Source organism: Saimiri boliviensis, chromosome 2 (assembly GCF_048565385.1).
Source record: "Saimiri boliviensis isolate mSaiBol1 chromosome 2, mSaiBol1.pri, whole genome shotgun sequence".
Taxonomy (NCBI): domain Eukaryota; kingdom Metazoa; phylum Chordata; class Mammalia; order Primates; family Cebidae; genus Saimiri; species Saimiri boliviensis.
In genome coordinates, this window is record NC_133450.1 from 220,925,580 (window position 1) to 221,043,937 (window position 118,358).

Below are 118,358 nucleotides of genomic sequence, written 5' to 3' on the forward strand. Positions count from 1 at the left end.
GGAGGCCGAGACTGGAGGATCGATTGAGCCCAGGAGTATGAGATCAGCCTGGGCAACGTGGAGAAATCTGTCTCTACAAAAAATACAAAAATTAGCTGGGCGTCGTGGCGGGTCCTTGTAGTCCCAGCTACTTGGGAGGCTGAGGCAGGAGGATCACTGGAGCCCGGCAGGCACAGACTGCAGTGAGCTGAGATCGGGCCCCCACACTACAGCCTGGGTAACAGAGCAAAGCCTGCCTCAAAAAATAAAAATAAAAACAAAAATAAATAACAACAAAAAACCTTGACCGGGTGGCTCAACCCTGTAATCCCAGCACTTTGGGATGCCAAGGGGGACAGATCACGAGGTCAGGAGTTCGAGACCACCCTGGCCAATATGGTGAAACCCAGTCTCCACCAAAAATACAAAAATTAACGAGGCCTGGTGGTGCGCACCTGTAATCCCAGCTACTTGGGAGGCTAAGGCAGGAGAATCACTTGAACCTGGGAGGCGGAGGTTGCAGTGAGCCAATATTGCGCCACTGCACTCCAGCCTGGGCAATCGAGCGAGACTCCCGAAAGAGAGAGAGACAGAGAGAAAGAGAGAGAGAGAAAGAGAGAGAGACAGAGACAGCGAGCCCTGCTCCCTCATCCTGCACCTAAAATGGTCCTGTCCTCAAAGACCCCTTTAACAACAACTCTATTCCCCGTACCCTCGCCGTAACAATCCTTGGCTACTAAGTAGTAATTCTGTGGTTGTCGTTGAGATGGATTCACACCCTGTCGCCCAGGCTAGAGTGCAGTGGCCTGATCTGGGATCACCGCAACCTCCGCCTCCCTGTGGTTCAAGCGGTCCTCCCGCCTCAGCTTCCCGCGTAGCTGGGACTGCAGCTCGTGCCACCACGCCCGGCTAATTTTTGCATTTTTAATAGAGACGGGCTTTCACCATGTTGATCAGGCTGGTCTCGAACTCCTGACCTCAAGTGATCCGCCTGCCTCGGCCTCCCAAAGTGCTGAGATTACAAGTTTAAACCCCTACGCCCGAACTAAGTAGCAATTCAGTTTCCTTTTTCTGTAGCTCGCAGCCTTGCACAAGTGTCACAGCCCGCGCGGCTCCTCGCCCTGCCTTCCGTGCTGACGTTGGGCGGGCAAGACGCGCGGAGGCGCTGACTGCGCGCAGACCCGGGCGGGCGGAGCGCCTTGACTGAGTGCGCTCGGGCAGCGGAACTCGCGTGTCCATAAGTCATCGCAGTCATGTGACGAGCGCCGCTCGAAAGCTTCGGACTGGCTCTGCGGCAGCCGGGCTGCGGCTGAGTAGCCTAACTCGGCCTGGAAGAGCTGCGGAGGAGCTAGGACTTCGAGGCGCGAAAGTGGCTCCGCGAGGCCGGAGCGCGGGGTGGCGTCCGGGGCCCGGGGGACGTAAGCGCCTATGGGCGCACAGGCAGCCTGGAAGGTGGGATTTCGAACGATGGGCTGAGGAGAGGGCTTTATCCCCTAAGGGTAGGGAGCACTAGAAAAGGGTTTGAACCTCATGAGTGACAGCATCAGATCTACCAATTGTAAAACCCGCTCCTGTGAAAACAAACACAGAAGCAGAGAGAAGGTAAGAGAAGCGAGTCGAGACAGCCCAGGCTCTACAGGGCACAGTGGCTCACCCCTAGAATCCCAGCACTTTGGGAGGCCCAGGCGGCTGGATTACTAAAGTCAGGAGTTCGAGACCAGCCTGGACAACATGGTAAAACCCCGTCTCTACTAAAAATACCAAAACAAATTAGCCGAGTGTGGTGGCCAGCGCCTATAATCTCAGCTATTGAGGAGGTTGAGGCAGGAGAATCTCTTGAACCCAGAAGGCAGAGGTTGCAGCTGAGATCACAACACTGCATTGCAACCTGGGTGACAGAGCGAAAGTCCATCTCAAAAACAAAACAAAACAAAACAAAGGCCAGGCGCGGTGACTCACGCCTGTAATCCCAGCACTTTGGGACGCCAAGGAGGGTGGATCACGAGGTCAAGAGATTGAAACCATCCTGGCCAACATAGTGAAATCCTGCCTGCACTAAAAAAATACAAAAATTAGCTGGGCGTGATATAGTCCCAGCTACTCGGTAGGCTGAGACAGGGGAATCACTTGAACCCAGGAGGCAGAGATTGCAGTGAGCCAAGATCACACCACTGCACTCCAGCCAGGCGACAGAGGGGGACTCCATCCCCCCAAAAAAAACAAACAAAAAACAAAATAAAACGCCTAGGCTGTCAAGCAAGCATGTTGACACCTTGAGCTGGGTGCTAGCGTTGGAGAAGTCCAGGGTTGAATCATGACTCTCCTGCCTTGTGGCCAGGTGACACAGACCGGGGGAGAGGCCTCTTAGCTGGTTTCTTCCTTGGTGAAACGTGTGCCCCCTCCCGAGGTGGTAAGGATGACATTACATAATGCTTAGCACTGGCACCTGGCACAGAAGGAGCTTAGCAAATTGCCAAAGTAAAAAAACTAAAAATAATGCTTGTGCTGGTAAAGGTGGAAAGCCAGCACTAGCTTCCTGTGTTAGTTCATCTTTCTGGAAAGCAATCTGCAAAAAAATTTTTTTTTTTTTTTGAGATGGAATCTCGCTCTGTCGCCAGCTGGAGTGCAGTGGCGCTATCTTGGCTCACTGCAACCTCCGCCTTGAGGGTGCAAGTAATTCTCTGCCTCAGCCTCCTGAGTAGCTAGAATTACAGGCACCCGCCACCACACTCGGTTAATTTTTGTATTTTCTTATTTTTATTTTTATTTTTTTATTTTATAGAGATGGGGTGTCGCCATGTTGGCCAGGCTGGTCTTGAACTCCTGACCTCAGGTGATCCACCCATCTTGGCCTCCCAAAGTGCTGGGATTACAGGCGTGAGCCACCTCGCCTGGCCTAATTTTTGTATTTTCAGTAGAGACGGGTTTTCACCATGTTGGCCAAGCTGGTCTTGAACGCCTGACCTTGTGATCCATCCGCCTTGGCCTCCCAAAGTGCTGGGATTACTGATGTGAGCCACCGGTGCCCAGCCCCAATTTGCAAATTTTATATCAAGAATCTTGGGCTGGGCGCCATGGCTCATGCCTGAAATCTCAGCACTTTGGGAGACCGAGGTGGGCGGATCACCTGAGGTTAGGAGTTTAAGACCAGCCTGGCCAACACGGTGAAACCCTGTCTCTACTAAAAATACAAAAATTAGCTGGGCGTGGTGGCAGGCACCTGTAATCCCAGCTACTTGGGAGGCTGAGGCAGTAGAATGGCTTGAACCCAGGAAGCGGAGATTGCAGTGAGCTAAGATCGCACTATTGAACTCCAGCCTGGACAAGAAGAGAGAAACTCCATCACAAAAAATAATAATAATAATAATAAAAGAATTGTGCATATGTTCTGCCCTTTGACCCAGTAACACCACTTGTAGGAGTCTAGTGTAAGAAAATAATCAGAAATGAAACTTACAAAATAGCAGGTTGTTCATGGAAATATTTAATATACTTTCTTTCTTTCTTTCTTTTTTTTTTTTTTTTTTTTGAGACAAGGTCTGGCTCTGTCACCCAGGCTGGAGCACAGTGGCACCATCACAGCTCACTGCAGCCTTGTCCTCCCCAGCTCAATGGATCTGCCTATCTCACCCTCCTAAACAGCTGTGACTACAGGCCCATACCGCCATGGCCAGTTTTTGTTGCTGTTGTTGTTGTTGTTGTTTTTAAAGACAAGGGACTCACTATGTTGCCCAGCTGGTCTTGAACTGATAGACTCCAGTGATTCTATTTTTTTTTTTTTTGAGACGGAGTTTGGCTCTTGTTACCCAGGCTGGAGTGCAATGGCGCGATCTTGGCTCACCGCAACCTCCGCCTCCTGGGTTCAAGCGATTCTCCTGCCTCAGCCTCCCGAGTATCTGGGACTACAGGCGTGCACCACCATGCCCAGGTAATTTTTGTATTTTTAGTAGAGACGGGGTTTCACCATGTTGACCAGGATGGTCTCGATCTCTTGACCTTGTGATCCACCCGCCTTGGCCTTCCAAAGTGCTGGGATTACAGGCGTGAGCCACCGCGCCCAGCCAAAACTTTATTTATAATGGCTGTCTGGAAAGTAATCAACTTTAGGGAACTAGCTAAATAAGTCATGGTGTCATCTCTTAAGGAACAGTGCACAGCCATCAGCAATTATGTTTTCAAAGAATAAACACCCACAATATGATGTGGAGTGAGCTCGCCAGTGTATAAGATGCATGCACATTACGATCCCAGGTATGTAATGGGCTGGTGTTTTTGTTCTGTTTTGTTTTGTTTTTGTGACAGAGTTTTGCTCTGTCACCCAGGCTGGAGTGCAGTGGTGTGATCTCAGCTCACTGCAGCCTCTGCCTCCTGGGTTTAAGTGAATTTTCTGCCTCAGCCTCCTGAGTAGCTGGGACTACAGGCGTGCACCACTACACCCGGCTAATTTTTGTATTTTTAGTAGAGATGGGGTTTCACCATATTGACCAGGCTGGTCTTGAACTCCTGACCTCAAGTGATCTACCCACCTCAGCCTCCCAAAGTGCTGGGATTACATGTGTGAGCCACCACACCGGGCTTTTCAGACCTATTCTCCTCCAGGACTCTATCCCTTCTCGTGATGATGCCACATACTGTGATTATTATAGCTTTAGAATACGTTTTGCTGCACACAGGCACAATGGCTCATGCCTGTAATCCCAGCACTTTGGAAGACAAAGGCAGGTGGATCATGAGGAGTTCAAGACCAGTCTGGCCAGCAAGGTGAAACCCCATCTCTACTAAAAATACAAAAGATTAGCCAGGCGTGGTGGCTCACACCTGTAATCCCAGCTACTCGGGGGGCTGAGGCAAAAGAAGCCCTTGAACCGAGGAGGCGGAGGTTGTGGTGAGTGGAGATTGCACCATTGCACTCCAGCCTGGGTGACAAAGCAAGATTCCGTCTCAAAAAAAAAAAAAAAAAGGAATATGTTTTACTGCCAGTGCAAGCCCCTGACATTGTTATCTTTAAAGAAATTTTGGGGCCGGGCGCAGTGGCTCAAGCCTGTAATCCCAGCACTTTGGGAGGCCAAGGCAGTGGATCACAAGGTCAAGAGATCGAGACCATCCTCGTCAACATCGTGAAACCCCGTCTCTACTAAAAATACAAAAATTAGCTGGGCATGGTGGTGCACGCCTGTAATCCCAGCTACTCAGGAGGCTGAGGCAGGAGAATTGCCTGAACCCAGGAGGCGGAGGTTGCGGTGAGCCAAGATCGCGCCATTGCACTCCAGCCTGGGTAACCAGAGCGAAACTCCGTCTCAAAAAAAAAAAAAAACAACAAATTTTGCCAATTCCCAATTATATGTATTTTTCAGATATTTTGTAGAATTTTGACAAACCTTCCCCAGTCTCTGAAATCCCATCAGAATTTTGTGGGTTTTTTGGCTTTTGAGGCAGAGTCTTGCTCTGTCGCCAAGGCTGGAGTGCAGTTGTGTGATCTCGGCTCACTGCAACCTCTGCCTCTCAGGTTTGAATGATTCTTGTGTCTCAGCCTCCCAAGTAGCTGGGATTACATGTGTGTGCCACCATCCAGCTAATTTTTTGTATTTTTATTAGAGATGGGGTTTCACCATGTTGGCCAGGCTGGTGTCAAACTCCTGACCTCAGGTGAGCCACCCACCTCGGCCTCCCAAAGTGCTGGGATTACAGGTGTGAGCCGCTGCACCTGGACATCAGAATTTTGATTGGTGTTGCACTAAATGTGTTTAAGTTGGAGAAGAACTAACATCTTTACCCCAAGTTTTTCAGTTTAAGAAGGAAGTAAATGGGCCAGGTGTAGTGACTCACACCTATAATCCCAGTAGTTTGAGAGGCCAAGGTGGGAGGATTTCTTGAGCCCAGAAATTTCAGACCAGGCTGGGCAATATAGGGAGATTCCCCATCTCTACAAATAACTAAAAAATGAGCTGGGCATGGTGGTGCATGCCAGTAGTCTCAGCTACCTGGGAGGTTGAGGTGGGAGGATCACTTGAGCCAAACAGATCTAGGCTACAGTGAGCCATGATCATGCCACTGCACTCCAGCCTTGGCAACAGTGTGAGAACCTGCCTCAAAAAGAAAAGAAAAAGAATGAGGTGAGCGTTGCTATTTATTCAAGCTTTGCATGAAGTTACAGTTTCGCAGGCCTCTTCACTAGTACTTGCACTGTTTCTATTGCAGCTATTATTGCTGTTTTCCCGGTACTCTTTCTAACCGGCTGTTGACTATAAATTCCTTATCTTGTAACCTGCCCCTCCCCACCTTGCACTCCTCCTGTCCACAGCAATGTCATGTGCCCTTGATGGCAGAAAGCATCTGCCAAGATGTCCTCATGTCTTTGGGACCCAGCTCAGAACCCTGCACATCACAGGTTTGTGCGGTAGAGACTGACTGACTGACTGACTGACTGACTGACTGAATGAATGAATGAATGAATTGCTTCAGGATGCAGTTTCCTCCCTCTGTCCTCGGCTTAGTGTTCATCATGTAAGCCCTTCCTGCCTTTGACAGCTGTGTCCATCACAAGTTCCAGTGAGGCGCCCGGCATAGGCCATAAAGTGGGCCCCACCACCAGACGCCCAGCTCAGAATCCCTGGGAACAGGCTGCATTCCGCAACAGCTCCAAGTCAGACAAGAGGCAGAGAAATATTTAAGACCATATGCTTATCACATGGCCTCCCCCGTGGCTGTCGCCCACCTGTGCCTTTCCCTAAAAATAAATGGAGTGTGGCCGGGCGCGGTGGCTCAAGCCTGTAATCCCAGCACTTTGGGAGGCCGAGGCGGGTGGATCACGAGGTCGAGAGATCGAGACCATCCTGGTCAACATGGTGAAACCCTGTCTCTACTAAAGATACAAAAAATTAGCTGGGCGTGGTGGCACGTGCCTGTAATCCCAGCTACTCAGGAGGCTGAGGCAGGAGAATTGCCTGAACCCAGGAGGCGGAGATTGCGGTGAGCCGAGATCGCGCCATTGCACTCCAGCCTGGGTAACAAGAGCGAAACTCCATCTCAATAAATAAATAAATAAATAAATAAATAAATGGAGTGTGAAAGGCAAAGGACAGAGGCGAGCAATAGCCAACAGGCACACTTTGTTACTGCCCCTACCTTCCGGGGAACCCAGGACAGGCCCTGACTTAGGGCTCCAGTTTGACCATCTCTGCCAGACAGGACTGACTTGTGAGTAACAGACTGTCCCTGCTTCCCGCATCCAGCCACACCCTCTGCTACTTTCACAACACCGAAGCTTCTTTGGACAGTGCAATGGTGATGATGATTGTAATGACACCATTTGTAGCTCTCATTATTCATAGTTCCAGGCACCACTGGATGCTTTACCTAAATTATTATTACATCACTGAAACGTCACACAATCCTATGAGTTAGGGGTTATTACAATCCCCCTTTCACAAATGAAGAAACTGAGGCTTTGGGAGGTGAAATGACTTGCCCAAGGTCATTAGGTTAGAAAGTGGGAGAGGTGGGATTTGAACACCAGACAGTCTGGCTTCAGACCTAACCGTGGCGTGATCAGCACACATGGGCACCTGACCTGTTCCAGGCTTAAGGGGGGCTCTTCAGCAGGAGATGAGGTGGTGCAGGCACAGACACCTGGACTGCCAGAGCCTCAAAGGCCATAGGAAATATTGGTGCCCAGCCCACAAACATGTAGAGAAGGCCCAGGCTGACCCAGCTGCTTCCTTAGCAGCAACCCTGCCTCAGGCTGGGCCAGGTGCCCTTGTTCCATGCACCTGGTCCGCTTCCCTCATCTGTCACTCCCCTGTAACTCCCATTCCAGCAGGATGATCCCTGCATCTTGTTAACCTCTCCATCCCCCTGTGTCTTGCTGAGGTCTGGCACAAAGTAGCCACTGATCCATACCTGTGGAAAAATGAATGAATGAATGAATGACTCCAAAGAGCCAGAACCTCAGCACCTTAGGGACTAAATATAATGACTTGATCCCGGAGCTGTGCAGTAAGGCCACTGCTCAATTCAACTGGCATTTATTGAGCACCTACTATGTATGTATATAACACAAGCACTCTCAGAAAGGGCTCATGTTTTATTTTATGTGCACTAAAAATATGTATTCTCAATGCAGCATCCCTGGGAGAAAACCATCACTTTACAGAGCTGGCATAGTATAGGATATAAATATGGAAGCTCTGAGTCACACTGACGTCTGTCCACACCTTGACTCCATCACTTCTTAGCTATGTGAACTTAGACATATTCTTCACCAACCTCTCTGTGCCTCAGTTTCCTCATCTGTCAAAGGAGACTAATAAAACTTCTTTCTCAAGGTTGGTAGACAGTACAGATGAATCCCTCAGCACAGTAAACGGGCTGGGAGGAAATGCCCAGTGAACACTCCTGTTGTTAATAATCCAACCAGGACCCGTCGCAGTGACTCACATCTGTAATCCCAGCACGTTGGGAGGCTGAAGTGGGTGGATCATTTGAGGCCAGGAGTTCGAAACCAGCCTGGCTAACATGGTGAAACCTGTCTCTACCAAAAATACAAAAATTAGCCAGGCGTGGTGGTGGGCGCCTATAATCCCAGCTGTTTAGGAGGCTGAGGCTGGAGAATTGCTTGAGCCGGGGAGGCAGAGGTTGCAGTGAGCAAAGATCACACCACTGCACTCCAGCCTGGAGCTGAAGCAAGGTTCTGTCTCCAAATATATATGCCTAGAACAGCTGGTTGTCAAAACTTTGGAAGCCCAGCCAGGTCTGGTGGCTCATACCTACAGTGCCAGCATTTTGGGAGGCCGAAACAATAGGATTACTTGAAGCCAGGAGTTCAAGACTAACGTGGGTAACAAAGCAAGATCCTGTCTCTACAAAAAAGACAACTTTTTTTTTGTTTTTTGTTTTTTGTTTTTTGTTTTTTGTTTTTTGAGACGGAGTTTCGCTCTTGTTACCCAGGCTGGAGTGCAATGGCGCGATCTCGGCTCACCGCAACCTCTGCCTCCTGGGTTCAGGCAATTCTCCTGCCTCAGCCTCCTCAGTAGCTGGGATTATAAGCACGCGCCACCATGCCCAGCTAATTTTTTTTATTTTTAGTAGAGACGGGGTTTCACCATGTTGACCAGGATGGTCTTGATCTCTCGACCTTGTGATCCACCCACCTCGGCCTCCCAAAGTGCTGGGATTACAGGCTTGAGCCACCGCGCCCGGCCAAAAGACAACTTTTTTAAATTCACTGGTCATAGTGGTGTGCACTTGCAGGTTCAGCTACGTGGGTGGCTGAGGCAGGAGGCTCACTTGGGCCCAGGAGTTTGAGACTACATGGAGCTGTGACTGTTACTGCACTCCAGCCTGGGCAGCTGAGTGAGATTTATATTATCTCTGAAAACCAACAAGAAAACAAAAACAAAAAAAAAGCTTTGGGAGTTCAAGAGAGAGTGAAGAGTCAAAGCCAAATCTGTTTTTGTTTTGTTGTTTCGTTTTGTTTTGTTTGAGATGAAGTCTCGCTCTGTTGCCCAGGCTGGAGTGCAATGGTGTGACCTCAGCTGAATGCAACCGCCACCTTCACCTCCCGGGTTCAAGCAATTCTCCCACCCCAGCCTACCGAGTATCTGGGATTACAGGAGGGTGCCACCATGTCCAGATAGTATCTGTATTTTTAGTAGAGACGGGTTTTTACCATGTTGGCCAGGCTGGTCTCAAACTCCTGGCCTCAAGTGATCCACCCGCCTCGGCCTCCCAAAGTTCTGGGATTACAGGTGTGAGCCAAAGCCTGGCCAAAGCCATTTCTAAGAGTCTCATTTAATTCAGTGGCCCTCAAGTTTCCAGCTTCTTCAAGCCCAGGGAGAACCATCTGCAGCAGTTCTACCAAGCCCTGTGGGGAAACTGAGGCCAGGATAGATTTCAAGTTCCTTTCTTTCCTGATTCCATAGCTTTGCTTAGGCTGGTTCCTCTGCCCACAGTATCGTACCTTCTCCACATCCACCACCAGTGGCATTCTGTTCATCCATACTTCAAGTCCAACACCGCTATTTTTAGCAGACCTGGGAACAAAACCAGGCCACTACCCAGTAGTGGAAAACTAGGCAGCCATGAAATAGAAAGGTGACTGATTTGTCTGTTCTTACTTACACTGAAGGAAATTTAAGGCTGGGCACCGTGGCTTATGCCTGTAATCTCAGCACTTTGGGAGGCTGAGTCAGACGGATCACAAGGTCAAAAGATCGAGACCATCCTGGCCAACATGGTGAAACCCCACTAAAAATACAAAAAATTAGCTGGGCTTGGTGGCATGTGCCTGTAGTCCCAGCTACTCAGGAGGCTGCGGTAGGAGAATCACTTGAATCTGGGGGGCAAAGGTCGCAGACACTGCACTCCAGCCTGGCAACAGAGTGAGACTCCACCTCAAAAAAAAAAAAAAAAGATTTAAGACGTACTAAAAAAGCAGTTTGCAGGTATTATATATCAGAGCTTTTGCAACTTTGATGTACACAGAAATCTCCTATAGTTCTTGGTTCTTGTTAAATGCAGGTTGTGATCTAGCAGGTCTTGGTGTGGGGCCTGAGATTCTTCATTTATTTTTATTTGTTTGTTTTGTTTTGAAAGAGTCTCTATTGCCCAGGCTGGAGTGCAGGGGTGCCATCTCAGCTCACTGCAGCCTCTGCCCCCTGGGTTCAAGGGATTCTCCTGCCGCAGCTACCCAAATAGCTGGGATTACAGGCATGTGCCACCATGCCTGGCTAATTTGTCTGTCTGTCTGTCTGTGTGTGTGTATTTTTTGAGACAGAGTCTTGCTCTGTCACCCAGGCTGGAGTATAGTGGCACAATCTCAACTCACTGCAAACTTTGCCTCCCAGGTTCAAGCAATTCTTGTGCCTCAGCATCCTAAGTAGCTGGGAATACAGATATGCACCACCACACCTGGCTAATTTTTGTATTTTTAGTAGAGATGGAATTTCACCATGTTGGCCAGGCTGGTCTCGAACTCCCGACCTCAGGTGATCCGCCCACCTTAACCTCCCAAAGTGCTGGGATTATAGGTGTGAGCCACCATGCCCAGCCTAATGTTGGTATTTTTAGTATAGATGGGGTTTCACCATGTTGACCAGGCTGGTCTTGAAGTGTTGACCTTAAGTAATCTACCCGAATCAGCCTCCCAAAGTGCTGGGATTACAGGCATGGGCCACCTCACCCGGCCCTGAGATTCTTCTTTTCTTTTTTTCTTGTTTACTCGAAGTGGCCTTCAGAAGAGATGATTCTTTTCTGACCAACTTCATGTGATGCCCAGGCTGTTGGCCTGGCATTAGTGATACTTAGTATGATCCCAGTTCTATAAAAACAAAATGAATATGTATATACATGAAAAACAAAGCCAGAGAATAAACCCTAATCTATAGTGGTTATCTCTAGGTGGGAGGATGACCAGAGGTTTTCAAATACTTGTGTAAAGCCTGGTTTTATAATAAGTTTCAATATTGTAGTTGGGGGGGAAAGCTTAAAAATAACAAAAGCTGAGGCCGGGCGCGGTGGCTCAAGCCTGTAATCCCAGCACTTTGGGAGGCCGAGGTGGGTGGATCACGAGGTCAAGAGATCGAGACCATCCTGGTCAACATGGTGAAACCTCGTCTCTACTAAAAATACAAAAAATTAGCTGGGCATGGTGGTGCATGCCTGTAATCCCAGCTGCTCAGGAGGCTGAGGCAGGAGAATTGCCTGAACCCAGGAGGCGGAGGCTGCGGTGAGCCGAGATCGTGCCATTGCACTCCAGCCTGGGTAACAAGAGCGAAACTCCGTCTCAAAAAAAAAAATAAATAAATAATAAAAGCTGGCCAGGTATAATGGCTCATGCCTGTAATCCCAATACTTTGGGAGGCCGAGGCGGGTAGATCACCTGAAGTCAGGCCTGCCCAACATGGTGAAACCTCTTGTCTACTAAAACTACAAAAAATTAGCCAGATGTGGTTGCATATGCCTGTAGTTCCAGCTATTTGGGAGGCTGAGGCAGGAAAATCACTTGAACCTGGGAGGCAGAGGTTACAGTGAGCCGAAACTGTGCCACTGCACTCCAGCCTGGGAGACAGAGGGTGACTATGTCTGAAATAAATAAAAAAATAAATCGGCCAGGCATGGTGGCTCATGCCTGTAATCCCAGCACTCTGGGAAGCCGAGTGGGGAGCAGATCACCTGAGGTCAGGAGATTGAGACTATCCTTGCTAACATGGTGAAGCTCCGTCTTTACTAAAAACACAAAAATTAGCTGGGCATGATGGCATGCGTCTGTAGTCTCAGCTCCTCGGGAGGCTGAGGCAGGAGAATAGCTTGAACCCGGGAGGTGAAGTTTGCAGTAAGCTGAGATTGTACCACTGCACTCCAGCCTGGCGACAGAGTGAGACTCCGTCTCAAATAAATAATTAATTAGTAAATAAAATAAAAGCCCAGCCATGATGTCCTCTAGGCAGACATCTATTAACTGCACCCCCTCCTCTTGCCACTCATCCAGGCTCCCATCTCAGCCTTCTCTTGTCCTCAGAGCATAATAACAGGTTGGCGTGGAGTAGCTGCCAGGATGCAAGTTGTGTAGCACTGATGTTCCAGCTGTCAGGTGAGCTGTCATCATTGGCATCCTCATAGCTGCAGCTTAACAAGGGCCTCCTGAGCACCAGGCCTGGGCTGTCCCCTACCCGGGCATTTGATCTATCATTATCCCCATTATCCAGATTAGTTAACTGAGGTTCAGAGACATGGAAGGACCTGGGTCACGAAGCTTGTTTAAGGCCCTGATTAGGCTCCTAATCCACTCCCTGGTGCTACCAGGGAGAGAGCCTGCTTGTTCCCCATGCCTGCCTCGAAGGTTCCTCCCCGAAGCATCCACATGGCTCACTGTCTGATCACCATCTTCACAACAGCAACACCACCGTACACCACCCCTTCTTCCTTGCTCTGCAAGGGTATGGTGTCAGGCTGTAATCCCAGTTACTTGGGAGGCTGAGGCAGGAGAATTGCTTGATCCTTGGAGGCAGAGGTTTCAGTGAGCAGATCACGCCATTGCACTCCAGCCTGGGTAACAGAATGAGACTCCAACTCAAAATAAAAATAAAAATAAAAATAAATGGATGAGTAAATGAACAGTCTCCAGTTGACAGGCCACTTTGTCAGCAGTGCCCCCACGCCGTTCACAGCACAGGGAAATGACTTGCTGACTCCCCATGAGCACAGAGTAGGCTGGCCTCCCCTTCCTAGCCTCCGCCATGAATACTAATTAGGTTTCTTAAATGCAGAGGTGGACGGCTGGGCTCAGGGCCCCATGGTCTCTCTGTGTGCAGGGGTAAGCAGGGTAGGCTTGTAGGTGCCCTGGATTCAAATCCCACTGTTTTGTGCTGTTTTACCACCATCCTGATGGGTTGGAGCAAAAACTTCCACTCTCTAGGATAAGAGCTTCCAATTCTCCCAAGAAGGGCCTCCCAGTGTCAGGGCCTCTGCACTTGCTGGTCACTCTGCCTGGGATGCTCTTCCCCCGATCTGTTTGCTGCTGGCTCCTTCTCATTGTTTCGGTCTCTTCTCAAATGTCACTTCTGCAGAGAACCCCCAGACTCCTCCCAAACCAATGTGAACTTTCCACACCCACACAGATACCTTTTTTCACACTGTTTATTTCCTCCATCCCTCTTACTATGAATTATTTTCATTTTTACTATTTCATGTATTTGTTTATTCATTTACTGTCTGTCTCACCAGCTTGATGCAAGATCTATGAGGGCAGAGGCCTTGGCTGTCTTATTCGTTGCTGTATCTTCAGTGCCTAGGACAGGGCCTGGCTTCTAGCAGGTACCTAGTAAATATTTGTTGAATTCATGTTCCATCTTTCCCCTTCTACAAACAAGGAAACTGAGGACCAAAGGAAGAAAGGGACATGCTGGAGATTAGAGTCAGGACCTAGAGGTAGAAGGCAGCGAGGTGAAGGGGAACTCTGGGTCAGGAGGCTGTGATCTCAGAGGTAGCACGTCTGCTCTCCAGGCCTCAGTTTCCCCATCGGTAAGATGAAGTGAAACAGCCATGACCACTAACTATCCAAGGGGTCTGGTACTAGGAGTGAGACCCCACCCGTAACAAATATATTCTGCGCAGCATCCGCGCACCCCACATACTGCTAAGGCACCTCGAAAGCCGCAGAAGGTGAAAACTACAACACCCATGGTGCCGCGGGCGGCGCCTGCGCACGGCGTCCGGCCAGCGGCGCCGCGGACTCCCCCTAGCGGCGTCCGGGAGCGGCGCTCGCTCTGATCCCCGAGGGGCGGGGGCCCAGCGGCGCAGGCAGTAGCGGCGCGCGGCTGCAGCGGCGGAGCCCGAGCCGGGAGCGGGAGCAGCAGTCGGATCGCAGCCTGCGGGGCCCGCCGCAGCCATGGGCAACCGCGGCATGGAAGATCTCATCCCTCTGGTCAACCGGCTGCAGGACGCCTTCTCTGCCATCGGCCAGAACGCGGACCTCGACCTGCCGCAGATCGCCGTGGTGGGCGGCCAGAGCGCCGGCAAGAGCTCGGTGCTCGAGAATTTCGTAGGCAGGTAGGCGCGGCGCGCCCCAGGGCGCTGACCCCCGGGATCCCTGGAATCCCCGCCCGGGGCACTGACGGTGCGGCGACCTCGCAGCCCCCGACGCTGCACTCGCGGCCGGCGCGCCCCCCACCCCCAGCCGGAGCGAGGCGGCCCTCCCCCCCCCCCGCGAGAGCCCCTGGGGCAGCAGCGCCCCCCGGCTAGTCTGCAAATGTCTCCGGCTGCGGAATCACGCCCCCTCCTCCGCCCCATCCTTTAGGACAGACAGCGCTCTGCCAGAAGCCCCGGGCAGAGGGTTGACCCCCACCCCCAACATGGGCACGGAGAGAGCCCTCATTACTCAGCGCCTCCGTTGGGCTTGGGGAGTCCCTTGGAGCGGGCAGCACCCGGGGGCAGTGTCCCCCACACCGGGCTCTATGGGGGGACAGTCCTCTACCCCCATGGGAATTATTGGTCTGTGGTGTGGGGAGTGGGGACAGCTCCCACACCCCAGCCCCTAGAAGAGGACGTAGTCCTGTGGGCATCGAGGACCCGGCAGAGCCTCCCCCGGCACACACACACCTCTGCGGCTCCCGCCGCCATCCGTGCGCAGCACGGTGGAGGGGGGAGGCGCGGGCTGCAGGATGAGGAAGGGAAGAGGGGAGGAGAAACCACTTCTGATCCTTTTCTGAGCAGACGGCCCCTTGCTTCTCCGTGGCCCCTGGGTGGGGGGCGCCTGTCAGTGTCGCCCTCCCCTTGGCCTGGCCAGAGGGATTGTGATGAAGGGAGAGGCGGCAGATGACTAAGACAGGGATGGCAGGAGGGGGGGCCATTTGCAGAACCTAATCCCCCTCCCGCCTCTGATCCCACAAGGCTCTGGGAGGCCTAGGTGGCGGAGAGGGGAGCAACCGCAAAGACAAAGGGTCCTGGGTTTAGGGGGGCAGTCAGGGTCATGACCCCCAGGCTCCCAGGCACCCCCAAAGGGAGGCAGAAATAGTTTTTCTGGTACTGATGAGAGGAAGGATAGGGGCTCTCCAGGTACTGGAGGTGGGATGGCAAGGCTGGGCAGATTGGGGGAGGAGGTGAGAGGGTTCACGCTGACCTCTCCCCCTTTCCTCTCCCCACATCTTCTTCAGAAACCCTTGCTTTCTTCCAATGACCTTCAGGGCCAAAAACATGACTGGCACATGGGAGAGGGAGGCAGGGGCCCCTCTCCGCAGAGGGACAGCAGTTCTGTCCAAGCCAGGTTCTGCTGCAAAGTCTCAGGCAGGTCACTTGCCCTCTCTGAGCCTCAGTGTCTCTGTCTCTAACGTGGGCAGTGGGACTGGGTGGTTGTTCCTGCCCCTCAAATGTCCTGGGAAACCCATGCTAGCCCTAGAGTTGACAGGGAGGAGAGGGCCTGACTGGAGCCATGTATGTGTGGGACGTTGGAAGGCCACCGTGGGGGCGGCCATGCCCATCTGGTCAGCAGAGGGGGAGGCATCTGTCTCTCCGATAGCTCCTGCAGTACCCCCCTTCTGATCACATGACCCCCCCCAACCTGCAGAGACACAGGCAAGAGACACAATGGGCCCCTTCCCCAAGGCCCAGCAGTCAGGGATACCCAGCACTTTACAGTGGACAAGCCATATTCCTCCCTCTCATCCTTTGAATGTTGGCTGAACTCCTGCTCCATGCCAGGCTGCGTGCTCTGGGCCTGGGGTAAGAAGGGGACCAACTGGTGACTTCAGCCCCCATCTATCGAGCCCATCGCATGCAGGCCCTATGCTGAGTCCTTCATAGGCTCACAGGAGCTCCTTAGAAGCAGGTACCATGATGCCCATCCTACAGATGAGGAAACTGAGACCCTGGAGGTTAGGTGCCTTGCCCAAGGTCACACATTCAGGAAGGGCAGCAGCTGTTAGACTCCAAAGCCCAGTTCCTGATCTCGAGGTTGCACATCCTCTGAAGGTCACTTCAGAGAGCAGGGCCCTGCACCAGCCACAGGGACATGCAGGTGGGTGGGCCTCCACTTCCCCATCTGTGGGACGGGGACACTGACAGCCGCCGCCCTGCCTTCCTGAGAGGGTGGCTGTGGGCTCCACCAAGTTCATGGGTGGAAAGGAGCTTTTGTAAACATGCGGGAGGGAGTGTTGATAGCCAATTAGGCTTGGGGACTTCTGTGCCCATCCTCTGCCCTCCTGGAGCCCATGGAGCAGGGGCCAGCCCCGGCCACCGCAGACTTCAGCAAGTATTTGCTTGTTGAGTGGCAGAGCAAGGTAGGGACTGTGCCCCAGGAGGCCTGGGCCCTCTGGCTGCCCTCTGTGCCCCAATGCCCTTGGCCGTGATCCCCGCAGGAGGATGTGCAGGGTGTCCAGATGCAGGGGAGGAGGGCTTAGCTTGATGTGAAGGAGTAGGCGGGAAAGCATTCGAGATCCCCTGAAAGCTAGTGAGAAGGCAGGGGAAACTGAGGCTCAGTGGGCTCCCCTGCCTCAGCCTGCCTGCTCCCTCAAGGGCTCCTGACCTCTCCAACAGGGCTCAGTCCCCAGACTGGTGAGCATGGTCACAGCCACTCTGTCTCCTGGGGCTTCCCAGGAGCCAATGCCCCATGGAAAATGCATCAGAGGAAAATGCATCAGGGCTGCTCTAGGCCCCCCAGGGCTTCCGGGCACTCAGGAGGCTTCTGCTGTCAGCTCTGCAATGGAGGTGGCCTCACAGCTGCCCGGGACGCTGCTGGAACTTGTCTGGATCTATGCTATTTCTTCACCCGCTTCCCTCTTACAGAAGGGAAAACTGACGCCAATTCATTCAGTCATTCAGCAGACGTTTGTGGAGGGTGCGTGATGTCTTAGCACTGGGGATTCTATGGTGGAAAAGACAAGTCTCTGTATCCCAGAGGGAGAAACTCAGAAGACAGCTGGAAGATGTGGTCAAGGTCAGGGAGGGGAGCAGGGCTGCTCTCCCCAGGGAGGTCAGAGGTCTCCGGGAGGAGGCGGCATCTGAGATGAGAACCGAGGGATGAGAACCTGTGTAACTCGCCAGGGGTGGGAGAGTTCCGGGCCAAGGGAACGTGCAAAGGCCCTGGGGTAGGAAAGAATTTAGTGCCTTTGAAGAACAGAAAGAAGCCCAGTGGCTGGTGTTTGACTAGCTAGAAGGAGACAGGATCTGAGAGATAGAGGGGCTCGATCTACAAGCCCCTCAGGCCATGAGGAGCCAGGAGTTCGGGTTTCTTTTCACTCTTGCGGGAAGCTTTTCAGTAGTGGAGTGACTTGAGCGGATTCTAGCAAGGGTGTAACTTGGGGAGGGGCCGAGGGAGAAGGCGAGAGCCTGGCGAGGAGGCTGCTGCAATGGGCAGGGGCTAGTCAGGGGCCTGGACCAGGGTTTTAGCTGCAACGGGAAGGAGAATGGTGGGTGGGTTTCAGGATATATCTTGGAGGAAGTCCTGCTGGTGGATGGATGTGGAGGGTGAGGAAGGAGGAATCAATGATGACTTCTGGGACTTTGGCCTGAGCTCCTGGGTGGGTGTTGGTGCCATTAACAGAGTCGTGAAGAGTAAGGAGGAGCAGATTGGGGGGACGGGGGAAGACCAGGATTGGGTTCTGAACATATTGAGCCTGAGATGCCTGTTAGACTTCTAAGTGGAAGATGTCAGCTGGCAGTTTGGTGATGCAAGTCAGGAGCTCAGGGGGAAGGCGGGCTGGAAAGAAAAATTTGGAAATCGTTGGTGTGGAGATGGGATTTAAACCTGAGAGCAGATGAGCTCATCCCGGGGGTAAGTGTAGACGGGGGAGTGTTTGTGGACGCGGCACAGCCAGCCTTTCATGAACAGATGCCTGGTGCCCTAGGCCAGAGGGGCCTCCTCGCTGTCTCCCCAGCTCTTGTTTATCACCCCCGCCCGCTACATGCCCCCCTCCGCCAGCAACACTCCTCCAGGGCCAAGAGTGGGTTGTCCTGGGGCGGGCCATGGCCGGCGGGAACGTGGCAGAGGGGCTGAGAGCGTGCTCTGAAGTCAGACCTGCTGGGTTCGAAGCTCAGCTCTGCCACTTACAAGCAGAGAAACCCTGGGCATGTTCTCTAAACCCCACCCAGCTGCTATTTCCTCATCTGTAAAATGGGGATAATAATAGCACATCCCTTGTGAGATGATGGTGAGTCCATGAAGCATTCAAGGCAGGGCCTGGCATGGAAGACGTGCTGGTTCTCTTCCTGCCTGGGCATAGACAGGCAAGCCCTCTGGGATGGTGTGGGCTGGGAGGTGCATCAGGATGGCGCGGCGGGGCACCTTCTCCATCTCGGGTACGGTCGGGGTCCTGGTGAGGGATCCTCTGCCCAGAGCCCAAGGAGCAGCCTGCGGGAAGGGTTTTAGGTTTCCCCGTGACTCTGCCTACCCCACCCCCAGGCTTCCCACCTCCTGCAATGTGCCCTTGTCCCTTCCTCTGCATTCTTTTTTTTTTTTTTTTTTTTTTTTTTGAGACAGTCTCTCTCTGTTGCCCAGACTGGAGTGCAGTGGTGAAATCTCAGCTCACTGCAACCTCCACCTCTTGAGTTCAGGTGATTCTCCTGCCCCAGCCTCCCGAATAGCTGGGATTACAGGTGCACACCACCACGCCCAGCTAATTTTTGTGTTTTTAGTAGAGATGGAGTTTCATCATGTTGTCCAGGCTGGTCTCAACTCCTGACCTCCGGTGATCCACCCACCTCAACCTCCCAAAGTGCCGGGATTACAGGTGTGAGCCATGGCGCCTGGCCCATTCCTCCACATTCTATCCCAGCATGGACGCGGTGCTGGTCTCTGGCCTCTGAGAGCCCCTCACTTTGTTAAACCAAGCCTTTCCCAGGGGAGACAGCCCACTCCCCACTATTAAGTTCTGTCTCTTCCTCTGAACATGTTGGGATGCATCATAGTGGTCCCATTTCTCAGATTTGGAGATGGAGGCCAAAGAATATTAGCGGATAAATGAGACATCCTAGGCAGAGTGCTGATGACCTGGAGGGGCAGAGGGAATGACGTTTCCTTGGCACCTGCCGTGTGCCAGGCCCTGAGGATACAGCTGTGAACCAGCCGTACCCATCCTGCTTGGGGAGGTTTGCAGCTGATCGGGGCAGACAGATGTGAAATCCACAAAGAGCTGGTTTGTTGTGCGTTTTGAAGGAGTCTGCTACTGTGTTGCAAGGAGCCTGACACTGAGGGGAAGGGAGCGTTCTGGGCCATCAGAAGGCCCCCTAAGGAGGTAGCATTTAAGACTGGACCTGAACAAGACTAGGACATGGTCAAGCTAAGGCGCGGACTGCTGCAGGTGCAGGGACCGGCCTGAGCAAAGGGCTAAGGTGAAGAGAGCCCGGGGGTCTGAGAACCTGGATGAAGGGTGAAGGGCAGTGTGGCTGAGTGAGGAGCAGAGGCCAGAGGTGAGACCAGGAGGGTTGGGGAACCAGGGTTTGAGGGACCTGTTAGGGGTCCTTTGAGAGCCACCCACCCACCTGGAGAGCTGCCACATTCTGCTCCGGCCTCTGCATGCTCCTATCGTGCACAGAATGCGCTAGGACGCATGGAAATGCAGCTTCTGCAGCCAGGACATCCTCTCCAAACCCACGCCCCACTGAGGCCCAGAAGAGCTGGGAGACAGTATCTGATCCCGGCGCCAGGAGAATTGAGTTTCCCAGGCCCTGGCTGGGTCAGAGGGTCGGATGCAGGGAAGGGGGCATGAGTGGGCGAGTGGAGAGGGTGGGCAGGGCAGGAGTGGAGGAAGCAGGTCATGGGCACAGTGCTGTCAGGCGTGGAGAAGCAGACGCCCACGTGCCATATGCCTGTGTATTCCAGTTATAAATCAAGCTGAGGAATTGCTAAATGCAATGCATTCTGCCCTCCCACCATAGCAAGCGCACCTTCATCACAACCTGGCCAGCTGGGTTAGAATTCAGAATTTCAGACTCCTTGGAGTTCCGTGATGTATGTGGAGGCCTGGGGACAGGTGGCCCCTCTCCCCGGGCTGCCCAGTCACTTTCCTCTTTATCCCTCCAGGATTGACTTGTGAACACCCCAGCCCACGTATCCCAGCTCCAGAAAGGACCCACCTTGGGCCTGGGCTGGACCCCCTCTTCATTGTGGGCAGTGGGCTTGGAACTGCTTGAGAGAGGATTCTGGGGCACCTGAGTGTAGCCTCTGAGGGGAGCACAGGCTCCAGCTGGGCACCTTTCCTGGCCCCTGGGATCTCTTTGCCCCCTGGGGAAGATAAGGCCAGAGGTGGTCCAGAGAGGGACCCCTCAAGTGTAAGTCTGGGGCTAAGGGCTCCAATTTCCAGGTCTAAGAGCAGTACTGGTGTCTACTATCATTCCGTGTTTTTGTTTTGTTTTGTTTGAGACAGGATCTCACTCTGTCACCCAGGCTGGAGTGCAGTGGGGCCATCTTGGCTCACTGCAGCCTTGACCTCTCCCCGGCTCAAGCCATCCTCCCACCTGGGGACGACAGGCATGTGCTACCAAGTCCGGCTAACTTTTTCATTTTATTTTTTGTATAGATGGAGGTTCACCATGTTGCCCAGGGTGGTCTCAAACTACTGGGCTCAAGTGACCATCCCACTTCAGCCTTCCAACTAGGTTTTTATTTCTATTTATTTAGCGTTAGTGTTATTATTATTTGAAACAGGGTCTTGCTCGGTCACCCAGGCTGGAGTTCAGGGGCACAATCTCAGCTCACTGCAACCTCCACCTCCCAGGTTCAAGTGATTCTCCTGCCTCAGCCTCCCAAGTAACTGAGACTACAGGTGCCTGCCACCATGCCCGGCTAATTTTTGTGTTTTTAGTAGAGATGGGGTTTCACCATATTGGCCAGGCTGGTCTCAAACTCCTGACCTCAGGTGATCGGCCCACCTTGGCCTCAAAAACTGCTGGGATTACAGGCATGAGCCACCAGGTTTTTAGGTGGCAAAAATGACACAGAGAGGGGAGGGAAGCTGCCTAAAGTCACACAGCAATTGAATCAGAGGCAGGCCAGGAACAAGCATGTGTCTCCTGCCTCCAATCCATACCTCTCCATGTTTCTTTTTTTTTTTTTTTTTTTTTTTTTGAGACGGAGTTTCGCTCTTGTTACCCAGGCTGGAGTGCAATGGCGCGATCTCGGCTCACCGCAACCTCCGCCTCCTGGGTTCAGGCAATTCTCCTGCCTCAGCCTCCTGAGTAGCTGGGATTATAGGCACGCACCACCATGCCCAGCTAATTTTTTGTATTTTTAGTAGAGACGGGGTTTCACCATGTTGACCAGGTTGGTCTCGATCACTCGACCTCGTGATCCACCCGCCTCGGCCTCCTAAAGTGCTGGGATTACAGGCTTGAGCCAACGCGCCCGGCCACCTCTCCATGTTTCTGTCTACCCGATTCCCCACCCCAGCCCCACCCGTGTGCGCACACACCTACACACCTCAGTGTCTCCTCCTCTCCTCCTCTTCCTGGGTGACTCTCTGGCACTCTTACCCATTCCCTGGAATGAAATCTGGCTAGGAAACAGGAATCGCTTGGAGACGCCAGGCCTAGCAACTTAGAATTACTATACACGACAGAAAAAAAAAAAAAAAAAAAAAAAAAAAAGTAATATTGAGCTTGGAAGGTGTTCAAAATATTCTCCTAAGTGGCATCTTCCCAGTCCCCTGGCCAGAGGCCCCAAGATCAGCTACCTGCTCGCTGGCCCGCCCTCCCCATCCGACTCCGTCTCCGTGCCCCGTGGAGTCTGCCCAGTTCACTCCTGTCCACCTCAAACTCCAGCCCCTGTCTTAGCCACAGAGGAGCTTCGTCCCTTCCCCCCAACCCATCCCCCACCCAACAGCATGGGACTCTATCCAGCCTCCCAATCTGCCTTCCTCTGCCTGAAGCCCTTTTTGGACTCCCTGCCCTCAAAACCAAACCCCAACACCTGAGTTGGGCCTCTGAGGACGGATGACCCAGTCCTGCTTCCTTTCAGCTGCTGCCTCCTGGTCTACCTGAATATCTTACAGTTCACGGAGAAGCTAGGGCTGTGCCCTCTCACTCTCCTGGGGTGCTGTTGCATATGCTGTTCTCTTGCCTGGAAGCCTCTTTTTTTTTTTTTTTTTTCCTTTTTTTTTCTGTAGAGACAGGGTCTTGCTATGTTACCCAGGCTGGTCTCAAACTCCTGGCCTCAAGTGATCCTCCCACCTCAGCCTCCCAAAGTATTGGGGATTACAGGTTTCAGCCACCATGCCTGGCCCCTGGCCTTGTCTTCCTCTTCACTGGGTCTCCCCTCCAAGTCTCTTCACCCTGCCCTTGTCTTCCTCTTTCCCTGGGTCTTTCCTCCAAGTTTCACATCAGCCAACACCTCCTCTGAGATGCCTTCCCTGATCACTCTCTCCGGTCATAACCTGGCCCTCCCTGTGCGGGGTAGGGCTTTGTTTTCTCCCAGATGGGAAGCTGTAGAGGAAGAAAGAAGCCCGTTACTTGGGCTCAGAGCTCCGAGGGCAGCTTCAACCATGGTTAATATTAACATCGTATCTCATTATGACTGTGTTACTCTTTAATCACTCTGTCTCACGTGCCTCTCTTCTTAGCTCAGGGAAAGGAGGCCACTAGCCAGGGTACGGAGAAAAATCTCAGCAGGTGAATGCACCCTCACACCCAACCTGAGTCCCCAGTTCGAAGGAATGCAGTTCAGCAGCACATAAAGCACACAGCACGTGGCATGTGCCAGGAACTAGGACCCACCAATGGGCACCTCCTGTTAGGCCGTTCCACAGCCAGGACCTCAGGGCATTCCCTCAACAGCTCTAGGAGGGAGCTGCTGGCCCATGTCCTATTTCACTGATGGGAAAACTGAGGTTCAGAACAGGGAGGTAACTTAGTGGCTGAGCTGGGGTTCCTTCTCATTAAGATGCTGGTGATCAGAAATAAGGATCCATAGCTGGGCACGGTGGCGCACACATGTAGTCCCAGTTATTGGGAGGCTGAGGTGGGAGGATCGCTTGAGCTCAGGAATTTGAGGCTGTAGTGAGCTATGACGCACCACTGTACTCCAGCCTGGGTGACAGAGCAAGACCCTGTCTCTAAGAAAGAAAGAAAGACAGAGGATCCAGATGTAGCTGTATGTTTAATAACTTTGGAAATGTCTATGATATGTTAGGTGAATAGAGAAGTTATCAAAGGGTTGATAACCCAGTGTGCCTGTGGGCGTCCGAGAGGCATGTGATTTCACCTTTTGAGCCTCAGTTTCTTCCCCTGTAACATGGGGAAACTGATCACTCTGACCTCACACAGCCATGCAAGGATCAAGTCTCTTTTCTTTCTTCTTTCTTTCCTTCCTTCTTTCTTTTTTCTCTCCTTCTCTCTCTCTTTCTCTCTCTCTCTCTCTTTTCCTTTTTGATGAAGTCTCACTCTGTTGCCCAGGCTGGAGTGCCGTGGCATGATCTCAACTCACTGCAACCTCCACCTCCCAGGTTCAAGCAATTCTCCTATCTCAGCCCCCCAGGTAGCTGGGATTACAGGCACCTGCCACCGCGCCCAGCTAGTTTTTGTATTTTTAGTAGAGACAGGGTTTCACCATGTTGGCCAGAATGGTCTCGATCTCTTGACTTCATGATCTACCTGCCTTGGCCTCCCAAAGTACTGGGATTACAGGCATGCGCCACCGAACCCAGCTAATTTTTGCATTTTAGTAGAGATGCGGTTTCACCATGTTGATCAGGCTGGTTTCAAACTCTTGACCTCATGATCTGCCCACCTCGGCCTCCCAGAGTGCTTGGATTATAGGCGCGAGCCACCGTGCCCAGCCAGATGTCGATTTTCTTAAATAGCTTTATTGAAGTATAATTTATATGACATAAAATTCTCCCATTTTAAAGGCACAATTCAATGATTTTTAGTATATTTACAGAGTTGTGCAATGATCATCACAATCTAATTTTAGCATATTTCCATCACCCTAAAAAGAAATCTTGTGCTGATGTAGATTTTCAAGTCTCTGGCAGAGTCCCTGGCTGGCAGTCAGCAATTCATCGGTGTTTAACCATGATGATGATTATTAATGATAAAATGTTTACAGTGGCTCTTACCAGGTGTTGGGATGACACTTTTTTTTTTTTTTTTAATATTTCACTTATTTTCTGAATCGTTTTTTGGAGGGGGACAGAGTCTCTCTCTGTCACCCAGACTGGAGTACAGTGCCTGGATCTCAGCTCACTGCAACCTCCACTTCCCAGGTTTGAGCAATTCTCCTGCCTCGGCCTCCTGAGTAGCTGTGACTACAGGTGTGTGCCACCACACCTGGCTAATTTTTGTATTTTTAGTTGAGGCAGGGTTTCACCATGTTGGCCAAGCTGGTCTCAAACTCCTGACCTCAGGCAATCCACCCTCCTCGGCCTCCCAAAGTGTTGGGATTACAGGCATGAGCCATCCCACCCGGCCATTTTCTGAATCTTTTTAACTGGAGAACCTATGTTGTTTTGTTTTGTTTTAAGACAGAATCTTGCTCTGTCGCCCAGTGCAATGGCATGGTCTTGTCTCACTGCAACCTCTGCCTTCCAGGTTCAAGTGATTCTCCTGACTCTGATTCCCGAGTAGCTGGGATTACAGGCGCCTGCCACCACACTGGGCTAATTTTTGTATATTTAGTAGAGACAGGGTTTCACCATGTTGGCCAGGCTGGTCTCGAACTCTGACCTTGTTATCCACCCACCTTAGCCTCCCAAAATGTTGGGATTACAGGCATGAGTCACTGTACCCGACCATTTTCTGAATCTTTTTAACTGAATAACATATTATTTTAAAAATTAGAGGCAAAAGAGATCTATTTCCATTTTGAAAATATAAAGTCATCAACACTTGAATGGATGGGAGGAAGGAAGAAAAGAAAGAAGGGAGGGAGGGAGAGAGGGAGGGAGGGAGGGAGAAAGGGAGGGAGAGAGAGGGAGGGAGGGAGAGAGGGAGGGAGGGAAAGAAAGCAGGAAAGATGGGAGGATAAGGAATAAGGGAAGGTAACAGGCTCTGCTTAATAGGGAGAAAGATTGCTGTGGAGAGCGCGCCTACCCCGAGTCAGGAGACCTGGGTACCGGTCCTACCTTGTCACCAACTTGCGCCATGATCTTGGGCAAGACTCTTCCTCTTTTGTGCCTCAGTTTCTACCCCTGCACAATGAAGCTGATGGTAGAGCTCATCTTCCATCTTTTGGTCAATGCAGGTGTCCTGAGAGTCTATCACATGCCAGACCCATGCTGGCTGCTGGGATATTGTGACAAACAGGTCTAGCCCAGTCCCTGCTCCTGGGGCCGTCAGAACATCAAGGAAAGCCAAGGCCAGAACTGCCCTGCAGTGTTCAAACCTCAGCTTGAAATTCATGAGCTGTGACATGGGCCTCACCCAGAGCCTCCTGGGGCAGCGAGAACAGAAAGGGTCTTGTTGCCCGGGGGCAGCCTCACCTCCTCCCACCAGTATTTCCTGGCCCAGCCACTCCCTTTCTGACACCCCAGCTCCCTGCTTCAGAGGGCGCTCCTGCCCACCCCCCTTGCCTTCTACCTCCAGGGTCAAGATCTGGCTGGAAATATCCTGCCTTTACCCCTACTCTGGCTGCCAGGCTTCAGGAAACCCACCTTCCAACTCTCTCCCTGCTGCCCCTTCTGGTGACAAGCTGTGGGAGTCCAGCCCGTGCTCTCAGCATGCCCAGCAAGCTATCATTATTTATCATCATAGCAGCCACAATTGGTTCAGTCATCAGCTCATATAAGCCTCACAGCAACCCATTTTACTGATGTAGAAACTGAGGCTCAGAGAGGTACGGTCATTTGTCCACTGCCACACAGCTCCTACATGACAGCTCGGACTTTCAATGTTGGGTCCATCTGACATCAGAGCTCAAGAAGGAGGAGGCACAGAAGAATGACCAGCACTAGGCACACGCCCAGTGATGCACATTACTTCCTGGCATCCTTTGCATTCGGCAGGGCCTGGGAACCAGGATCCCAAGCTCTGGCCCCAAGTCTCAGGTCCTAGAGTAGGGGTAGGGGTCATGTCAGCCCTCGGGTTCAGTTTGTCCAGACCCCTCTTAGGGTGACAGCGCCAGTTCAGACAGGGAATGTGGCATTTGAGGGTCCTGAGAGGTGTTTATTTTGTCTCCCCACGCTTCAGGTTTTAAGGTGCCTCTGCAGATGGCCAGGCACGGCCCCCCTGGGAACCCGCCATCTGCTCCAAATGAGTGGGGAGAGCTGGCATGCCAGCAGCCGCCCCCCCCCGACACCGGGCATAGCACGCGGCCTCTGAGGCCGGTGGGCCTGACACTTTCCTCTGGGCACCTGTTCTGTCCTCCCTCAGCCTAATCAGGAGCTGGAGGCTGGATCTGGTCCAGATCCCCACTGCGGGGAAGGAGAGGCACCCAGGGGACCCTTAAACAGAGCGCTAAAGTGAGATGATGTGTCCAGGTGTAAGGGAAGAGCTAGGGAGCTGCTGAGTCATGCACATTCCTTCCAGTATTGCCTGGGCACCTACTACGTGCGGGGCCTGTGCCAGGCAGGCACCTGGAAGTGAGCAAAGAGCTCACCGTGGAGACCTGGTGACCTGCTGGTCTTCCCCACTGTCTGTCCAGGCGTGAGGCTGGAAAGTAGACCTCCTGGGTCCTAACACCAGTCACCAGGCCAGGGAAAGGTCAATATAGGATTCGAGGTAGGAGCCAGCCTGGCCCTGGCTCCTCAGCACGGGGCAGGTGGTCCTTAAACTTGACAGGGAGTGTGGAAACAACCTGAGGATCTGTTTAAAATCCGGATTCAGCCTCCCTGCGAAGCCCCCTTGAGATTCTAGCCCAGGCTGCCTGGGCAGCATGTGTCTGGACAGGTTACCCAGGGCATTCTGATGCAGGCCTCGTGAGGGCCTCACTTCGCCATGGGCCATGGCAGAGATGGGCTACCTCCCCATCTGGGCACCAGGAGATCTTGGCCCTGGGAGGGGCTTGACCCCCAGCCATGGCCCTGCCTCTAGTCTCTACTTCCCAGAAGCTACTTGTCCTTTAAGCAGCCCTCGGGAGACAGTGGGCAGCTGGCCCAGACCCTGACCACCTAGCATTCTCGCCAGCTGGGCCCTGGGCTCCCGCACCCCCCATGTGGCACCTTGGAGACCTCCACCCTCAGGCCCACCAGGGCTGGGTGGGCCCATCTGCTCAAGGAGAGGCCTCTCGGGAAGGAACTCCGGGAAAGTCCATGTCTCTGTGGGGGGGGGCTCTCTGTGGGGAGTCCCATCCTTTCCAGCCCCTCCTGCAGTTTCCATGGCAATTACTGTTACCATGGTATTGCTGGGTGAGGAGCTGGTGGAGAAGAGGGTGGACCCCCGGCCCCACACCCATCCCAGCTTCTATGAGAACAGCTGCTCTATCTCCACAGTCCTGGGGGACTCCCAAAACTGGAAGTCACGCCCCCAAAGAAGTCTTTGAGTAAAAAGGATGGGAGAGATTGAGACCGGAAGTCCTCCCACCCACCCCCAGCCAGCCCCCTCCCTCTGTGCCGCCTGGCACACCTCTGTTCTAGCGCACACCACACTGCATTGCATTATCTGTTTACTTGTCTGTCTCTCCCACCACACTGTGAGTTCCTCAGGGTGGGAACCGTCTGACTCATCATCTCCCATCCCCAGAGCCTGGCACAGGGCCGGGCACAGACTGAATTTAATTGAATTACATAAAAAGCCAAGTCTGGCTTCTTGGGTTTGAGGCAGCACCTTTGAGGCTGCACGTCCCAGGCCGAGGGCCCAACAGACACTCAGCCTTGAATCCCCGCTGGGCTGTGTGACCTTGGGTGAGCCACTTCACCTCTCTGAGCCTCAGCTGCTTCTTCCATAAAATGATCATCTCTATATTGGAGCACAGATTCGAGGTCTTGGGGATTCAGTCAGAATTTATTGAGTGCCCCTTGTGTGCACAGGGCAGGGGGATACAGTGGCAGACAGAAAGAGGCTGCCCTGTCCTCCTAAAGCTCACTGTCTGGCAAGAATGATGAATATACATGGGGCTTACCATCCTTCTCTTTCCCCAGCATAGTTCCTGACTCCTCCCCAGCAGCCTGTGCTTCCCCTGAGGTGGGGCAGTGGAGAGGCTTCAAGAGGGGACTTTGAACCTAGGAGCTCTGGGTCTACTCTGTTGTATCAAAGACCCTTTGCTACTGACCCTGGGGTGAAAGAAGACTTAAGAGTCTGGGTCAGGCTCTGGGCTGGGGGCAAGAGACCTGGGTTCCGCCTCTGGCTCTGTAGAGACTGTGTGTGTCTTTTTCCCTCCCTGGGCATCTCCATGAATAAGGCGCTGTCTGTGTCTCAATGGTCCCTCGGGCTTCAGCCTGCTCCCACCCCTTTCCGGGGCCCTGGGGATCCCATGACTGGCAATTCTGACAGCCTTATTCCTGGAGAGGCTTTCACCCTCGTGCTTGCCCCGGCCTGGATGGTAGATGAAAAGAGCTGACTGGACAGAGAACTGGCACCCACAAGAGTCAGCCAAAAGGACAGCTGAGCTTGTCATCAGCACGAACAAATGTCTGAGCTATAGATTGTCAGGTCTGGGGACAGGGGATGACTTTGAGACTCCTCAGTTCAGTCCTTCAAAGGGGGTTGAAGGGCATGGGAGTCTCACTGCAAAGTCAAATAGATCTGAGACTAGGGTCTGCTCTGCCAGGTACTGGCTGTGCAACCTGAATGTCTCTAAGCTGCAGTTCCCCCATCTGCAAAATGGGGGTAATAACAGCACCTGCCTCATGGGGCTATGGTATGGAGTCCTACTAAGAGCCTGGCATGCAGTAGGCACTAAAAAGCATGAGTCCTTTTTTTTTTTTTTTTTTTCTTTTTTTTTTTTTCTTTTAAGACAGTTTCTCTCTTGTTGCCCAGGCTGGAGTGCAGTGGCACAACCCTGGCTCACTGCAACCTCCACCTCCTGGGTTCAAGTAATTCTCCTGCCTCAGCCTCCAGAGTAGTTGGGATTACAGGCGTCCACCACCACGTTCAGCTAATTTTTTTTGTATTTTTAGTTTCATCATGTTGGCCAGGCTGGTCTCGAACTCCTGACCTCAGGTGATCCATCCGCCTCGCCCTTCCAAAGTGCTGGGATTACAGGTGTGAGCCACCGTGCCAGCTTTTTTTTTTTTTTTTTTTTTAGATGAATTTTTGCTCTTGTGGCCCAGGCTGGAGTGCAATGGTGCAATCTTGGCTCACTGCAACCTCCACCTCCTGGGATTACAGGCATGAGCCACTGCACCCGACCCATGAGTCCTTTTCCTTACCGCTTCCTTCCCCCGCTTCTTCAATCCTAGCCATATGGGGTCTGGGGAAGGGGAAGTGAGATGCTGTCCTGCCCCACAGCGGAAGGGAGTGGAGAAGTTACAGCTCTGTTTCCTGGGATCCTCTCTGTGGGCACTGGACACATAGGCATGTAGGACACCCCACGCCTCAGTTTCTCCGGGACTGAATGGCAGTGGCTGGGTTGGGGCAGGGACTTCCTGTTGGCTCAAAACCAACACAGGACATATCTAGGAGTTGATCCAGTCTCTTGGCAGCTCACATGCATAAATTCTGTGACCCAGGGGACTTGAGGAAGAGTCTTCTCCACCTTTCTGGGCTGCCATTTCCCCTTAGGGACCTGAAGCCCTTGGGCTAAGGAGCGGTGGTACCAGCACTTTGGAGGGAGCTTTGGCTCTCCCAGGGCAGGAGGGACAGAGGGAGTCCTCTCATATCGTGACCCTCCTTTAACCTCCAACTCATTGCAGGGACTTCCTACCTCGAGGATCTGGCATTGTCACTCGACGTCCCCTGGTCTTGCAGCTGGTCAATGCAACCACAGGTACGTGCCCTCCTTCATCAGCAGCCAGGCTTGCCCACTTCAGCCTCTCCGCTGTCCCCAAGCTGAGGGTCAGCCTGGCCACAGAACTTGCTTGCTGTGGGACTGTGGGCCTCGTTCCCCTTAGGGACAGTAGGGATCAAAATACACAATGGGGACGTGGGTGGTTCCGCTTGGGTGTGTTTAGGGGGCTCTATTACCGGCGGGAGATGAAAACCCCCAGGTGAGGTTCCGGACCTTGATGCCTACTGCCCTTCCCCTGCCCGCTTCTGGGGCAGAATATGCCGAGTTTCTGCACTGCAAGGGAAAGAAATTCACCGACTTCGAGGAGGTGCGCCTGGAGATCGAGGCCGAGACCGACCGGGTCACTGGCACCAACAAGGGCATCTCGCCGGTGCCTATCAACCTCCGCGTCTACTCGCCGCACGGTGAGGACCCTGGCCCCGCCCCAATCTCTAAGAATCCTTTTCTTGGCCACGCCCCTTCGCGTGCCTTGCATCTCCTGCAGACTCCGCTCCTAGAGCGACCCTGCCTCTGCCTCATCCTATTCCAAGCTCCACCCTGCCGTTATCCCGCCCACTTCCGGCCACGCCTCCAACAGCAGCTGCTTTCGCCCAGAGATTTCCTAGTCCCGCCCACCTGCCGCCCTGCTCCCAGGAGGATCCTGCAAGCCTCCTCCCTATTCCTTAACCACCCCCACGGCCACGCCCCCCGCCTTGAGCCCGCCCTCTCACCACCCTGTCCAGTGCTGAACCTGACCCTGGTGGACCTGCCCGGAATGACCAAAGTCCCAGTGGGGGACCAACCTCCCGACATCGAGTTCCAGATCCGGGACATGCTTATGCAGTTTGTCACCAAAGAGAACTGCCTCATCCTGGCCGTATCCCCCGCCAACTCTGACCTGGCCAACTCTGACGCCCTCAAGGTCGCCAAGGAGGTGGACCCCCAGGGTAGGTCCCAGCCGGTGGCCAATGCACAAAGCCCCAGGCTTGGGGGCTGTCTATTCTTAGTGTAAGGGGGAGCCTCTGAAGGGTCTAAGAATGGTGGTGGAATCAGATTCGTACCTTTAAAAATCATTTTGGGGGTCAGGCATGGTGGATCATGCCTGTAATCCCAGCACTTTGGGAGGCCAATGTGGGAGGATCGCTTGAGCCCAGGAGTTCGAGACAAGCCTGGGCAACATGGTGAGTCCCCCATTTCTACAAAAAAAAGAAATTAAAAATTAGCCGGGCGTCATGGTGCATGCTTGTGGTCCCAGCTACTCGGAAGGCTGAGGTGGGAGAATCACTTGAGCCCAGGAGGTCAAGGCTGCAGTGAGTGTTAATTGCACCACTCCAGTCCAGCATGGGCAAGAGTGAGACTCTGTCTCAAAAATAGAAAAAAAAAGGCCAGATGCAGTGGCTCACGCCTGTAATCCCAGCACTTTGGGAGGCCAACATGGGAGGACTACTTGAAGCCAGGAGTTGGAAACCAGACTGGCAACAAAGTGAGACCCCATCTCTAACAAATAAAAAAAGAAGAATGAGGGCCAGGTGAGGTGGCTCATGCCTGTAATCCCAGCACTTTGGGAGACTGAGAGGCAGGCAGATCACAAGGTCAGGAGATCGAGACCATCCTGGCTAACACGGTGAAACCCTGTCTCTACTAAAAAAAAAAAAAAAAAAATAGCCAGGCGTGGTCGAGGGTGCCTGTAATCCCAGCTACTCAGGAAGCTGAGGCAGGAGAATCACTTGAACCCAGGAGGGGAGGCAGAGGTTGCAGGGAGCCAAGATCGTGCCACTGCACTCCAGCCGGGGTGACAGAGCAAGATTCTGTCTTTAAAAAATAAATAAATAAATAAATAAAAATCTTTTTGGCTACCCTGTGGAAAATGAATAAGGAGGGAAGAGAGGAGGCAGTGAGTGGGCAGGGGGCCGAGGAGGGCAGGGAGTCGGGAGTGGGAGTGCCTGGAATCCTGTGTGAGAGCCAGTGCAGCTATAGACGGCCCTCCCGCTGGTACCCCCAGGCCAGCGCACCATCGGGGTCATCACCAAGCTGGACCTGATGGACGAGGGCACAGATGCCCGTGATGTGCTGGAGAACAAGCTGCTCCCCCTGCGCAGAGGTAAACAGGCCGCACCCCTGACCCACTCCCCAGCCCTTCTCCGTCCCTCTCCTCCCCTTGAGACTGGTTGCCCTGACCTTGATGCTGTTCACAGGCTACATTGGGGTGGTGAACCGGAGCCAGAAGGACATTGATGGCAAGAAGGACATCACGGCTGCCTTAGCTGCTGAACGAAAGTTCTTCCTCTCTCATCCATCTTACCGCCACTTGGCTGACCGTATGGGCACACCCTACCTGCAGAAGGTCCTCAATCAGGTAGGTGACCAAACCAGGATGGGGTCTGGGGAAATGAGCATGAGAACAGAATAACTGAAGTGTGTCCTGACAGTGACTAGCAGAGGTTAGCCTCCCCAGGGTGCAGATAAACAAACTGAGACTCAGATAAGAGAAGCAACTTGCCCACAGCCCCACAGCCAGGTAGCAGCAAAGCTTTGCTGACCTTTCCCTGTCTGGGACATGCCTGAGAAGCCCTGCAAGTCCCCAACACAGAGAAGACGAAGATCAATGTGGAGGTGTCATAGGGAAGTGCTTGGGTTTGGGGACCAGGATTCAATTATACCTGGCTGAAGACCTTGACAGGGAATCCCAGGGGCTTCCCCAAGATATTTCTCCATTTGGAATGGAGAATGGGGCTTCCACAACTGAAGCATGTGTGCGTGTGTGTGCATGTGTGTGCCTGTACACATGTGTGTGTCTGTCTGTGTAGGCAAGACCTGTGTTCCAATCCCAGCTTTGTCACTCCACCTCTGAGACACTCTCTGGTTCCCTGAGCCTCTCTTCCTTTCCTTCCTTCCTTCCCTCCTTCTCTTCTTTCTTTCTTTGTTTTTCTTTTCTTTCCTTTCTTCCTTCCTCCCTCCCTCCCTCCCTTCCTTCTTCCTTCCTTCTTTCTCTTTTCTTCTTTCTTTCTTTCTTTTTTAGATGAAGTCTCCCTCTGTTGCCCAGGATGTAGTACAATGGCCCCATCTTGACTCACTGCAACCTCCACCTCCTGGGTTCAAGTGAATCTTCTGCCTCAGCCTCCCAAGTAGCTGGGATTACAGGCACACACCACCACGCCCAACTAATTTTTATATTCTTAGTAGAGACGGGGTGTCACCATGTTGGCCAGACTGATCTCGAACTCCTGACCTCAAGTGATCCACCCACCTTGGCCTCCCAAAGTGCTGGGATTACAGGTGTGAGCCACCATGCCCAACCTCTGAGCCTCTATTTCTGCGTGTGTAAAATGGAAACAATGGGTGATCAGACTTGTTTCACAGAGTCATGATGGCTCAGGGAGATACGGTGCGGGGGCACCTAGTGAGAATGAGTGCTAGAGCTTGAGAGTGACCTTAAAGGAGGCTTTAAACAGAGGGTGCAGGGGGCAGTCCTCTGGCTACCCCTGCCCTAGATGCGCGTCTAAAAATATTAAATTGGGCTGGGTCCGGTGGCTCATGCCTGTAATCCCACCACTTTGGGAGGCCAAGGCGGATGGGTCACTTGAGGCCAAAAATTCAAGAGCAGCCTGGCCAACATGGCAAAACCTTGTCTCTACCAAAAATGCAAATAATTAGCTGGGTATGGTGGTGCATGCCTGAACCACCCTGAACCCAGGAGGCCGAGGTTGCAGGTTGCAATAAGCCAAGATTGCACCATTGCATTGCCGCCTGGGTGACAAGAGTGAAACTCCGTCTCAAAAAAAAAAAAAAGAAAAAATAAACAAGAATAAAAATATTAAATTGGTTGAAAATCAGGAAATTTCAAATACATATCCAGATTTCTGATTTTATTGAAAATTATGCACTCATTAATTCAGCTAACACACCCCTGCAAGCTCCTTCTATAAACCGACTTTCCTGCCAGTGGCCCGGGTCACAGTGGCAGTGCTGCCCTCCACAGCTCTCCACTTCACCATATTCACACAGTTCGCCGGCATCCAAGTTCCTGCCTGGCCCTGTGACCATCTGTCCTTAACCCTTTCCTCACCCCCACCCCCAGCAACTGACGAACCACATCCGGGACACACTGCCTGGGCTGCGGAACAAGCTGCAGAGCCAGCTGCTGTCCATTGAGAAGGAGGTGGAGGAGTACAAGAACTTCCGCCCTGATGACCCGGCACGCAAGACCAAGGCCCTACTGCAGTGAGGCTCCCCCTGCTCCTGCTCCCATCACTGAATCCCTGCTCCCAGCCTCTCAGCACGGGGCTCTCCCGGGGTTCCCTTCGCTGGGCTGCTCCCACCCCCTGAGGCCACACCACTTTCCCCCCAGGATGGTCCAGCAGTTCGCCGTCGACTTTGAGAAGCGCATTGAGGGCTCAGGAGATCAGATCGACACCTATGAACTGTCAGGGGGAGCCCGCATTAACCGAATCTTCCACGAGCGCTTCCCCTTTGAGCTGGTCAAGGTAGGTCAGGCAGCCCTGAGGACATGGCTCAGGACTCCCCCAACCCTCACTCAGGACTCTCTTCGTGTGCTTTTGCTGACCCGTACTCCAGAGGCCTTGATACCCAGCCCTGGGTGTGGGGTGGACCCTGGCTTGACCTCTCAGGTAGCAGGACAGGCCCCGACCAGCCTTTTCTCTGCTTTTCTACACAGATGGAGTTCGATGAGAAGGAACTCCGAAAGGAGATCAGCTACGCCATCAAGAATATCCATGGCATTAGGCATGTATTGGGCCCTGGGAGCGGGGGGGGCTGAACCCCAGAAGCAGGGGGGCTGAGACAGAGGCGGAGGGAGTGACGAAGTGGGCCTCCCTCAGGAAGGACTGAGAGCTCCGGTCCCTAGTCCTCTTGACCACCACTTTCTGGCTCCCTGCGTGACAGGCTGCAGCTTGGGGAGGTGGACTGGGGTGATCCCGCCTACTGTCACTTGCTGGGCCAATCGGGCACAGCCCAGGGTGCAGGTGGCTAGAGAAATACCCTCTGCGGCTGGGCCCATCCCCAGAGTGAGATAGCTCCCTCAGTGCTACCCGGGTGACCAGGCAAAGATGCCCAAACCACGAGGTAGGCCCTACGGTGGAGCATCAAGGTATGAGGCTCTGTCATTTTATGATGACCTGGGACTTTGAAACCCTCCAGACCCTCCTGTATTCACATTAGCCCAGAGTCAGCCCCATTCCACCCAACCGCCCTCCTTTTGGGCAACCCGTGGAGCAGGAAACAGGATTGCGAGGTGGACTCCGTTCCTTAAAAGCTTAGATCCCCTTCAGGGACCCAGCCCTACACGGTGTTCATCCAGCAAATCCACTGGGCAGGAAAATTTAAAGCACCTACCACATGCCAGGCAATGAACAAGACCCAGTGCCCCCTGCTCTCATGCAGCCTCATTTCCAAGGTTTGGCTTGGAATTTACTTCCTGATAACTGCACTGGCCAATTCACAGAAAAGAGATCGCGCCCCTAGTCTTAAAACAAAACACGTGGCCGGGCGTGTTGGCTCACACCTGTAATCCCAGCACCTTGGGAGGCCGAGGCAGGCAGATCACCTGAGGTCCGGAGTTGGAGACTAGCCTGACCAACGTGGATAAATCCCGTCTCTACTAAAAACACAAAATTAGCCGGGTGTGGTGGTGCATGCCTGACCAGCTACTTGGGAGGCTGAGGTAGGAGAATCACTTGAACCCAGGCGGCAGAGGTTGCAGCCAGCTGAGATTGCACCATTGCACTCCAGCCTGGGCGACAAGAGCAAACTTGGTCTCAAAAACAAAACAAAACACTTTATTCCTGGAAAGGCTCTTACGGAGACCCCAGTTTGGCAATTTTCAAGCCATTTCTCGCCATAGAACCTTCCGTGTGCACAAACCCTTACGAGGAAGCAGGACTTCTATATCAGATACGCAGTCCTCTCCACCACCTCGTCTTGCCCCAGAGAGCCTCAATTAAAAGCCCTTCATTAGAACCCCTATCTCCCGTTTTACAGCTGGGGACACTGAGGCCCAGAGAGGAGTAGTCAAGGGCCCCTCGGGCAGAGTTCATGGGTTTGGGGAGGGGCCTTGGCCTGGCCTTCCTGGCTGGCACTGGCCTGTGACACTGTGCCCTTCTCCCGCTCCGGGCGTTCAGAACGGGGCTGTTTACCCCAGACATGGCCTTTGAGACCATTGTGAAAAAGCAGGTGAAGAAGATCCGAGAACCGTGTCTCAAGTGTGTGGACATGGTTATCTCGGAGCTAATCAGCACCGTTAGACAGTGCACCAAGAAGGTAACCCGGCGGCCGGGCCAGCCCCCACCGCCTCTGCCCTGCCCTGCACCGCTGCCAGGCGCTCCTTCCGCACATCCCCACCTGCCTCCTCGGTAGCATGTACAGACCTCAGCGGGGTGGGGAGGCAGGCCGCCAATGACCAGGAGAGAATGTGCCTCTGAGAGGGCCTCACCCATCCCTGGCTCCCAGGCCTGGGGACCCAGGGATTGGACATAGGTGAGATGGGGATGATGGCTGGCTGTTTACCCCAAGAGCCCACCAGGAGCTCCCCCAGCTCAGAGAATAGGGCTTGAGGGGACCCTGAGCCCCCTCCCTGCCCTCAGAGGTGTCATCTTTGGGAGCTCCAGGTAGGGGTCTGGAGAAACCATGGCCATGGAGACAGGTGAAGTGCAGGGCCTTCTTGGGCACTGCTTGGTGGGTCTGGGTGGCCAGACGGGTGCTGAGGCCCCGGGACTAGCAGGAACCCTGGCTCCCCACTGTCCTTCATGCTCCCCATCCTCACCTAACCCTCACTCAGGACCCTCAAGCAGGGCCTCTCCCTCCCTTCCATCCACATCTGGCTGTCCAGGGACAGAGCCCTTCTCCCATCTGCCCCACCATCTGGGCCTCACAAAACCACGCAGGGAGGCAGGGCAGGGAGGACAGTGCCCATTTCACAGCAGAACACTGAAGCTCTGGGAGATCCAGTTTGCCCGCGGTCACGGTCACCAGGAGGTGGCAAAGCTAGTACTCGAAGCCACGGCTCTGGACTCCAAGTCCAGTGCTCCTTGATTCCACCTTCCAGCCTCCCTTCCTTTCCTCTCCCCACTGCTGCCCCAGCCCCTCTCTATCTCCACCTCCGCTCTTTCTGTCTTTCCTCCTCTCTTTCTGTCTTTTGGTTCCACCAAACCCCTGTGGAGGAGAGGCAAGGAATGCCCCTTGAAGAGAAAGGGAGGGGCAGGACTAGAGCAGGGAGCTGGAGAATGGAGGTCAGGGTGCTGTGCTGCAACCCCAGGAGGCAGCCTCTGCACTGTGGTTTATGGGAGTGGAGCCCCCTGGCGTTGTGCAGTACCTGGCCTGGGCAGCTGGATGTAGCAACCCTAGAGCTAGGGAATGGTGCTGAGCTTTGGAGTCAGGGTGAAGCAAATTCCAGGGCACTGGGAAGCCTAGAATTGAACAGGATGGGTGGGTGAGGCCCTGGTCTTGTCCTGGCCTGGGTCAGCTCCTTAGGAGAACCCAAGGCTGTGGACAAACATGGCACTGGGAGAAAGCAGGCAGCCTCAGTGAGGCTGAGGAGCAGGGGAGCATCCCCGGGGCGAGCATCTGAACTCGGTAGGGGTCTTGTATGGAGCAGGGGCTTGGTCCCTCTTACCCCTGGCCATACCCACGGAGCCTAGGGGATGCTTGGCAGCACCTGGGAGGTGCCGACCCGGGTGGTGAGGGAGGGCTGGTCCCACGCTCACATTGTCTTCTGTTCTCTCTCTCTCTTTATCTGTGTCGGTGTCTCTCTCTCTTCCCCATGCCCGTGCCATCCTCTCCACCCCCGGATTCCTGTCCCTGCTTGGCTTTCACCCACTTCTCCTCCCGACCCGCGGTTGCTCCTCCTCCTGTCCCCACCTCCTCCCCGGGTGCAGGACGGGCCTCTTCACACCTGACCTCGCTTTTGAAGCCACAGTGAAAAAGCAGGTGCAGAAGCTCAAAGAGCCCAGTATCAAGTGTGTGGATATGGTAGTCAGTGAGCTCACAGCCACCATCAGAAAGTGTAGCGAAAAGGTATGACGGCCGCCTGGGCGGGGCTGGACCTGGCCGTCCATTCCTTGTGGTCATGGCCTCCTGTGGGCAGAAAGATCTGCTGAGCAGGCCTCCCGGCTACCCATAGGGACCCAGCCCTAGTGTTTCCTGCCAGTTTCTAACCCCGAGTACTTGCCCCCATCCCTGCCAGAAGACTATTCCAACCCAAGCATCCTTGGTGGCACCTTTGCATCAATGAGAATGCCAGTGATGAAGATGATGTTAAGGAGATGGCAGCTGTTTACTGAGCACCTACTATGTGTCAAGCACGGGCTAAGTGCTTGCCCTTACTATATGACTAAGTCCTCTCAACCACCCTAAGAAGTGGGTAGTGTTGTTATTCCCATTTTGCAGATGGCAGAACAGAGTCTCAGAAAGGAGAAGCAGATTGCGGTGCAGATTTAGGAAGGTCAGAGGAAGGGGTCTGAGACCAGGGCCTCCTGGGCAGGGGGAGCTGTCCTAGTTCCTCAAAACTAATTTGCCTGAAAGCGTATTGGATTACTCACTTTACAATAATCCATGCGTGGTAGACAGGGGCGGCCTCTTTTGAGTTGTCTGCAACTTTTTAGACGCCTTTTTCCTATTTGTCTGCTTTTGGGCATTTTGAGGATTTTTAGCCAGGTTGTCTAAAACAGTTCCTTCCAGAGGAGTGCAAGAGAATTGCCTGCAGGAGCTTCTGCCTCAGGCTGAATCAGAGGTGCTGGGGGTAGCCCAGCCTCACCTGTGTCTACAGGACTTCCCTATGCGGGTGGGTGGAGGCACATCCGCCTTAGTATTGAGTTTCAAGGAAGCATCAGTCATCTCCAGTCCTTTTTTTTTTTTTGTCTGATGGAATCTTGCTTTCTAGCCCACACTGGGGTGCAGTGGCACCATCTTGACTCACTGCAACCTCCACCTCTTGGGTTCAAGCGATTCTCCTGCCTCAGCCTCCCACATGGCTGGGATTACAGGCACGCACCACCACGCCCGGCTAATTTTTGTATTTTTAATAGAGATGGGGTTTTGCCATGTTGGCCAGACTGCTCTTGAACTCTGGACCTCGTGATCCGCCTGCCTCGGCCTCCCAAAGAGCTGGGATTACAGGCGTGAGCTACCCCGCCTGGCCGGTCTTATGCCCTTTAACTGCTGAGTTGTAGTCCACTGCAGAAATGTGGCATGATTTATATGTTCAATGTCTTCTTGATGGACATTTAAGTTTCAACATTTTGCTTTTTTTTTCTTTTGCCTTCACAAGCGGTGCTACAATGAACATCTTTATAGATGTATTTGTAGAACTTATCCCATCGTTTCTTTCTTTTTTAGAGACAGAGTTTTGCTCTGTTACCCAGTGTGGAGTGCAGTGACACCATTATAGCTCACTGCAAACTGGGCTCAAGCCAAATCAAGCGATCCTCCCCACTCAGCCTCCCAAGTAGCTGGGACTACAAGCACGCACCACCACACCCAGCTAATTTTTTTGGTTTTTTGGGTATTTTTGAGACAGAGTTTCACTCTTGTTGCCCAGGCTAGAGTGCAGTCATCTCAGCTCACTGTGTCCTCCGCCTCCTGGGTTCAAGCAGTTCTTCTGCCTCAGCCTCCCAAATAGCTAGGATTACAGGCGCATGCCACCATGCTCAGCTAATTTTTTTTTTTTTTTTTTTTTTTTTTGTTTTGTTATGAAGTCTCATTCTGTCGCCCAGACTGGAGTGCAGTGGCGCAATATTAGCTCACCGCAACCTCCACCTCCCAGGTTCAAGCAATTCTCCTGCCTCAGCCTCCTGAGTAGCTGGGATTACAGGCATGCACCATCACACCCAGCTAATTGTTGTATTTTTAGTAGAGGCAGGGTTTCATCATGTTGGCCATGCTGGTCTTGAACTCCTGACCTCAAGTGATCTACCCCCGCTTGGCCTCCCAAAGCGCTAGGATTATAGGCAAGAGCCACCCCTCCCAGCCTTATAATTTTTTTGTTAAGACAGAATCTAACTATGTTTCCTGGGCTGCTATTGAACTCCAGGCCTCAAGCTGTCCTTCTGCTTCAGCCTCCCAAAGTGCTGGGGTTATAGGCATGAGCCACCGCCTGGCATCAGTCCCTTCTTGATGGACTTTTGGGTTGTTTCCAAATTTTACCATAATTATTGCTTCCCTTTTGGAATGACAGTCAAAATGTTTCATGGTTTTTAAATGTTTATGTCTAGTAATCAACCTTCTAGGAATCTATCCTAAGGAAACAACACAAGAGAAAGAAAAGCGAAACTCTATCCACAGAGATACTCATTGTCAGGTTATTTAGAATATTGAAAAACTAGAGACTATCTAAATGCTCATCAATAGGAAGATGGTTAAGTAAACTGTGATAAATCTATTCAATAGAATATTATGCACCCATTAAGAATGTTTATATAGGCCAGGCGAGGTGGCTCAAGCCTGTAATCCCAGCACTTTGGGAGGCTGAGGCGGGTGGATCACAAGGTCAAGAGATCGAGACCATCCTGGTCAACATGGTGAAACCCCGTCTCTACTAAAAATACAAAACATTAGCTGGGCATGGTGGCGCGTGCCTGTAATGCCAGTTACTCGGGAGGTTGAGGCAGGAGAATTGCCTGAACCCAGGAGACGGAGGTTGCGGTGAGCCAAGATTGTGCCATTGCATTCCAGCCTGGGTAACAGGAGCGAAACTCCGTCTCAAAAAAAAATTTTAAAAAAAGAATGCTTATATAGGCTGGGTGCCACAGTTCACACCTATAATCCCAGCACTTTGGGAAGCTGAAGTAGGAGGATTACTTGAGGCCAGAAGGTTGAGACGAGCCTGGGCAACACAGCAAAACCCCATCTCTACAATTTTTTTTTTTTTTTTTTTCAAATTAGCCAAGCGTGGCAGTGTGCACCTGCAGTCCTTGCTACTTGGGAGACTGAGGCAGGAGGATGGCATGAACCCAGGAGTTCAGTTGCACCACTATACTCCTGGGTTATTTTATTCTTGTCTCTAAAATAAAAAAGAAGTTAGAGACCAGCCTGGGCAACATTGTAAGACCCTGTCGCTACAAAAACTTAGCTGGTCATGGTGGCACATGCCTGAAGTCCCAGCTACTCAGGTGGCTGAGGTGGGAGGATTGCTTGAGCCTGGGAGGTCGAGGCTGCAGTGAGCTGTGACTGTGATCACACCACTGCACTCCAGCTCGGAAGACAGAACAAAAGCCTGTCTTAAAACAAAAAAACAAGGTTGGCCAGGTGTGGTGGCTCATGCCTGTAATCCCAGCACCTTGGGAGGCTGAGGTGGGTGGATCACCTGAGGTCAGGAGTTTGAGACCAGCCTGGCTAACATGGTGAAACCCCATCTCTACTAAAAGTACAAAAATTAGCCAGGCGTGGTGGTGCGTGCCTGTAATCCCAGCTACTTAGGAGGCTGAGGCAGGAGAATCACTTGAACCCGGAAGGCAGAGGTTGTAGTGAGCTGAGCTCGCGCCAGCCTGGGTGACAGAGCGAGACTCCATCTCCAAAAAAGATGGGATTTACTTGTCCCTCCACGGTGTACTCCAGGGGAAGAAAAACAAAGTGGGTTTCAGAAAAGAATGTATGGTATTTTGGAGAAAAAATCCTGTATGTGAAGGATAAAATCCCAAAGGCATATTCAGCATAGGAATCTCTCACTTCATACATTTTATTTATTTGTTCGTTTATTTTATTTCATTTTTGAGATGGAATCTCGCTCTGTTGCGTAGGCTGGAGTGCAGTGGTGTGATCTCGGCTCACTGCAGCCTCCGCCTCCTGGGTTCAAGCGATTCTCCTGCCTCAGCCTCCCCAGTATCTGGGACTACAAGTGGAGGCCACTATGCCCAACTAATTTTTTTGTATTTTTAGTACTGATGGGGTTTTACCATGTTGGCCAGGATGGTCTCGATCTCTTGACCATGATCCGCCCACCTCAGCCTCCCAAAGTACTGGGATTACAGGCGTAATCCACCATGCCTGGCCCTATTTATTATTACTATTATTATTATTACTACTTTGAGACAGAATTTTGCTCTTGTTGCCTAGGCTGGAGTGCAATGGCATGATCTCGGCTCACTGCAACCTCTGCCACCCGGGTTCAAGCAATTCTCCTGCTTCAGCCTCCCAAGTAGCTGGGATTACAGGTGCCCGCCACCACACCCAGCTAATTTTTTGTATTATTAGTAGAGACGGAGTCTCACCATGTTGGCCAGGCTGGTCTCAAACTCCTGACCTCAGGTCAACCACCCACCTTGGCCTCCCAAAGTCCTGGGATTACCCATGTGAACCGCTGTGCCCGGCCCACTTCACAAATTGTAGTCACGCTCTAATATTTTACAGTGAGTCTGTGTAATTTTTTTTTCTTTTTGAAACAGTGTCTTGCTCTGCCACCTAGGCTGGAGTGCAGTGGCACAATCTCAGCTCACTGAAACCTCTGCCTCCTGGGTTCAAGCAATTCTCGTGCCTCAGCCTCCTGAGTAGCAGGGATTAAAGGCATGTGCCATTATGCCTGGCTAATTTTTGTATTTTTAGTAGAGATGGGATTTCACCATGTTAGCCAGGCTGGTCTAGATCTCCTGACCTCAAGTGATCCACCCTCCTTGGCCTCCCAAAGGGCTGTAATTACAGGCGTGAGCCACTGCGCCCTACCGTCTGTGATTTTTGGGAGCAGAAAAAAATAACAAATATTTGAAACAAATGATAACAAATATTTGAAAAGGAAAGCTTTGGCCTAAAAGGAGGAAAATGATACTTTTGCCTTTTGATTTGTTTAGTGGATCATAATTATTTTCTTTATAGGCAAAAGTCACTCATCTTTGTATATATATTTTTACTCCCCTCAAGTTTTCTAAGTTTGGCAAGCCACTTCTGCCAGAGGTTTAATAAGTGTTAATAAGTGAACTCTCGTTACTCCTAGCACTGCTGGGATTAGAGTTGCCATCTCTGAGTGAAATCTAGAGTTTAATGTCGGGCACGGGGTGTGTTGCTCGGTCCTCTCAACAATCCTAGGAGGGAAGGGGCCATTACTACCCCATTTTCCACATGGAGAAACTGAGGCTCAAAGCAGTCTGGTCACTTTTCTAAGGAGAGTCAGCAGACAGTGGCTAGCTTTGAACTCAGGGCCAAATGGCTCCAGGGGCTGCGTCCCTGACCACTAACCCATTGGGCTCCAGGCTGACTGCCCCTTCAGCCAAGGACTGAGAGGGGAACGTTCCTTTTGAAAAGCTGGCAAAATGTCCTGGAAATGCTCAGAGGCAGCCAGAATGGAAAAAGATGCTCAAAGGGAACAGAACTTCTCAAAGGGGCGGAGGCTGCTCTGCCATGGGTGACACGTGGAAAACTTGAGAAATGTGACATCCAGGCGGTTAGTGGGAGAATTGGTCATGCTCTTTGGCAAACTGCTCCTTCCTCCTCCCTCCTTCTCCCCGATCCTCCAAACTCTGCCCTGAGAGGGAGCACTTGGGACCACCTCAGAAGAGGCCTGGTAGCAGTGACCCAGTCCCAAATCTCTGCCCAGACTTGGAGACTGCAAAGAGTGGGAACGCTTCCTTGAGCCTCAGGAGCAGTGGGGTCCACAGGGCCCCTCTGGCCACCGTTTTTAAGCCCCTGGTCTCAGGCTGTTTCTCTCCCAAGTCTCCTGAGCTTGGCCACATTAGCCACACCCTTGGCACAGCCATGGGATGATGGGTAGGATGTGGGCATCCCTCGTGTCGGCATCCTGGGTCGACATCTAGGGCACCGCTTTCTCCCCATCCTCCTGCCTCTCCCGACGCCCCCTCCTCAAACCTCCTTGGCCTCCATCCTGCCCTCAGGATCACCACCTGTGACTCAGGCACACCAGTCCCTAGGCCTCTTCCTCCACTGGGGGACCCACCTGAAGGGCCTGACACAGCCACAGGAAGGGGGATGAGGAGCACTCCCAGCTTTGTCCCCTCACGCTGCCTGGGCCCCAGGTGGCCACCGAGTGGGGAGGGTGAGCCCGCAGGACTGGAGCCCCTGGGGGTAGGCTCCCACAATCAGAGGCACATTGAGTCTCCTCCCCTGGAAGAGCTGATCATGGTTCAGAGGGCAGAGGACCCTGTGCCACTCACCCTGGCATCCATCCTTCATTCATTCCCTCATTCTCCAACATGCCCTCTTCCAGCACTGTCCATGGGCCTGGCCCTGCCCCAGTCCGGCCTTGGGGGCAGTTGCAATCCAGTTGATTGGAGGAGGTGGAGTGGGACTAGAGAGGCCCCTAATTCAGCTCTCGGGCAGTTGGGGCAGGTTCTCTGGAGGAGCGCAAGTGCAACAGAACCTCGTAGTCCAGTGAATCACCTGGGCTGTGTCCAGAGCCCAAATGAGCTGAGGGCACGATTCATAGGCAGAGGGGGACGGGCTTGGAGCAACTTCCCCTCTAGCCTCCCTTAATAAGAACCAGGGGGAAAGGGGTGCTGCTGGGCTCCTACCCCTAGGGAGTGGGGTCGAGAGAGTGTGGCTGGCCAGAGCCGCACAGATGTGGCTGGGGATGGTGGTGCCAGGCAGGGGCATGCAAGGGAGACAGAGCTGGGTGGATTCCACCAAGAGGGCCAGGGCCCAGCCAGGCCCCGCGGGGTACTGCTCATGCTGCTAGCCCCCGCCTCGCATGTCCCCCAGGCCTCGCATGCTTTTGCCTGTGGTTCCCGCATGTCCTCTGGTGTGACTGCTGGTTTTCCCCTGAACCCCCTCCCTGGCTCTGACAAGGAGCATTGCCTGTCCCCAGCCTGACTCAGGAGGCCAGCTGGCACCTTAGGCCCTGTCCTCCCCCGATTCCTCCTGGATAGGAATCAGAGGCCGCGACCTAACCAGTCTGTGGGGCAGGCTGGTTCCCACAGCCTTTCTCCCATGGGAACTGCCCCTGTCCCCTGAAGTAGCCCAGGGAGGCCAGTGAAGAGGGCCTGGAACCAGGAAGACCCTTGAATCACCAATTGGAACCCACACTTGGGGGAAAGAGGTGGTCGTGACTTGGTGCCATCAGCGTCCTGGGATCCCCGGTCTCTCTTCCCCACGTCGTGGGCATTCTGTGTGTGCCTCCCACCCTGCGCCGCGGATCCCTGGACTCATGGGGTGTGGGTGCTCCCTGCCCATGCCCTCTGTGTACGTGGCTTTCTGCCCTCCCACCCTTCCCCAGCTCCAGCAGTACCCACGGCTGCGGGAGGAGATGGAGCGCATCGTGACCACCCACATCCGGGAGCGTGAGGGCCGCACCAAGGAGCAGGTGAGCCCCGCAGTACCCAGCCTGCCCTCACCTTCCACTCCTGGCCCTGGAGTCGCTTCCTTCCTTCTGCCTCTTCTGTCTCAGTCTTCCTCTCTCTCATACTGACTCTCTGCTTCTCTCTCTTTTTGACTGTGGTGAAATACACATAAGATAAACTGTACCACTTTAGCCATGTTTAAGTGCACAGTTCAGCGACACTAAGTACGTTTGCATTGTCGCACAGCCCTTACCAACATCCAGCCACAGAATTCTTTTCTTTTTCTTTTTTTCTTTTTTTTTTTTTTTTTGAGACAGAGTCTCCCTCTATTGCCCAGGCTGGAGTGCAGTGGCGTGATCTCACCTTACTGCATCCTCTGCCTCCTGGGTTTAGGTGATTCTTTGTCTCAGCCTCTCGAGTAGCTGGGATACAGGCGTGCACCACCACGCCCGGGTAATTTTTGTATTTTCAGTAGAGACGAGGTTTCACCATGTTGGCCCGGTTGGTATCGAACTCCTGACCTCAAGTGATCCACCCGCCTCGGCCTCCAAAGTGCTGGGATTACAGGCGTGAGCTACTGCACCCGGCCTATCTCTATGAATTTGACTTTTCTAGGGACCTCATGTAAGTGGAGTCATACAGCATCTGTCACTTAGCATAATGTCTTCCAGGGTTATTCGTATTGTAACATGTGTCAAAAGCTCCTTTCTTTTAAGTGTTGAATACTATTCCATTGTATGGATGGACCACATTTTGTGTATTCATGTGGGTTGTTTCTACCTTTTGGCCATTGTGAATCATGCTGCTATGAAGATGAGTGTACAAATATCTGAGTCCCCACTTTCAACCCTTCGGGGTATATACCTAGAAGTGGAAGTGCTGGGGCATAGGGTAGTTCTATGCTTATTTTTTTTGGAGACAGAGTCGTGCTCTGTCGCCCCTGCTAGGCTGGAGTGCAGTGGCATGATCATGGTTCACTGTAGCCTCAACCTCCCAGGCTCAAGCGATCCTCTGACCTTAGCCTCCCAAGGAGCTGGCGCTACAGATGCATGCCCCTGTGCCTGGCTAATTTAAAAAATTTTTGGAGACATGGGGGTCTCACTAGGGTGCCCAAGATGGTCTCAAACTTCTGGACTTAAGTGATCTGCCTCGGCCTCCCAAAGTGCTGGGATTACAGGCGTGAGCCACCCAGCCTGGCCTAGTCTCACTTTCTTCACTTTCTGGCAGTCTACCTTCCGGTCCTCCCTTTGGGCCTCTCTTTGTCTGCTGTTTCTCTGGGTCACATTCTACCCCTCATAGCCACCCTGACCTATATGTCATTGTTCATCAACTATTCATTCATTCATTCATTCCTTCTATCATAAACATAGCCACTGAATGCTGCCTCTGAGCTGCACAGAGCAGAGGTGAGCAGAGCCCATCGCGGGCCTCACGGAGCTCAGAGGCTAGTCCTCCTTCCTGGTCCATGACTGTCACGCCCCTGCCTATCTGTTGTAGCCCCCTCTGGCTGCCATTTCCCATTTCCTGTTTTCAAACGTCTCTCCATGATGATGCCATCTGCATTCATTCATGTTTTTGTTGTTGATGTCGTATTTTTAAAGTCTTATTGATTGCTTTTTAATTACAAAAGAAATAGCCGGGCGCAGTGACTCACGCCTGTAATCCCAGCACTTTGGGAGGCCGAGGCGGGTGGATCACGAGGTCAAGAGATCGAGACCATCCTGGTCAACATGGTGAAACCCTGTCTCTACTAAAAATACAAAAAATTAGCTGGGCATGGTGGCACGTGCCTGTAATCCCAGCTACTCAGGAGGCCGAGGCAGGAGAATTGCCTGAACCCAGGAGGCGGAGGTTGCGGTGAGCCGAGATCGTGCCATTGTACTCCAGCCTGGGTAACCAGAGCAAAACTCCAACTCAAAAAAAAAAAAAAAGAAAGAAAACATTCAATCGGTATAGAAGTGGTTAAATTACAAGGAGATAGCCCTCCATGCCCTCTTCCCCACCCCCAGTTCCTCCCAAAAAATAACCATTAGTAACAGTTTGGGGCTCCACACAGTGGCTCATACCTGTAATCCCAGCACTTTGGGAGGCCTAAGTGGGAGGATTACATGAGCCCAGTAGCTTGAGACCAGACAGGGCAACATGGTAAGACCGACCCCGTCTCTATAAAAATTTTAAAAACTAGCTAGGTGAGGCGGCATGCACCCAAAGTCCTAGCTACACAGGAGGCTGAGGTGGGAGGATCACTTGAGCCCAGGAAGTGGAGGCTGCAGTGAGCTGTGATCATGCCACTGCTTTCCAGCATGGGTAACACAGTAAGACTGTGCGTCAGTAATACCCCAAAAAGCAAAACAGTTTAGTGTGTCACCTTACAGTCATATGCACACACACACACACACACACACACACACACACACACAATCCAAATACCATCTTTATCCTAAATCACAAGCCTGCTGTGTGCCTTGCCTTTTTCCCCAGAAGATAATCCTGATAGCTAACATCTGTTGAGTATCTCATCTCCTGGGTCTTCACCAGTTCTAAAAGGCAGAAAGGCTATGTTTGTGGAGGTTGAGGCTTAGTGAGGACAGGCCCCAAGCTCACAGGAAGCCGTGGGACTTGGGTCCGAGCCTGGCAGTCTTTATCCCATCTGGAAAGTCATTCTCATCGCTACTCAATTCCAAATCTGTTCACACTTAATCATTTGCAAGACTCTTCCCAGGCTGGAACCTACACATTGTCCTTGTCCTTGCTATTTTTTTTTTTTTTAGACGGAGTCTCGCTCAGTTGCCCAGGCTGGAGTGCGGTGGCTCGATCTTGACTCACCGCAACCTCCACCTCCCAGGTTCAAGCCATTCTCCTGCCTCAGCCTCCCAAGTAGCTGTGACCACAGATGCACACCACCCTGCCTGACTAATTTTTGTATTTTTATAGAGATAAAGTTTCACCATTTTGGCTAGGATGGTCTCGAACTCATGACCTCAAGCCATCTGCCTGCTTCAGCCTCCCTAATTGCTGGGATTATAGGCATTAGCCACCCCGCCCCACCAGACCTTGTTCTTTTGTCTTTTTGTTTTTTTCCTTTTTGTGGAGAACGGGGTCTCGCTATATTGCCCAGGCAGGTCTTGAACTCCTGGGCTCAAGCTATCCTCCCGCCTCTGCCTCCCTAAGAGCTGGGATTACAGGCGTGAGCCACAGCGCCCGGCCAGACCTTGTTCTTTTGAACAGCTGCAGGGTGCTTTTTTGTCTAGAGAGTATCACAATCTATTTCACCCTCTGATGGCCACTGGCTTGCTCCCAGTGTTTCTCTATTACAAACTGTACTACTTTGCGTACTCTGGCTCATGTATCTTTGCTCACTTGATGAATTTATCTGTAAGATATAATTCTGGAAGCGAATCTGTGCATTATTTGTTTGTTTGTTTGTTTGAGATAGGATGCTCTGACGTCCAGGCTGGAGTACAGCGGTGCCATTATGGCTCACTTGCAACCTCTGCCTTCCTGGGCACAAGCGACCCTCCCACCTCAGCTTCCTGAGTAGCTGGATCCACAGGCATACGCCACTACACCTGGATAATTTTTCTGTTTTTTGTGGACAGGGTTTCTCCATGTTGCCCAGGTTGGTCTTGAATTCCTAGGCTCAAGTGATCCTCCTGCCTCAGCCTCCCAAAGTGCTAGGATTACAGGTGTGCGCCACCACATCTGGCCCTGTGCATTTTCATGTGGTTAAATATTGCCAAACTGCCCTCTGAGAAGGTGATACTGATTTACACTTCCACCAACAATATAAAAGAGAGTTTACCTCCCAACACGTGGGCCACACTGATCATTTTCAAATCCACATTATTTTAACCTACATTTCTTTATTAATGAGGGTAAGCACTTTTTACATTTCCATATTGGTTGTATGCATTTCTTCTATGAATTGTTCATCATGTTCTTTGACAAAATAACATATATTTTGATTTGTGATTTTTTGTCTTCTTTCCTCTTCTCTTCTCTTCCCTTCTCTTTTCTTTTCCTTTTTTTTTCTTTCAGGGTTTTGCTCTGTCTTTGAGGCTGGAGTGCAGTGGTGCAATCTTAGCTCACTGAAGGCTCAACTTCCTGGGCTCAATCAGTCCTCCCACCTCAGTCTCCCAAGTAGCTGGGACTACAGGCGCAAGCCACCATACCTAGCTAACTTTCGTATTTTTTGGTAGAGACAGGTCCCCCTATGTTGCCCAGACTGGTCTTGAACTCTTAGGCTCAAGCAATCCTCCTGCTTCTGCCTCCCGAAGTGCTGGGATTTTAGGAGTGAGCTACCGCGCCCAGCTTTTGTCTTTCACTGGTGGTAGGAGGTGTATTTATTATGGATGCTAACCTTCTATGTGTGGTGCAAGTATTTCTCTCCCAGTTTGCCCTGCGTTTTAAAACTTTGTGGTATCTTTTCCGCTTGCCCACCAACCTGTGTATCCTCGAAGGTCATGCTTCTCATTGATATTGAGCTGGCTTACATGAACACCAACCATGAGGACTTCATAGGCTTTGCCAAGTGAGTGCTCCCCCTGGGCAAAAAGTGAGTATTCCCTGGGCAAAGAAGGTGACTCGTGTGTGTGTGTGTGTGTGTGTGTGTGTGTGTGTGGTGTGTGATATGTGTGTTGTATGTATGTATGTATATGTATATGTGTATGTGTATGTGTGTATCGAGCCGGGGTCTGCTAGGTTAACCCTCAGGGTCCTGTGCTCACTGAGCAGTGGGCAGTAGAGCTGGGCCTCTTGAGAGGAGAAGTTCTGAGACTCTTCCCCTCCCTCCCATTAGTGCTCAGCAGAGGAGCAGCCAGATGAACAAGAAGAAGACTTCAGGGAACCAGGTGAGTGGCCCCCAGCACCCCAGCCCAAGGGATGGAGGGTGCCGGACGGATGCCAGACTCTGAGAGCCCCCTCCTCTGAGGGGAAGGGTCCCACAGGGGCCAAGGAGCTGTCAGCTGCTATCCACAAGCCTCCCACTCTGCCTCAGTAACCCTCTCTTCTCTCTCCCCAATGCTTCTCGTGGTTGCTATGGTCACCTGTTTGCAGGATGAGATTCTGGTGAGTACCGGGACTGGGGCTCTTGGCTTGTGTAGGAAGGGGGAGGAGGGGCTGTCGGCCATGGGGATCTGCAGTGGGTAGGATGGTACTCTTTGGCTGAAGCTGGTTGTACACACCAGCCCCTGGCGTTTCATACCTGCCCTCAGGCCAGAAGCAGGCCCAGCGACACACACAGCCTCATCCACCCGTCCATCCTTGTGCACAAGCCAGGCACCTACTTCAGGCAGAGCTAGACCGTGTGGGGCTGGGGGGGTGAGAAGGCTGGGCCTGGCATGTTTAAGGTGCTCCTTAAACGTCTCTTGGATGGATAACTGCGCATGAGCGAGACACGTTTTTAAGAAGCTGACAGCCATTGCCTCCGGACTTGAATGAAGAGAGGAATGAGAAGTGAAGAGACGAGTCGCTGCTCACCTGGCTTCCTGCTGTCTGTGCTTAGATGTCTGCAGAACCCTCCCTCGGCAGCAGCGCTTGCTCAACCCCGGTGGTACACATGAGCCCGAGGGTCCTCAGCTTTTCTGTCCATAGGTTCCAGAGGCTGTAGTTTCTTTGTAAGACTCTAGGTGTTTATGTGATTATTGGCTTAATGTCTATTTCCTTCCCAGGCCCCATAAGGGGAGGGCTGAGTCTGTCCTGTTTATCATTAAATCCCCAGCTCAAGCCCAGAACCTGGCACGCAGTAGGTGTTCAACAGAATGAAGGGAGGAATGAATGTGGGATCAGGACAATTCAGTTCAGCCAACACTAGCTGGTACCTACACAGTGCTGGCCCCTGGACAGAACGTGGAGACCTGGGTCTGCTGGCAGGGTCCAGCCAAGGCCCCTGAGAGCTCCATGCAGGGTGGGAGTTGGGGGAGCAGGAGGTCCCTGGTTCGAGGCTCCGGAGGGGGCTTAGGATAAGCAGGGAGGAGTTCAGAGCTGGGTGTGGCCGAGGAGAGGACACAGGCTACAAGTCAGGGTGGGGAACAGGTGGCAAGACCTGCTGGTCACATCCCGGGACACAGAGTGGACTCCATTCCAAAGACGGTGACAAGACGCTGTGGGGATCCTCGCCCTATCAGGAAGGGGTGAGCGAGGCAGCAGTGATCTTCCCTCAGCTTAGCTGCTGCTGGGCTGTGCAGCTTGGGTTCCCAGCAAGGTTCTCAAGGAAGCCAGAGAGGCATAAGGAGGGTCCAGAGGCACACCTGGCTCCAGAGAGCTTTGCCGCAAGCCCCAGGCCTCCTTGGGTCTTCTCTGGATGCTCAGAGAAGAAGCTGGGGAGGTCAGGGTCCAGGAGGGAGCAGAAGCGGCTCCCTTATCCTCTCGGTCTGACCCGTGACCAGTGCCTGGCCAGTGACCCTGCCCTTGAAGTAGAACCACAGGCCCTGGACTATGGCCATGGCTCTGGACTTCCCAGGGAAAGCTGCTTCCTGCCATGAAAAGGGACCTTAGCTTGTTGCTCTGGGCACTTCATGGATCAGTTCCTGCCCCTGGGGGCCTGGAGCCAAAGACTCTTAGAATCCTACTAGCATGGCATTCATTTATTCATACTACAAATACGTATCGATCACTTACTGTCTGCCAAGCCCTCTGCAGGGTGCTGGGATGTACTAGTGACCAAGAGGGTTCACAATTTAGCAGGGGAGGCTGCATCAACAGATAATCACATACACCCATGCAGACAAGTTAGTTAAAAATCAAAGTCGTGGCCGGGCGCAGCGACTCACACCTATAATCCCAGCACTTTGGGAGGTCGAGGTGGGCGGATCACGAGGTCAGGAGATCAAGACCATCCTGGCCAACATAGTGAAACCCTGTCTCTACTAAAAATACAAATAGTAGCTGGACATTGTGGCACGTGCCTGTAATCCCAGCTACTCAGGAGGTTGAGGCAAGAGAATTGCTTGAACCAGGGAGTCAGAGGTTGCAATGAACCGAGATTGTGCCACTGTACTCCAGCCTGGTGACAGAACAAGACTCAAAAAAAAAAAAAATCGAAGTCATTGTTACAGAAGTCGACTTCAGGGAGTGATCAAAGATTATTATGGAAATCCTGATCTATACTGGGGACTAGGAAGGTCTTGCCTGAGAATGTAAATTCTGAGCTGATACCCAAAGGCTGAGTAAGAAAGGAGAAGTGCTTTCTAGGCAGAGGCAGCAGCAGTATGTGTAAAGTCAGAAACACATCTCAGAACAGATGCTTGCCCAGTTGGCCACATAAACTCTGCTTGCATACTTTTAGTGACAGGGAGCTCATCCCCTACCCAGGCCTCCAGTCCCTTACTTGGCCAGGTCTGCCTGTCAGAGGCTCTTTACCTTGAGCTGATCTCTGCCTTCCTCTGTCTTCCACTCTCTTCACTAGTGATTCAAACCAAGGCGTGTCTGGCCTCCAGCCTCCCTGACTGGCCAGGCTTCCGAGAGCTGGGGGATGGGCGGGCTTTCAAATGCCTCCCTTTGCCTACCACATCCCCCACAGGGAGGCTCAGGCCCTGCCACTTACCTCCTGCCCCATCACCCTCCAGGTCATCCGCAAGGGCTGGCTGACTATCAACAATATTGGCATCATGAAAGGGGGCTCCAAGGAGTACTGGTTTGTGCTGACCGCTGAGAATCTGTCCTGGTACAAGGATGATGAGGTAAGTCAAGGGCCAGTGGTCATCATGAGCCTGGGCTGGTAGCCAGGGTCAGGCTCAGACCCTCCCGCAGGCTTGGAGTGGGCTGGACCATGGAACAGGGTTTTTAAATGTCTCATCAAAGATCCTGGGGCAGGCCAGGCGCAGTGGCTCATGCCTGTAATCCCAGCACTTTGGAAGGCCGAGGCGGGTGGGTTACCTGAGGTCAGGAGTTCAAGATCAGCCTGGCCAACATGGTGAAACCCTGTCTCTAAAATACAAAAATTAGCCTGATGTGTTGGCGGTCGCCTGTAATCCCAGCTACCAGGGAGGCTGAGACAGGAGAATGGCTTGAACCTGGGAGGCGGAGGTTGCAGTGAGCCAAGATCGAGCCATTGCACTCTGGCCTGGACAACAGAAGGAGACTCCGCCTCAAAAAAAGATCCATGGGTGGAGTTGGGATGCAAGGGTGACCCTGGGGGTTCCCTGGGGATGCGCCCTCTCACCCAGGTTGAAAGGAGAAGGTAGTTGGCAGGACCGAGGAGTCTGGGCCAAGCGCCCTGGGGAGGGTGGGCAGGGGCCCTGGGTGCCCCTTCCTGACCCTGCGGCCCAGCGGCCTTCCTGTTTTCCCGCTGCAGGGCGTGCCGCCTCCTCTGTGGCCCCCACAGGCCCATGACACATACGAGTCCAGCTGCCAGACACCGCGTTAACCCCTGCACCCCAGGCCCCTAGACCCCTGCAGCCCAAGGCAAATGCCCAGGTGCCTCCAGGCTGAGAGGCAAGGAGTGCGGGGGCCCTGCCGAGCCGCCACACAGAACCCCTCCCGGCCCACGAGGGCACACAGAAGCCCCTGCCACTTCCTTTCCCTGCTGCTGGTCTCCTTTAAGAATGAGTCTATTTGGCTTTCACATCTGGATTCCAGAGGTGACCAGAGGGAATGGGGAGGGCTGGGGGTGGGCTTGTGCTAATGAGCTCCAGCTGGCCAAGGAGTGGGGGAAGGGACCCTCTTCTTCCTGAGGGGGCTGTTGGAGGCTATGGTGTCCCCACTGGGGGAGCGGGGCTCTGGGTAGGGCCTGTGATTTTGGCCTCCGAGCCCCTCCCGGGTCCCTGTCTCCTCCAAGTTTGTCCCGGGCAGGGGCCCCAACTCTCCACCTTGGGAGGGGCCCTCTGTCGTCACTGTTGGGGGCGCCAAGCCATCTGGACCTCATTACCCCAACCCCAGCCTCCCCCAGCATGGGGGCCCCTGGAAGGGAGGGAGTGTGTGGTGGGGGGGGTGCGGGTGGGGGTGGCTTCCTGCCGGTCACTCTGCAGGGTCCCTAGATGCCCCCATGGGTTTGGTCTCCCATGTTGAGGTTTCTTACACAGGGCCAGGGAGACTGTGTGACTGGGGGCTGAGGGCCTGAGACCAGCGACACTGCGGGGGAGGGGCGAGTGCAGCTGAGGGGGTCCCCTGTCCTCGTGCCTCAGCCTGTAGTTCTTTCTTGAGCTTTTGTGTATATCTGAGTTTAGTGGTGTGTGAAAACGGCTCTGAAAATCGTATGTAGGGAGGTGGGAGCAGGCCGTGGGCAGTGGGTGCTGGGAGGTGGTGCGTGTGTGCGTGCATGTGTGTGTGTGTCTGGCTTGTGGGTCTGGTGTGTGGGTGTTTTTTTAGACGTGTGATTGGGGTATAGCATCTAGGTGTGTTTGGAATATGCGGTCTGCATTTGTGTCGGGGGGCAATCTGTGTGCCTGTGGAGTGACTCTGGGCACATGTCGCTGTGCTCGGGGTGGAAATGCAGGTGTGTGGGGGGAGGGGGCTCCAGGAGGGAGGGTGTGCGTGTGGGGTGTTTGAGAATCTGTGTATGTCTTTGGGATGTGAGGATGGGGGAGCGTTCCAGTTGTGAGGGTGTGTGTGGACGTATGTGCATGAACTTGTGTGTGTGTTTGGGACATGGATGTGAGATTGAAAGTGTAGGTGCACCCATGTGTGTCTGGGGCTGTGAGTGTCAAGGTGCGTGTGTGTTGAATCTGAGTGGGTCTTTGCACTAGGACCACTGGGGATACGGAGGTGGTCCAGGCTGGTGGGAGAGTGGTCTGTTCTCCTCCACCCAGCCGCCAGCCCTCGGGTTTTGGGGTGAGGGAGGCTCTTCAGGCAGACCAGCAGCTGCCCACATCCCCAGTCCCCATCGACCCCCAATCCTTTCAGTCTTCCTTGGCCACCCTTCCCCCATCACCGCCACCCCACACCAGTCCCACAACAGGGTGGCTCCCCCATCCCTCTGTGCCTCCTCCCAGCCCGCCCTGTGCCCCCAATCCCCTGGCTCCAGGCTCCGGTTCTGGGATGGCGGGCAGGAGTCGGTCCAGCTCTCCAGTGGCGGCGGCGCCGAGGGTCTAACCCAGCCCAGCCTAACCAATGTGCAGACTACTGTACAATTCGGGAGTCCTGAACAGATAGTCTAAACACTGGGTAGACGGAGTGGAGGTGTCCTCTGGTCCATCCAGGCAGCAGTGTCTGTCCGTCCGGTGGGCGCTTCAGCCCCATCCCCTGGAGATCCGAGAACCCCACAACCCCAGCCCGTGTCCCCCCAGCCCCAGACCAGCCAGCCCGTGGTCCCCGCTCTGCTCCCAACTCCCCTTCTGCCTCCTTTGACGTGGCAGGGGTGAGCGGGAGCTGGGGCTGGGAAGGAGGGGCCTGAGGAGGGGGCAGGCCGGCAGGAAGGGAGGGGTGGGGGGAGGAGGCCGCTCCTACCTAGTGTCCAACCCCGAAGCGCAGGGCGCGGGTGGCGGTGGGGCCTCCCTCGAACGGTTCCAGATGTTCCCTGGCCCTGTGTGCAACTTCCTCCTCTCCTCCCCCAGCCGCCCTCTGGGGCTCCCGGCCACCCGCCTGGCATAAAGAGGGCTTTATGTGGCTGCATGGGCCGGGGGGGGGTATGGGGGGGCAGAGAGGGGTGGGCAGGATGACGCCAGGATGAGGGAGCAAGGTCCCCCTAAACCCAGCTCCCCACCTGAGATCTTAGGCAAGGCTCTGGCCCAAGCCCTCTGAGACCCCGAGGCCCACACAGATGATCCCCGTGAGCAAGTAAGGCATGGGTGACAAAAACCCCTCCTGTCTCCCAGAGCCCCATCCTGGGGTCCCTCCTCCCCAGATCCATGAACCCCTCCCCTGGGACACAGCAGCCTGCATACACATGTGCCCACACTGAGCACACACATGGGCCTAGCACCCCATGCGCCTGTGCACAGATACACGTAACTCCTCCCGGACAGCTCTAGATAAAGCAAACACACAGCCCATTGCACCACCGTGTGCAGGTAAGATGTGTACCCCAGTGTACGTCCTACCAGCATGGTTGTGCAAACATGTAGGCTGCATAATTGCCACACACATCCACAGAGTGTGCACAATCCACATTGATATGCACTAAGTGGTTCATGCTGAGCACCCCCGAGATACACATGTGCACACACTCACAATAGGTCATAGGGTATGTACTTGGGCCTGCAAGTATTGGCACAAACACACAGCTACACACATGTTACACACACAGGCACACCATCTCCAGGCTTGTGCTGGCTGCCTGATTGCTAACACATGGGGCACTCGGGGGAATGGGCTGAGCCGGCCCTTTGAAGCTACCGGGGCTGGTGGCCCCCCTTGCCGGTCTCTGCAGTCAGGAAATGAAGTCAGAGGCGGCCAGGCCGGGGGCGAGAGAGTCCTGAGTGTGGTCCCTGCCTGGGGCTGGCCTGGCTTGTATCCAAGACTTGCCTAGGGAGGGATTGTGGGAGCCGCTCTCAGCCTCCCCACCCCTTGCCAGCCCCCTGGGCCAGCGGTGCCCAGCAGGCCTACGGTCCCATGGCCAGGCTTTTATCCGGCCACACCTTCGCAGTGGGAGGGGCCGATGCTCAGAAGCCCCAGGCCAGTCAGGGGGACTCTTGGGGAGTGAGGTGTGGCAGAGAACAGTGCCAACCTCACCCATTTCTCCACCCACAGGAGAAGGAGAAGAAATACATGCTGTCTGTGGACAACCTCAAGCTGCGGGACGTGGAGAAGGGCTTCATGTCGAGCAAGCACATCTTTGCCCTCTTTAACACAGAGCAGAGGTGCCTGTCTGCCCCTGGCTGTGGCTGCCGCAGCCCCAAAACCACCCTTACTGAGTAGAAGCTGGGTACAAGGATCCAGGGAGGGCAGAAACCGGGCCCGGGCCCCACAGCAAGTCATTCAGTTGACAGATGTTTACTGAGTTCCTGCTTTGTGCTAGACATCGTATCATGATCTTCTCCCATCCCCTCCCCTCCTTTTCTCCCTCTTTCCCTTCCTTCTTTTCTTCCTTCCTCCCTTCCTTCCCTCCTTCCATCCTCTCTCCCTTCCTCCCTCCCTCTCTTCCTCCCTTTCTTCCATTCTCCTCTTCCTTCCTTCCCTCCCTCCCTCCCTCCCTCCCTCTCTCCCTCCCTCCCTTCCTTTCCTATAGACACTGGTATAGTGCCTGCTCTGCATGAGACACTCTTCCAGGCCCTGGAGCCAAAGAGCCCTAGTCAGGCCTGGTCCTCCTCTCCTGTCACTTTCCTATAGGTCGGTGGCAGTACCAGGCCTCTTGCTTCCTGACCCAAGGCTGACTCTAGTGGGCCCTTGCCTACTCAGAGATGAGGATTCAGTCCAGCAGCCATCAGAGGGGTCCTCAGAGAGCCACGGAGGAAGCTGGTGGGGTCTGAGCCCCAAGCTAGGGACTTCAGTGACTATGGTTGTCCCCTCATCAAAGGTTCAGTCCACTTCTAAGCGTTTTACTACTTACTTCACTGAATCCTCACAGTGACCTGAAAAGGCAGGAATTATTATTAACCCATCTTCCCAATGAGGAAACTGAGGCTGAGAGGATGGGACTTGCCCAGGGTCACACAGCTAGGAAATGAGCTGGCGTCAGGCATGTTGACCACGAAGTCCAGCTATGCCCTTAACCCCCAGGGATGGGTGAGGAATGGGCTTTGCCCATCTGCCCTCACCGCCTGCCCTTTCTTACAGGAACGTCTACAAGGATTATCGGCAGCTGGAACTGGCCTGTGAGACACAGGAGGAGGTGGACAGCTGGAAGGCCTCCTTCCTGCGGGCTGGCGTGTACCCTGAGCGTGTTGGGGTGAGTGGCAGGGCAAGGAGAGGAGGGGCAAGCGGCTGATCCTAGGGGGCCCTGGGGCACTATCCTCAGTGATGCCAAGTCATGCCATGTTTCCACTCAGAAATAAGAGGAATTCTCCCCTTGCCCACTGTGGGGGTGAGACCAGAGTTGTCTCCTGGTTCTCCCAGCCTTCCTCAGTGGCAGTTCTGTGTCTCCGTGTCTGCCGCAGATGGAGTTTCCTGCATCCCTTTTCTTTTTTCTTTCTTTCTTTTTTTTTTTTTTTTTTTTGAGACGGAGTTTCGCTCTTGTTACCCAGGCTGGAGTGCAATCCCGCAACCTCTGCCTCCTGGGTTCAGGCAATTCTCCTGCCTCAGCCTCCTGAGTAGCTGGGATTACAGGCACGTGCCACCATGCCCAGCTAATTTTTTGTATTTTTAGCAGAGACGGGATTTCACCATGTTGACCAGGATGGTCTCGATCTCTTGACCTCGTGATCCACCCGCCTCGGCCTCCCAAAGTGCCGGGATTACAGGCTTTAGCCACCGCGCCCGGCTCCTGCATCCCTTTTCTATGATGGTGGTTTCTTGTGACTGCCTTCTCTTTTCTCCCCTGTTTCACTGTGGCAATGTCTAGAGTAGCCTGAGAGTTGGGGTGCAGTGTCTCAGGTTTACTCAATCTCTCCCCTTTTCCTCTCTGTGCATGTCTACTTCGGCTGTGCTCCCTGGCGGCGGCGGCGGCGGCGGCAATGTTGGTGTGTGGGCCTCCCAGGACAAGGAGAAAGTGAGTGTGCCCTTCTCTTGCCTCCTGCCAGGCATCTGCAGCCTGGCACCAGCTCTGGCCAGGTTTTCAAGCCAAGGACCTGGAGATGTTCTTTTCTAATTTCTGGATTGGGGCCAGGCACGGTGGCTCACGCCTGTAAACTCTGGGAGGCCTAGGTGGGCGGATCACGAGGTCAAGAGTTTGAGACCAGCCTGGCCAACATGGTGAAATCCCGTCTCTACTTAAAATGCAAAAATTAGCCAGGCATGGTGGTGCATGCCTGTAATTCCAGCTACTCAGGAGGTTGAGGCAGGAGAATCGCTTGAACCCAGGAGGCAGAGGGTTGCAGTGAGCCAAGACAGTGCCACTGCACTCCAGCCTGGGTGACAGAGCAAGACTCCGTCTCAAAATAATAACAATAATAATCATAATTTCTGGATTGGGAAATTGAGGCAAACTCTAGGCACTAGAGTCAAAACCAAGACAAGGCTGAATCAGGGGAGTCTAGGGTCCTGAGAGGCACAAGGGATGGGGAGCTGGGTGTGTGTTCAAGGCCAGCCGCTTCTCTCTATGCCTCAATGTTCCAGATGCCCTTGGAGGGGCTGAGATCCTGGGAATGCCTGGAGCCTGGCTGCATGACCTGGCCACCCTGATGCCCTTGTGTTCTCCACGGCAGGCCAGCGAGACTGAGGAGAATGGCTCTGACAGCTTCATGCACTCCATGGACCCACAGCTAGAACGGCAGGTGGAGACCATCCGGAATCTTGTGGACTCATACATGGCCATTGTCAACAAGACCGTGCGGGACCTCATGCCCAAGACCATTATGCACCTCATGATTAACAATGTGCGTGCACCGCTGCATGGTGGGAGGGAGGTCCAGTGGCACTGGGAACGCAGGTGGCCATGTTGGCCTGGGGAAGATGCCAACCAGCCCCATGGGACCAGGTCCATGGAGGGAGGCATGGTCCAGACCAGAGCTGTCCAATAGAAATATAATGAGGGGCTGGGTGCGATGGTTCAGGCCTATAATCCCAGCACTTTGGGAGGTCGAGGCAGGTGGATCACTTGAGGTCAGAAGTTTGAGACCAGCCTGGCTAACATGGTGAAACCGTGTCTCCACTAAAATTATAAAAGTTAGCCAGGAGTGGTAGTGCAAGTCTGTAATTGCAGCTACTTGGGAGGCGGAAGTTGAAGTGAGCCGAGATTGCACCACTGTATGCCAGCCTGGGTCACAGAGCAAGGCTCCATCTCAAAAAAAAAAAAAAAAAAAAAGAAGAAAAAGAAATGTAAGGAAGTGCTGAGCATGGTGGCTCATGCCTGTAGTCCCAGCACTTTGGGAGGCTGAGGCGGGAGGATCACTTGAGCCCAGGAGTTCAAGACTATTCTGGGCAACACAGTGAGACCTTGTCTCTACATAAATATTTTAAAGAATAGCTGGGCTTGGTAGTAGCACGTGCCTGTAGTCCTAGCTACTGGAGAGGCTGACATTGGAAGATCACTTTGAGCCCAGGAAGTTGAAGATAGTAAGTGGTCATGTCGCCACTGTACTCCAGCCTGGCGACAGAGGGAGACCCTGTCTCAAAGGAAAAAACAAAACTGAGTAGACAGGTGGTCTGGTGGCATGATAGGTCCTAAGTCCCCTCCCAGATCTGTGACCTAGGTCAGGTGACTTTTCCTCTGGACCTCAGTGTACCCATCTGAATGAGAAAAGGGCGGTGGGGAGTCAGATCTTCCAGTCTAAGCAGTGTAGGAGCCGCGTCTGAAAAGCCATACTCTGGGCTTCAAGTCCAGCGCAGTCGGGGCGGCCAGGGCGGCACAAGGGATGGGGAGGTCCCACCTTCCTTCCCTCTTTGCCCACTCGCAGACCAAGGAGTTCATCTTCTCGGAGCTGCTGGCCAACCTGTACTCATGTGGGGACCAGAACACGCTCATGGAGGAGTCGGCGGAGCAGGCACAGCGGCGCGATGAGATGCTGCGCATGTACCACGCGCTGAAGGAGGCGCTCAGCATCATCGGCGACATCAATACGACCACCGTCAGCACGCCTATGCCCCCGCCCGTGGACGACTCCTGGCTGCAGGTGCAGAGCGTACCGGCCGGACGCAGGTACCAGGGCCGGCCCCCACGGCCCCAAAGCCCCCCAGCCCGGGGCCCGCGGGATGAGTTCCGGGACCGGGCAGTGGCGCGCCCGCGTCACCGGGGTGGCTCCCACCTGGAGCGAGGGGCGGAGCTTAGAGAGGGCGGGGCTTGCTGCGGGGCGGGGCTTGCCGTGGAGCGCTGGCTGCGGGGCGGGGTGGAGCTGGGACGTGGCGCCGCTGGGGGCAGGGCTTAAGCTCCAGCGACCGCCTCGGGGCGCGGTAGGGAGGGGCTTGCGTGCATGGGCGTGGCCTGCACTGGGCTGGGGCGGGGCCTCGGGGTGGGCGGAGCCGCTCATCTGGCCTCTCCTTGTTCCTTGCTCCCTGTCGCCCTCAGGTCGCCCACGTCCAGCCCCACGCCGCAGCGCCGAGCCCCTGCCGTGCCCCCAGCCCGGCCCGGATCGCGGGGCCCTGCTCCTGGGCCTCCGCCTGCTGGGTCCGCCCTGGGGGGGGCGCCCCCCGTGCCCTCCAGGCCGGGGGCTTCCCCTGATCCCTTCGGCCCTCCCCCTCAGGTGCCCTCGCGCCCCAACCGCGCCCCGCCTGGGGTCCCCAGGTGAGTAGGGCCTGAATGCGGCGGCAGAGGCCGCCGGACGGGCGTGGCCGGGAGGGAAATGGGGCTGGATTCCAGAGCATCGGACCTGGCCGCCAGAACCGGCCGTTTCCATCCCAAGCAATCGGACTCTGGGTGCCGGAGCCACGCCACGTGTGGCCGAGGGCTGGCGGAGCCTGCCTCCAGAGCGCTGAGTCCCGGAGGTGGTCGTTTCTGGGGAGGGGCTGTGGGGCTCGTCCCACCTGCCCCCTTCTTTCCAGCACTTGCATGGCGCTTCCCTCTATTTTCACTCTTGGCGGCCGCCCACACGTTGCATTCCTCCTCCTTTCTTCTCGCTGTCCTCCATCCTCCATTCCGTCCAATTCCTCTCCCAGCCCCTGGGAAACCTACCTGAGGTCTGAGTCTAAACCCCGATCTGCTCTGGGTGTGTGGATTTCCTTCAGCTACCCTGATGTCCCCACTTCCCAGTCCTTACTCCTTTGAGCCATCCCAGGGGGTGTCCTGCCACTGGCCCACAGGAGCAGAGGCCAGGCTGTGACTGTGTGACTAGCAAGGTGTGTGATGTGTGTGTGGGCGTGCACACGAGTGTGAGAGTGTAAGAATGGCACCCAGGCCTCGGCTAGGACAGGAGCAGGTGAGGAAGGAGCCTGGGGCCATGGGCAATCTGATGGCTCCCCCTCCCCCAGGCCCCCCGGAACTTCTGGCACTACCCACTCTAAACCAATGTGCAGGGGTGGCAGCAGGGGCAGGGATGGGAGTGACTGAAGCCTGCCTCATTCCTAGAGATTTCTAGGGAAAAGCTTTCTACTACATCCTTTGGCTTGACCTTCTTGAACCATGACCCTCTTTCAGGGAAGTTCCCTCAGATTCCCAGTCTGCTCTGTTTCCACTGGCCAGGTTCTCTAAGGAATAACACACCAGAACCATAGCGTCTGTTTTTGTTTCCACATGGCTGGAGGGTAGGGCTGTAGGTCTAGCACATAAACAAAAATGAGGTAGGGATTGGGGCTTGCCCTATGATGCTCTGATGACCAAAGCAGATGGGTAGAGGCAAGCAGCATGATATTGGGTAAGAGCACTGGACTGGAAGTCCAGAGATGCTGCTTCACCGTGGGCCTTTAGGCAAGTCCCTTTCCCTCCCAGAGCCTCAGCAGCCCTTCTATCAAATGATGACCTTCTGCCTTTCTACCTAGGTGGTTGTGGGGATCGAGGGAGACAGTGGCTTATAGGGATGCTATGTTAACTGTAGATGCGACCGTAGGAGCACTTTGCTAACTGCCAACGTTGAGTTCAGACTCTTCAGGGTATTTGGCACTCAGGTCTGTGGTGTGGTGTGCCATATGGGATGTAAGGTTTGATGCCTGCTCTGACTCCAGTCTTGCTAACACATGCAAAACATTGGGCAAATCATGGACCTGCCTTGGGGAAAAGAGTAGTCTGGGAGAGCTTCTTCAAGGTAACCTGACTTCAGTGCAGTCCGAAGCATGACTGAGATAGGCTTATGTGGCAAGGAATCGGGAGGGTATCTGGGTAAAGAGCTGCAGTGTGGGCAGAGATGTAGTGTGGACTGCATCGAGGACAGCCACTGGCCAAAGCAGAGAACAGAGACAGAATGAGGAAGAGCTCTGTGGGGAGGGTGGGGCAAGAGGTGGAGAACCTTCAAAGTCCAAAGAGTTCGCCTTGTTGGGGCTCAATGCTGTAGGCAGTAGGGAGCCACGGAAGGCTCTTAGGTGGAGAAATGACAGCTGGACATTAGCAAGCAAGCCCTGTCTCCATGAGCAGCACGGGTGGTCCTCTAAGCACACCAGGCACAAGTGTGCAAGGAGCTGGTGCAAATGCCTCTGTGTGCGGGCGAGCTTCTGTGTTGTGACTCTGCCCACGTGTGTGCTTCAGTGTGCCGGGTGGCTGCATGCCCCAGATCCATGCTGCACGCGCCGGCCGGTGAGGGTGCTGGGCACCGGGAGGTGGCGGGGAAGGAGGCGTATGCGTGTTGTTTGTGGGCATGTGTGTTAGCGTGTGCATGCAGGCCATGGGGCCTCACAGCATGTGTGTGCACGCCCAGGCGTGTGTGTGTGTGTGTGTGTGTGTCCCACCCCCAGGCCTGCCCCACCCGTGCGTGTGAACTGCCATGTTGATTTCGTGCTGTCTTTCAGAATCACTATCAGTGACCCCTGAGGAGCGTCAGCCATGGTAGGTACATGCCTCACCGCCTGCTGCATGAATGGTGTGTCTGCCCCGCTGCACCAGCTCCACAAGGGGCACGCACCTGGGACCTCAGAGCCAGGCTCCCCACCCTTCCCTTCTGCAGCTGCAGACTTGCTCTTTTCTCTTTCTGTCCTTGCGCCACTGGCTCTCACCTCCCTTCCCAGCGAGCCTCGGGACTCAGTGCCACTGCCCAGGGCCTCCATGGCTGAGCCTAGGGGCCCTTGGAACAGGCTCCGCACTCAACCTGGCAGACATGGGTGCTCTCTGGAGAGGGCAGAGAGCTCATGGTTTACGGTGTAAGGGCTGGGAGCTTGGAGGCGGTTGTGTGTGGGGCTGGACTCTTGAGGCGGCCAGAGGCCTAGGAATATCATCCTGGGCATGCTGTGCCTGTTGTGCAGTCTGAGTTATGCTGCCGGGACAGGGCATCCAGCTCCCAGCCTGGGAGCGTCGAGAACCAAATCCACTGCAGAGCAGGGGTGATAGAGTCCCACCCTCTATCTGCAGACAATCCAGTGGTGATCTAGGGTAAAAGCTTTAAAGTCCCATATACACGGTCATTCCACGACACATCTCACAGGCCAGGCAGGGACACACAGCCCCCTTCCCTCCCTCCTAGGTACCGTCATAGCTGCTAGGGTGTGACTGAAGGCAGTGTCCCTGACCCCAGCTGAAGCACCATAGCCAGCCAGCGGATTCACACACCTTGGCCTGTTACACTCCTAGGGTGCCATTCAGCCAAGGGGACAACTGTGCCTGCTGGCCGGGCTGAGCTCCGCCCAGCAATCCCACCCCCACTTCTCCTGCCACTGACTCTCACTCTTCTGCTTTTCCCAGCAGGAAGGGCCCAGCCTCACCTACGCGACCTGCAGCCCCCCGACCAGCTGAGGCTCCCCTCTTAGACTTATAAGTCTATGGCTACTGGCATCCAGCTGCCTGCCCTCCCTGCCTCCCCCAGGGTCCCTTCAGAGGGTCCTGGGTTTTCTGATCACCCAGAGGGGCCTCCAGTGCTCCCTCCAGCCATCCCTTTTAGCTTCGTCCTCCTGGTTCAAGCAGTGTTCTTTCCGCATCAGGCCTGATGGCTGTTGTGTGGGGCGCCCCAAAGCAAGGGGTGGCCCCAGGCCAGTGGGTTGGAAGACAGGGTGACCAGAAAAGAGGGAAGCTCGAGGGGGCCGAGCATCAGCCTCAACTGCAGGTGCACTGCCTGGGTGCCGTGTGAGAGGCCAGTGTGTGTGGGGTGGGGAGGGCCGCAGCAGCCCCCAGGCACTACCTGTGAAGCTCCGCCTCCTCCCTCCATCTTCCCCCCCTTTCCCTTCCAGTCCCTCTTTTCCAGGAATCTCACACCCTCCCCTCCCCCACCTTCCCACCACTGCTGCAACTCGGCCAGGCCAGCCATGCGCTGCACTTGCCTTACCAGCTCTCTCCTCGCTTTTTTCTCTCCCATTTTCTCTCTGCTTTCTCTCCAACTGCCAGCCGATCGGGTCAGGCAAGTCCATCCCGTCCTGAGAGTCCCAGGCCCCCCTTCGACCTCTAAACAGACCCTCCTCTTCTCGGAGACCTCCCTTTCCAAGCCTGCCTGGACAGCTGTTCTGTGACTTGACAGTGGCTCCCCCAGCCCCAAAGCCAGCTCCCTTCATCTGTGACTTAGTCTGCTGTAGTGGTGAGCTGACACACATCCAGGCGTGACCGTTGGTGAAAACTTGTGCCCCCTCTGTGGTATGCCCCTGCCCTGTTCTATAAATATCTATAAATATTCATATATATACACACCTACACATGGCCGACCGCCTCACCTCTAGCGCTGGGAATCAGTCACCGTGCTGTCCTTGTGGAGTCTTGTGGCCCAACTACAAGAGAACGCTGTCCCCCGACATCCCCCTTCCAAAGTGTGCCACCTCCAGTGAGCCTCCCTGTCATGCCCGGCCTGTGGACAGCCAGCCCCCGCCATTCCTTCCACCCCCCACCAAGCATGGGGGTGCTGTGCAGGCAGCCGTGTGGCCTAACAGTCTCTACCAGTCTTGCTGTCCCTCGGCTGAGAATAAAACCCATTTCTGGATAATGGGGAATGTCTCCTCTGCTGGTTGTGTTCTCTCTGGAGCTCAGGGGAGGGGAAGGGCTAAGCCATGTCTAGGGTGCTGTTGGGGACAGTGAAAAGACCACATCCTCTCCAAGGGACACTCCTCCTGGAAAGCCCCTGGAGCTTAGCTGGCTCTCATCCTGTGAAGCTGGCTCTGGCCACTAGGGGGCAGGGCCATGAACTCAGCCTGGAGGGAGCCTGCGGGGCACCCTGCATTCTGGAGGGATAGTCAGAACAGGCCACCGGGCACAGACAGGCAATGGAGGCAGGGAGATGGAACAGAAGACACCTGGGCTGGATGGAAAGTCAGTGCCATTGGGTGCTGACACCCTGCCTTCTCGGCCACCGCTACATCAGGCATCTGAGCCTGTTGGCCATAAGGACCGGACTGTCCCTCGTAGGTGCCATAGCAGTCCCCATGGAATCCCCCAGGTATCACCAGGCAGCATAGTTCAGACAGGTAACAGGCTTAGAAGGTCCCAACAGCCCAGCTGCACATGCTTAGACACTCTGGGGCTTCCTGTTCAATGGCACAAACTCCAGGACCCAGTGAGGGAAACAGGAGGAACATGGCAGGCCAAGCAGTATGGCTAAATCCATTTATTCCGAAATAAAAAGCAAAATAAACAGGAGTCGCATCACCAGGGCGCCACGACCCCATCCCCGCCTCCTCCTCTGTCCTATGCTATCAATAAATAAGTTTCCCAGCCCCGAATAATTATTAGAACCTCCTCCCCATGTGCCAGCTCCAACCTCTGCTAGGTATGATACAGGGGGCGGCGCTACCCCCAGAATATACAAAATGTTACACAGATACAATATATACACTGGGGAAGCGGGGCCACTCCAGCAACCCGTGCCCTCACCTGTTCTACAGTTAGCCCCACTGTCCTGCCTCAGCTGCCTCTCAGTGTAAGAAGATGGGAACCCCCCTGAGGGAAAAATTGCTTTGGTGAGAGTAAGGAGGCCATTAGGCCTCCTCCAAACAAGCCAATTCTCTAAGTGTCTGGCTCTTAAATAACGATATTCATAATGCAGAAATTTAAGGAGTCAGCCCTGGCCAACGTGGCAAAGGGTCTGCACGTTTGTCTCTCCCGATTATACAGGGGTCTTATTTTGCTCCTCTAAGAGTAAAGCGCAGGGACATGATGGGGGCAGAGCCTCCGGCCCTACTTCTCCAGGCTTTGCTGACAGTGGCCTGTTTTTTTTTTTTTTTTTTTTATCCCGACATTTTAATCCCGTAACTTTTTTTTTTTTTTTCTGAGATGGAGTCTGGCTCTGTCACCGAGGCTACAGTGCAGTGGCATGATCTCCATCTCCTGGGTTCAAGCGATTCTCCTGCCTCAGCCTCCCGAGTAGCTGGGATTACAGGCACACGCCACCACACCAGACTCATTTTTGTGTTTTTAGTAAAGGCGGGGTTTCACCATGTTGGCCAGGCTGGCCTTCAACTCCTGACCTCAGGTGATCCACCCGCCTTGGCCTCCTAAAGTGCTGGGATTACAGGCGTGAGCCACCATGCCTGGCCTTTTTTCGTAACTTTTATACCATAACTTTTTTATCGTATAACCTTTTTTATCCCATAACTGTTAGTCCCATAACTTAATTTTTTTAAATTTAGAGGCCTGCTTTTAGATGACAGTGATCTTCACCTCATCTGCACCTGTCTACCCCCATTAGACAGGGGTTGTATGCTTGCTACTGTAAGGGTAAAGGGGTGACTGGGAAGGGATGGTAGGGACATGGTGGGGGCAGGGCCTCTAGCCCCACTTCTTCAGGCTTTGCTGATAGTGTCCAGCTTTTAAATAATGGTGATCTTCACCTCATCGTTCTCGTCAGCCCGGTAAAAAAAAGGAATGCAGGGGTTGCTGCCCAAGCCTGGGCGCTCCCGGGGGTTCTGCATCTCACGAAGCAGCTGCATTATCTGCTGTGCAGTGGGGTTGTCTCGAGGAGAACCCTCTCCAGTCTCTCCTTGGGCAGGCTCGCTGCCGGCGAGGCTCACCTCACAAAGATCTTTGGAGAGAGAGAGGCAGGGCTCTGAGCGCCACGTGAGCCCTCCCTTGCTCCTGCCTGCCCACACCTCCCGAGGGTTCTTACTCACCACCCTGCTGGTTGGCAGCCCCAAGCTCCTGGGGGGCTGGGGTCCCTGGATTGGGCTCATCTGCAGGGTTCTGGGCAACTGCTAGGAATCTGCTATGCCACTCATTGCGGTCATTCACAAGCCGTAACACCAGCTCCTGCAGCTCCAGCAGCTTCACCTGGAGGGAGGGGTGTTCAGCTGCCACATCCGTGCCTGTGCCCACCCCACAGATATGTTCCATGCCGTACCTTCATCTCCTCCTTGTCCTGGGCCAGCCTGCTGATGTACTCCTCCTTTTCCCGGTGCCGCTCCTTCAGCACTGCCCTCTGGCTCTGGTACAGTGCGATGTACTCTCCTGCAGGAGAACAGGGCTCAGATGCTGGGTTCCCTCCGATGGCTGTACAGCACCTCCTCCTGCTGTGTCGTGCCCTCCCACTCACCAATGGTGTCTGTCTCTCCAGACAGCTGGATGCAACGATGTTCCAGTTCCTCTACCCTCTCCTTCAGGTCTGCCTTCTCCTGCATGAGCTCCATAAATCGGCTCTGGAGCCAAAATAATGGGGTCAGATCTCGGCAGCGACCTGCCCCACCCCCGCCCTTGGCCCATGCTAGGAGAGACTCATTCACCTGCAGCTTCTCCATGGCCTTCTGTAGGGCCCGGTGGGTCTCCCCACACACAGAATCACCCCCAGTCCCTGGGGGTGGGGCTGCCGCCTCAGGCTCCTGGGCAGAGGCCAGCAAGTAAGCCAGGCGCCGGCAGCGCACCCTTTGCTCCTTCAGCTGCCCACGTAGCTTTGCCTGCTCCTCCTCGGCACTGGCTACAGCCGAGTTGAAAAATGCCACCTGCAGGCAAGAGAGGTGCATTCTTGGATGGGGATACACAGGATGAACAAGGCAGGGAAGTGGACAGCAGCCCTTCCCTGGGGGCCTCAGAGGCTGCACCTGTTGGTCACAGGGGAAATGGTGTCTGATCACTGGCTCCCAGGGAAGGGGTGTGGGTCCAGAGAACTCAGAAGGCCAGGAAACCAAGAGAAGAGGGTCTGGGAGGGACCACAAAGGGAGGCAGCAAAGGTGGGGCAGGAGTCGTCAGCCTCACCATGGCCTCCCGGCTCTCCAGGTCCTCTGGGATGCTCGGCATGGGCCAAGGCGCCTCCTCCTCCTCGTCGTCCTCCCTGTCCAGTCCATCTCCTATTGCGGGTGGCCAGAGGGGTCATCAGACAACCCAACAAGGGTACAGTGGGCTCAACTCTGCCCCCACCCTCACTGTGTAACCCTGAGCCAGCCCCTCCCCAGAGGGAATGAGCAGCTGTCCTTAATTTTTATTTTATTCCTTTTGAAGAGCCACGGTCTCGCTATGTTGCCCAGGTGCAGCCCCACTACCCATCAGCACAGGAGTTCTAACCTGTGCCATTTCTGACCTGGGCCAGTCCACCCATCCTTAGGCAACCTGGTAGTCCCCTGCTCCCAGGAAGTCACTATATTGATGCCCAACTTAGTGTGGACAGCCGGTGAGCATAATGACCAGCTGTTCTAAAGGTCTCTTCCAACTCCTCAATCCTAAGCTGCTAACAGTCCCTGATTCCTCCTAGGGCTCTCGCCTCTTCCTGTGAGCAGGTTCCCGTACCTTCCCCAGGGAGAGCTGTGAGGCTCAGCTGGGCTCGTAGCTGCTGGTTCTGCTGGCTGAAAGCTTCCAGGCGCTCCTAAGGGGCCAGTAAAGAGAGTGAGAAGGCACAGAGGTTGCCAAGTTGTCCCCCTCAGGGCCCTGCCCTCAGCAACTCCCTCACCTGGGTTTCCTGCAACTCTTGGCTGGCCATGTCGGCCACTGCTTTGCCCTGAGCTTCCTGCTGCTGCAGCTGGTCCACGAGCTGGGTCTGCAGCAGCAACTGGTTGTGCAGCGCCTCCTTCTCAGAGGTCAGCTGCTGATTGGCGGCCACCTGCTGCTGATAGGCGGCCACGTACTGCTGCAGGTGTCCCAGGTACTGGTCTCGCTGCTGCTGTAGACTCTGAGCCTCTTGACTCTTCAGCTCCACCTGCAGGAAGATCCTGGGCGTGAGGGCAGGTGGTGGCTGACTTCCAGATTCTGGGCCCATAAATAGGGTAGCAAGGGCACGCTGGGCTCTGTCGCCTGCCCAGACCTCTGGCCCCTTGCTCCAGGCCTAAATGACTGCCTACCTTGCCTAGAGCCTCATGCCTCCTTCCCCAGCCTCAAATCTCACACCCTTGTTCCCACCACTTAAACTGTAGGCCACAGACTGGTGGAAACACAGAGGGAGTCAACCATCTGCTAAGTGTGCTACATGCCTAACGCTATCCACATATTATCTTATTTAATGAACTTCCTTTTTAAGTTAAAAGAAACTGAGACTTAGAGATGCAATGTAGTTGAATGGTGACCAGTGGAAGAGAGGTCAGAATCCAGTTTGAATCTAAGAAGCCTCTTATCCCATTCTCTTTCCCTATGACTGGGGGCTCCATGCCTCTAGCTGGAATGATGATGTCCAGACCTGAGAGGAGCCCAGGGCTATCCACTTCTAAAAGTCTGAGGGCAGGAAGAAACAGTCACAGGACTTTCCTGGAGGGTGCTGGGGTCACCTGTCCCCCAGGCTGGAGCTGCTTCTGGCCTCACACCTCCCGTCCCCAGAGGCTGGTGCCTGCCTCCCAGCCCTTCTTGGATGGGGTGGGGTTACCGTCTCCTTCAGCTCGCTCAGCTTCTCCTGCAGCTCGCCCAGCTTCTTTCCCAGCTCCTTCTTGACGTGCTGCTCCGACTGCAGTGCACTGGTGATCTCCATGTTCTCATTAGTCTGGACAGGGAGAAGCAATCAGCGGTCACCCACTGCAGCTGGAGACCCCAGAATTTGGTGTCTGCCTCCCATGGCGCCAGGAAGGGTGGAGGCAGGTTAGAAAAATCATCCCCTCTCCCCAACAGGCATCAGAGCAGGGCTCGGCTCATAGGTGACTTCAGAAGTACCATTTCACGTGAGGGCTACACTGCCCCATTTTACAGATGGGAAAATAAAGGGCCGGAGGGCTAGGGAGGAGAGCAGGCACCCCAGGTAGGGCCGCGCACCAGCTTTACGAATCCGCTCTGCAGCTCGGCCAGCTGCTCCTTGAGTTCGCGGTTCTGGGAGAGCGCTCGGCTGATGGTGGTTCGGTCGTTCTGCATGGTCTCCAGGATTTGCCTGCGAGCCTCTGCCTGCTCCCCCCAGAGCTCAGCTGCCCGCTCCAGCTCCAGCAGCCTCTCCTCCTGCTCCCGGTTCAGGCGGCTCAAGCCCTCATTGTCTTGCACCTGGGCTTGGAGCTGTCCTGCCAGACTCTCCAGCTCCTTCCGCAGGTGCTCAGTCTCCACCTGTAGCTGCTGCTCCACCTCGGAGGGCCCTGCTGGGGGCTCTGGGGGCGGGGGTTCAGCTGAGAAAGGAGGCAGACGATAAGGGCCTCTGGATTCTCAAAAAAAGCCCTCCTCTTGGTCCACAGCTCCTCTTAGGCTCCCCACACTTGGCCTCCTTGCTAATGATTCCTTGTACCCGGATGGTAGCCAGTCTTCCAAGCCACTATTCAATAAAGACAACTGTGGGTGGCTGACAACCGGCACTCCTCCCTCTTTGCTGATGGGGACACTGAGGCTCATAGAGATGACAAGACTTGCCATCTCCTGGCACAAACCTCTTTCCCTCTGCCTCAATGCCAACTCCCTGGGGCATTCTAAGCCACCTCCGAAGCCCTCTGACAAAAGTCCTGCTCCCAGGTCACCCCAGCTCCAGCTTACCCATCTGGTTCCTCAGTTCAGTCAAGCTTGTCTCCAGCTCCTGTACCCGACTCATGCTACGCTCCTTCTCCTCCCTCAATGTGTGCACCTGTCCAAAGCACAGCGGGAAAGGGCTGGTGGCTGGACAGGCTACCATCTCCCTCTTTGCCCCCACCTCCACAAAGCCCAGACCCATGACTACCTCTGGTTGTGCTTCTCCCATTTTACAGATGCCCGCAAAGATCAAGTGACCTATCTAAGGTTGTTGGGGAGCTGAAGGGTCAGGTCTCACCTGCTCTGATACTTGCTGCATCCTCTGCCGCCACATGGCACTCTCTCCTTTGAGATTTTCTGCATATTTATCTCTCTCCATTTGGAGTTGTCTAACAGACTCCATTACCTGCAAGAATGGGTACAGAAGTTAGGAAGGGTTGTCACTGGTCTTTACCTGCTCCTGGCCAGCTGGGGTCATCTTCTTTCCACATCCCTCCCCTGCAAAGCCTCACCTGCCCCAGGTGTGCTTCCAGCTGCGCCCGCTCCTCCATGGCCTGTTGTAACTGCTGGTTAGCATCAGGGGCTTCACACTGGCTTGAAAACTGGATGGTAAAGAGAGTTTAGATGTGGGGAGCCCAGGCCATTCCATACAGTGCCCCTTACAAGGGCTAGGGCTAGGCTCAATGTACAACTCGGTCAATACAACTCTGCTGTCAAGTTTACTTTAGAAATAAAAAATAATCTTAAAAAGATCTCAGGCCAGCCATGGTGGCTCATGCCTGTAATCCCAACACTTTGGGAGTCTGAGGTGGGTGGACTGCTTGAGCTCAGGAGTTCAAGACCCACCTGGGCAACATGGCAAGGCCCCATCTCTACAAATTCAAAAATTAGCCCGATGTGGTGGCATGCACTTGTAGTCCCAGCTACTTGAGAGGCTGAGGCAGGAGGATCACTTGAGCCTAGGAGGTAGAGGCTGCAGTGAGCTGAGATCACGCCACTGCACTTCGGCCTAGGTGATAGAGCAAGACCCGATCTCCAAACAAAACAAAACAAAACAAAACAAAACAAAAAAACTCTATTATTACCATGGAATAGTGAAAGTGTTACCTTGAACCTCAGAAGGAAATAAACAGACTATGAGCTAGCCATATAAATGTAATCTCTAAAATCATGGTTTTCACTCATGATGCTTTAAACAACAACAAAAAATTTAAGCCTTAACCCTGAAATTCTGATTCTCCAGGTCTACAGCAGGGCCCCAATTTGTAGATTTTTTAGCACTCTCTAGAGGATTCTATAGCAGGACCAGAACAAGGAACCAAATTTTCCAGCTCTTGGCTGAAGCCTCCCCATACCCTGCATGATCCCTAGACCATGGCCTCAGCTGGATGGGGCCCTAGCCACTCCCAGGGCTGCAGCCTCTTGCCTGTTGAAGCAGGAGTTCGGTCATCTCTAACTTCTTTTGCAGCTCTTCCAAATTAAGCTGCATGCCAGCCTTCTCAGTCACTAGGACTCGAAGCTTCTCTTCCAATTCTGATTTCTCTTGCTTCAGGTCCTCATTGCTTTGGCTATGGCCAGAGGCAGTAGAGAAAGAAAGGAATGAAGAACAGAAAGGACTGCTTTGGTGATCAATCCCCTGCCCCACAGAACCATGGCATTGGAAGGAACCTCAGGAATCAAAAGTTACATATAGCAGGCCAGAGAGACGACATGAGTTGCCCAAGGCTACACCATGCATGAGTCAGTGGCGCAGCTAGTACTAGAGCTTTGCTGGTCACACATGCAAACCTGTATGACCAGCTCACCATGCTTACCTGTATACCCCCCACCTCCCAGCATACCACCCATCCTAAGGGCCCCCAGACCTCCCATCCCACCATCCCCCATCCTACGTGTTCTTGTATAACTCCAGCCTGAGGGCATCTCTCTCTTTGGTTAACTCCTTGTTGTACTGCAAATACAGAAAGGTTAAGTCAGGATATAGCAGGCAGAGGAGCAGCTGGCCAACCAGTAACAAGAGCTACAGTAACTACTCCACAGTAATACTTCCTCACTCTCACATTGACATGTTTTCCAGGCATTTCCAAGCTCATGGTCTCATTTTTTTTCTTTTTGAGACAGAATCTCGCTCTGTCACCCAGGCTGGAAAGCCATAGTTAGATTTCAGCTTACCACAACCTCTGCCTTCCAGGTTCAAGTTATTCTCCTGCCTTAGCCTCCCAAGTAGCTAGGACTACAGGTGTGCACGACCATGCCTGGCTAATCTTTGTATTTAGTAGAGATGGCGTTTCACCATGTTGGCCACACTGGTCTTGAACTCCTGACCTCAAGTGATCTGCCTGCCTCAGCCTCCCAAAGTGCTGGGATTACAGGCGTGAGCCACGACACCTGACTGATCTCATTTTTGTTGTTGTTGTTTATTTATCAAGAGAAACTCTTTCTTTCCTTTTTTTTTTTTTTCTTTTTTGAGACTGAGTTTCGCTCTTGTTACCCAGGCTGGAGTGCAATGGTGCGACCTCGGCTCACCGCAACCTCCATCTCCTGGGTTCAAGCAATTCTCCTGCCTCAGCCTCCTGAGTAGCTGGGACTACAGGTGTGCGCCACCATGCTCAGCTAATTTTTGTATTTTTAGTAGAGACGGGGTTTCACCATGTTGACCAGGATGGTCTCAATCTCTTGACCTCGTCATCCACCCGTCTCGGCCTCCCAAAGTGCTGGGATTATAGGCGTGAGCCACCGCACCCGGCCATAAGATAAACTATTTCTTAGCCCACATATTCATGTGTCATAGTTCAGGAACCTGAGTCAGTGACAAACTTCTAGGTAATTCAACCTGAAGAAATTCCTTCTATGCCATGATGACTTTATACTACGAAAACCAGCCTTCTTCATCTCCTCAAAATCTTTCTCGGGATCGCAATTTCTGTAGAAATCTGCATATGCCTTCTTTCTTGGTTCTGCCACACCAAATTTATAGACAGCTGCAACCCCAAGGGATACCTGGAATGCTCCAACCATATGACCAAAAACCCAAAACGCCTGGGTTTTGCCAAAACTTGGGAAGTCTTGGTAGTTACTGTGTGTTCTTGATACACAGGCCAACCTCAGCACCAACGTCCTTCCTTTTTCTTTCTTTTTTTTTTTTTGAGACGGAGTTTCGCCCTTGTTACCCAGGCTGGAGTGCAATGGCGCGATCTCGGCTCACCGCAACCTCCGCCTCCTGGGCTCAGGCAATTCTCCTGCCTCAGCCTCCTGAGTAGCTGGGATTACAGGCACGTGCCACCATGCCCAGCTAATTTTTTGCACTTTTAGTAGAGACGGGGTTTCACCATGTTGACCAGGATGGTCTCAATCTCTCGACCTCGTGATCCACCCGCCTCGGCCTCCCAAAGTGCTGGGATTACAGGCTTGAGCCACCGCGCCCGGCGCGTCCTTCCTTTTTCTTTTTTGAGATGGAGTCTTGCTCTGTCATACAGGCTGGAGTGCAGTGTTACCATCTTGGCTCACTGCAACCTCTGCCTCCCAGGTTAAAGCGATTCTCCTGCCTCAGACTCCTGAGTAGCTGGGATTATAGGCACATGCCACCACACCCGGCTAATTTTTGTATTTTTTTTTAATTTAATTTTTTTTTTTTAAGAGATGGTGTTTCACCATCTTGGCCTGGCTGGTCTTGAACTCCTGACCTCGTGATCCACCCATCTTGGCCTCCCAAAGTGCTAGAATTACAAGCGTGAGCCACCGTGCCCGGCCTTAATTTTTGTATTTTTAGTAGAGATGAGGTTTCACCATGTTGGCTGGGCTGGTCTCAAACTCCTGACCTTGCGATCTGCACGCCTCAGCCTCCCAAAGAGCTGGGATTACAGGCGTGAGCCACCACGCCCAGCCTAGTCTCATTTGTTTTTAAAAGAACTTAGTAAGTGTAGAAGGGACAGGGAAAGAGAGCGAATTTATGTATGTATGTACGTAGGTATGTATCTACATGTATTTATTTATGTATTTATTTATTTATTTATTTGAGACGGAGTCTCCCTCTGTCACCCAGGCAGGAGTGCAATGGTGCCACCTCGGCTCACTAGAACCTCCAGCTCCTGGTTCAAGTGATTCTCCTGCTTCGGCCTCACGAGTAGCTGGGATTACAGGCATGCGCCACATCTGACTAGTTTTTTGTTTTTTGTTTTTTGTTTTTTATTTATTTATTTTTGAGACGTAGTCTCACTCTGTTGCCCATGCTGGAGGGCAGTGGTACAGTCTCAGCTCACTGCAACTTCTGCCCCCTGGGTTCAAGCAATTCTCCTGCCTCAGCCTCCCAAGCAGCTGGGATTACTGGGGCACGCCAGCACACCTGGCTAATTTTTTGTATTTTTAGTAGAGATGAAGTTTCACTATGTTGGTCAGGCTGGTCTCGAACTCCTGCTCTCAGGTGATCCGCCCACCTTGGCCTCCCAAAGTGCTGGGATTACAGGTGTGAGCCACCACACCTGGCCAAGATCGAGTTTATAGCTGGCTAGCAGAGGCCCAGAGAGATCAGATAACATTGCTGTTGTTATTATCATTATTGCTACCACTGTTTGAACCTTTATTGAGTGCTTCACCAGGTACCATGCTAACAATCCCATTTAATTCTCCTTAACACCACATGAGACAGTTACTATTATTACCTCTACTGTGTAGATGAAAAATATGGGGTGGCTGCCTATAATCCCAACACTTTGGGAGGCCGAGGTGGGTGAATCACCTGAGGTCAGTAGCTGGGATTACAGGCATGCACCACCACACCTGGCTAATATGGCAAAACTCCATCTGGGATTACAGATGCCTGCCACCACGCCCGGCTAAAAAAATTAGCCAGGCATGGTGGCAGGCATCTGTAATCCCAGCTATTCGAGAGGCTGAGGCAGGAAAATCGCTTGAATCCGGGAGGCGGAGCTTGCAGTGAGCCAAGATCATGCTATTGCACTCCAGCCTAGGCAACAAGAGTGAAACTCTGCCTCAAAACAAACAAACACAAAAACATGTTAGTATCAGAGGTTAAGTGCTTGCCTAAGATCACTTAGACAGAGCTGGGATTTGCTAGGATTTGAACACCCAGGTATATCTTATTCTCTAAATCCATTTGTTCTCTGGGGGTGGGGCCACAGATAGGAAGCGGGTAATTAATCTTTTGTTCACTTTTTGAAAGGATGTTACAGGTCGGGTGTGGTGGCTCATGACTATAATCCCAGCACTTTGGGAGGCTGAGGTGGGCGGATCATGAGGTCAGGAGACCATCCTGGCTAACAGGGTAAAACTCTGTCTCTACTTTAAAAAAAAAAAAAAAAAAAAAAATACAAAAAATTAGCTGGGCATGGTGGCATGTGCCTGTAGTCCCAGCTACTTGGGAGGTTGAGGCTGGAGAATCGCTTGAAGCCAGGAGGTGGAGGTTGCAGTGAGCCAAGATTGCATGACTGCACTCCAGCCTGGACAACAGAGCAAGACTCTTGTCTCAAAACAAAAAAAGAAAAAGAAAGGATGATACATTTGCATAGTCCAAAACTCAAAAGGTACAGAAGGGAAATATCTCCCAGCCATGCTGTTCCTCTCTCCTGAGTTTTTTATGAATCCTTGCACGTGCGCGTGTGCGCGCGCACGCACGCACACACACACACGTGTTCCCTCTCTCTACACAAAAGGTCACATACTAAAGATACTCTTCTGTATCTTCACAGTACAAGTATCATATCCCCTACCTACGACTTGGCCAAGGCCACAACCAGGAAAGGGAAGGGCAGGCACTTGGCCTCCGAGCTCTGTATTCAGTGTTTGCTCCCCACAGTGCTTCCCAACTCACCCACAACAGCTGACTCAGCCCCAGGCTGCCTCTTACAACCACACACAAAAGGAGTGAGAAATGGCCCATACTGCCTTCTATGCAGGACACTCCACCCTGCAAAAGGGACCTTAAGGCTCACTCCTCCATCAGGGAAGCCAGCCTGCCATGGCACAGGGCAGGCAGTTGGACTCACCCTGTCTGCCTTCTTTTGCTGCGTGGAGACAGCAGAGAGAGCCCGCTCCAACTCTCCCACACGCCGCCGGGAATACTGCAGGCGGCTGGCCAGATCTTCGGACTCTCCTGGAATGAGAGAGGTTGAGATGCGGCCCAAAGGACTCCCCCTAAAGGCCTGTCAAAGTGCCAGGCTGAAGGATGATGGGATGCCCAGATTCCCACCTTCTTTCTGCCTGGCAGCATGCTGAGTGTGAGCCAGGGCTGTCTGTAACTCAGCTTTCTCTGATACGAGGATTCCTATGGTCTGAATGTGAACCTTTGGGAGAAAAGTCAAGCAAGTGCTGAAAAAGAAGGAAAGAAACGTTCTCCAGAGAACAGGAGGGAACTCCACACCCTCCACTCACCTGTAACTGCTCCCTTAGGGCTCCCTGCTTTTGGTTACATTCTTTCTTTTCCTACAGGAAGAGGAAGATAGAGCTCTTACTAGGGGAAGGCAGAAATGGCACAGCAAGGGACATGCCCCCAGAATGCCACCAATGCCCCAGGACAGGCCCACCCATGGGGCCAAGTTATCAGGGACCCTGTGGGGATGGGGTAGAATCTGGGTGGGTTGGGGGTGAGCCTTCTTCCCCAGGCTGGGAGTGGGTGAGATGAGACGGAGGCCTCCACATTTGAATGCCCCCCAAACCCAGCAGTCATGTTGTGAGCAAACAAAGAAATCACGTTACTTCTTCCAACTGATCCGTAATTTCTTGGTTCTGTTGTTTCTGTGGGGAGAGTCAAAGGAAGGTGACTGAGGGTGGCCCCCTCAACTCTATTCTCCAGACCAGGAAGGGGTAGGCAGGGGCCAAGGAATGGATTTTAAAGGCAAAGTTCTCAGACCCAATGGGAACACGAGCTGGTAACTCTCTTCAAGCTCCCAAGGAAAAGGGATTTGGGTCTTTGTTGGTTTTTGCCCAAAGCCACAGAACTGGGTCTGGATCTGATTCTCTTCAAAGGACAGTAACATAAACCTTGAGAGATGAAGTGTGAAAAAAAGCCCACCCTTCTGCCAGCTTGTGATTTAGAAAGGTATATTCATTCAACAAACATTTGCTGAGCATATACGGGCCAGGTACAGTTTTTAATAGCAGGGATAAAAGACAGAAAAAGACAGGAGCCCTTGGCCCTGAGGTTTACATTCTAGTGGGCCTTTAAATCTTGGACTCTCAGAGCTAAGAGACCTTTGATATTCTCTAACTCTATCTCCTCAGGAAATGCAAGCCCAAGGAGGAGAAGTGGCTTGTCCAGAATTAAAGAGCAAATTAAGGACTGAGTCAACACGGAAATATGGGGCTCCTGACAACCAGTCAGGCTAGCACCTCCTGGAGAGGCAACAACCCCAGGGCGTGTGTGGCAAGGACTCGAGCAGGGGTGCCTAGAGAAGAGAGGGTAGGCAAAGAGGGCAGCAACAGAAGAGCCATGCTGCATGCTCCGTGCTCTGGGGTCCCTCCAGCTGAGGCCTGGGCCCCCCAGCTCCCCATTCGCCCTTGGCACCAGGGGCCCCCTGCCCCTTTCTTCAGGGCCCCAATGGGAAACTGGAGCCCAGGATTGGCAGCGTGGAATCAGGGGACCCCACTGGACTCTTACCAATTTCTCTATCGTGACATTGAGTTGTTTGTTTGTTACATAGCTGGAGTCCAGGGCTACCGCTAGCTGTTGGTACCGGCTCTGAGGCGCATGCAGAGAGGAGGAGTTGGAGGAGGATTGGGGGGAGAGGTAGAGAGAGCAATCATTAGGGTTGGGGGGTGTGTGGGCTGTCTCAGCTGGCAGAGGGGCACCCAGCCCTCGCTGTGGGAGGAGGTTGGAGGGCTGGCCTGCAGGGTCACTGAGCCACGGCCCAGGGCCTCTTACCTCCAGGTCTTTCAGGTTAGCAGATGATGCCAGGCCCTCCCCATTGACACATGTTGTAGACTGTAAGAGACGAGAATGCACATGGAGATGTTCTGTCCTCCCAGTGTCTAAGCCCTCTGACTTCCTTTCTTCTCCTTCATCTGGCAACATTTTCTTTTCTGCCTAACTCGGACCCTTTGTCCCGTAAACCCTTTTGTGCCAACTTCTCTCATGGTTCTTATTTTCCCACCATCCTTCCCTCCAGAGCAGCGCTCATCCAGTGCTGCAGCAGGATAAAATGATGCAACCAGTCACAGGCTCCAACCCCTTCATGTGTACAGCTTCAAGGGAGAAGGCTCAGGGAAGAGGTGACTCCCTCAACATTGCCCAGAAAATCAGCTGGTCCCAGGATCTTCCCTCTCTCATGAATCCCTGCCTCAGTTTCTTTCTGTCATACTTTCCTCCCCGCTACACCCCACTCTGGCCCTCAACTTCTGAGTTACCTCACAAACAAGACCGTTGAGCTGTTGGGAGAGTTGTCGCAGGCTCTCGGTTGATGAGAAAGTCCTAGGGATGGAGACACAGGGGTCAGGGGTGCAGGTAGTTCAATGGGAAAGAAGGTCATGGGCAGTGGCCTCCCTGACTCTCTCTACTTAGAGACTGCTGCCCCAACAGGAGACACTCACTTGGTTTCATCCATGAGATTAGGGACATTGTCAGCATCATGATTCTGTGTGGGAAGAAACATGAGATGGTCATTCAATTTCTGGTAAGAATCACCCAGGATGGGGTGAGTCAAGCTCCCAAACTCACTCCAACAATATTCCATCTCCCCAGACCTCAAAGAAAAGCCTAGTCTGAGCCTTCCCCCAGCCCGGTTCCCAGGAAGAGCCGTTGGCCCTAGGGAACAAGCTACCTGTGAGAGAAGAGAATCCAGAGTAGGTACAGGAGGGCAGGGGGCAGAGGGGGAGGAGGCACGAACCTGAGGTGCCACCATGCTAGTGAGACTGGCACCAGGGGAAGGGACACCGCCAGGTAACACGGTGTCATCAGATGGTTGCGGAGAAGCAGCATTGTCCTTGGGTGTCTGTCATAGAACAGAGCAGGGGGTTAGGGGGCCATGTGGGAGAGGCAATGCCATGAACACAGTGTGTAGAACAGGTAGGATGGATGTTGCTGCAGTCAGAGTGACAGTCACGCATGCTAGGAGCCACTCGGGGGTGTGCATATGGTTGCCCAGGCCTTGGGCTGCTAGGCAGCATTTCAAATGGTCAAAGCTCAAAGCAGGGGCTGCACGGCCCCCTTCGAAAACACAAGGACCTCACTCTCCCTGGAGCTCAGCAAAAGACAGCAGCAGGCTCTGACCTGTGACAGCCACAGCAGTTGGGAGGAAGGTGTGCCAAAGTCAGGGAGAAGAAAGGCAGTGTTCTACCAGAAGGCCAGTCTGTGCTGCAGAGTGACACTAACTGGGCTCCTGCTGGGCAGAGGATGGTGATGAGGAAGTAGTTGTCTGGGCAATGCCCAATGTAGCTATCTGCCTCTCTCCTCCTTGCCTCCCTTCCCTTCTCCCCTGTGGTGGCACAATCATAGCTCACTGCAGCTTCCACCTCCTGGGCTCAAGCAATCCTTCCACCTCAGCCTCCCTAGTAGCTGAGATTACAGGTGCACACCATCATGCTCAGCTAATTTTTATAGAGACACAGTCTTGCCATCTTGCCCAGACTGGTCTCAAAGTCCTGGGCTCAAGTGATCCTCCCACCTTGCTGTCTCAAAGTGTTGGGATTACAAATGTGAGCCACTGCACCTGGCCTATTGGCTATGTTTCTGATTCAGCCTTTTCAGGAAAAAAAAAAAAAAGTGTCCCAATTAGAATACAAGCCTATCCCCACTCTCTGGAGGTAAAAAGAGAATAAACCATGGCCACCACCCCAACCCTGACCTCTTACCTCCAAAAACATCTACCCAACCAAGAAATCACCCAAGAAAACGGAGGTAAGGCATCTGCCCTATGGCTCTTGGCAACTTGGAAGTTGTGGGGCTTCTTTCCTGGGAATAGTACCTGTGGACAATTCTAGGATTCGGGACTTGGAGTCATGTGGAGCCTCTCCTTTGACCCCAACTGGACCTACCTCCTTGACCAGAGCCCCACCCAGCCTTTCTCCAGGCTCTGGCTTTACTCTCGGCCCAAGCCTCTGGCTCTAGAGATCTTCTAATATCCCACAGGCCAAATGGGCAGACAATGGAAAAAGCTGCTGACCAGCTAAGCTTGACAAGAGAGAAACAACAGGGAGCCAAAGCCTGGCCAGGGAAGCTGGGTCTGGGGGAAGTGGCTATACCTCTCTCTAGGGAAAGGACTGCCTGCTGACTGGACCCTTCAGCCCCGATCTCTGAAAACCCAAATCTGCTTCCTTCCTTAGAGCAAGTGCTGCAGAGGCTGGCAGAATTGAAGATGAGCCAAGTTGTCTTTGCATCTTTGCAAATTTACTGTGACCATGTAATCTGGTGTTGCCTTGACAATGTCTAGAACTGAATCTAATAGGTCAGAGCAGGGGTTCAGCACTGGCCAGGCATGAGCCTTTCAGAAAGGCTGGCATTCCTAGCCATGTAGGCTTTAGGTCCCTCCTGGCATCTTGGGTTCCCACTGATCTCTAGGATTAGACACAACAATGTTCAGAGAAGGGGAAGTTTTCTTTTTTCTTTTTGTTTGAGATGGAGTCTTGCTCTGTCGCCCAGGCTAGAGTGCAGTGGCGAAATCTCCGCTCACTGCAACCTCCACTACCTGGGTTCAAGACTCTCCTGCTCCAGCCTCCCAAGCAGCTGGGATTACAAGCACACAACACCATGCTCGGCTAATTTTTGTATTTTTAGTAGAGACGGGGTCTCACCATGTTGGCCAAGCCGCTCTTGAACTCCTGACCTCAGGTGATCCACCCTCCTCAGTCTCCCAAAGTGCTGGGATTACAGGCGTGAGCTACCAGCTCAGCTGAAAAAGCATTTTTATGATTGCATTTAGCATGATTATTTTGTGAGAGACCAAGTTATTTCATAATTTTAAATCTCGTAGCCAAGAATGGAGATTTTTTTTTTTTTTGCGAGCCAGCCAGGAGACAAACCTGGAATCTTCTGAAGAATGGAGTTTTTAAAAAAGCCTACTCTCCTCAAAATGTCCCATCCTATTAAGATATTTTTTTCAGCCGGGCGCGGTGGTTCACGCCTGTAATCCCAGCACTTTGGGAGGTCGAAGCGGGTGGATCACGAGGTCAAGAGACCATCCTGGTCAACATGGTGAAACCCCATCTCTACTAAAAATACAAAAAATTAGCTGGGCATGGTGGTGCGTGCCTGTAGTCCCAGCTACTCAGGAGGCTGAGGCAGAATTGCCTGAACCCAGGAGGCGGAGGTTGCGGTGAGCCGAGATCGCGCCATTGCACTCCAGCCTGGGTAATAAGAGCGAAACTCAGTCTCAAAAAAAAAAAAAAAAAAAAAAGATATTTTTTCTCTCCATTATTCCCTACTTCTGGAAATGTTATCATCCCTACCCAGGATACTACAATCACAGGCCTGCATTCTTGGAGTAGAAAACTTAGTAATTAAAAACGAGAAATTAAAAAGAAACAGTTATGGATATAGAAAAGTATAAAAAGAGCAAGGGGTTGGGCACAGTGGCTTACGCATGGAATCCCAGCACTTTGGGAGGCTAAGGCAGGCAGATCACTTGAGGCCAGGAGTTCGAGATCAGCCTGAGTAACAGGGCAAAACACTGTCTCTACTAAAAATACAAAAACAACAGCAACAACAAAAACTAGCCAGGCATGATGGTACACATCTACAATCCCAGGTACTTGGGAAGCTGAGGCATGAAAATCACTTGAACCTGGGAGGTGGAGGTTGCAGTGAGCCAATATTGCGCCACTGCACTCCAGAAGAAACAGGGAGACTCTTTCTCAAAAACAAAAACAAAAGCAAGAAGGAAATATGAGGATCTAGGCCTTTGTTTTCAGAACAGAGGGACCTGGGCTGGCACAGAATCTCAGAGCATTAGTAAACAGGCCGCAGACCCCTAATCAACTGGACCATTGGTAGAGCAAAAGCCAAATACATGACTGCAGGACTCATCAAGGCCTGTATTCCCCAGTGTCTCCTCTGAGCCGGCAAGGTGAGTCACAGCACCTGGACAGACCTGACTGACTGGAGGGTAACAAGTATGATGACTGAACAACTCTCTAACAGCCACCATGGGTGCTCTGTCTCAGTCCCTCTCCCCATGCCCGTCTTCAACAGGATCAGGCTCTATTCGTGCCCTGCTCCTCTGGCTTGCCAGGAGTCCCTGAGACAAGTTAGATATGGAGGAAATGGCAAATCACAACCAGAGGAGATTGTCTCCTAGCCCTGTGTATCCCCACACCAGGCTCCCTGTGTTCCTGAAAGGTGCTCTGTGAGTTTATAGCACTGGCCATGACCTCACCACTCCCCCTGCCTCCCCCACTACCCATCATATGGATGAATATTACCCACCTTTAATCTTCAAGCCAGCGTCAAATGCCACCTCCTCCAGCCTGGAGTCCATTCGGAACCAACCTCCCCCCGAGCTGAGCATTTGGAATTTTCCAAAATTCTCTCTTGCCTCCTTCAGAGGAGTCTGCCTCCCTCAGTGTGCAGCCTACCTTGTTCATCTATTTTCTCCACTGTTTATTTAGCAAAGTGCCTTTGTTTTCAAGAGCCCAATGAATGTGGTTAAGTGTCCATTTGATTTTAAGAGAGATTAGGGGCAGAACATCTTGGCCACTCATCTGTCTGGGGAACCTCACATCTTTTACAGTTAGTTCCTCTGAAAAGATAGCTTCAATCCTTCCAACTATAATGTGAACTTATTTTCTCTTAACCCTTTGTTCCCTACTCTTAAATCAAAGTGAATTAATAATAAAAAAAAAATCACTAACTTCTATGTGTGTGTGGTCTACTGATCTTCGCCTTTAGGGGAAATCCTAAAGGTTGGTTGAGGTTTTTTTTTTTTTTCATTTCTCCTAGCCTGAGAGTACCCACACCGGGCATTCAAAAGGCCAAATCTGAGGTCGGGGGCAGTGACTCATGCCTGTAATCCCAGCACTTTGGGAGGCCGAGGCAGGTGGATCACTTGAGCTCAGGAGTTTAAGACCAGACTGGCCAACATGGCAAAACCCCGTCTCTACTAAAAATACAAAAAATGAGCTGGGCACAGTGCCGGGCGCCTGTAATCCTAGCTACTCAGGAGGCTGAGGCAGGAGAATTGCTTGAACCCAGGAGGCCGAGATTGCAGTGAACCAAGATCATGCCACTATACTCCAGCCTGGCCGACAGAGCGAGACTCAGTCTCTAAAAAAAAGAAAAGGAGCCGGGCGCAGTGGCTCACGCCTGTAATCCCAGCACTTTGGGAGGCCAAGGCGATCAGATCACCAGGTCAAGAGAGCACGACCATCCTGGCCATGGTGAAACCCCGTCTCTTTTTTTTTAAAAAAAAAAAAAAAGGAAAGGAAAACAAAAGCCCAAAATCCTACACGCCTGTTCTGAATGTTATTCCCAAATTATCTTTAAACTTTTAAACTGTAAGGTATGTCTCACCTTCTCCAAGATGATACAAGATTTAGGGGAAGGATAAAAACCCAATCAATCAAGCAGGTGAAGAAGCGGACATAAACAGGCTGAAGGTTAATGGCAGCAACATAAAATAAGCCAGAGGCAAAGTATCCCCCAAACCAGAGAAGCCTCAGGGGCATGCACAGCTGGAGAGAGCAAGCCAGAGAGGGGTCTCGGCACTGCCTCACCTTCCACTTGTCCAATGGGGGGAGCGCTACCCCATTGGAGCGGTTAAGGTCGGACACCAGCACCTTCAGAATGTCCTGAATCTACAGGAGGCAAAAAGGGAAAAACAAGGGCAGGGGGAGAAAGACAGAAATGGCTTACAGAGAGGCAAGAAAGTCAAGGAAGGAGGAAGATGTGGGTTCAGGGAAACGAAATGCTGAAGAAGAGTGGAGGAGATCAATACCATGGCCTGTGCCATCCTTCCAAATGGCCACCTGCTGCCTTGCCAGGGGCAGAAACAAATAGATGGAAAAGTCCCCTGAGTGATGCAGTCATACAAGGTGGAGTCACCTGACCAGGGCAGCTCTTAATATGCTCATTGGACCCCTCAGGCCCAGGATGTGGGCAATGAATCTGGTAGAGCTACAGACCTCCACCTTAATTTTAAAAACCAGACTTCTGAGTAAGGGTTCACTTGAACAAAGGGGGTTCCAGCTAAAAAACAAGCTTGAAAGATACTGATCTTATCCAATGTCATCTTATGAGGAAGTAACTGAGGCCCAGGGAAAGAAGTGTTTTTTCTGTAGTCATCCAGCAAGCTGGTGACAAAGATGAACTCAAAAGTTAGATCTTCTCCTAATTCTGGCACCTGGGGCTCTCCTCACCACACCCTGGGGCCCTTTCAGTGACTCCTAAAGGGATAGCCTGATGACAAGTGGCTGTTCTCATTGGCCTGGCTTCCCCTTGAGACTGGGGATGAGGAAAATGAAACAGCAACTACCATTTCCTGGGTGTCCTAAGTGTTTATAGCAGGCCCTGTACTAGGGATTAACATAAACACAACAACAATAACAAATCTCATTTAAACTTCACAAGTGTAAATAAAACAATACTTTACAGATGTGAAAACAGAGGCCCAAAAAGCTCCAACAATTTGCACTAAAATCATATCCCTAGCAGATGGACAGGTATGATACAAACTCAGAACTCTTAGCTAGTACCGGACAGTTCTTCCACAATCATAAGTTACCCTCTACTGCCCCTTGGGCCCCCTGTCCCCAGGAGCCCGGCCAGCCAAGACTCACATCCTCAGATGAGTGGCAATCACCAGAATTGGTTGTCTCAGGGCTACTGCCATTTTTAATTTTCTTCTTCTTTTTTGCTCCTGCAGGAACACCAGGGCTATTCCTCTGCTGATATTCTCTCAGCTGTGGAAAAGAACAGCAATACTCATGAGAACTACAAGCCCCTACAGGTACATCCTACTTTACAATTTTTCCAAAATAGTCTTATAGACCATCTGATTTAATGCCACCAACAACTGTACAAGATCTTATCACAATCACTTAGTGACTGAGAGGGACTGACTGATACCATGGGCTTTAAAAAAGGCAATAATTGAACTTAAACTCAGTCTTCTGACTCCGAGCTCGGGGGTTTTGCCACAAATCAGCAGCTACCAGGGGCCAAATCCAGAGGCAGAGGTAGAAAAATAAAAATTAAGTAGGCAGGAACTATACACTGTGTGGTTTAGAATCATGCATCCTCACACATTTGTTAGTGTAAGAAATGCACGAATACGCCGGGCGCGGTGGCTCAAGCCTGTAATCCCAGCACTTTGGGAGGCCGAGGCGGGTGGGTCACGAGATCAAGAGATTGAGACCATCCTGGTCAACATGGTGAAACCCCGTCTCTACTAAAAATACAAAAATTAGCTGAGCATGGTGGCGCACGCCTGTAGTCCCAGCTACTCGGGAGGCTGAGGCAGAATTGCTTGAACCCAGGAGGCGGAGGTTGCGGTGAGCTGAGATCGCGCGATTGTACTCCAGCCTGGGTAACAAGAGTGAAACTCTGTCTCAAAAAAAAAAAAAAGAAAGAAAGAAAGAAAGAAAAAGAAATGCACGAATACCTGTCAAACTTTTACATCAATGTATCCTCATGGCAGAAGGCAGCCTTTCTGTTAAATCTAGGAATTTAACAGAAAGAGGACAACCCAAGCCTCATTTCAGAGAGAAGTCTGGTGTATTCTCACACATTTATGTGACTGTCATCCCTAAGTACATTAATGTTTTTCTCTCTTAAGAGAATCAAGGGAAACTGATGCTTCAGAAAGATGCAATTTATCCACTGCGCTCCAAGTACCCCCAGGTTGAGATGATATGAGAAAGATTCAAGCTGTCAAGTTCAGTTTCCGAAGACCTGTTCCACAGAAGATAAGCAGATCTCATTCCAAAGACCACTGATTAAAGGGCACTCTGGTCCCAGAACCATGGAGAATTCGAATATGAGGTGGAGAAGTCAGAAAAAAATGTTAAAGTCTCTCTGGAGAGGAGAAGCCTGGGAGAAAACCAAACCAAACTCATTCTCACATTGCTACCCAGAGATACTGCCAACGTTTTGAACTCACAGGAGAAGTGCAGGCTTTTCATACTGTCAACGTCTATGTTAAGGGAGTAAGGAAGCCTGAAACCTCTCCCTCCTAGGTCCCATAGTCCCCATTCCCCTTCCAGCTGGAAATTTATGCTGTGACCAGGGGAACCATAAACGGGATGAGAACACTTATGGGGCTGGGTCCTAAGATCAAAGGCTGGTCTAGAGCACTAATTACGGTTCCGAGGGGGGGTTGTGACGTCACTACATTCCACTCTTCCCGGGGGTTGGGGGGGACAACGGCGCGACGTCCGAGTCGCCGCTCTGCGATGGGGGAGGGGAGCACAGGGCCAGGACCCAGGTCCTTGGAGACTCGAGCCCAATGAGCCCAGGGAGGGCCGGTTTGGGGCGGCAGGAGGTGAGGGCCGAGTCTGGAGCGGTGAGCTCCTGGGGTCTCGGGCCCAAAGTCACTGGCTGAGCTGCTGGGGACCGAGGTCCTTGGAGACACCAGCCCAAAGAGCCCAGGGAGGTTGGACCTGGGACGGCAGGAGGTGAGGGCCGAGTCTGAAGCGGGGAGCCCCGGGAGTCACCAGCCCAAAGTCACCTGGGGGCGACTGGCGAGGGCGGGGGCTGGGCGGTTGAGGGGGCGGGGCTGGCTGACAAGACTTTGGTGGGGGCAGCCCAGAGGCACCGGGGGGCCCAGCCCGGTGTGCCTCAGGAGTGGCACGGACTCTGGCCGCGGTCCTGCCATAGGAGGGGGGCTGGGGCTGGGTCGGGGGGCCACGACACGGCGCGCTTTACCTTTTTCTTCGCTGCGGCCAATTTGCTCTGTCGGGTTTCTTCCGACATCGCGGGGCGGGGAGGGAGGCGGGGTTGGGGCCACATCAGCGCAATCCCGGCAGCCACTGCGTAAGTCAGTCAGCCACCGCGCAGCAGTGCGACGGAGCCAGAGGAGGCGTAACCAGTGCGCTATTAGAGGGCAGAATAAGGGCGTGGCCTCAACGATCCAAGCCCATTGGTCAATGAGAAAGATGAAGCAGAAAGGAGGCGTGGCCAGGCGGCGGCGTGGCCAGAGGGACCTGTGGCGTCACAACAAAAGCTGCGCGCGCAACTGCAGTCCCCGCCCATCCCGTGAGAGGAGTGGGGCTGGTTATCGTTGGGTGCGCGCGCACCTTTCTGTGCGACCGTTCACGCTCCGGCTCAGAACCTGAGAGGCTGTTCTCCGACTCCCGCCCTGGACCCTCTTGCGCCACTCAACCCCCTGATCCGGGGGCCTCGGACCCCAGGGCTCAGGAGGTGGGCGAGAAATGGACTCCACAGTTTCTTTCCTGACTCCTCATGGCCGTGCCCCAGACTTTCCCTTTCCAAAAATCACTTCCAAAGACTCCCTTCCAGTGCTCCAGACGACCCCGCTCTCGGAATTTCCCCTTCCTAGAGGGTCTCTACCCTGATCCTGGGAGCGTGTGTGTCCCCTTTTCAGTTCCGTGCGCTCCTACTTCCCAGCCCCTCCTACTTCCCAGCCGCTTCTCCTCCCGCATCCCCACGGTATCCCTGTCCTATCAGAGCGGGTTCAATCAGGCTTTCCCCTCGGATTCCTCTGCAGGACTGAATCAGGACTTACTCGAAGTTGCCGCGGGGCCTTCCGATCCCCTGTGAGTATGTCTTACCCACACCCACCTTCCCATCCCCGACACTCCCTCGGTGTGAATCCTTGCCGCTCCCAGCCCTCCTCCCCATCCCAACAGCAGCTGATCCCCACTTGGCCCTTTTCCGTGTCTTCTCCCAGCCGACTGAGAACGTTCAGGTCTTTTCTCAATCCCTCCCCTTCCTTTCCTCCCGCCTGCCAGTCTTCAAAGAAGTGCTATCCTGTCCTGTCCTAGTCTAACTCTTCTCCCTCCCCTTCCTGCCTCCTGCTTCCTCAGATGCCTTTCACTCCAGTCAAGCACCAGCCATCTCTCCTGCTCGGTGGTTTCACCCCTTACCCAGCCCTGCCTTTAAACAAACCCACCGCTCCCCAGTCAGGAAAATGCTTGGTGTTCACCCTGGCCACTCCTTTAGTTGCTAAATAGTCTCTCCTCTTCTCTGGCAAGCCACCCCCAAAACGCAGCCTCCTCCTCCTCTCATCCCCCAGTTGGAGTCGCCACTACCACTACCACCACTCCCAAGTTAGATCATGAGGACCAGGAGAGGTGGCTCACACCTGTAATCCCAGCACTTTGGGAGGCCGAGGTGGGTGGATTATTTGAGGTCAGGAATTCAAGACCAGGCTGGCCAACATGGTGAAACCCTGTCTCTACTCAAACTACAAAAAAGAAAAAAAAAAAAAAAATCAGTCAATCGTGGTGGTGCATGTTACTCAGGAGGCCGAGGCAGGAGAATCACTTCATCCAGGGAGGTGGAGGTTGTAGTGAGCTGAGACCGCCCCACTGCACTCCAGCCTGGGCAACAGAGCTAGACTACGTCTCAAAAAAAATAAAGTTAGATCAGGAAAAACTTGGTATTTGTTTGTTCATTGATTTAGCAACTGTGCAATGCAGGTGTGTGCCAGAGAGCGCCCTGCCCTCCAGGAGCCACAGGCCAAAAAACAGTTCCGGGACAAGTATGCACATGGGTTCTGAGAGGGGGAGCCCAGGGTTGGACTTGCAAAGAGGGCTTTCCAGAGATGGCAGGGTCAGAGGCAAGGTCTGAAGGGCAATCACAGTGAGCCCAGATGATGATGACAAGGTGGCAACCACAGTTTGCCAAAAGCATTTGGCTGATTGAACTCTCTGAGAGTGAGTTGGTTTCCACTGTTTTTGACCATGTGGTAACTAACTGCAGATCATGCCTTTCTCATTCATGCTAATTCATTCCTTCCCTTTTCTTTTCTTTTTTTTTTTTTTTGTGAGACAGGGTTCCACTCTGTCGCCCAGGCTGGCCTGCAATGGTGTAATCTGGGCTCACTGTAACCTCTGCCTCCCAAGCCCAGCCCATCCTCCCACCTCAGCCTACTGAATAGCAGGGATCACAGGCGTGTGCCATGATGCCTGGCTAATTTTTTTGTATTTTCAGTAGAGACAGATTTTCGCCATGTTGCCCAGGTTTGTCTCAAACTGGTGAGCTCAAAGCAACCTGCCTGACTCGGCCTCCCAAAGTGCTAGGATTACAGGCAGGAGCCACCATGCCCAACTTTCCATTCTATTTTTAAAAACAAGGCTCAGCCAGGCATGGGCTCATGCCTATAATCCCAGCGCTTTGGGAGGCCAAGGCGAGTGGATCAGCTGGGGTCAGGAGTTCGAGACCAGCCTGGCCAACATGTTGAAATGACAGCTCTACTAAAAATACAAAAATTAGCAAGGTGTGGTAGCAGGCACCTGTAATCCCACCTATTTGGGAGGCTGTGGCAGGAGAATCACTTGAACGCGGGGGCGGGCAGAGGTTGCAGTGAGCCGAGATCACACTGCATTCCAGTCTGGGTGACACAGGAAGACTTTGTCCCCAAAAAAAAGAGGCTCTATTGAGCACTGTCCCCATCAGCTTACTTTACATACATCACCTTTCCAGTTCCTTCCAGCAACCTTTGAGGCAAGATGGTTTACTGTCCCCGTGTTGAGATGAGGCCCATGAGTTCTAGAGAGATGAATATAGCCAGGACATGGCAGAGCTGAGGACTTTGAACTGAGTTCTTTTTGTTTTGTTTTGTTTTGTTTTGTTTTTTGAGACAGAGTATCACTCTGTCTCCCAGGTTGAAGTGCAATGGCATGATTTCAGCTCACTGCAACCTCCGCCTCCCAGGTTCAAGTGATTCTTCTGCCTCAGCCTCCATAGTAGCTGGAATTACAGTCGCCTGCCACCATAGCCCACTAATTTTTGTATTTTTAGTAGAGACAGGGTTTTTCCATGTTGGCCACGCTGGTCTTGAACTCCTGGCCTCAGGTGATCACCTGCCTTGGCCTCCCAAAGTGCTGGGATTACAGGTGTGAGCCACCACATCTGGCCTTGAACTGAACTCTTAACCAGTACCCTGTGCTTGTTCGTCTCTGGGCCTCTTTGCAGGGGCATCCTCCTGACCCCCTGCCTCTTTTTCTTTGCACATTTGGCTGGCTTCTCTGCTCCCTGCCACTCCTGAGGTAAATGTGGGCACATCTGAGTCACTCTACCCTCCTCCTGCTGTTCTCTTTCTGCACACACACTCCAAGGTCTCACTTCCACGCCCTCAGCCTACCCCAGTGCCCACAACTCTCCCGTCTCTCTCCAGTCCTGACCTTTCTTGGGACACCCAGAGCTGCCTGCATAATCTTTGCCTTTCTACTTGCCAAGTCTGAAATCACACTCAGCCTCCTAACCAGGACCACAAACCAACTCCTCCAGCTGCCCTTGCATCATCAGAGGAACTCCAGGCTCTTGAAGTGGGCTCTGCCTCTCCTCCCTTTTTTTTGGTTTTGTTTTTTTGTTTTTGTTTTTTGAGACAGTCTCACTCTGTTACCCAGGCTGAAATGCAATGGCACGATCTCAGCTCACTGCAACCTCCGCCTCCAAGGTTCAAGCAATTCGCCTGCCTTGGCCTCCTGAGTAGCTGAAATTATAGGTGTGTGCCACCATGCCCAGCTAATTTTTGTATTTTTAGTAGAGACGGGGGTCTCACCGTATTGGCCAGGCTGATCTCAAACTCCTGACCTCATGATCCACCTGCCTCGGCCTCCCAAAGTGCTGAGATTACAGGCATCAGCCACCGTGCCCGGCCGCCTCTCCTCCTTTCTAATAGCACCATGCATGGTTGCATTTGTTCTTTTTCACACCACTGTCCCCTCACTCACCCATTCACATACATGGAAACCACTCTCATTTCCCCCAACTCATGTGCTCTCTCCTGCCTTACAGCATTTGAGTACACATTCATCTCTGGGTATCCATGGAGATGCTGGACCCCCATGGAGTGATACAAGACAAAAAGTCCGTACATGTTCAATACAAACTCAACCATGCTTTTTTCTCAATCAGATGTTTTCAGTGTGAAACCCACTGATATGGAGGGCCAACTGTTCTGTCCCTTCTGCCTGCAATACTTTCTTCCACCTTTCTGCCAAGCTAAAGCCTGCTCATCCCTTAAAATTCAGCTTCCTTGGAGAAGCCTTTATCCCCACTCCTGGCTCAGTCCAGTTGCCCTGTTAGACCCTCCCATAGTACACTGTACTTCAAAGCATTTTTCAGATTTATAATTCATTTATTGGTTATTCATTCATTCATTAATAAATATTGAGTGCCTACTGTGTGCCATGTACTGTTGTAGACACTGCAATCAGCAGTGAACAAAAGTCCCTTCGTGCATGGACATTACACTTCAGGGATGTAAAGCAACATAAGACAACGAAAATAATGAAATGCATAACTTGACAGGTGAAGAAAAATTCTATAAAACATCAGGAGGCGAAGTGTGGTGGCTCATGCTTGCAGTCCTAACACTTTGGGTGGCCAAGGTTTGAGGATCGCTCCAGCCCAGAGTTGAAGACCAAACTGGGTGACATAGCAAGACCCATCTCTACAAAAACTTAAAAATTAAAAAAAAAAGTTAGCTGAGTGTTATGGAACATGCCTGTCCTAACAGCTACCCAAGAGGCTGAGGTGGGAGGATTACTTAAGCCCAGAAGGTTGAGGCTACAGTGAGGTGTGATTTTGCTACTGCACTCCAGCATGGACAATGGAGTGAGACAAATCCCATCTTAAAAGAAAAATTAAATTAAAAAAAATTTTTTAAAGGCTGGGTGTGGTGGCTCACGCCTATAATCCCAGCACTTTGGGAGGCTGAGGCGGGCAGATCACGAGGTCAGCTGTTGGAGATCAGCCTGACCAACATGGTGAAAGCCTGTCTCTACTAAAAATACAAAAATGAGCCAAGCGTGGCAGCGTGTGCCTGTAATCCCAGCTACTTGGGAGGCTGAGGCAGGAGAATTGCTTGAACCTGGGAGACGGAGGTTGTGGTCAAATATATATATGCTAGACGTAGTGACCCACACCTGTAATCCCAGCACTTTGGGAGGCCAAGGCAAGTGGATCACCGGAGGTCAGGTGTTCGAGACCAGCCTGGCCACATGGCAAAACCCCATCTCTACTAAAAATAAAAAAATTAGCCGGGTGTGATGACGCATGCCTGGCAGGAGAATAACTTGAACCTGGGAGGTGCAGATTGCAGTGAGCCAAGATCGCGCCACTGCACTCCAGCTTGGGCAACAGAGCAAGACCGTCTCAAAAAATAATTATTATCATAATTACATACAGATATATATATATGTATGTGTATATATATATCTGTATGTATATATGTATGTATTTATATATGTATGTGTATATATACATATATACACATATGTATGTATGTATGTATTTATATGTATGTATATATATATGTGTGTGTGTGTATATATATATATATGTATGTATGTATATATATATATAAATCAGGAGAAAGGAAATGATTGAGACATGACCATCATAGAGAGGGCTGTCGGAGAGGGCCTTTCTGATGTGGCCATACATGAGTAGAGCTTTAAGTGGAAGCACCTGCAGGAAGAACTTAATTGTTGGGTGCTTTCTCTTTGGGGCTTAGGCTATGCATTCTATGAGAGCAGTGGGCTGGACTTGATGTGTCATTCATTGCTGCTCTCCTGGACCCTTTGTCAGTTCCTAGCAGAGAGTGCTCACTCATTCTGCTGAGTGACTGGTTACAAGCCACTGACCTAAAACCAGGAAGAGTGTTTTCTTTGGTCTCTTCTTGTATCATGTGTAGACAGTTCATTCAACATATGTTTCCTGAAGATTGGCTGTGTACTAGGCACTGGCCTTCACAGCTTCTGTAGGCAGAAAGGGAAAAGATGAAACATAAACCCAAGGAAGGGTTTTATCCAATGAGATTATAAACCCAGTGACAGCTGGGCACGGTGGCTCACACCTGTAGTCCCACACTTTGGGAGGCTGAGGCGGGCAGATCACTTGAGGTCAGGAGTTTGAGACCAGCCTGGCCAACATGGTGAAACCCTGTCTCTACTAAGAATACAAAAATCAGACCAGGAGCAGTGGCTCATGCCTGTAATGCCAGCACTTTGGGAGGCTGAGGGGGGCAGATCATGAGGTCAAGAGATCAAGACCATCCTGGCCAACATGGTAAAACCCCATCTCTACTAAAAATAAAAAAATTAGGCCGGGCGCGGTGGCTCAAGCCTGTAATCCCAGCACTTTGGGAGGCCAGGGCGGGTGGATCACGAGGTCAAGAGATCGAGACCATCCTGGTCAACATGGTGAAACCCTGTCTCTACTAAAAACACAAAAAATTAGCTGGGCATGGTGGCACGTGCCTGTAATCCCAGCTACTCAGGAGGCTGAGGCAGGAGAATTGCCTGAACCCAGGAGGCGGAGGTTGCGGTGAGCCGAGATCGCGCCATTGCACTCCAGCCTGGGCAACAAGAGCGAAACTCCGTCTCAAAAAAAAAAAAAAAAAAAAAAAAAAATACAAAAATTGCTGGGCGCGGTGGCTCAAGCCTGTAATCCCAGCACTTTGGGAGGCCGAGGCGGGTGGATCACGAGGTCAAGAGATCGAGACCATCCTGGTCAACATGGTGAAACCCCGTCTCTACTAAAAATACTAAAAATTAGCTGGGCATGGTGGTGTGTGCCTGTAATCCCAGCTACTCAGGAGGCTGAGGCAGGAGAATTGCCTGAACCCAGGAGGCGGAGGTTGCGGTGAGCCGAGATCGCGCCATTGCACTCCAGCCTGAGCAACAAGAGCGAAACTCCGTCTCAAAAAAAAAAAAAAAAAAAAAATTAGCTGAGTGTGGTGGCGCACGCCTATAGTCCCAGCTACTTGGGTACTTGGGGGTCTGAGGCAGGAGAATTGCTTGAATTCAGGAGGTGGAGTTTGCAGTGAGCTGAGATCGTGCTACTGCACTCTAGCCTGGGTGACAGAGGGACTCTGTCAAAAAAAAAAAAAAAATCCCAGATGATTAAGTTCTACTTACTGGAACTTAGTCATAGAGCCACACCTAATTCCAAGGAAAGCTTGGACATGTAGTCTTATTCAGGGGGCTGGGGTGCCTATTAGCAAGCAGAAGCAGGGAGTGACTACTGGGGGACATGTAGGCTCTGAATTGTGGATAACTGGTCAGTCTGGTTGATGACTTTTTCTGCTTCTCAGAGGCCATTGCCCAAATCTGGCCAGGCTGATCAGACCAGTGAGGAGTCTCTGCACCTTGACATTCAGAAACTGAAGGAGAAGAGGGACATGCTGGACAAGGAGATCTCCCAGTTCATATCTGAGTAAGTCTCATTCGGTTCCCCGGCATGGTTAAGATAACTTTTGGCTGGGCACAGTGGCTCACACATATAATCCCAGCACTTTGGGAGGCCAAGGCAGGCAGATTACTTGAGGTCAGGAGTTTGAGACCATCCTGGCCAACATGGCAAAACCCTATCGCTACTAAAAATACAAAAAATATCCAGGTGTGGTGGCATGCACCTGTAGTCCCAGCTACTCAAGAGGCTAAGGCAGGAGAATCACTTAAACCTGGGAGATAGAGGTTGTAGTGAACCGAGATCATGCTACCATATCCAGCCTGGGTGTAGGAGTGAGAATCTGTCTTAAAAAAAAAAAAAAAAAAAAGACCAGGTTTCACCATGTTGGTCAGGCTGGTCTTGAACTCCCAACCTCAGGTGATCCGCCCGCCTTGGCCTCCAAAGTGCTTGGATTACAGGCGTGAGCCACCATGCCTGGCCCTAACTCTCTAACTGCCTAGTAACTGAAACCCAGTCACACTGGCTTAGCATAGAAATGGAACTGTGCTTCTGGATTCAGGGTATTTCAGCAGCCTCTCAGGTAGGGGGATGCTCTGGCTGCCAGGGTCCTGAACTAGGACCTGGATAGCTGTCTGAAATGAAAGCTGTTGCTCTCCCAGTCTCTGGAGCTATGTTCTCTGCCTCTGCTTCCCTCTGCACAGACTCCATTCTCTCTCTGCAGGTGGAGTTTTCAGGGTGTAGGGGAAGCTGGCTCTTGAACACCTCCTGGAGTTCCTCAAGCCCCTTGCTCCAGCCACATGGCAGAGTGTGTGCACTTCACACTTGAGGGCATCCACCTGGCTGTTTGGATTATGTGCCCATCTGCAAGTCCCTCAGCTGTGGCCAGGGTCACATAGTACCATTGTGGCTGGAGACCCCGCCCTAATAAGACAGGGGGTGTTTGCCAGGAGTGAGGACCTGGAGAGATCCCCTGCCCGGCTGTAAGCTTCATGAGGGCAGGGCCTGTCTTGCTGTCACTATATCCCCGGTACCTAGCACCGAGTAGGCCCTTCAAGATGCCTTATTACTGCCTGAGCCTGGGGTCGTCATCTGCTTTCTTAACTGGGCTGTCTTTCCCCCTCTCTCCATCGCTCATCCCAGAGGCTACAGTGTGGATGAACTGGAGGACCACATTACCCAGCTTCACGAGTACAATGACATCAAGGATGTGGGGCAGATGCTGATGGGCAAACTCGGTGAGTAGTTGGGACTCCAGAGCCACCAGCAGGCATCATAGGGTGTCTTCTCGCCTAGAGGTGTTGGGTTTTGCTCCTGGACCTCCTAACTTGCCAACTCGCTCACCTTCCTCAGTTGGCCTGCTCCTGGGCTGCCCCAGCCCCTCTCCTTACCAGCCTCCGGCCTCCCTGGCAACCTAGGTTTGTTCCTCAAGTACAGAGCCTACTTTGGAGCTGCAGGCAGGTTTGAGCCGGGCTTGCCCATCTGCCAGACTGAGGATTCAGGGTCTCCCCAGCCTTCTGGGGCCTACTCAAGAGTGATCAGGATACCAACCATGCCTCAAGTGACTGGCTTGCTAAAGAGGCAGCAAGTGCAAGGGTGACCCTTTGTGACTTAAAGGAGTATTTTGTTCCTCCTTGAACAAAATCTTACTATCTAGAGGGCTTTAGCAGAGACACCAATACTTGTGTGCCATGCTGGCTAGGAGAGACTACCTTGAAGGCGAGGAAATTTGCAGGTGGCCCCCTACATACCCTTCAGTTCCATCCCCTGGCTCGGAGTGGTAGGCACTCTGATGTTCAGCAGTCAGTAACCACTGGGGTAGTACTAAGAGCTGGGCTGTGTTTCTTTATTATTATTATTTTTAATTTGAGACAGAGTTTCACTCTTGTTGCCCAGGCTGGAGTGCAATGGCGCCATCTCAGCTCACTGCAACCTCTGCCTCCTGGGTTTAAGTGATACTCCTGCCTCAGCCTCCAGAGTAGTTGGGATTACAGGCATGTGCCACCATGCCCAGCTAATTTTGTAGTTTTAGTAGAGACGGGGTCTCTCCATGTTGGTCAGGCTAGTCTCAAACTCCCGAACTCAGGTGATCCACCCGCCTTGGCCTCCTAAAGTGCTGGGATTACAGGCATGAGCCATAGCGCCTGGTCTGCTTCTCTGTGTTTCACTGGAGAATGGGCCCCAGAGGAGGAGAAGGAAGAAACCAGAGGCGGGAACTATAGATGGATGAGAAGAGCAGGGTGATCAGGGCCCAAGAAGAAGGGGATGTGAGGGGAGTGTAGGCTAGTATTTAAGACCAGAAGCTCAGCTGGGCGGGGTGGCTCATGCCTATAATCCCAGCATTTTGGGAGGCTGAGGCCGGTGGATCACCTGTGTTTGGGAGTTCGAGACCAGCCTGACCAACATGGAGAAACTTGTCTCTACTAAACATATAAAATTAGGTATAGTGGCACAGGCCTGTAATCCCAGCTACTGGGGAGGCTGAGGCAGGAGAATTGCTTGAACCCGGGAGGCAGTGGTTGTGGTAAATGGAGATGGATCCACTGTACTCCAGCCTGGGCAGCAAGAGCAAAACTCCATCTCAAAAAAAGAACATAAGCTCTTAGTAGTGAGACTCAGCATGAGGCCTGTCACTTCCAGATCATATGATGTGGAGCAGGTGACCTATCCCTTTTTTATTTTAGACTAGGTCTCACTCCGTCATCCAGGCTGGAGTGCAGTGGCATGATCTTGGCTCCCTACAACCTCCGCCTCCTAGGTTCAAGCGATTCTAGTGCCTCAGCCTCCCAAGTAGCTGGGACTGCAGGCACCCACCACCACGCCCAGCTAACTTTTGTTTTTTTAGTGGAGAAGGTGTTTTACCATGTTGGCCAGGCTGGTCTTGAGCTCCTGACCTCAAGTGATCCACCTACCTTGGCCTCCCAAAGTGCTAAGATTACAGGCATGAGCCACCATGCCTGACCTCCTTTTTGTTTATTCAGTGAACATTTACTGAGCAGCTGTTCTATGCCTGGCACTTTACAGAGTACTGGGGGCACTTTGATGAACCGGACACGTGTTTTTTTTTTGAGACAAAGTTTTGCTTTTGTTGCCCGGCTGGAGTGCAGTGGTGTGATATTGGCTCACTGCAACCTCTGCCTCTTGCCTCCTGCCTCCTGAGTTTAAGCAATTCTCCTGCCTCAGCCTCCCGAGTGGCTGAGATTACAGGAGTCCACCACCACATCCAGCTAATTTTTTCTATTTAGTGAACCAGACACTTGAAGGTCTCTGCTCTCATGTGGTTTGTTTTCCTGTTGGGGGTGGAAGAATACCCAGGAAATAAGTGAACTCAGCAGGTTAATTACAAAATGTGTTAGGTGCTATGAAGGCGACAAAGGGCAGAAATGGGGAGAATATTGAGGTATGAACAGCAGGGTGCTGGGGGTAAGATAAAGTAGTCAGGGGAGGGCTCTGAGGAGAACCCTTCCCCAGGAGAAAGGACCAGTCTTTGTGGAGAAAGGAGGCAGAATAGCATCATGGGGGCTCCAGAGGGGCAAACTCGATCGAGCCCGTGGGCCATGCGGTGGAGTCTGATATGTCCGGCACGCACAGCATACAGTCAGCTTACATTTGAAGCAGATGAATCCAGCAGCTCTGTGTGGAGAATGGAATCAAGGGAGCTCTATTTCATTCCACTTCAAAATGGGGTGAGGGTCCAAGGAGTCCTCGTAGGTCCAGTGTTGAACACAGTGGCTGGCACATGGAGGAGCTCTGGTGGGAGCTATTGGCGTGGCGTGGCTAGGCAGGGCCCATGGTGGGGCAGCCTGGAAGGAGTAGCAGGGAGCTTACCTCAGCCAGTTAGACAAGGCACAAGTGTGGGCACTGGCTTGTAGCCAGAGATGGTCCTGGTGGGTCATGGCAGTAACACTGGCTCGGAGCGTTGGCTGTACTCCCTCCCACCTCCCCACTGGACATTTAGCCTGCCTTCCTTCCTACCTTCCTTCCTTTCAGCTATGATCCGAGGTGTCACCACCAAAGAGTTGTATCCAGAGTTTGGTCTGGACATGAATGACTGAGCAGCACCCAGGAACAGTGTGGCCATGATAAACCCTGAGAGCCCAACCAGCACACCTACAGAGTTTCCAGTGAGAAAATGCCAGAAGCACTTTTCTAGAGAGCCCAAGATGAATCAGGAGGAGCCTAGAGGAGAGGAGGGCCGGGAGGAAGGGGCGTTCCCAGCTCCAAGGTTCCTGAAATGTCGCAGTGATACTTGTATAGGGGTACATGTATTTTATTTGTCAATAAACGGATACTGATTCCCTCTACTCCAATAGCCCCCAATGGAACCTGGGATAAAGAGAGCCTGCCTTGGATTATAACAGGCTTACATGAGCCAGGCATTGTGCTAAGTACTTAGTGTCCATTATCTCTGATGCTTAAAATTATCCTGTGAGGAATTAGCATTATTATCCCCATCTTACAGATGAAGACGTTGAGGCTCAAAGAGGAGGCAAAGTGACCTGCCCAAAGTCACACAGCCAGCAAGTGGCAGAACAGGGATTTGAACGTAGGTCAGACTCAAGCCTGTACTTTCCAATACTGCCTTTCTGGGTTGGGGAGAAGCAGGCAAGAGTTTAGAGTGGGCCAGGTGTGGTGGCTCATGCCTGTAATCCCAGCACTTTGGGAGGCTAAGTCAGGAGGATCTCTTGAAGCCAGCAATTCAAGACCAGCCTTTTTTTTTTTTTTTTTTTGAGACAGAGTCTCCCTCTGTTGCCAGGCTGGAGTACAGTGGTGCAATCTCAGCTCACCGCAACCTCCACCTCCAAAGTTCAAGCTATTCTCCTGCCTCAGCCTCCTGAGTAGCTGGGATTACAGGCGTGTGCCACCACACTCAGCTAATTTTTTGTATTTTTAGTAGAGATGGGGTTCACCATGTTAGCCAGGATGGTCTCAATCTCTTGACCTCATGATCCACCCACTTTGGCCTCCCAAAGTGCTGGGATTACAGGCATGAGCCACTGCGCCTGGCTGAAAGACTCCCTCTCTATAAAAAATTTAAAAATTATGTTGTGTTCCCAGAGGTAAATTTTTCTTCTTGTTAAAAATAAATTTTAGGGGCCGGGCATGGTGGCTCATGCCAGTAATCCCAGTACTTTGGGAGGCTGAGGCAGGAGGATCACAAGGTCAGGAGTTTGAGACCAGCCTGTCCAACATTGTGAAACCCCCTCTCTACTAAAGATACACACACAAAAAAAAATTAGCCAGGTGTGGTGGTGGATGCCTGTAATCACAGCTACTTAGGAGGCTGAGGCAGGAGAATCGCTTGAACCTGGAAGGCAGAGGTTAGAGTGAGCCAAGATCGTGCCATTGCACTCCAGCCTAGGCAACAGACAAGACTCTGTCCCTAAATAAGTAAATGAAAATAAATTTTAGGGTCCAGGCACAGTGCCTCATGCCTGTAATCCCAGCACTTTGACCAAGACAGGCAGATTACATGAGGCCAGGAATTCAAGACTAGACTAACCTGGCCAACATGACAAAACCCATCTCTACTAAAAATACAAAAATTAGGCAGGGAGGGAGGCACATACCTGTAATCCCAGCTACTTGGGAGGCTGAGGCAGAGAACTGCTTCTGGGCCATATGGGGGTGTGTGTGTGTGTGTGTGTGTGTGTGTGTGTGTGTGTGTGACAGAGTCTGTGTGTGTGTGTGTGTGTGTGTGTGTGTGTGTGTGTGTTTCAGAGTCTCCATTGCCACAGGCTGGAGTGCAGTGGTGTGACCTCAGCTCACTGAAACCTCCACCTTTTGGGTTCAAGTGATTCTCCTGCCTCTGCCTCCCCAGTAGCTGGGATTATAGGCGCCTGCCCCCACACCTGGCTAATTTTTGTATTTTTAGTAGAGACAGGGTTTTCACCATGTTAGCCAGGCTGGTCTGGAACTCCTGATCTCAAGTTCTGCCCACCTCAGCCTCCCAAAGTGTTGGGATTACAGGCGTGAGCCACCTCACCAGGCTAACCACCCAGTTTTATGGTGGGAGAGGAGGAGGAGAAGGAAGCAGCCAGGCTCTGAGTGGGTGGGAGCCGCACGAGAGGTGAGCCTTTCCTTGAGGTTTTCTCACGTTACACCGTTTTCTCTATGTGGAGAGCTGGCTGGTCTTGCCTCTTCCTACACAAAAAATTTGTCAGGGCCAAGTGCTGGGGAGCTCCGGTCTCTGGGTCCCTACCACACACCACTTGCCTGCCAGTGGGAGGTCAGAGACCCAAGCAGCCATGACGATACGGTTGGATAAAACACTGCCATGGGGTTATGGAAGCAAATTAAAGCTGCATCTACCCAATGTGGGATACTGGGAAACTTCCCAGGGGAAGAGACATCAATGTCTGTCCAGTAGGAGGTAGCCAGAAAAGGATGTGGGAGAGGGCTGGGCACCTGTAATCCCAGCACTTCTGGAGGCTGAAGCAGGTGAATCACCTGAGGTCAGGAGTTCAAGACCATCCTGGCCAATATGGCAAAACCCCATCTCTACTAAAAATATAAAAATTAGCCTGGCATGGTGGTATGCATCTGTAATCCCAGCTTTTCAGGAGGCTGAGGCAAGAGAATCACTTGAACCCAGGAGGCGGAGGTTGCAGTGAGCCAAGATCACATCACTGAACTCCAGCCTCCAGTAAAACTCCGTCTCAAAAAAATAAAATAAAATAAAAAAATAAAAAAAAAAATATGAGAGAGTATTCCAGAGAGAACTTAGTGGGCCCAGGATACAAGGGATTTAGTCTGGTTGAGAGGTGATCAGGGATGGTGATTTGCAGGCTTTGTCGGCTTGGATTCTCAGTGCAAGATGAAAGCCTCCCCCAAACACAGTTGTAACCCAGCTCTGCATTTTGGTTCAATCTCGAGGCACCCAGAGAGGGCACTTAGAAGGAAAGCATCACCAGGGTCTGTTTCTGTTGTGTAAACTCCGCTCTCCCAGGTGTCATAGTGGGCATGACCTCAAGGGGGCAGTGTCCACTCAGAGTTGCACCCAACTGCCCTGGGAAGTAAGCCCTGGGAGGGCCTTGTTGGGAAGGTTCCTGCCTGCCAGGCTGGATTCAGGAAGGCTGAATCCTCAGAACACATAGAAGAGGGGGTTCTCTGGCAGCACCCCTCTCAGGATTTTGAATCGACCAGGGGCAGTAAGGAGCAACTGGTTGTGCGATATGGATTCTCAGGGTGTGCCCCCATGTGCTGGAAAACAGGTAGCAGAGGTTACTTTGCTGGTGTGTACACATACATGGTTTGTTTGATCATATCCGGTGTAAACCCTACTCGAAAATATTTATCATCCGGCACCTACTGAGTTCAAAATACTAACGCAGTACAGCCTGCACTGTTGTTCCTGGGGACTAAAAGGGGTCATTTCTGGGTGGCCTGACACAGAAATGTGTCACAGGCCGGGCGTGGTGGCTCACGCCTGTAATCCCAGCACTTTGGAGGCCAAGGCAGGTGGATCACCTGAGGTCGGGAGTTCAAGACCAGTCTGACCAACATGGTGAAACCCCGTCTTGGGGGGAAAAAAAACAGTGTCACAGAGCAGTGTCACCAAATAGTGCCCCACTCCAGTTTTGCTAAGAAGGGGCCACATCAGCTGGGCAGGGTGTGGTGGCTCATGCCTATAATCCTAGCACTTTGGGAGACCAAAGTGGGACAATGGATTGAGCCCAGGAGTTCGAGACCAGCTTTGCAACATAGTGAGACCTCACCTCCACAAAAAATTTTAAAAATAGCCAAGCGTGGTGGCACCCAGCTACTCAGGACGTTAAAGTGGAAGGATTGATCAAGCTCAGGAGGTTGAGGCTGCAGTGAACCATGATCACACATTGCACTCCAGCATAGGTGACAGAGTGAGGCCCTGTCAAAAAAAGGAGGGGTAGCGCCGGGCGCAGTGGCTCAAGCCTGTAATCCCAGCACTTTGGGAGGCCGAGGCGGGTGGATCATGAGGTCAAGAGATCGAGACCATCCTGGTCAACATGGTGAAACCCCATCTCTACTAAAGGTGCAAAAAATTAGTTGGGCATGGTGGCGCGTGCCTGTAATCCCAGCTACTCCGGAGGCTGAGGCAGGAGAATTGCCTGAACCCAGGAGGCGGAGGTTGCGGTGAGCCGAGATCGCGCCATTGCACTCCAGCCTGGGTAACAAGAGCGAAACTCCGTCTCAAAAAAAAGAAAAAAAAAAAAAGGAGGGGCCACCTGCGGAGACAGGGAGGGAAGGAAACCCAAGGGCCCAGAGCCCTCTATGGTTGGGACTAGGAGATGTTGGGGCCCCCAACCCTGATGGAATTGGGAGGAAACCTCCAGGTTCCATGTCATGTGGATGGACCTGAGAATGAGGTGAAAGGTGACAATCACACCCAAACCAGCTATGAGCCAAAGGTTTCGCCAGATAAAAGACTGATGGCCCCAATGACCAACACATATGCAACAGCAAAGCTATCTGACTCCAGAACCTGGCTGAGTAGCCACGGTGTGCTGCCTGCCTCCCTCGTGGAGCCTCTTGAGTCTCTTATCTGATGTCAGGCATTACTAAAACAGGAGTCAGAACTTGAACCCAGCACTCTCTGACCCTTAAGCCTCAGGTCTTAACCACAGAGCCCTGCTATGTTTCTTGCAGGTTATATCTGCCCAGGGCCCTGACCTAGAGACCATGTCAGTGGCTAAAAATGAACAGCCTCTGCCTTGGACTTGGCCTGGGACCCCGCTCCTGGTTCCTCTCGGCAGTCTGCTCCATTCTTTCCCAGTGAGCCTGTCATTCCTAACATCAGCAACTCTGGACAGGAGTAAAGTCCAGAGTTTTGGACTTTGATTCCTTCAGCTTCTCATGTTCATCCCAAAATCCCAAAGATTCTTGGCTGGAATAATCAATGTAGCAGCTAATAAGCACATTCTGACTTGGAGAACATTCTCTGTGCCAGGCCCTGAGCTTAATGCTCTGCCTATCATGTGTTCCTTATGGCCACGCTGAGAGGTAGTTAGACTTGTCCCCATTCTCCAAATAAGGCAAATGAGGCTCAGAGAGCTTAAGTCACTTTCCCAAGGAAGCACAGCTAAGCAGTAGACTCAGAGGTTAAAGAGGGAGTTTCAAACACTTGCTGTTTAAAGACCAGGTACTAATTCTAATTCCCAAACTTCTGAGTATCACAATTATCTGGGAGGTATTTTTTTGTTTTGTTTTGTTTTGTTTTTTGAGACCAGGTCTTGCTCCATTACCCAGGCTGGAGTGCACTACAGCCTCAACCTCTCTGACTCAAGTCATCTTGCCACCTCAGCCTCCTGAGTAGCTGGGACTATAGGCGCATGGCACCATTTCCAGTTTTTTTATTTTTTGCAGAGATGGTGTCACCCTATGTTGCCCAGGCTGGTCTTAAACTGCTGGGATTGTGAAGGACTTTTTAAAATAAAGCTTTCAGGCTGGACCTGTAATCCCAGCATTTTGGGAGGCTGAGGTGAGAGGATCACTGGAGGCCAGGATTTCAATAGCAGCTTGGGAAACATAGCAAAACCCCATCTCTACAAAAAATACAAAAATTAACCAGGTATGGTGCCGCGTCCCTGTGGTCCCAGCTACTTAGGAGGCTGAGGCAGGAGGATCCAGGTCGAGGCTACAGTGAGCCAAGATTGCGCCCCTGCACTCCAGCCTGGGTGACAGTGAGATCCTGTCTCTAATAAATAAATACAGATGTGAGTGTCCAACCTCTAGGAATCCTGACTTTGCAGGCCCAAAAATATATATTTAAACAAATTCCTTCGGTGTTGGTTTTTTGGGTTGTTTTTTTTTTTTTTTTTTTTTTTGAGTCAGAGTTTCCCTCTTGTTGCCCAAGCTGGAGTGCAATGGCACGATCTCAGCTCACTGCTGCAACCTCTGCCTCCCAGGTTCAAGTGATTCTCCTGCCTCAACCTCCCAGGTAGCTTGGATTACAGGCATCCATCACCATGCCAAGCTAATTTGGTATTTTTCTTAGAGATGGGGTTTCACCATGTTGGTCAGGCTGGTCTCAAACTGACCTCAAGTGATCCACCTGCCTCAGCCTCTCAAAGTGCTGGGATTACAAGTGTGAGCCACCTGCCTGGCCTCTTGGGTGTTCTTGATACATTGCTCTGTGAATGTACCTTGATAGTTGACAAAATTGCTTCTTCTGACTACTAGTAATCACATCCTTTGAAATCCTCCCTCAAAACCAGCCCATTTTCCCACACATCTACACAGCCACCTGACTGTAAGAGCCAGCTGTGGTCAGCACTAGATCAAACCCAGGCATGATTTTATCTGGATTCACCCCAGAGCTGTCTCCCAGGCCCTGGCATTTGCTGGCTCTGTTCATTCCCTGATGTTGACTGGCTCCTCCACCCTCCACGCTTGCACCAGCAAACCTGCCCAGCTGGTTTGCCAGGAAGGAGCAAGACCTGTTTTCCCATCTTAGGGCTTTTCTCGCTTCTGATTTCATAGGTGGTTAGAAAGGACATGTAGGGTTAGAGGTGGGGACTGCTGGACGAAGAGTACGAGCAGGAGGTCACTTTGACTGAAGCCTGCTTTGCAGACCCCATGGGGGCTGGAAGGCCCTGGGACAGCACCCTCGCCCCCACCACTAACCACACCCTGGCCACCTACCTGCGGTGCTTGTCTCTTAGTCAACCTCCACCACCCCCAGCAGCATCCAGATCCAGAGTCACCCAGACAGGAACTCCTTTGGTATGACTAATGTTGGTCCCTCCTGTTACCTAGCCCATCTCGGCAATAAGTTTCCAGGCTCCTGCTGAAGTGCTTGGAGGGGCCAGGCATGATGGGTCATACCTGTAATCCCAATACTTTAGGAGGTCAAGGTGGGTGGATCACCTGAGGTCAGGAGTTCAAGACCAGCCTGGCCAACATGGTGAAACCCTGTCTCTACTAAAAATACAAAAATTATCTGAGCATGGTGGTGTACGCCTTTAATCCCAGCTACTCAGGAGCCTGAGGCAGGAGAACCACTTGAACCCTAGAGGCAGAGACTGCAGTGAACCGAGATCGCTCCATTGCACTCCAGCCTGGGCAACAAGGGCAAAACTCTATCTCAAAAAAAAAAATTAATAATAAAATAAAATGCTCAGAGGATGCGGTTAGTCAGGGACTAACAGAATGTGTCTGAGGGAATCAAAATATTGATGATAGGGTGGCAGGGATGTTTTTAACTGTGGCCAAACAGAAGGCTCAGCAGGTCACGCCATAGAGATAGACCATGTAGAGATCAAGGCTGGGCTGGTAGCTTCACCTTACCTGGCCTCAGTTTCTTCATCTATAAAATAGGTCACATCATTCCTGCTGTCCTCACTTCCAAAGGGCTCATCTTTGTGGAGACTGACTTAATTACTGTGAAGATGTAGGTAACATGTCAGCTAATTAGTAGAATGATGACACTTTGGGTGTCCCAAGCATATTCCTGGCCCCAGGGGAATGCAAGGTTTTATAGCTTAAAGTGGGATGTCAATGAACTGAAACTCCAGGTGCCTGGGAGGGCTGCTCCTGTGGGGTCTAAGGAGGGCTGGGGATGAGTAGACAGGGGGCACTTAGGAGAGAGAAGTGGACTGGGGAGAGTACAAAGGGAAAACTGACCTTGGAAGATGCAGCTAGGGGCCCGGCGTGATGGCTCATGCCTGTAATCCCAGCACTTTGGGAGGCCGATGATCACGAGGTCAGGAGATGGAGACCATCCTGGCTAACATGGTGAAACCCTGAAAAATAGATATCTATTAAAAATATCTATTTTTAATAGATATTTTTAATATCTATTAAAAATACCAAAAATAAGCCAAGTGTGGTGGCATATGCCTGTGGTCCCAGCTACTCGGGAGGCTGAGACAGGAGAATCCTTGAACTCGGGAGGCAGAAGTTACAGCTAGCCGAGATGGTGCCACTGCACTCCAGCCTGGGCGACAAAGCAAGACTTGTCTCACTATCTTAAAAAAAAAAAAAAACCGCCCCACTCCTCACGTGCGCTCAGACCCCAGTGCCCCTGGATTTGTGCTGGGTTTGGCCGCTGCACCATGACCCTGGAGGCAATCCGCTACTCTAGGGGCTCCCTGCAGATCCTGGACCAGCTGCTGCTGCCTCAGCAAAGCCACTATGAGGCGGTGGGCTCGGTGCGCCAAGCCTGGTAGGCCATCCATGCCATGAAGGTGTGGGGCACCCCAGCCATCACCCTAGTGGGCTGCCTCAGCCTCGCCATGGAGCTGCAGACGGGCACCGGGGGACTGGGACTTGCCGCACTGGTGGCCTTCGTGCGCGACAAGCTGAGCTTCCTCGTCACCACTCAGCCCACTGCTGTCAACATGGCCCACCCCACCCGCGACCTGGCTGATGCTGCGGCCCGGTCGGCCCGGGAGGGCACTACGGAGGAGGCAGTCCGGGAGAGAGTAATCCGTTGCGCCAAGGACATGCTGGAGAAAGACCTCAGAGACAACTGGAGCATCGGAGATCTCGGAGCCCACCACCTGGACCAGGTGGCCCCCAACGGTGGCAAGGTGACTGTGCCGACCCACTGTAACACCAATGCTCTGGCCACTGCTGGCTATGGTACAGACCTAGGTGTGATCTGATCACTGCGCAGCCTGGGCCGCCTGGAGCACGCCTTCTGCACCAAGACCTGGCCCTACAACCAGGGAGCCCGACTGATGGTCTTCGAGCTGGCCTATGAGCAGATCCCCGCCACCCTCATTGCCGACAGCATGGTAGCTGCTGCCATGGCCCATAGGGGCGTGTCAGCCGTGATCGTGGGAGCTGACCACATGGTTGCCAATGGCAACACAGCCAACAAGGTGGGCACCTACCAGTTGGCCATTGTCGCCAAGCACCACGGCATTCCCTTCTACATGGCTGCTCTCAGCTCTTCCTGTGACCTCTGTCTGGAGACCAGCAAGGAGATCATCATTGAAGAGCATCCGAGCCAGAAGCTGACCGATGTTAATGGGGTCTGGATTGCGGCACCTGGGATTGGAGTTTGGAATCCTGCCTTCGATGTCACCCCCCACAACCTCATCACTGGCAGCATCATCACAGAACTGGAGGTCTTTGCCCCCGAGGAGCTCCGGGCAGCCCTAACCACCACCATCTCTTCCAAAGATGGGACCTAGATGGACCCCAGATGTAACCAACTCAGCCCTCCCTAGCCTGCCTCTCTAGGATTTTTAATAAATTTCTTGAATGGCTGCCCAAAAACAAACAAACAAACAAACAAAAAAAGGCAAGCTGCAGTTAGGTAGGCACTTGCATTCCTTCCACAGGATTTTTTCAGGCACTGCTCTAAACTCTGGGGATGTAAAAGTGAGCAAAGCAGGCATCTCTGCCCACCTAGAACTTACATTACATTCTAGGGAGGAAAGAGATGGATAACAAACCAGATAAAAAATGAATCTTTGTTCAGATGGTGATAAGGGCTGGAGAGAAAAATAAATCAGGGAAGATGGATGGGACCTGAAGCTTACAAAATTTGAGCCTCCCTGCCTCTCCCAAATATATATTGAATGAATTCAAATTTAGGTCCAGGACCTAGGAAGGGGAGCATTCAGGACCAGTTTTTTTGTTTTTGTTTTTTGTTTCTGTTTTTGTTTGAGACAGTCTCCTTCTGTCACCTAGGCTGGAGTGTAGTGGTGAGATCTCGGCTCACTGCAAACTAATGGATTAAAGTGATCCTCCTGCCTCAGCCTCCAGAGTAGCTGGGATTACAGGTATGAGACACCACACCCAGCTAATTTTGTATTTTTGGTAGAGACAGGGTTTCTCCATGTTGTTCAGGTTGGTCTCGAACTCCTGACCTCAGGGGATCTGCCTGTCTCGGGTTTCCCAAAGTGCTGGGATTACAGGTATGAGACACCCCACCCAGCCTTGGGGCAATTTTAAATAGGGTGGGAAGGTATCAGTGTAGTAGAGACTTGGTGGTGGTAAGGGAGGGAGCCCTAACTCCCTGGGGGAAGCCCCCTGGGGGAAGAGTGTTCTAGGCAGGGGAACAGCAAGTAGCAAAGGTCCTGGGGCAGGTGTGATCCCAATGAGGAAGAAGCCAGCATGGGCCAGGCACAGCGGGGCGAGCCTGGAATCCCAGCTACTTGGGAGGCCAAGGCAGGAGAACTGCTTGAGCTTAGGAGTTTGATACCAGCTTGGGCAGCATATCAAGACCTTGTTTCTATTAACAAATTAAAAGAAAAAAGAAGCCGGGTGTGGTGGCTCACAACTGTGATCCCAGCACTTTGGGAGGTGGAGGCAGGTGAATCATCTGAGGTCAGGAGTTTTGAGACCAGCATGGCCAACATGGTGAAACCCCTTCTCTACTAAAAATACAAAAATTAGCTTGGTGTGGTGGTAGATACCTGTAATCCCAGCTACTTGGGAGGCTGAGAGGGGAGAATCGCTTGAACCCCAGGAGGCAGAGGTTGCAGTGTGCCAAATTTGTGCCACTGCACGTGACAGAGTGAGACTCCATCTTATAAAAGAAAAAAAGAAGTCAGGGCCAGACAAGGTGGCTCATGCCTATAATCCGAGCACTTTGGGAGGCCAAGGAGGCTGATCACCAGGTTAGGAGTTCGAGACCAGCCTGGCCAACATGGTGAAACATTGTCTCTACTAAAAATACAAAAATTAGCTGGGCATGGTAGCATGCACCTGTCGTCCCAGCTACTTGGGAGGCTGACACAGGAGACGTGCTTGAATCCGGGAGGTGGAGGTTGCAGTGATCTGAGATCATGCCATTGCACTCCAGCCCCAGCCTGGGCAACAGAATGAGACTCCGTCTCAAAAAAAAAAAAAAAAAAAAAAGCCAGTATGAACTCAGCAAGGCCATCAATGGGGAAAGCAGAGAAGTTAAAAGGGAATGGAGTAGCGGGTGTAGACCATGAGGGATTCAGGCCGCTTACAGATTTGGGCTTCTAAACTGGGCATGGTGGCTCCAGCTCAAAAAATAAACAAACAAATCCCAGCACTTTGGGAGGCTGAGGCAGGTGGATCACGAGGTCGAGAGATCGAGACCATCCTGGTCAACATGGTGAAACCCCGTCTCTACTAAAAATACAAAAAACTAGCTGGGCGTGGTGGCGCGTGCCTGTAATCCCAGCTACTTAGGAGGCTGAGGCAGGAGAATTGCCTGAGCCCAGGAGGCGGAGGTTGCGGTGAGCCGAGATCGCGCCATTGCACTCCAGCCTGGGTAACAAGAGCGAAACTCCGTCTCAAAAAAAAAAAAAAAAAAAAAAATGGCTGGGTGCAGTGGCTCATGCCTGTAATCTCAGAACTTTGGGAGGCCGAGGTGGGTGGATCACGAGGTCAAGAGATCGAGACCATCCTGGTCTACCCTGTCTCTACTAAAAATACAAAAAATTAGCTGGGCATGGTGGCGCATGCCTGTAGTCCCAGCTACTCAAGAGGCTAAGGCAGGAGAATTGCTTGAACCTGGGAGGCAGAGGTTGCGGTGAGCGGAGATCTAGTCCCTGCACTCCAGCCTGGATAACAAGAGTAAGACTCCGACCCAAAAAAAAAAAAAAATGGGGTACGAGGAAAGGGAACCTTGCTAAGGTTTTGAGCTGAGCAACTAGAAGGGTGAGGCTGTGATGCACTGGAGTGGGGAAGTCCCTGGGAAGAACAGCTCTTGGAAGATGCGGAGTTAGGCTTCAGAAGTGTTCAGTTTGAGATGCAAACTCAGCTCCTAAGTGGAAATGTTAAAGTAATAACAGAATGGAGTTCATGGGAGAAGTCAGGCTAAAGGTGTAAAAATGGGCAACATCAGTATAATGCATCCATGCTATTAAAAACCATGGTGGCTGGGTGTCGTGGCTCATGCCTGTAATCCCACTACTTTGGAAGGCTGAGATGAGCAGATCACTTGAGTCCAGGAATTTGAGACCAGCCTGGGCAAGGTGGCAAAACCCTGTCTCTACAAAAATACAAAAATTAGCCAGGCAGGTGGCTCACACCTGTGGTCCCAAGTACTCAGAAGGCTGAGGCATGAGAATCGCTTGAAGCCGGGAGGTGGAGGTTGCAGTGAGCCAAGATTGCGCCACTGCACTCCTGGGCAGCAGAGCCAAACTGGGCAACAGAGCAAGACTCCATCTCAAAACAACAACAAAAAAACCATGGCAATATCGACTTGATGTCACCAAGGGACTGGGTGTGCGCAGAGAAAGAGCCAGGGCCAGAGGAGAGCTCAGGAAAGGAGGGGCCCCACAAAGGAGACTGAGAAGGAAGCAGGGCAGGAGACGGGGAGACCAGGAGGAGCCTCTTGAAGGCAGTGGTTTTTGGGAGGAGGCAGTGACCAGCTGTGTGAGATGCTGCTAAGAAGCTGCTGGATTTAACAAGGAGGAGGTCATTGTTGACCTTGACAAGAGCCATTTCAGGAGCATGCTGGCAAGGGAAAGTCTGATTAGAGTGGATTCAGAGGAGCGTGGGAAGAGAGGTATTGCACACAGCGACTAGAGACCTTTCCAGGAGTTTGGCTCTAAAGGAGGCAGAGGAATGCAGTAATTGTAAAGAGTTAATGAGGCCAAGAAAGCGCTTTTGTTTTTATGGTTTTTATGTGGGTTTGACAAAATGTGCATAATGTAAAATTTATCATTTTAGCCTTTATCTCTAAGAATTGTGGGTCTTAATCAGCCAGGTGTCACAGTGTACACCTGTAGTCCCAGCCACTCGGGAGGCTGAGGGGGGAGGATCACTTGAGCCTTGGAGGCAGAGGTTGCAGTGAGCTGAGATGGCGCCACTGCACTCCAGCCTGGGTGACAAAGTGAGACTCTGTCTCAAAAAAAAAATAAATAAATAAGGCAGGGCACGGTGGCTCGTGCCTGTAATCCCAGCACTTTGGGAGGCTGAGGTGGGCAGATCATGAGGTCAAGAGATTGAGACCATCCTGACCAACATGGTTAAACCTCGTTGCTACCAGAAATGCAAAATTAGCTAGCTGGGCATGGTGGTGCATGCTCATAGTCCCAGCTACTCAGGAGGCTGAGGCAAGAGAATTGCTTGAACCTGGGAGGTGGAGGTTGCAGTGAGCTGAGATCATGCCACTGTACTCCAGCCTGGTGACAAAGCAAGACTCTGTCTCAAAGAAACAAAACCAAAAAACATACACATACATAGATATTAAATAAATCAGCTCCCCAGCCTCTGCATCACTGATCAGCCAGATCTCCTCCCAGTGCTCATCGCTCCATTATTTTCTTGCCTGTTCTCCCTACAATGTAAGCTCAGTGAGACCTAGACCCTCATCTGTCCTTGCGTACCAAGTCCTAGCACCCAGACCAGTGGCTGGCCCACAGGAGCACACGGTTCACACACATGGGAGGGATGAAAGAGAATGAGCAAGTGGGTGTTGTTTTAATTCCCATTTTATAGGTAAGTGACCAGCTTCACAGAGGTCACATTACCCAGTCAGTAAACACAGTAAACTGAGGTTCAACCCAGGCCCTTCAGCTAGGAAAGTCCAGATGAGTAGCCTGGGGCCACGCCTCTCTCCCAGGTTCCCAGATCATCCAGGCAGGCAACTGACAGACGTGGGGGCCTGTAGATTTGTTGCTGGTGAGGTTTTGGGTTGTTGTTGTTGTTTTTTTTTTTTTTTTGAGACAGGGTCTCACTCTGTCACCCAGGCTAGATTGCAGTGGGTGATTTCAGCTCACACAATCTCCACCTCCTGGGGGTTCTAGCAATTCTTCCACCTCAACCTCCAGAGTAGCTGGGACTACAGACAAGCGCCACCACACCTGGCTAATTTTTGTAATTTTTGGTAGAGACAGAGCTTCACCATGTTGGCCAGGCTGGTCTCAAACTCCTGACCTCAAGAGATCCACCCACTTTGGTGTCCCAGAGTGCTGGGATTACAGGCGTGAGACACCACACTCAGGCTGCTGGGTGCCTTTTTCTTTTTTTCTGACATAGGGTCTTTCTCTTTTGCCCAGGCTGGAATATAGATCTCCTCTTACTGCCTTCTTGACTTGCTGGGTTCAAGTGATCCTCCCATCTCACCCACCCTATTTTTTTTATTTTATTTTATTTTATTTTTTTTGGAGAGATAGTGTCTCCTTGTGTTACCCAGGCTGGTCTCAAACTTCTGGGCTCAAGTGATCCTCCTGTGCAGGGATCCCAAAGTGCTGGGATTATAGGCAGGAGCCGCCACACCTGGTAGAATTTAAATTTTAAAGTTCCGCTTAAACATCTCATGATGTTTACACATTTGTACATTTTGACGATTACTGTTCAACTCTAGCCTTCTCAGAGTTAAAGGCACAGGATAAGGAAAACATCTCATCCAAGTGATTTGGGGTGGTATTCCCAGCTGTCTGAGGCTGTACATTGACCAAATATTTCGGCCATGACTCAGAGATCCCTTATCCTGCTATCCTGACTGAGATCATGAGAGGCCATCAGGGAGTCCACTTTTTTTTTTTTTGAGAAAGATTCTCACTGTTGCCAGGCGCCAGGCTGGAGTACAGTGGCACAATCTTGGCTCACCGCAACCTCCACCTCCTGGGTTCAAGCAATTCTGCTGCCTCAGCCTCCTAAGTAGCTGGGACTACAGGCATGCACCACCACACTCAGCTAATTTTTGTATTTTTTTAGTAGAGATGGGATCTCACCATGTTGGCTAGGATGGTCTTGATCTCTTGACCTCGTGATCCGCCCGTCCCGGCCTCCCAAAGTGCTGGAATTACAGGCATGAGCCGCTGCGCCCGGCTAGGGAGTCCACTTTTATCATCTCTGCCAATAAGGACTCCAAATGGGGTGGTGTGACAGCCCACGTGCCCTGGGTTCAAATTACCTAATTTTTCCAGTGAACTGAGTTTTGCTGATACCCTCCACTCCCACCCAGCTTTCCCCACCAATTTGTTGGATTCTGCTTATCTAAATATTGCTTTTGTTCTTTTTTTCTTTTTTTAAATTTTTTATCTTTTAATTAATTTATTTTTTTTTTTTGAGATGGAGTTTTGCTTTTGTTACCCAGGCTGGAGTGCAATGGCACGATCTCAGCTCACCGCAACCTCCGCCTCCCGGGTTCAGGCAATTCTCCTGCCTCAGCCTCCTGAGTAGCTGGGATTACAGGCACACACCACCATGCCCAGCTAATTTTTTGTATTTTTAGTAGAGACAAGGTTTCACCTGGATGGTCTTGATCTCTTGACCTTGCGATCCGCCTGCCTCAGCCTCCCAAAGTGCTGGGATTACAGGCTTGAGCCACTGTACCCGGCCTTCTTTTTTTCTTTTTGAGACGGAGTCTCACTCTGTCACCCAGGCTTGAATGCAGTGGCATGATCTCGGCTCACCACAACCTCTACCTCCCAGGTTCAAGCGAATATCTGGGGTTAGAGGTGCCTGCTACCACGCCCAGCTAATTTTTGTATTTTTAGTAGAGATGGGGTTTCACCATGTTGGCCAGGCTGGTCTCAAACTCCTGATCTCAAGTAATCTGCTCCTATCAGCTTCCCAAAGTGCTAGGATTATAGGTGTGAGCCACCACGCCTGGCCAAGGGAAGTTTACATTCCTATTTGGACAGGGAAAGGGAGCTGCTTGCGGAAAGCCCTAGAGAGGCCTAGGTAGATTCCCTGGCCCCACGTCACCACCCAAGACCCACTGGGGCCCCTGGGCCGCCCCCTCCTCCTAGCCTAGCTCCGTGGAGTGCTGAGAGCAGTCCTGGCCCCTAGCACTCCAATCAGAGTTCTGTTTGTTTGTTTGTTTGCCACAGGGTCTGGTTCTGCCTCCCAAGCTGGAGTATAGTGGCCCAATCATAGCTCACTACAGCCTCAAACTCCTGGGCCCAAGTGATCCTCGTGCCTCAGCCCCTGCAAGTAGCTGGGACCACAGACGTGTGGACATGCACCACCATGCCTGGCTAGTTTTTAAGGGTTTTTTGTTGTTGTTGTTGTTGTTTGAGATTGAGTTTCGCTTTTGTTGCCTAGGCTGGAGTGCAATGGCACATTCTCGGCTCACCACAACCTCCGCCTCCTGAGTTCAAACAATTCTCCTGTCTCAGCCTCCCAAGTAGTTGGGATTACAGGCATGTGCCACCATGCCTGGCTAATTTTTTGTATTTAGTAGAGACAGGGTTTCACCATGTTGGCCAGGATGGTCTCAATCTCTTGACCTCGTGATCTACCCGCCTCAGCCTCCCAAAGTGCTGGGATTACAAGTGTGAGCCGCACCCAGCCTAGTTTTGTTTTTGTTTTTGTTTTTGTTTTTGAGATGGAGTTTCACTCTTTACCCAGGCTGGAGTGCAATGGCGCAATCTTCGCTCACTGCAACCTCCGCCTCCCGGGTTCAGTCCTGCCTCAGCCTCCTGAGTAGCTGGGATTACAGGTATCTACCACCACGCCCAGCTAATTTTTTGTATTTGGGGTTTCACCATGTTGACCAGGATGGTCTCAATCTCTTGACCTCATGATCCGCCCGCCTCGGCCTCCCAAAGTGCTGGGATTACAGGCATGAGCCACCATGCCTGGCGGCTGGCCTAGTTTTTAAGTTTTAATAAAGATAGTGTCTCCCGGCTGGGCACTGTGGCTCACGCCTGTAATCCCAGCATTGTGGGAGGCTGAGGCGTGTGCATCACCTGAGGTCAGAGTTCGAGACCACCCTGACCACCATGGAGAAACCCCATGTTTACTAAAAATACAAAATTAGATGGGCGTGATGGCCTGTGACTGTAATCCCAGCTACTCGGGTGGCTGAGGCAGGAGAATCCCTTGAATCCAGGAGGCAGAGGTTGTGGTAAACCACTGGACTCCAGCCTTGGCGACAAGAGTGAAACTCTGGGTCCGGAGCAGTGAAGCCTGTAGTCCCAGCACTTTGGGAGCCCAAGGCGGGCAGATCATAAGGTCAGGAGTTCAAGACCAGCCTGGCCAAGATGGTGAAACCCCCGTCTCTGCTAATAATACATAAGTTAGCCAAGCATGGTGGCGTGCACCTGTAGTCCCAGCTACTCAGGAGGCTGAGGCAGAAGAATCGCCTGAACCCAGAAAACAGAGGTTGCAGTGAGCCGAGGTTGCATCACTGCACTCCAGCCTGTGCGACAGAGTAAGACTCTGTCTCAAAAAAGAAAAAACAAACAAAACTGCATCTCAGAAAAAAAAAAAAAGATGGGGTCTCCGAATGTTGGCTGAGTGGTCCCCAACTCCTGTCTTCAAATGATCCTGCCCCTTCGGCCTCCCAAAGTGTTGGGATTTCTGGCATGAGCCACCATGCCCCCCCACCCCCTCAGAGTTCTTAGGGGGCGTTTACTAAGTGCAGCATCCCACCTGCCTGTCAGCCTGCAGCAGGGGTGGAGGTGCTGCTGTCTTGGTGGCAGTGGTGGCAATGGAGGGGAGTAAGGGACATGCCCTGACCTCTGGGGAGGCTTCTGGTCAGGACGACAGTGCTCTAAGGAGCACTGGGCCAGCCCAGGTAAACGTCTAACCATCTGTTATCCATTGAATTGTGTCTCCCCAAAATTCCTTTGTTGAAATCTTAACTGGGAGGACCTAAGGATGTGCCCATATTTAGAAATTGGGTCATTGAGGATCTAATTAGTTGAGTTGGGTTGGCTCCTAATTTGACTTGTACCCTTATAAAAGGGGGAAATTTGGAGACACACAGGAACACACAGGTAGAGACCAGGTTGATGCTCCCACAAGCCGAGGAGCGCCACAGATCACCAGCAACCACCAGAAGCTAGAGGAGGAGCATGGAACCAACTTGCACTCACAGCCCAAGAAGGCCAACACCTTCATCTCAGACCTCCAGCCTCCGGGGCTGCGAGACAATCCATTTCTTTCTTTTTTTTATTTGAGAGACAAGAGTCTCGCTCTGTTGCCTAGGCTGGAGTGCAGTGGTGCTATCTCAGCTCACTGCAACTTCCACCTCCTGGGTTCAAGCAATTATCCTGCTTCAGCTTCCCAAGTAGCTGGGATAACAGGCCACAGTGTCCAGCTAATTTCTGTATTTTTAGTAGACAGGGTTTCACCATGTTGGTCAAGCTGGTCTAGAACTCCTGACCTCAAGTGATCCACCCGCCTTGGTTTCCCAATGTGGTGGGATTATAGGTGTGAGCCAATGTGCCCGGCCGAGACAATCCATTTCTAACTTTGTGGTAGCTTCCTAGGACACCCCTGGCAAACTAACATACCGTGCCCAACCACCCTTGGTGGGTGGCCACCTTCTTTTTTTTGAGAAATAGTCTTGCTCTGTTGCCAGGCTGGAGTGCAATAGCGTGGTCTAGGCTCACTGCAACCTCCACCTCCTGAGTTCAAGTGATTCTCCTGCCTCAGACTCCCGAGTAGCTGGGACTACAGGCTTGTACCACCACACCCAGCTGATTTTTGTATTTTTTTTTT

At 52.4% G+C, this 118,358-nt stretch overlaps 3 protein-coding genes and 2 pseudogenes across 21 annotated transcripts; 4 read left to right on the forward strand and 1 right to left on the reverse strand.

Annotated features, from left to right (window-relative positions):
* The first annotated feature begins 14,245 nt into the window (after positions 1 to 14,245).
* On the forward strand, positions 14,246 to 65,952 carry DNM1 (dynamin 1). 16 transcript variants are annotated; one of them, XM_039474837.2, is made up of 23 exons: positions 14,246 to 14,526; positions 30,192 to 30,265; positions 30,541 to 30,690; positions 31,009 to 31,212; positions 32,268 to 32,366; positions 32,461 to 32,621; positions 34,344 to 34,486; positions 34,614 to 34,749; positions 34,941 to 35,008; positions 36,403 to 36,541; positions 45,432 to 45,518; positions 49,956 to 50,026; positions 50,294 to 50,345; positions 50,551 to 50,562; positions 53,061 to 53,174; positions 57,121 to 57,230; positions 58,147 to 58,258; positions 59,006 to 59,017; positions 59,673 to 59,843; positions 60,864 to 61,105; positions 61,472 to 61,687; positions 63,838 to 63,874; positions 65,360 to 65,952. In XM_039474837.2, the coding sequence occupies exons 1-22, from the start codon at positions 14,366 to 14,368 to the stop codon at positions 63,857 to 63,859; spliced, it is 2,556 nt and encodes an 851-aa protein (XP_039330771.1). In that variant the 5' UTR covers positions 14,246 to 14,365; the 3' UTR covers positions 63,860 to 63,874; positions 65,360 to 65,952. The 16 variants fall into 16 exon arrangements, 13 of the variants coding, with proteins under 13 accessions (XP_039330771.1, XP_074251497.1, XP_039330766.1 ...); XM_074395394.1 differs by lacking the exon at positions 36,403 to 36,541 and adding an exon at positions 38,155 to 38,293 and having other exon boundaries at positions 14,247 to 14,526; positions 63,838 to 63,878; XM_039474836.2 differs by lacking the exon at positions 36,403 to 36,541 and adding an exon at positions 38,155 to 38,293 and having other exon boundaries at positions 14,247 to 14,526.
* A 596-nt stretch (positions 65,953 to 66,548) lies between these two features.
* GOLGA2 (golgin A2) lies at positions 66,549 to 88,704 on the reverse strand. 4 transcript variants are annotated; one of them, XM_003940579.3, is made up of 27 exons: positions 88,584 to 88,701; positions 86,498 to 86,620; positions 85,436 to 85,516; positions 80,617 to 80,721; positions 80,321 to 80,364; positions 80,138 to 80,201; positions 79,656 to 79,715; positions 79,392 to 79,472; positions 78,491 to 78,529; positions 78,167 to 78,217; positions 77,985 to 78,078; positions 77,782 to 77,888; positions 73,672 to 73,730; positions 73,206 to 73,347; positions 72,292 to 72,381; positions 72,078 to 72,185; positions 71,807 to 71,894; positions 71,111 to 71,448; positions 70,731 to 70,844; positions 69,828 to 70,073; positions 69,668 to 69,743; positions 69,140 to 69,231; positions 68,671 to 68,886; positions 68,484 to 68,586; positions 68,292 to 68,398; positions 68,065 to 68,221; positions 66,549 to 67,976 (listed from the first exon to the last, which is right to left on the reverse strand). In XM_003940579.3, the coding sequence occupies exons 1-27, from the start codon at positions 88,665 to 88,667 to the stop codon at positions 67,765 to 67,767; spliced, it is 3,081 nt and encodes a 1,026-aa protein (XP_003940628.3). In that variant the 5' UTR covers positions 88,668 to 88,701; the 3' UTR covers positions 66,549 to 67,764. The 4 variants fall into 4 exon arrangements, with proteins under 4 accessions (XP_003940628.3, XP_003940629.3, XP_010349600.3 ...); XM_003940580.4 differs by lacking the exon at positions 85,436 to 85,516 and having other exon boundaries at positions 88,584 to 88,704; XM_010351298.3 differs by lacking the exon at positions 79,392 to 79,472.
* On the forward strand, positions 88,112 to 100,194 carry SWI5 (SWI5 homologous recombination repair protein). Its single transcript, XM_039474840.2, is given in 6 exon segments — positions 88,112 to 88,217; positions 89,287 to 89,346; positions 89,349 to 89,434; positions 95,947 to 96,068; positions 97,185 to 97,279; positions 100,032 to 100,194. Coding segments are annotated over 6 exon segments (534 nt in total). The 3' UTR covers positions 100,097 to 100,194.
* An 8,005-nt stretch (positions 100,195 to 108,199) lies between these two features.
* LOC120366349 (methylthioribose-1-phosphate isomerase pseudogene) lies at positions 108,200 to 108,625 on the forward strand (annotated as a pseudogene).
* A 75-nt stretch (positions 108,626 to 108,700) lies between these two features.
* LOC101033753 (methylthioribose-1-phosphate isomerase pseudogene) lies at positions 108,701 to 109,159 on the forward strand (annotated as a pseudogene).
* Positions 109,160 to 118,358: the final 9,199 nt, after the last annotated feature.

Excerpts from the sequence above, each read along its gene's own strand:
- DNM1 (XM_039474830.2), top strand. The coding sequence starts at position 14,366 with ATGGGCAACCGCGGCATGGAAGATCTCATCCCTCTGGTCAACCGGCTG. Across the intron at positions 30,691-31,008 it reads CCGCGTCTACTCGCCGCACG|TGCTGAACCTGACCCTGGTG; the intron begins GTGAGGACCCTG and ends CACCCTGTCCAG. Across the intron at positions 35,009-36,402 it reads AAGAATATCCATGGCATTAG|AACGGGGCTGTTTACCCCAG; the intron begins GCATGTATTGGG and ends CCGGGCGTTCAG.
- GOLGA2 (XM_003940579.3), bottom strand. The coding sequence starts at position 88,667 with ATGTGGCCCCAACCCCGCCTCCCTCCCCGCCCCGCGATGTCGGAAGAA. Across the intron at positions 77,889-77,984 it reads TGCTGCCAGGCAGAAAGAAG|GAGAGTCCGAAGATCTGGCC; the intron begins GTGGGAATCTGG and ends CTCTCATTCCAG. Across the intron at positions 70,845-71,110 it reads AGAGCGGATTCGTAAAGCTG|ACTAATGAGAACATGGAGAT; the intron begins GTGCGCGGCCCT and ends CTCCCTGTCCAG.